Below are 114,014 nucleotides of genomic sequence, written 5' to 3'. Positions count from 1 at the left end.
TTGGCCCCATTTTAATGTCCAAAGTAGTTTTTAAAAATTACTTTTGTGTAACTTAATTTTGGGTTTCTTTTTTAATAACTGGAGGACAGGTAACCTGAGATGAGGCTAGTGCAGAGGTCAATATTCTGTGGCCTGTGCTGCCTGTTTGGTGAGGTTTTATTGGAATAGCCACACCCGTGTGTTTACATTTTGTCTGTGGATGCCTTCACACTACACCACGCAGGTGAATACTTGTGACAGAGATCTGAAGGCCTGTACAGCCTAAGGTATTTAGTGTCTGGCCCTTTACAGAAAAAGTTTGCCAACCCCCAGGCAATTATAATCTAAATATATTTAAAATAGATATTTTCTATTTAAAACCAATCTTGACACAGTCCTTTGGGGAGCAGCTTATTTTACATGGCAGGATAATCTTATGACTTGATTACATTTTCTTCTTGCCATTTTTATTGAAATAAGTGGAGATTTTATTTACTAAAAATAAAACTATTTTTCCTAAGTATGTTAGCAACAGAAAAGTGTCTCAGTTCAATACATTGTGATGGGTTTGCATGAAAATTAGTATCTCTTTAGTTATCTCTATTAAGTAACCAGCTTTCTAATAAATTGTAAGAGAAGTATACCTAGAAGATAAATCAAAATATTTGGGAAGAGGTATGTTTAATCCTCAGCTGGAATTATTCAGGCGAGGAGGACCGTCACCTCATCCCTGCCCCCGTTTTTTTCTCTAAGCCAATAAAACTGTACCCTGTCCCTTTTAAAGCAGCATATTCAATAATTTCATCCTATACTTTTTAAAGTTTTTGATTTTGCAATAGTTACAGAGTTACAGGGAGTTGAAGACAGTACAGATACATCTTACATAACTACAGGAAATTGGTATTTGCACAATGTATATCGTTTTATGCCATTTTATCTTCCTACCAACACATTTGAGATACAGAACTGCTTCATTGCTATATAAAGATCTGTTGATATCTACATTTTACCAGTTTGAGTGAAATGTAGAAAACTCTCTTGCCCGTCCCCTCCCCACCCCATTTATAACTGTCTTAAACATAACCTGCTACGTGCATTGAGATCTATGTCACACAATTTTGCTTCTACTACCAAATAATTTAGAAACCTCAAGAAGGAAAGTCAATTGTATTTACCCATATTTTTGCTGTTTCCATCGTTCTTCCTGACATCCCCAAACTTTTTTTTTTTAAACGTTTCCTTTCTGGTTCAAGAACTTCCTTTGGTCTATTCAAGGTCTGTAGGGTAGACTCATTCAACAAATTCTTTTAGTTTTCTATTATCCAAGAATGTTTCTATTACCCCATAATTCCTGAAGGATCATTTCACCAAATATGGAATTTGGAGTTGACAGAGTTTTGTTTGTTTTGAGGCAGTCTCGCTCTGTTGCCCAGGCTGGAGGGCAGTGGCAGGATATCGGCTCACTGAAACCTCCACCTCCCAGGTTCAAGCAATTCTCGTGCCTCAGCCTCCCAAGTAGCTGAGATTACAGGCACGTGCCACCATGCCTGCCTAATTTTTGTATTTTTAGTAGAGACAGGGTTTTGCCATGTTGGCCAGGCTGGTCTCAAACTCCTGACTTCAAGTGATCTGCTCACCTTGGTCTCCCAAAGTGCTGGGATTACAGGCATGAGCCACCATGCCCAGCCACAAGTTGACAGTTCTTTTGGCACTAAAATAATTTGTCTCACTTCCTTCTGGCCTCCATGGTTTCCAAAGAGAAATCCACTGTCATCTGAGTTACTTTTCCCTATAGGTAAGATGTCATTTCTTTCTTGATGCTTTCAAGCTTTTTTCTTTGTCTTTAGTTTTCAGAAGTCCTATCATGGATTTCTTTGGGTTTCACTCAGCTTCTTAAATACAGGCATACCTCAGAAATATGCATCACTTTCAGTTCCAGACCACTGCAATAAACCAAATACCACAAGAAAGCAAGTTACATGAATTTTTTGCCTTTCCAGTGCATATAACATGGCTTATACTGTAGTTTAAGTGAGCAGTAGTGTTATGCCTAAAAATAATGTACATACATTAATTAAAAAGTACTTTTAAATGCAAGAGGAGGGTAGGAAAAGATAATAATTTTAAAATACCTTACTGCTAAGAAATGCTAACAACCATTCATTGAGTCATAATCTTTTTGCTGGTGGACGGTCTTGCCTCGATGTTGGTGGCTGCTGACTGATCAGGGTGGTGGTTGCTGAAGCCTGCAATGACTGGAAATTTCTTAAAATAAGACAACAGTGAAGTTTGCTGCATTGATTAACTCCTTCTTTCATGAAAGATTCCTCTGTAGCATGCAATGCTGTTTGATAGTGTTTACCCACAGTAGAACTTTTCAAAATTAGGAGTCAATTCTCTCAAACCCTACCACTGCTAAGTTTATGGAATATTCTAAATCTTTTGTTGTCATTTCAACAATGTTCATGGCGTCTTCACCAGTACTAGATTCCATCTCAAGAAACTACTTTCTTTGCTCGTCCATGAGAAGCAACTTCTCATCCATACAAGTTTGATCCTGAGATTACAGCAATTCAGTCACATCTCCAGGCCCCTCCACTTCTAGTTCTCTTGCTGTTTTCACCCCATCTATAGTTCCTTCCTCCTCTGAAGTCATGAAACCCTCCAAGTCCTCCATGAGGATTGGAATCTATTTCTTCCAAACTCCAAATAATGTTGATATTTTGACCTCCTCCCATGAATTGAATGCTCTTGATGGCATCTAGAATGGTGAATCCTTTCCAGAAGGTTTTCAACTGACTGCCCAGAACCATCAGAGAAATCACAAAATGTATTTCTTAATAAGTCTTGAGAGTCAAAAGTACTCCTTGATCCATGGGCAGCAGAATGGATACTCTGTTAGCAGGCATGAAACAACATTCATCTCCTTGTACATCTTCATCAGAGCTCTTGGGTGACCAGGTGCATTGTTAATGAGTAGCAATATTTTGGTTTTTTAGGTTTGTTTTTTGAGACAGGGTTTCACCATGTTGCCCAGGCTGGTCTGGAACTGCTGACGTCAAGCAGTCCACCTGCCCCAGCTTCCCAAAGTGCTGGGATTACAAGCATGAGCCACTGCACCCGGCCATATTTTGAAAGAAGTCTGTTTTTTCTGAGCACTGAGTCTCAACAGTGGGCTTATTCAGTAGACCATGCTGTAAACAGACCAGCTGTCATCCATGCTTTGTTGTTGCGTTTATACAGCATCTCTTAAGGGCCCTAGGATTTTCAGAATAGTCAGTGAGCATTGGCTTTAACTGAAAGTCACAGCTGCACTAGCCCCTGACAAGAGTCAGCTTGTCCTTTGAAGCCAGGCATTGAGTCTTTCTAACTATGAAAGTCCTAGATGGCATCTTTTTCCAATAAAATGCTGTTTCATCTACACTTAAAATCTGTTGTCTAGTGTATCCACTTGCATCGATGATCCGAGCTAGATCTTGTGGGTAACTTCTGCAGCTTCTCCATCAGCACTGCTGCAGCACTTTGTACTTCTATGGAGATGGCTTCTTTACTTAAACCTCATGAATATTGCGAGCTTCAAATTTTCTCCTGCAGCTTTCTGACCTCTCACATTTAGTGAGAGGCCATTGTGGGGTTATTAATTGGCCTAATTTCAATATTGTTGTGTCTCAGGGAATAGGGGGGCCTGAAAAGTGGGAGAAAGATGAGGGAATGGCCAATCAGTGGAGCAATCAGAACACACACATTTATCAATTAAGTTCACCGTCTTAGGTGGGTGAGGTTCATGGTGCCCAAAACAATTACAATAGTAACATCAAAGATCACTGGTCACAGCTCTCCGTAACAATAATTTAAAAGTCTGAAGTATTGTGAGAATTACCAAATGTGACACAGATGCAAAGTGAGCACAAGCTGCTGGAAAAGTGGCACCAAAAGACCTGCTCGACAGTTGCCACAAACCCACGATTTGTAAAAGACATAGCATCTGCAAAGTGTAATCAAGTAAAACACAATAAAACTAGGTAAATGAACCTAAAAAAGGTTCATTTGTTTTTGACAAATTTGTAAACTCTCAGCCATTATTTTTTTCAAATACTTTTTCAGCCCCACCCTCCTTCTCCTCTTTCTTAGACCCATGATTCAAATGTTAGGTCTTTAGCTAGAGGCCCACAGGTACCAATCGCAGTCTGTTTTCTCTGCTCAGATTTTTATTTCATCTTAAAATTCAGTGATTCTTTTCTCTGTACTCCTCATTCTGCTGTTTAACCCATCCAGCGAGATTATTTCATTTAATCTTTTCTCAGTTCTAAAATTTCCATTTGATTTGCCGTCTTCTAAGACTTCCTGTTTTTTCATTTATTCCAAGCATGTTCATAATTGCTCACCGAAGTTTTAAATGATGGCTGCTTCAAAATCCTTCTCAGGTAATTCTAAGATCTGTGTCATCTTGGTGTCTGTGTCTGTTAACTCTCTCTTCTCATTCAGGTTGACATTTGCCTGGTTCTTGGCACAAGAGCATGGCTTTCTGTTCTATTCTGCCCATTTGGGTTTGAGACCCTGGACTTGTTTGAATGTTTTAGTAGGTCTACTCTGACACCACCCCCGTGGGTGAAGGGGGCATGTGGTGGGTTTGACGGTTCAGGCTCACCACTGAGCCCCGTTTGAGTACAGGCGGGAGGGAGGAGTGGCTCAGTGCCGCTTCCCACTAGAACACGTGGGCCCCACTGATACCATGGGAGTGGGGGGAGTTGTTCCTCCTGGGTCAGGGTAAAAGTCTAGGCTCCCAACATGGCCTCCACTGACACTATGGGGGTGGGCCTCATTACCATCCTGCAGGGATAGAAGTCCCAAGTGCCCTACTGGGCTAGCTCTGACCCCGCTCCAGCAGGGGTTGGGGAGGCCTCATTGCAACAGGCAAAGGAGAAGGTCTAGGCTCCCCACTTGGCCCTTGCTGGTGAGGCTGTGGGGTTGGGGCCATGGGTTTTTCCACGGTGTTTGGATAGAGTAGGGAAGTTACTGTCTGAGACTTCTCCATCTTTCTAGGTTGCCCTGTCCTGATCCTTGGGCTAGAGATACCAGGCTTTTAGCCATTGGCTCCTATTGGTGTTTCTGGGGTGCTGGTTTCTCCAGTGCCTCGTATTTGCCCAATATGAGGCAACAGAAAACCCAGGGAAGTCAATGCTGTGTTATTCCTTGGGTACTGAAGTTCCTTTCCATTCAGTCTTCTCAGCTTTCACAGTAGTTTGATGTTTGTTTTATGCAAGTCCAGGCTGCTCTTAGTGGAGGAATAGGGAGAAGTGCGTCTATTCTTTCTTGTCTCTTCTACTTTGTTTTGAATAGTGAATTTTCTAAAAATGTGGTCCTAGAAAGTAGCTTAGTTTGCAAAATATAAACATAACTTTTATATAATTTTATAAATAACTACTGACTCAGTCAAACCACCGAGGACATGTTCTACAATCAATGGTTTGTGTGTGTTTCCAATTGAATGCTAAGTCCTCGATCTAAGCCATGTCTTAGGTTAAAATAATTCCAGGATTTCCTGATATTGAACCACCTTTGCATTCCGGGAATAAACCTCTCTTAGTCACTGTTAACAGTAGGGTGCACTAGGTTAAGTTGGGGTAACAAATAGCCCCCCATCTTAGGGGCTTGTAAGGGTTTATGTGTCTCTTACGCTCCATGTCCCACTGTGGGTCAGCTGTCCCAACCCCCAAGCCCTTGAAGTAGCCACCATCTGGAATATTACCAATCTTAGGGACGAAGGCAAAGTGGACAGTGTGAACCAAGGGCAGGCACTTAAAACTTTTACTCAGAAGTCCTATATGCCACTTCCACTCACAAGCCACACAGTCACACCTAAGTTCAACGAGGGGATGTATAATCCTCCCACAGGAAACAGCACTGAGAGGGAGAAGCACCAACCCATTTCGTGAAAAATAATACAATATACCACTACATATCATTGGATTCAGTTCACTAATATTTTATTTTGAATATTTGCATCAACCTTCATAAGGGAGACAGGTCTATAGTTTCTCATTTCATAAAAATAATCTGGAAGTGAAAAATTACTTTGTCATTAAGACTGCAAGGTGACTGATGTGGTAGCTCAAGTTAAAAGATAAGTGTTATAGGTGTATAGTAGGGGGTCTAATTTCTGCCTTGACAGCTTATTATGTAATAATAAAAGGTTAACACACCTTATGTGATCTGATAAATCAATTAAAACGTTTCCTTAAAAAAAATTCCTTTTGGAAATTTCCTCTAAGGGGAAAAAAATTTGGAAGATAATTTAGGAATGAAAAGTACTCTCTCCTGCAAAGTCAGATTTCACTTCTGCACCCAACCCGTGTCTTACAGGCATGTTTTTAATATTTTCATTTCCTACTTTTCTGCCCTGGATTATAAAGTGGGCGCAGTTTTTCTGTACACATTCCTGACAGTGCTTTCAACTGAGCAACTCTGCCAAAAAGCATGCCTGAACCGGGAGGGCATTACTAAGGAGGCAAGAATCTTCTAGTGGGTGGAGACGAGGTTTTCCTCTCACCCTCTCACCTCCTTCTTGACCGCCCCCGTCATTGAGCCTCCTGTGTAAACAGCATCTTTTGTCCAAGCATCCCAATGAGCAGTATAAACATTGTCTCACCTGTAAGGCAAGTGATTGGCAAATATTTATTCATATTTTTCAGATGGACAAACTGAAAATGCCAGAGTCAAGTGGCCTAAAGCCACTTCCAAAGCTGCTTGCTTTGGGAAAATGCTTCACAACTGCTGCTTCTTGAGCATTTCCCTGGCCTTGCTGGTGGCCAGAGGACAGAAGGAACTAAGTTCTGGCTGTTTGGTGTATATGTCATTTCAGTTTCATTGTTGCTGTATACAAACTTTACCAAAACTCAGAGTAATAAAACCTTATCAGGTATTAGCAAGTCCTTGGGTTTGGTGAATAGGGAATGTTTACAGGCAAGAGGAGGCTAATTCTAGGAAAACTGAACGAAGACGGTAAAATCTGTGACTTACTTGAAAGCACACAGGTCTTGTCAGTACACATTCAGCACAGTCTCTGAAACCTCGTTAGCAGTAGAATCACGTGCTTACCCCCAAATCTTTGATGGCCACAAATTGTATGCAAAATGTCAACACTGGCAGTCACACACTGTGGCCAACCTACCTTTCCAGGCCTCTCTTTTACTTTACCTACGTTCATCTACACGCTGTCCAAACTGGGCTTCTTATTTCTGGGGCACAACTCCCCACTGCCCGCTCTGGGGCCTCTCTTCATGCTGTGCTTTCCACCTGCAGGGTGCTCTCCATCATGTCTGCTTATCAAAATCTTGGACTTCAAGACCCACAGGGACACTACTGCCTCCGGATAGCCTCTTAGATTCCTCCTAACTGATATCTCTATTTTCTACATCATTTTTAGCACCAGAGCTTGAAATTCTTTTGGCACAGTATTATAATACTCTCCACAGCCCCTGCCCATCCGCCCAGCACACTAGCTGGTAAGGAACTTGCGGGTAGAGGCCCTGCAGCCTCTTCTATAGTAAAGCACGTAGGAGTCACGCTACCATTTGTTGGCTGTGATCCCTCTCCTGCAGTCTTTACATCTACAGTTTGTGTAATTCTAGGAAACCCCTTTCTCTGGTCTCTGGGCTATCCTGTCTCTTTATGGGATGCACTGGGGGCCCTTCCTCAAAAAGTCACCTTTTCCTCTGATGCATTATCCAAGACATCATTAAGGTAGTTAGTGGAGTCAATGGCTGAGTCACAGTGATTAATGGATCTACAGGAAACAGTGGGCTGCAAGTGCACATCATTGCTATCCTCAAAGAACAGGAAAGACAGTGTCTATTGCAATGACCAAGTTCCAGCCTGCTCAGAATCACCCATGAAGGCATTAAGTGCACAGGAAGTAAATGTGAAGAGAAAAAACACCCAAGATAGCGGCTTTCAAATAGGAATCAAGGAGCTATTCACTACATAATACTATTTCCTATCAGGTGGATTAGAAAAGCCTCTTCATTAATTCAAACTCTACACTTATTTTTACTTCAGAACAGATGGCCAACCTGAGCCCTGGTTTTCTATAATTTGGCCATAGCAAAGAAACAAAAAAAATTCAAACACTAAAATGAAGTAGAAGTTGTCAGAGAATAGACAGCAAGCAACACATAAATTCACAACATACACACAATAGAACAGTGTGTAACTTAAAGAGCAAAAGCACAAAACTGTACAGTGCTCTGCCATTTATTTTAAAAGACTGTAGAGATTGGAATATTTATCTAAACACACTGACAAAAGCACTCTCAGGGGGAGACTTTTCACTGTATGATCTACTCAAAGAACACACAAACATGTTTTTAAAGAAACAACTCCAGAATAGAGATAACTTGTAACAACTGAAGACCTCATATTCTACCAGCATGTTTAAGCTCATTTTTTTCTTTTTTTCTGAGAGGCTTCTCTTCACTGAATATTAAGAATGTAGGAAGAGAGCTCATGGCTGTCCTTCATTGCGGACAACACTACAATGGCATTAAGCCTGCTAATGCTAAGAGGGTTAAACTGACCTTTTCAAAGCACAGATACCAGATTTCTGTTTTTGTAGGCTCTGGTGCCCAGAAGGAAGTTCTTTTGCTTTATGTTTCCTTATAAGACTAATAAAACCTAAGGATACGATTATCTAACAAGCAGTTAAGTTGTTTGGAAAGCAGATAGGTAAGAACCTGTTAGCTTTTTCCTTTCCTTCCCTTTTCCTTCTTTTTCTTTCCTTTTTTTTTTTTTTTTTTCCTCTCTCCTGAGACGGAGTTTTGCTCTTGTTGCCCAGGCTGGAGTGCAATGGTGAAATCTTGGCTCACTGCAGCCTCTGCCTCCTGGATTCAAGCAATTCTCCTGCCTCAGCCTCCCAAGTAGCTGGGATTACAGGCACCTGCCACCACACTCAGCTAATTTTTTTGTATTTTCAGTAGAGACGAGATTTCACCATGTTGGCCAGGCCTCCTGACCTCAGGTGATCCGCCTGCCTCGGCCTCCCAAAGTGCTGGGATTATAGGCATGAGCCACCACGCCCAGCCAGATGCTGTTACCTTCAAACTAACTTTCCTAAGTTAACTTTATGTGTATATGTACACACACAAATTTTCTAAGCTTTCAAAATGTTTGGAATAAAAATTATTTTGCAAATCTTCAACTGGGCAGATGGCTGGTATCTGAAATAGAAATAAATGCAAACAAAATATTCCAAAGTGATGGAGAATGTCCACAAGCTACTTAACAACATGAATTCAAGGTACAGTGAAAAACCAAACTGGTCTTCCTCATCATTCTCATGTCAATAATTTAGAAAAAAATCCCTTCAGTACTACTGAGCTTCAGGCTTTGTAATGAAGACTGAAAATTCCAGGGGAAAGGAAGAGGAAGAGAAAGGAAAGAAATGAGAACCAGCAAAGATCAACAAACATTTCATTAATTCTGATTCCTTTTATCATTTGCTTTTTTATACAAAGCACTTTCAAATCAATTATCTTAAATTTGTAATAGGGGTTTCTTTCGGATTCAGTTTAAAAATGACAAATAGCATTCGTTGTGCCCAAGTTGGAATTATACCAAAATTACCATGTGCTGGCACATACAATCATCCCGCTGGTGGCTGGAAAACTGGGTTGCAGGAGTGTCTGCCACTCAGATGGGCCACCACCCCAGTGGGCATATGGTAGAGATGAGGGAAGGAGGGACTAGAAGCACGCTGGGTCTGCTGGGTCTTCTGGGTCGTCTCTACTCCTTTTTCACTTCGTCACCGTTTTCCCCACTGAGCTTGAACACAGGAATCTGCTGACCATCCTTGAGCTCTAAAAAGACCTCGTCAAGGTGCCACCTGAGAGAAACCAGAAGTACAGTATCTCTAATCTATGAACACTGAGGCAACGGCCATAGTCAAAAAAAGGGGTGCAGAAAGCAGTTGTTTTGAATAATGCCTTAAATTTTTGTAAACATTTTGTGTGAGTGCTGTGTCAACACAATTCGTAACATTCTACCATGGGCTCTCATTATTTAACCAGCTTCGACTTCGAGGCAGGCTTAACAATGACAGGCGAATGGAAGGGACACCAGGAAGGAGAAGGAGCAGTTTATTTCTCATTTCCTAATTCACACTGACCTTCAGTTCCTGACATGGAATCCAGTCAGCTCGTGCACTAATCCCAGGCTCAGAGGTCAGTGAGCCCAGGGTGAGCTAGGTGGGCCCGCCTGCTCCTTTTGTCCTTGGGAATTAAAACACAGCCTGGCTAAACAGCAAGCATCTATGAGAGAGGCTTCCCGTGGGGGAAGTGAGTGGATGTAGCTACTGGCAACCAGACAAGCAAAGCCAATTAAGGGGTGGAGAGCTTATGCAAAGAATGTGATGAATAAATTCTGGAACAAGAATCCATGCCCTTTATTCATTTGTAACAATCGAGGCAGTGAAGTGAGAAGCTGTAACATAGCATCAAATTATGACAGACCTAGATCACTATAACTGGAAAGTTTTATGAATTCAACGGCATAAGGAGAGGGCAATTCAGTAGACTGTATGGATAAACTGGACTCAGCTAAGAGCCACAGTACTGGCTTGCTGCCCAGGCCACGAAGCTTTCAGCTTCAAGCTTGAAAAACAGTTCTTCCTATGCCCACAGCAATTTACCAACAAATGAAAACAGAGTCGGGGTTGCTTCCATCAGGAAGTCCTCCTCCCACCCCCCGGACTGCCGTCACCTTCCCAGGATACCTCTGAAAGGGGCCACCTCTGGAGGAGTGGACGTAGAGAAGGCCCTCTGACTTGGATCCAGAGACAGGAATCTTCAACTGTGGTGTAAAATGACAGAAAGGAGAGATGTAATTGGATACATTATTGTCATTTCAGAAGATGATGACAAAATGATGCTTTCTAGAGCTAAGCCTATAAAATCCAGTGATTCTCCACAGAAGTGAGTTGTTTTCTAACAGCCCAGCTGGAGAATCCACTTGATTTTCCAAATGTCCTGCCCCTCTTTGGTTGGCTGGTAAGGTCAATGGCAGTCTTTGCATTTGGCAAGGAGGCCTCCTATGATCCTACTTCCAATGATCGCTCAAAAGTCCACTGTTAAAAAGGAGCAAACTCCTGACACACGCAGCAACATGGATGAGTATCAAAAACACGCCAAGTCAAAGGGCTTTACACAGGAGGAGTATATAACTATTTATTTTAATTTTACAACAGGCTAAACTATGCTGGAAACCTGTTATTTTGATGGATTACAAAGTAATTTTCAAACATCAAAAAAAAAAAAAAAGAAAAGTGACTGCCTCTGGTAGAGCTGGAAGATGTGAGAAGGAACCCACTGGGTAGGAAACGAGGGAATTCAGGTGCTGGGAGCAATCTACATCTAGATAACGGCTTGAGTGACACGACTGGGTGTATTTGTTAAAACTCATCAGAGATAGGACACTTGGATTTGTGCCTTTCACAGACTGTAAATTTTACCTCAAAAAAAAAAAAACCAAAAAACTAGGCACCATAACAAATATTAAACTCCACTTAATGATGTACATGCTTACATGTATAATGTTTGAAAATTACTTTGTAATCCATCAAAATAACACTATAGACTCATGGAAACAGAGCAAAATGCTAACTGTAGAATCCAGGTACCAGCTATAGGTGCTCACAGTATAAATTATTTTATCTTTTTGTACATTTGAAATTTTTCATAATAAAATACCAAAAGAAAATTCACTGTTTTAAAGAGGAACCTATTGCCAGCAAATTGGTACATATTTTGACCTGGACCCTAAAGAACAGGCTTTAAGGAAAATATAATACATGAAGGCTTGTCTGGGAAAGACGACACGGAGTCCTGGGTTTCTCCTTCATCCCCAGCACCACAGGCTGGGTTCGCACCACAGGGTGCTGCCAGGTGCTGCCATGCCCGTGCCCAGGCAGTCGGCCTGACAGCCCCTAAGCACTTGTTTGATTACACTCCAATTTAGAAAAAAAAAAAATAGTGAATGCGATGTTTCTGGTTTCTCACGAAAACCAAAGAAGCTATGAGCCTCGCGAAAGAGACACGCACAGTAATAAGGAAGCCCGTCATGAGACAGGCACCTCCCAGAGTGCCTTCCCGTGTCCTCGGTAATGGCCAAAGATACCTCCCGGAGCGAGGGCGGGGTGGGGGTGGGGGCGGGGAGTATCCCACCCATTCCAAATTGCCACCAAGAGAAGAAACTACTGAGGTACACATTTGTGCTTTCCAAAACTCTTTCTTTCCTTTAAACACACCTGAAGGAAGGCACAGGATTTGGAACATGGCTCCATAACTCAGGTGAATAGGCAGTCAACTAGTCACACTTCAAGAACAAATCTTTAGCCGGGCATGGTGGCTTCCGCCTGTAATCCTAGCACTTTGGGAGGCCAAGGCGGGTGGATCACTTGAGGCCAGGAGTTCGAGATCAGCCTGGGCAATATGGCAAAACACCATCTCTACTAGAAATACAAACAATTAGCCAGGCGTGGTGGTGCGCACCTATAGTCCCAGCTACTCAGGAGGCTGAGGCAGGAGAATCGCTTGAACCTGGGAGGGGGAGGCTGCAGTGTGCCGAGATCACACCACTGCACTCCAGCCTGGGTAACAGAGCAAAGCTCCATCTCAAGAAAAAATAAAAACAAATCTTCAGGGTCCCACTGTTTGAGTCAAGCTAAAGCTTTTCTCCAGAGATTATAGAATTAAGCAACAGAGTATACACTGAGCATCTCTGGATGCTTTAAGAAAAAAAAAAAAAAAGGAAGGAGAAAGAAATGGGCAGAAGAAGGATTCTGAAGAACAGCAAACTCTGAGAGGCCAATGTCTGAACTGTGCGCAGCTGTGCTTCCGTGTGTAGATGTGACACTTTACAGGTTGGTTCCTTCACCCAGCCCGACCTTGCCAAAGATTAAAGCAGGAGTTCTGGTAAAGCAAAAGTTGGTCACTGGTGACTATTTCACACACACACTCTAGAAAAAATCCCAATGTATGATAATTACTTCATGAACAACTGAAACATCTCACCTCTGGAAAAACTGTAAGAAGTACAAATAAAGGAATTTGGGATAATAGGGCATATGCTGTATACAAGCATCCTTACAGCTGATTATAAAGAAAGTAAGGACCCTGACAGAATGTCAAAAATAGTCCACAAATTGGAAGGCATGCACTGAGGCTCCGGGTGGCTGTGATGCAGCAGACTCTGAACTCCTGTCACTGCGGAGTCACAGCATTTGGCAGCAGTAGAAGTCAGAACCTAGCACCACAGCCAACATAGTCACAGCATGGCCAAGGCCCCAGGGATGTGGGGAAGCCCAGGAAGGCACCCTCTCAGCACCACTGGGGCCAAAGTGAAAGCTGGACAGAACAAAGCTCCCACCAAAACAACCATGGCCTCACCCTACTCTCACTGGGGTTCCTGGAGCACCAGATCATGGATGCTGCATCAACCAGCCCCGGCAAAGGCGCCTTTGGCACCCACTTCCTCAGCGCTACAGCTGGGCTCTGTGCTCTGAGCCGAGAGAAATGCAACAGCCAGACCTACCTGCTGGCTTTTCCAGGTTCTCAGGATTGCTGGGGTCTAGCCAAGTGACCAAAGACAAGGAAGCACAGACGGGCTCCACCACACCATGGGAGCAATCCAGTGGCCTGGCACAGAGTGAGCACTCCACACACGCCCAGCCCTTCCCTGTGCTCCTCCTACGTGTCCTCTCTCACGTGGTGTCGCTGCCGTCCTTCCACTCACATCCATGCTGGACAATGGAGCATCACCTCCGACCCACCCACTCCTGATACATGACTGTTACCAAGTTCTGTCACCTGGATGCCACAATGCCTTTACATCCATCTTTTGCTTCTCCAGGCCACACCTCTGGTTCATGCTCTCACCACTGCACACCAGTGTGGCTGCGTCTCTCTCCTAAAGGTGGCTCACTGTAGCCAGTCCCTGGACATCACCAATCTACACAAACATACCTTCTTTTAAAACCGAGTATTTTAATCAGAATACCAGAGCATGAATTGCTTTTGTAGTTCAAAAAAAGTCTCATTAGAGCTAGGTCCATTAAGAACATACTAAAAATAACAAAAAATAATGTAGGTCAGATCACCTCACTCTTATCCTTCCAACACTTTACGGGCTTCTGCTGCTAGAGTCAAGCACACACCTTCCAAGATGACACTGTGGCCCCCTGGTGGCCACGGCCTCACCTACCTGCCCACACCCACCTCGCCCACCTGTGCTTCCACTGCCATATCACACTGACAGGGGACACAGTGACGACCTTCCCGGGGCATGCTGCTCCTCAGCCGGGTGTTCCTCTCCACCGTTCAAAGTCCTCACAGCCGTCTCCCAGGCCTCCAGCCACTCCCCCTAGGCCTGCATAACAGTGACAGGGCTTGCATCACCCTGTCTTACTCAGGAATTTTCAACTATAAAACCCCAAAAGCCTTCTGCACCTCTATTCCCCACATAGCTTAGAATCATTCCTCAAACCAGGGTATATACTCAAAATATGTTTGTTAAACAGAAGAACAAATGCATTTTACATGCAAGTGAGTGTGATCAAGTACAAAAAGGTAAGTTACAGCTAAAAAACAATGGGTTGGTATACTGTGGAAGCAATGTAAATAAATACACTTTAAAAATCAAAGTTTAAAGAGTTGGTTACATTTGAATGAGCACTGACTGGATACAGATGCTTTCTCATTTTTTTTTATTTTAGAGACAGTTTCACTCTGTCACCCAAGGTGGAGTGCAGTGACATGATCATAGCTCACTGCAGCCTCCAACTCCTGAGTTCAAGTGATCCTCCTGCTTCAGCCTCCTGGGTAGCTGGGATTATAGGTGTGCACTATCATACCTGGCTAAATGATAGATAGATAGATAGAGAGAGAGATAGATAGATAGATAGATAGATAGATAGATAGAGATAAACTGGCTAAATGATAGATAGATAGAGAGCTAGATAGACAGACTAAATGATTGATTGATAGATGATTGATTGATAGATGATTGATTGATAGATGATTGATAGATGATTGATAAATAGATGATTGATTGATAGGCAGATAGACAGATGATTGATTGATAGACAGGTAGATGATAGATGGATGATTGATAGACAGGTAGATGATAGATAGATGGATGATTGATTGATTGATAGATAGATAGATAGATAGATAGGCAGGCAGAGAGAAAGAGAGATAGAGACAGGGTCTTGCTGTGTTGCCCAGGCTGGTATCAAACCCCAGGGCTCAAGCAATCCTCTTACCTCAGCCTCCCAAAGTGCTGAGAGCTATCAAAGCCAACATGGTAGCAAACCACCACTGGTCATTTCTCTACTACCTTCAATTCAAGATGGTAGTAGCATACCACTGCATTCCCTGCATACCCACTGCATTCCCTGCCACATCAATTCCCCAGAATGGAAGAAAAGTATATAGAAATATATCTATAATATAAAATATATTTTATGTAAACATTAAAATCCATAATAAACTTTTTTTAAAGGTGCTAAACCTAGCTTTACTTAGTGGATTTTCCCATCCCAAATCCTTAACTCCAAGACTTTCCAGGAGACAGTAGACTCTCCTCTCCTTCAGCAGGCACTAGCCTGCAGTTCGCAGGGAAAGCACGTTACCTTGGCATCAGCAATGTCCACGAAGTTTTCCCTATCGGTGAGCTTGAGATAATGGATGTTGAGAGGAGGGCCCAGAGCTTCCTGTGCCTCGGGATGGCTCTGCAGCTGCTCCACTGCCAACTTGTAATATAAACTCCTGGAATGAAACTCTAAGGACGAAAGACACACTTATTTTCCTTGTTGAACTTGGTCAGGTAGAATCTACTACAAAGAAAATTAAATAATACAATTGATGTACAGGGTAGAAACAGAAACATGAAATTTGTGGATGGACGAATAATTAGGACCATCTACTCTAAACTGTCCATTTTACAGACTCAAAAACCAAAGCACTGGCAGGCAGTGTTTTGCAGGGATGTGCAGATGACCTTAGGCCTTGACCTCAAGCAGACCCTTTCTGCTTCACCTCATTTCTACCCTCACTCATTGCCTTATTTCTACACCTAAGGGGTTTGATCAGCTCTTCCCTATGTTTCCTCTCAAGTCTCTAAGTTTCCTCTAAAGTCCTATGATTCCATGACTTGTTCAAAGTGACACAGCTTGTCCACGGCAAAGCCGAGGCCAGAAGTCATGACACCTGACTTCTCAACATTGCCTGTTCCACTAACATGAGACGTAAAATAGGCTACAACATTAGCAAAACCCTCAGGCCAAGAAACAGGATATGAGAATGTTCACTCATCGACATTTAAGCCAACATTTCAAGTCAAACTGCTCTCAGTCTCAGGAATCATTCTGAGCCCACAGGCTACCTGGGAACTCCGGGCAGCACCTCCCAGAAGCTGTAAGTTCTAATAATCAGCTGCCGGGAGCACAGGCAGGCTTCCCAAGCAGGCTGTTCAGTTTGGCCACAGAAAGTGCTTCCCTTCTGAAGGTCCCATCACACTAATGAAGGGAAAGGTGACCTGACCCTGGAGAGGCCAAGGGAATCCCCCTCCTCGGCTGCTTCCCAGGAACAGGGATACAGGGAATACCACAGGAATGAACGCTGTGCCAGCCATGATAGGAAAAGAAGGGACAGAAGCAGAGTCCAGACAGGTAATCTTTATTGAGTGATTTCTATGGCCAGGCACCACTGTTCAATATTTCACACATCTCACAATGTTCAATAGCTCTCATGTTGTAAGATTCAATTCTCACCTCATGCACAGGCACTAACATTACCACACATCACACCAATAAGGTAACTAACGCCCAGAAAGGTGACGGACTCCCCCATAAGGCCACATAGCTGGTCAAGAGCTGGAGCCAAGATTCAACCATTCAACCCAGGCAGTCGGCTGCAGTGCCCAGGTCTCACCAACTTAGCAGCCTCCTAAGGGAGAAAGGCTGTCACACCAGAAGGCTGAACCCCGACCCAAAAATGCACCCATTCCTCTCATGTCCTGCCCCTGTCCTTTGGCAGAGGGAAGAGGAGGCCAAATTATTCAGTCTGAATCATTCCTGGGAATGCTCATCTCAAGCCCCCTTCAGACTCAGCAACTTCACCAACTCTGCAGGAAGGTGCCGAAAGGCTGCAGAGGACACTGGAGCCTGTTTGCTTGTCTGCTGGTGACACTCACATCCTGGGAAGAAGTGAAAATGTTGCAGAGTGGATGAAGAGCCAAGCTGGGTGGGGATAAAGGGGCCTTAAAAAAGTCAGTCTGGAAAAACCTGCTGCCGCTTTGCCACCAGTAGCATTAAAATGACCTTAAATGTCCTGGCTGCTGACAGTAATTGTGGCCTGTCTTTACAAATTCAAATTTTTGAGTGCAGTGGGGCTGGAAGCTGCATGTGTCAGGATTTTGCCATCGTGGTCTCTGCTTTTATTTTCTGCCCCTGTCAGAGTCCCTTGCTTGTGGTCCCTCCTCCATTAAATCAACAGCAGAGAATGAAAGTGCAACGAAGGCTGACAACACTGGACGCATACTCACAGCTTTCCCCACCTGTGAACCATCTGGTATTCCCCTTCCCTCTGTCCTTTCTTTATATAATCTCAGAATCTTGATGGAGCCACTGTGTGTGCACTGGACTGAAAGCCCATCATGCTTTGCTAGGCTTCTTATGCAAATGAGTCCTGGTCCTTTTATTTGTACTCGTTGCTCCTGGAAAAACTGAGATTACAGGATACAGAGGAAGCTACAGCCAATGAAATGGTGGACTAGCCTTTAAAATCACCCTCTCCTCCTTCTCTAATCTAAAGAAAGCATCTCAAGTATTTCCTCTGATGGAGGAGCAGGAGCAGGAGCAGGATTGCTAGGAGGAAGTCAGGCCGCAGGCGGCTTGCAGGATACTTACTTTGTATGAGGTAATACACAAGGGCAAAGCCCCCAGCACCGAACACACCGCCGAAAAGGACCTTTATTCCCAGAGGAATTGACTGCCTGCTTCCTGGATACTTAAAAACAAAAGATACAAATTTATTGTAGGATTCCCTGTTTTGTGCCAAGGGGATTTGCCTGGCGTGGGCCCCTCAAGGAAAGAAGCATTAAGGAAGTTAGCAAGGAGGCCAGACCGCCCTCCCTCATTTGCTTCCTTTCCAAATGCCAGGGTTGGTTCTGGAGCCAAACTGAGTGCCCTTCTGAGGGTGCCCTCTCGAGAGTGGCCCATGTCCAGGACCCATGCTGTGGGGGCCCTGCCGCCCCCAGCCGGCCCAGCACAGAGCAAGCATTCAGCCCACCATCCTGACAGACAGAGCCCAGACTGTGTGCCAAGCCCCGCGTGGCCAGGAAGCACAACCACTTTGTCTCAGGCCAACTGGTAAACAGGAAGCTTATCCTTTGTGGCAATGGCTGGTCCTTATAAGCCTGCAAATGGGCTGGAGCTGTCACTGGCTCCTTTCTTTCGTATTTTGAAAAATGCCCCACCCTTGGGATGAGGAAACCTTGGTTATGACTTTCAGGCTGAATGAACAGATGGAGGGATGCCAGCTCAGCAAATACAGCACACCACATCCACCCTGGCTTTAGCTCCTGTCCCCTGAAGGCCTGGGTGGGGCTGGGAGCAGCAGTGGACTCCCTGGAGCCAACTCTCCTCCTTCCTGGTGGCCATAACCACTGCTCACAGCGGCCTGAGGCTTTCTGAAAAGTGTAAGATACCTGACCATAAAACAGTAGGACGTGGGCTATAGGAGTAGGACAGGAAAGGACAGGAGAGGGGTCACAATTCAAATGCCCACAGGGCCAAACAGGTCACATAAAAGACAGCAGACACTGCAAAGACAAGGACGTAAGGCCCAGCCAAGAAGACAGCTTCAACCTGGCTCCCGCTGACTGTGGCTGTGTGGCCCCAGTCTCAATGGATCTTTCCATTTTTCAATAGGGGTCAGAAATCTGATTTTTTTTTTTTTATGTGAAACTGCCTGGATTCTAAATGCTGACAACCAATTTTTTTAAATTGCTAACAAAATGCATTTGTGAATCAAATTATTTCTGTGGGTTTTCAGTTTGCTTTGACCATCAGCACATCCCAACCCTAAGTGAGATTTAGGTAAATTCCTGTCTGTCTTTGCTGACATTTCTCCAAAACGAATAGAGATTTTGGACAGACATGGAAATCCCGGTTTTAGATAAAGGAAAAAACTCCGTGTCTGTGTCCCTACTTGAAGATTTAACCTTAGATTTTAATTGTGCTCCTTTCACAAAACAAAGCCTCTGATGTGTCCTAAAGGGGTCAGAGGTAACGCAGTGCAGAAAAGTTAGGTATAATGCGAGTTCCTTTGCTGGCTGGAACACATTCTCACCATCTGCTTCTCCACCTTCCAGAACACAGAGTAACAACTAATTGTCTACCCATCATTTCTGAAAACTTGAATGTAAAGGAATCCATAGAAACCCTGTTGGAGGAAGTTCCTCAGGGAGACATTCTTTCTGAGAACTAGTAACTAAACATACCCTTGAATCAGGCTACAGGTGACCAGTTCTATACTAAAATATTTAATCCAGGTTTATGTATATAAAGGGTTTTGATCAATTTAACAAATGAAGGAGGGTGACATTTTAGATCATCTTTGTATTATCTGCTCATATGCTGTTTTGTTCAACTAAGAAAAGGCTGTTGAAACCACAAACAAATGTACAGCAACTGCTGTGAGAGTTCTAGTTAGTGCCCTATAATATGTAAGAGTATCAAAATGAGTGTAAAGTCAATTACAGTAATGTGATCTGGGAAAAGCCATTTTTCTCATAATGAAAATGGTCAGAGCATCTCTGAAGAATGTATTAGTCAGATCTTACTTAATTTGAAGAGAGCTCAACAGGGTGAGGCAGCCAGACTGGGTTATGCAGACGTTCCCAGAGTGTTACAGCTTCCAACGCCAGCATGAGACACGAGAGAAAGACAAAGCCGGAAACAATGCAGAAAATGCCCCTCCCATCCCTCCTGTGAAGTTAAAGCACAAGTGAACCCTAAAGACCAGGAGAAGCCCGTAACTATTCAGGGAGTGACTTTCTTCTATTGTCTAACTCAAGAATACCCTGGCACGTTTTAGTGGGGAACTTGGCCCTGGAACATTCCATTACCTTTTGCCACATCATAGCACAACTCTCTTCAAAATCAGCAAAGGCAAGTTGTCCTGCAATTAGAAAAGATTTTACATTAAAATCATTTTTTAAAGCCCAATTCTCTCTAGTCTCATACAGCCAAGATTTATTACCAACCCAAGCTTTAGAACATGAACAAGGAGTTAAATTTAAGCTCTAAAACAAGCCTTGTCTGAGAAAGGCCCTGGTTTTTCCCCCTTCTGCCAAATTAGGAAGAAAAAACAAAGCCTACGGGTTTCCTGTCTGTGTCCTATGTACTTTCTGTTACAGCAACCAGAGAACCGGTGCGCACGAGGGAGAACCGCAGGCAGCAATTGCTTTGACCACAGCACAAACACGGGGCCAATCAGCAGGTGGCTGGACCCTCAGAAGCAAGATGCTAGCAATAAAAGCTGTACGTGACAGAGTGAAAACAGCACTTCACAGTAAAAAAGAAACCATAGTACAGTAAACCTATATATGAACTTTAACAATATTGATAATACCTAACACTTTTAACAATATTGATAATACCTAATACCTTACTATTATGTGTCTTGTACTATTCTAAGCACTTTACATAATTCATTTAATTCTCACAAGCCTTCGAAGTAGGAACTATTATCATCACCCTCATTTTACAGATGAGTAAACTGAGGCACAGAGAGGTTAAGTAAAATGCCCAAAGGTGCACTAATAAGTAAGTGGTAGAATGGGGATTCAAACTCATGGAGTCTAGCTCCAGCCATCTGCTCTTTCAACCACTGTGGTACACCAGCTTTAAGATATCTAATTAAAGCAATATTGAAATGTGAAAACAGTGTCTCTGAGCTAAAATATATTCTTACTGTTCAGTGTAAAAGTCCTTGGCAGGCATGCCTTTCCTGCTATTTTTCCAGACAAGGTAGATACATATTTGTACCTTCATTCCTTCTTTTGTTTAGCAAACGGTTACTGAGGGTCTGATCTGGTCAGACAGTAAGAATATAAAAACAGTATCAAGATATAAGGAATTTTCCTTAGTCCTGAAGGGATACAGACAAACAAATAATGATAACATAGATCTATCACATACAACTGCACAGCTATGCACTGCACAACGCTTGCAGGGCACCATGCACATTAGAGACATCAAAGATTTCTGTCTTTATTAAGACAGTTTGCCAACAGTTGGAAGTACTATGAAGTATCCTGAAGAAGGTGTGGGTGTCTTTTTCTAATTTGCACAAAGGTGCCTTCGGGCTAGCAGCAGCCCGGTTAGTGCAACCAGATATATGCACCAAGAGAGGAAGTAACACTCAGGAAGTGGTCGACGCCGCTGCACGGAATCAGTGGAGGTTTCACAGTTTACGGAGAAGAGAAAGGTGAAAGAGTAGGAGAACAGCTTCAGATCCAGGAAATGATAAACAAAGGCAGAGTGGGCAGAAACAAGAACTGCTGAAGTGTAAAGTACAGGAGAGGAGCCACAGGAAACAGGTCCGGAAATGGAGGGGCGGCAGCATAGGGGGTGGTTACTGCTAAGAAAGACCCTCGACCCTGAGCTGTCGGACTCTGCAGATGAGGGGCTACAGAAAAATCTCTCTGGGACAGACGGGTGGGCAGATGCGGGGAGAGAAGACAATGCAGCAGTACTGCCAGAGGACAGCAAAGCCCAGAGCTAAGACCAAGGCAGCAAGTGTGCCGCAAAACGGTGGTTTCTTAAAATATTCAGGATGGGTCTTACTTATTTACTTATTTTTATACTTGCTCATTCCAAAAAGGATGATGGAGCTAACAAAGATACATACTTTAGAAGAGAAGAAAACAGATAGATGAGGAAATGAAGATAAATGAAAAATAATATTCAGAAAAGAAATGGGGCTGAAATAAAATTAGAGCACAATAGGACATACTGTCATTCACTAGGCATTTCCTCAAGGTGCCACATATTTGACACGGCTTCCTATCTGCTCAGCAGACAGGGAAGCTTGAGGAGCTACAAGATCCAGAGTGTCCGTGGGGAAAGGCAAATCAACCACTGAGTCAGAAGACAACAGCTGCTAAGAATACATGAAGCCTCAGAAAGCCCTCGCCAAGACTCAGAGATTCTCTCAAGTGACTGGTGTTGCAAACATCCTGAGAATTAAAAACAAGATCACAAAAATAAAAAGTTCCCAACTACCAAATGACTATGTTTTATAACATCCAACTATGAAAGCCACATTCATACTCCCCCACCACCAAAAAAAACAAAACAAAAAAAACAGAAGAATTATTTTACAAGCAGTCAAAAGAGTGAGGACTCAAGAGTGCTTAGGCAGTGAGGATCAACCAAGTCTCCCCAGAGCCCTTCCACGTCAAAGAAGGGGTTGGGGTGCGAGTGGTGGGCAGGAAATGGCTTCAGGAGTGAGTCGGGGGTAGCAAGAGCTCCTTTTCAACCAGCTTCAGTTTACCTGCCCCTTCAGCCGCCTTTTGAAAAGTGTTAAGTATTCCCCGACCTCACAAAAAAACACAAAATTTCAAAAAGGCACTGTAGAGGAATAGAGATGGATTTCAGGCTAACTGCAGGAATGTTACCTCTTAGAACTAGTCTTCTAGTAAGAGGCGAAAATTTAAAAATGTGATGTGCCATTCTCTGCAATAAACTCAAGTTCAACCAGTCTACTATGTTGCCAAATAAGGGCAGATTTATTTGCTTAACAGTTCGCCAAAAGGCAAGGGTTGCATCTGTATTGGAAATCAAGGAACTTGTTAGCCACAGGAAGGTGGCACAAAGCACTGGCCAGGGTCTCTCAGGAAAGCAGTCTTAGCTCTGCTCTGATACACAAAGGGGTGACTTTGGCCTCCAAAGGCAAATAGTTTATAAACCTTTTCCAAAGTACTAAATCCTTTCTAGAGCCAAAGAACAGTCTGCTAAACAGATGCAGCAGACACTGAAGCTGGCACAGGCTGGAGGATCCTGTCAGCCTCCCTTCAGCTGGGACCAGAGGAAGCATCACCAGGGGGATCAACAGAACAGCCAGGGAGTTCAAGCCATAGACAGGATCCACAAGGGAAGGGTGGAAGCAGGCAGGTGGTGCAACTTCAAGCTGAGAAGCACACCAGAATCACAGGAAGCGCTTAAAAAAAAAAAAGGCCAGGTGGGGTGGCTCATGCCTGTAATCCCCACCTTTCAGGAGGCCAAGGCAGGAAGATCACTTGAGCCCAGGAGTTCAAGACCAGCCTGGGTAACACGGCGGAACTCAATCTTTACAAAAAATACAAAAATTAGTCAGGTGTAGTGGCGTGCACCTGTGGTCCCAGCTACTCAGGAGGCTGAGGCAGGAGGATGGCTTGAGCCCAGGAGGTGGAGGTCACCATGAGCCGAGACCATGCCACTGCACTCCAGCCTGGATGACAAAGCAAGACCCTGTTTCAAAACAAACAAGGCAGATGTCCAGGCCACATCCAGACCAATTAAAATAGAATCGGCAAGGGCAAGACCCAGGCAATGGTGGTTTTTAACCTTCTCATGTAATCGCAATATGCAGCCGGGCTTGGGAACCAGTGGTATACTGGAAACAAAGTACATAAAGCAGCATTACAGGTAGCTGAAGCAGGAGCAGGGTCAAAAGCCCGGCTATGAACACAGGCCATGTGACATTCCCAGCAGGCCTATTAACACCCAGAGTCCTTTCTAAAGCAGCGTTTTGCCAAGCATAACCTATTCACTTCACCTCTGTTCCTCTGGGTAACATGGCTGGCCTGGCTTGTCCTACAACTGGGTAACTACTATGGGCCAGGCACCATGCAGGATGTTTTATATGCACTACTCCTATTTCTTAAAACAATCATAAAAGGTAGATATTATTTTTACCTTTCTGAACTAAAAAAAAAAGCCTTAAGAAAGGTTCTGAAACTTGCTTATGGTCATGCAGCTATTCCCTGTCAGAACTATTACATGCATCTGACTCCAGAGGCCATGGTTTCTCCACTGAGCCAAGACCATGGATTTCAGAACAATCAGCTTTTCACACAGGTAGGATGTGCTGTCCAAAAGCCATTTCCATCTGCCAGAAGCAAATCACTGCTACACTGGGAAAGTTTTAATCAATGTATCTCCAAGTTATAATTTAAGGGAACAAGGTAAAACAAAGAGATACAAAATCACTTAGTGACTACTGGGAGGAAATGGAAAGATCGTTCCTCCCTATTGTTGAATGGGCACGGCTCATTGCTACTGTCACCCCGCGGATTACATATCGTTCAGCCTTTAAAAATCGAAAAATTGTCAAGGGCCACAGTGGAGGGGGTTGGGGGGGGCGGCAGAAAGATAGTACAGAGAATTATGCTTAAGACAATAGAAATAAAAAAAGTAACGCAATATAAATTGAAATGAAAAAGAATAAGAAACAAAACCCAAAAGGCCGAAAATAAAGATTAAAAATTTGGCATTTAAGAAAAAGAAGTATGAATGGCAAAAACAAAATAAAAGAAGATTAAACTTTTTTGAAGAATGAAATGTCTCAAATGTAAGGTAAGGAAGACAAAAGGATAGTACCAAAAAACATGATAAAAGCATGCGAGTAAACATGATAAAAGTTTTTTTTTTAAGTAAAAGACTATGAAATTAAGCATTTTAAAAATTAAGCATACAAATGTTAGCGCTGACTTTTTAACTTCATTTTGGCTCTGAAATCATGGAATAACTTGAATGCTTGTAGAGGAAAGACTTCCTGTAACCTTTTATTCTTAATCACGAGGCAAGCTCCCTTTGTTGAGCTGAGCTAAGGATGTTAATAAAAGGCTGTCCAATACCTTTCTACAGGTTGGCGCAAAACTAATTGCGGTTTTCACCATTGAAAGTACTGGCGAAAACCACAATTACTTTTGTGCCAACCTAATATCAGAGATGTCTGTTACTCATCCCATGGAAACCAAGACTGCCTGGAGAGAGGGTCCCTGTGCCAATGGGATTAACAATTTTTTTAAAGATTAATAAACTATAAGATGAAGGAAGATGCCATTTAGTTTAAGAGGGCATCAAGCTACCATTTCCTGATATGACTTCACAAATTCCATTTAAAATACCTATAAAGATACACACAAGAAAAGACAGAAAGTAGGGCCTGCTTGGAACCATAACAAGTTGCGAAAGTCTAAGGAAATTTCCACTAACCACCAATGTAAGTGGAGAGAGAAAGAGAAACATGTCCATGGACAAATGAACCCTGGCACAGCTGGCCAGAAAGTATGTGGGGAAACAGTTTGGCCCTTCACCTCTCTCCACACCCAGCTCAAAGTTTCTCAGTTTGTAGCAATCAGGAAACAGGCTGGCCAGCCCCAAACTTGGTATGAATCCTGCTTCCAGAGACAGCCATTGTCATTTCCCCACCCCACTCTGTTTCTATACCCATTCAGAGACTACAATCCTAAGTAAACCCAACAGTAAGGAGACGCAGGACTGGCAGTGGTGCAATAACAAACTCACTCTAAGAAATAAAAGAATATGGAGAAAAATATCGCTTTGGGTACTCAATTGGTTGTAGAAAGACTGCCTATAAGAACCACATGTGATGGAAAAAAAGGACACTACACACTAAAGAAGGAAAGGGAAGAAACTCAAATAAGGAGTGATTTCAAGGAAACTCACAAACTAGAATTAACATAGCAAAAAGCCAAATTCATAATGAAATCATATTCAGGAAGTTACTGAAAAAAATCTAAATGTATAATGAAAGAATAAGAATATAAAAATGAAGAGCAAGAAAATGGCAAGTGGAGATTTAGAAACTAAGATCTATTCAATAGATCATTGCTTCTGGTGTTAAATAACTAGAGTAAATGGAAGATGAGATAAAACAAAAATGATACTAAAAGAAAACCTGAAAAAAGACAAAAATGTAGAGCATGTTCCAGTTCCATTCACCAACACCTCCAGGTAAAATTTTACATACAATTTTCCCAAAAGGTATACCAACAAATGATGACATATTGGAGTAGTCTTAGATTTCTCTGTAACTACAAATTCCTGAGAATAAAGGGCCAACCAAACTGTGTGAAGAGGAAGACATTATAAATTTGGAACAAACTCAAGATACTATATAATCTATACAGACATCCTGAAAACATTATTTGAAAACATATTGTAACTTACTGGGAAAAAAGGCAAATTCCTTAAAAATAATAGCATATTAGGACTAGCAGCATGAACTGAGACCAATTAAATTAGTTTAATTCAAATAATTATTGTTTACTTATAAAATGAACAGAAACATCTAGTGGTTTTTTTATTTTACTTTTTATTATTTTAATTACTTTTAGTATTTTAGACAGAATTTCACTAGGTTGCCCAGGCTGGTCTTCAATTCCTGGCCTCCAGTAATCCTCCTGCCAAGTACTAGTACTTTTTTTAAAAAGACATGCAATATTTAAATTTACAATACAGCCTAAAATTCCAGATATTGCTGGGCGTGGTGGCTCATGCCTCTAATCCCAGCACTTTGGGAGGCCGAGGCGGGCAGATCACTTAAGGTCAGGAGTTCGAGACCAGCCTGGCCAACATGGTGAAACCCCCATCTCTACTAAAAATATAACATCAGCTGGGCATGGTGGCAGGCGCCTGGAATCCCAGTTACTCAGGAGGCTGAGGCAGAAGAATCATTTGAATCCTGGAGTCAGAGTTTGCAGTGAGCTGAGATTGCGCCACTGCACTCTAGCCTCAGAGAAAGAGTGAGATTCCATCTCAAAAAAAATAAAAAACTCCAGAATTAACACATAAAATGTAGGTAAAGACAGCCCCAGTGAACCACACCTCCTGATATTTATATATTCCCCCTATTAATCCGACTGGCCATATGACTTGCTTCAACCAACAGGAGGAGGCAGAATTGATGCTGGAACAGTTCCATATCTCCACTTTAAGGAGGCCTGGCAGTTTGCACTTTGGCACTCTTGGGAAGCCTAAGCCACTATATAAGAATTATGGTTATCCTGCTGGTGGGGTCCTTGCAACATAAAAAGACCATGTAAGAAGCCACTTTGTGAGGAAGAGGCCTAAGATGGGTGGCAGGGAGATGCCCCACTGTTTCAATATTCCAGCTGAACCCAGTCATCCCTACCAAGGCACTAGCCATATGAATGAGCTGTCATGGACATTCTAGTTTAAGTGGGCTACCAGATGACTGCAGTACCAGCAGAACATCCATGGGGCAAAAGAACCATCAGCTGATCCAAGTCAACCTACAGAATCATGAAAGATAATAAAATTATTTTAGTTATAAGCTACTACATTTTGACATAATTTGTTATGCAGCAATTGAAAATGAAAATGCCTTTTACAATATCTTCTGAAAGGATTTTTAAAAACCTCTTTCAAATATGTTACTTTTTAGAGCAGCAATTTAAAAAGCAAAGGAAGACTTAAAAATAGAAGACTTGGAACATTCAAACAAACAAGAGGAGGGTAGAAATATTCAAAGAGTTGAATTTAAGACAAAAAGTAGGCTAGGCGTGGTGGCTTATGCCTGTAATCCCAGCACTTTGGGAGGCCAAGGCAGGCAGATCATGAGGTCAAGAGATCGAGACCATCCTGGCCAGCATGGTGAAACCTGTCTCTACTAAAAATATAAAAATTGGCTGGGCATGGTGGCACAGCCCTAGTCCCAGCTACTCGGGAGGCTGAGGCAGGAGAATCGCTTGAACCCGAGAGGCGGAGGTTTGCGTGAGCCAAGATCGCGCTACTGCACTCCAGCATGGTAACAGAGCGAGACTCCATCTCAAAAAAAAAAAAAAAAAAAAGGCAAAAAGTATTTAATTGAGACAAAGATTAACAATAATATAGTAGTTATAAACATAACATAGCAAATATCATTATACCAAAATAGATAAAGCCAAAAACTACCACAAATATTTAAAAAAGAAAAGAAAAAGAACAGAACAGAACTAGAGAGGGAGACCACAGATCGCTTTCCAGCTTTAACAAATCCAGCTAACAAAAAAGCAGTCAAGGCTGGGCGCAGTGGCTCACGCCTGTAATCCCAGCACTTTGGGAGTGCGAAGCAGGAGGATTCTTTGAGCCCAGGAGTTCAAGACCAGCCTGGGCGACACAGTGAGACCCTATCTCAAAAAGAAATAAAATGAAATATAAAATAAAAATAAAATAAACCAGTCAAGAACAGAAAATTTGAGTAATATAGTTTTTACCTTGCAAGGTACAACATGTGTGTATGTGTTATCTGTAGTGATATATGTGTAAATACCGAGACCTTCCAGTGCCTAGTAGGTAGCTCCCATCCCGTAAAGTTTTGTGGGACTGACATAAACCATCCGGTTTTCACTGCCCAGTCCTGTGACTACTTCCTGGAAAGTAAATCTGAACCGCTCTGGAGAGGGCAAAGCAAGTGTACAGATTAGCAATTATATATCTTAAATCAACTTCATCTGAACCACAGTGGAAATTTCTCTCATACTACTGCAAGTGGCTAACCATTATCCCTAATTTTGAAAATTACAGTAAAAATTTGAAATTTAAGTTTTAAATTAGAAGATGGAAGAAGTCAAATCAGTTTGATGCCATTTTCAATGAGAATAAAACAAACTGAAAATGTTAACAGTTGTTATCCATTCATTCAATCAACAAATATTTGCCAACTGCATACAAAACCAGGAAATAAAAAAGAGAACAAAACAGGTCATTTGTGGATGTTACCCTGTGCTGTAGTGTGAGGAGACAAACAGTAAACAAATAAGATCACTTCAGTTAGTAATAAGTACTTAAAAAAAAAGAAAACAGGGTGTTAAGAGAATAAGAAGAAAAGCCACAGACTGGGAGAAAATATTTACTAAAGACACCTGATAAAAGAATTGTTACCCAAAATATGCAAAGAACTTGTAAAATTCAACAATAAGAAAATGAACAACTTAATTTAAAAACTGGGCAAAAAAGCTAAACAAATATCTTACCACAGATATACAGAAGGCAAATAAGCATATGAAAAATGCTCAACATTATATGTTTATTAGGAAATTGCAAATTAAAACAAGAGGCAGAGGCTGCAGTGAGCCAAGATCGTGCCACTGTACTTCAGCCTGAGCGACAAAGTGAGTGTTACTGTGTCAAAAAATAAAAATTAAAATAAAAAAATAAAGTCTATTTTATTTATTTATTTTTTAAAAGTTACCACTGAAGGCCAGTCGCAGTGGCTCACGCTGGTAATTCCAGCACTTTGGGAGGCCGAGGCGGGTGGATCACGAGGTTGGGAGATCGAGACTATCTTGGCTAACACGGTGAAACCCTGTCTCCACTAAAAATACAAAAAATTAGCTGAGCATGGTGGTGGGCAGCTGTAATCCCAGGTACTCGGGAGGCTGAGGCAGGAGAATGGCGTGAACACGGGAGGCGGAGCTTGCAGTGAGCCAAGATCGCACCACTGCACTCCAGCCTGGGTGACAGAACTAGACTCGGTCTCAAAAAAAAAAAAAAAGTTACCGCTGAAAAGTAATTAGCTCAAAGATGTGATAAAATGTCATCTGAGAATAAATCAAACCTTTTGAAACTAAGATATAGCATAAACACCTGATAAAACATATGCTAATGTTCACAATGAATTATAAAATCCAAATACTGAATGAAATCGAATTGTTTTCTAAACTGCACTTTCTTAAGACCAAATAACATAGTAAGGGTTGTTCTCCCTCTAAAATCTGCTCTAACTTCACTCCTACCTCTCGCCAGTGCTATCAAAACCTTGAAATATTCAAGTGGGAAATGCCATGTGAAGACTCTCTCAAAAATAAGCAAACAAATAAATCACATGGCATATACTAGAATATGAAAGGGAGAAGGCACAATTTTAACTGTGGCAGTGAAGAACGGCACCTCTGCCAAGGTGACATTTAAGTTGAAACTGGAGGGATCATTTGAAAACCAGGGGAAGGGCATGCCAAACACACCAAGGCCCTGGGGCAGCCACAGCCTCCGTATCTTCAAGAAGCCGAAAGCAGGCCATGAATGAGGTGTGGAAGAGGAGGCCAGTCAAGAGGGCAGGGTCTTCATCGTGCAGGTTTTGCAGGTATGGTAGGGAGTCTGGATTTTACTCAAAGTGTAATGAGAAGATGCTGAGGGTTTCAATCAGGCAATGACACAGTATGACTTGTTTTTCGTTTAAGATTTCTCTAGAAAGGACAAGAATGGAAGGAGGGAGTCCAATTAAAAGGTTCCATGGCAGAGTTGGTGGTGGCTTGGACTAGCTGGTAGTAGCAGACCTGCAAAGAAGTAAATACACTTGAGATATGAAGCAGAATTAACAGGACGCGTTGACAAAATTATTAACAGAAACTGGGGAAAGGGTGAAGGACAAGGCGCATAGCAGAGTGATTTCTGAATTTAACAATATTATCCTTAAACCTCCTTAAAAAAATTTAAGCATTCAAAACTACCATGCAGTTGGAACTTAGTAATAGATAAAGAGTCTTGGTGGAAAGTTTTAAACAGAAAACCATGATTTCCAAATCATTAGTCATGACATCTCATCTGCTTGAACAAATACATTTCAAGGCCATTCTCTTGTAGATTTTAAACCACAGCAAGAAGGTATTCAGTACTTTCTAGCATAAAAACTTCATAGAATGGACTCTGATTCATAACCATTTTGCAAATGAGTATGAGTAGGGCAAACCCTATTAAACATTTACTTCAGCATTCCTATTAAGAGCCTCCATTTTAGAAAAAGAAAGCATTTAAAAAATAAAACAATTTGGTATCAGTGACTACAAAAGGAATCTGGGAGGTTTGCAGTTGACTCTTCCCTCCCTAGAGCCCTCCCTTTATTCTCACAGACACACATGTTTGCCTTCTACTTCTCTGGACAGTCCTCTCCCCTCCCCTGCCTGTTTTAAATAGTCCCTCATTCTATGTTAGGGGCTGAATTGTGTCCTCCTAAAATTCATATGTTGAAGCCCTAATCCCCAGGTCCTCAGAACATCACAGTATTAGGAAAAAAGGTCTTTAAAAAGGTAATTAAATTAATATGAGATTTTTCAGGGTGCATCTTAATCCAGTAAGAAATCTGGACTCAGACACACACACGCAAAAAGAAAAGACTACATGAGGACAAAAGGAGAGGGTGGCATCTACAAGCCAAGGCAAGAGGCCTCAGAAGAAACCAAACCTGGTGACACCTGCATCTTCAACTTCTACCTCCAGACCTGTGAGAAAATATATTCCTGTCATTTAAACATTTAAGCCACCCAGTCTGTGCTATTTTGTTAATGACGAACCTAGCAAATTAATACACTCTATATGCCCTTTCCTGCTCCCTGAACTCAAGAACATCTCATTCAAGTGCATGAATCTAGGTCTACTAAAATAATTCCCACATCTCTATCTCCAGGCCAGGTGTCCCTTCTGCACTTGAAATTCCTAGTAAATACTTCCACAAGTCCCCAGGTGAGCTCCTGCCTTGACCCTCCTCCACTCCACACCAGCTCTCCCCTTCCTGCATTCCCTACTTGGTGAATGGAACCAACCCAGGTGCCTAAATCAGATAGATACCTGGGAGTCATCCTCACAAAAACAAAAGTAGCTTCCATATGTTTACTCAACATGCAAGAGCTTTGCATGTATCTTATCAAATCTTCTTAAGGGTCTTATAAAGCAGGAATTACTCTCCCTATTTTATAGGTGAAGAAGCTGAGATTTGGGTTAATTGTCCAGAGCCATTCCTTTAAGAAGTGACAGAATCAGGATTTGAGCCCAGGTCTGCCTGACTCCAGGGCCTATGCCCCTAACCTAAATTACCCCCAATCTAATCAAGCCCCCTCAAACCCATCCAATCTGTTTCCTAAATATCTTTTGATGTTTTCCACCTCATCTTTATCCCCCAAATGCCCTAATTTGGCCCCCAGTATCTCTTTCAACCAAGGGGTTACCAAGACTGCTCTGCCTTTGTCCTCATTCCTCTCTAGTCTAGACTCCTTCTAATACAGAAAACTGATTGTATCACATTCTTCAATGGCTCCCCATCCTATTCAGAAAAAAATCTAAGCTTCTTTGCATTACATGGCCCTACTGCCCAGTTTCCTCACCACATTCTTAAACCCAACCACGCTCCTGAGTTACACTGAGCAGAATATGGTAAGTGCCACAGGCCCTGGTACTTCCTGTCCACCCTGGCAAACCTAACCACCCTTTAAGTCTCAGCTCAAATGCTAATTATAATGTTAGAAGAGATCCTTGGCTTACCAAGGCAAACTTAATTTTTCTTTCATCTACACTTTCACAATAGTTACTTTAGTATGCTATGGGTGTTAAATTATCTAATTCTCAACAGACATTTAACTATTTTAAGGCTAGGATTGGGTTTTCCATTTTAGAATGCCTCATATCTAACACATAGAATAGGAGCTCAACAAAATGTTTGTGGCATTAATCTAACAGGATGTTACTAGATTTGTGGTAGGTAAAGAGTGGGATTCTACTAAGAAACAGACCTTTCCAGGTCAGGCAGAGTGGTTCACGCCTGTAATCCCAGCACTTTGGGAGGCCGAGGCGGGCAGATCACAAGGTCAGGAGATCGAGACCATCCTGGCTAACACGGTGAAACCCCGTCTCTATCAAAAATACAAAAAATCGGCCGGGCGCGGTGGCTCAAGCCTGTAATCCCAGCACTTTGGGAGGCCGAGGCGGGCGGATCACAAGGTCAGGAGATCGAGACCACAGTGAAACCCCGTCTCTACTAAAAATACAAAAAATTAGCTGGGCACGGTGGCGGGCGCCTGTAGTCCTAGCTACTCAGGAGGCTGAGGCAGGAGAATGGCGTGAACCCAGGAGGCAGAGCTTGCAGTGAGCCGAGATCGCGCCACTGCACTCCAGCCTGGGCAACAGCATGAGACTCCGTCTCAAAAAAAAAAAAAAAAATCATCCAGGCGTGGTGGTGGGCGCCTGTAGTCCCAGCTACTCGGGAAGCTGAGGCAGGAGAATGGGGTGAACCTGGGAGGCGGAGCTTGCAGTGTGAGCTGAGATTGCGCCACTGCACTCCAGCCTGGGCGACAGAGCAAGACTCTATCTCAAAAAAAAAAAAAAAAAAATTACCACTTGCCAAGTTTTGGTGTGGTATCAAAGAAGATCTACAATTATGTGAAAAGACTATTAACATGAAAAAACTATGAACATGCTCCTCCCTTTTCCAACTACGCATCTATTTGAGGACAGATTATTTTCATATTTCTTTTTTTGTTTTGAGACAGAGTCTCACTGTGTCGCCCAGGCTGGAGTGCAGTGGCGTGATCTTGGCTCACTGCAATCTCCGCCTCTCAGGTTAAAGCAATTTTCCTGCCTCAGCCTCCCAAATAGCTGGGACTACAGGCACCTGACACCACAACCAGCTAAATTTTTTTGTATTTTTAGTAGAGACGGGGTTTCACTATGTTGGCCAGCTGGTCTTGAACTCCTGACCTCGTGATCCACCCACCTCAGCCTCCCAAAGTGCTGAGGTTACAGGAGTGAGCCACCGCGCCCAGCCTATTTTCATATATTTCAACCAAAAAAATATATTGCATCAGATTGAATGCAGAAGCAGGTACATTGGTCTTCTATCAAGGCAGACATTAAAGAATTTTTGAAACAATGTAAAACAATGTCATTGTCACTAAATCTTAAAATTTTCATAAAGATATACCATTTATGTTAATGTTACCTAGGTTTATTTTCTCAAAATGAATATTTTTTAAGTTCTCAGTTTTAATTTCTAATACAGTAATAGCAATAGATAGAACCCACATAAACAACAGAATGTAAAGGGGCCCTGACACCAAAATATTTGAGAATTGCTTCTCCAAGGAACCAAGAGACCCAAGCTCTCAAAACCCAGGCCTATCTCAACTGCTCTGTTATTACTATTTTTGTCATAAATCAAGTGTCATACCAGTGTGGACCTGTTTCCAAAGTCTTGATATAGTTTGGGTATTTGTCCCCCAAAATCTCATGTTTAAATGTAATCCCCAATGTTGGAGGTGGGGCCTGGTGGGAAGTGACTGGATGACTGGGGTGGATTTCTCAGGAATGGGTGGGCACCATCCTCTTGGTGCTGTCTTCACAATAGTGAGTGAGTTCTTGCGAGATCTGGTTGTTTGAAGTATGTGGCACCTCCTCTAGCCCTCTCTCTTGCTCCTGCTCTTGCCATGTGATATGCCTGGTCCCACTTCACCTTCTGCCATGAGTAAAAGCTCCCTGAGGCCCCCCTCAGAAGCTCCCCCTTAGAAGCTGAGCAGATACCGGCACCACACTTGTGCAGCCTCCAGAACCATAAGCCAATTAAACCTCTTTTCTTTATAAATTACTCAGGTATTCCTTTATAGCAAAATAAAAACAGCCTAATACAAGTCTAGTCTATGCCACTGATATATTTGTCAATCCTTGTGACAATACCACTCTGCCTTAATTACTTAGATTTATACTAATTCTTGATATCTGCGATAACTGCATTTCAACACATTTACTGTATCAAAAATTAAAGACAAAAACTTACAGGCTCGTGCCTGTGGTCCCAGCTACTGAGCAGGCTGAGGCAGGGCAAGAGGATCACTTGAGCCTAAGAGTTCGAGACTACAATGAACCATGATCATGCCACTCCACTCCAGCCTCTGCGACATATAGGAAGACCCTCTCTCAAAAACAAACAAACAAAACCCTAAAAATCCATTGAACATTAACTCTCCATTTCCCCATCCCCCAAGCCCTGGCAACTACCATTCTATTAATACTTTCTATGAATTTTACTACTTTTAGATACCTTATTTAAATGGAATCATTTAGGCCAGGCACACTGGCCACACCTGTAATCCCAACACTTTGAGCAGCCAAGGCAGGCAGATGGCTTGAGCTCAGGAGTTTGAGACCAGTCTGGGCAACATGGTGAAATTCCGTCTCTACTAAAAAGAGAAAAATGGAGAATCCCTTAAGCCCAGGAGGCAGAGGTTGCAGTGAGCCAAGATCGTGCCACTTTACTCCAGCCTGGATGACACAGTGAGACCCTGTCTCAAAAAATAAATTAAAAATAAAATGCAATCATTAAGTATTTGTCTTTAGAGAGAGACAGAGAATGAGAGAGAGGGTCTTGCTAATATTGCCCAGGCTGGATTGTGATAGCTATTAACTGCTGTGATCATGGCATACTACAGCCTCTAATTTCTAGGTTCAAGCAATCCTCCTGCCTCAGTCTTCCAAGTGGCTGGGATTACAGGCATGTGCCACCACACCCAGCTTCATTATTTGTCTTTTTGTTATGGCTTATTTCACTTAGCATAGTATCAAGGTGACCAAATTCTCTTCCTTTTTTAGGCTAAATAATACTGTGTCCATATATTTTTAAATCACATAAAATCTATGTTTTGTTTTGTTTTTTTTTTTTTGAGACAGAGTCTTGCTCTGTCTCCCAGGCTGGAGTGCAGTGGCACAATCTCGGCTCACTGCAAGCTCCGCCTTCCAGGTTCAAGTCATTCTCCTGCCTCAGCCTCCCGAGTAGTTGGGACCACAGGCGCCCACCATCATGCCTGGCTAATTTTTTGTATTTTTAGTAGAGATGGGGTTTCACCATTTTAGCCAGGATGGTCTCGATCTCCTGACCTTGTGATCTGCCTGCCTCGGCCTCCCAAAGTGCTGGGATTACAGGTGTGAGCCACCGCACCCAGTCCAAATCTATGGTGTTTTCAATCAGGACAGTAGTTACCTCTGGGGAATATGAAAACAGTGTCTAGACATCGCATAAAGAAATATGGAATATAAATAACGTTTTATTTCCTGACCTGTGTGGTGATTACAGAAGCATGCTCACCTTGTAGAAATCCCTGTTCTGCCCTTAGAAAAATCACTAACTTGACATTAAATATTGTTCTAAATTTATGAACAGGTGGCACACTGCTGTCATGCAAGCTACTTGGGAGCCTAAAGTAGGAGAGTCACTTGAGCCCAGGGGTTCAAGCTGCAGTGAATCATAATCATGCCACCATACTCCAGCCTGGGTGACAGAGTGAGATACTGTCTCTAAAAAATAAATAAATAAATTTATGAACAGCTTCAACAAGCCTGCTCCAGAGCTAGCCATCAGCTAGGATCAGCTTTCCCTACAAGAATACGCTATCAAGCAGAACAGAGCTCCTGTCAGTTTAAATCAATGGACATTTATCATCCTGCTAACATTTCCTTTATGTCGTCTTTTACTTTCAAGTACTTCTAAATTCAGATGTTCTCATATGACTTTTCCTTTTATGCAAGCATACTAGATGTCTGTGTAGTCAAACAGGAAAATTGCTCATTTCAAAATATTCTTCTGAGAGGTGAAATTTATTCCATTCTTACATGAAATTGCTCCATGATCCAGAAACAAGAAAAGAAAGAAGAAACGAATTTGTACTAAGCACCTCCTGGCACAGTGGCCCTGAGCTAGGTGTTTTACACATTAATGGCTTTTGGGGGGGGGGGAAAATTTCATCCACTATAATATACACCGTTATTACTACTGTGAACTACAACTTCAATAAAATGAGAAAAAACAGACATTTTCCTGAAAAGATTTGAGCTTTCAATCTAAACCTGATATGAGATCACAAAACATACTGCTCAACATCCCAAATTATACACAGTATTTAACAAGCAGTATAGAGCATCAAAATTGAAGAAAAACAACTATTAATCCAAGGATCTGCAGCTGTGAGGAAAATAAATCATTATTATTCCATGCTTTAAAGAAAATACAGTGGCTCCTTCTGCTATAAACAGGAAAGGTATTGCTTAGGTAAACATTCACATATATCACTCTTCTGTACTTTTCAGGAAAAAATACAAAAGCACTGCCCTACTCAGATGTGTAGTTTCACAGAACTTGAGAAGAGTTCTGCGAAACCCAGCTCAAGCAGAGTGTATTAATTCGTTCTCACACTGCTATAAAGATACCACCTGAGACTGAGTAATTATAAACAAATGAGTTTTAGTTGACTCACAGTTCCACATGGCTGGGGAGGCCTCAGGGAACTTTCAATCATGGCAGAAGGGGAAGCAGGCACCTCTTACATGGCGGCAGGTAGGAGACAAAGTGAAAAGCGCAGGGGAAAGCCATTTATAAAACCACCAGATCTCTGAGAACTCCCTCAGTACCACAAGAACGGCATGAAGGAAACTGCCCCCATGATCCAATCACCTCCCTCCCTCCACACGTGGGGATTACAATTCAAAATGAGATTTGGGTAGGGACACAGAGCCAAATCATATCACAGAGTAAATTTGTCCTTTCTTTTGCCTTTTCATTCTTTTGGGGCCCTCAATGTGTTGCATGATGCCCACCTCACTGGTGAGGGAGATCTTCAGTCTACTGATTCAAATGCTAATCTCAAATGCTAATCTCTTCTGAAAATACCCTCACAGATACCTCCAGAAATTGTGTTTAACCAGCCATCTGGACATCTTTTAGCCACTTAAGATCTCCAATCTTCTTTAAGTTATATACTTATACTAAAACTGACACATAAAAATAACCATCGCATGGGCTAATTACAAAATAAGCCAATTGGCTTTGGGTTGCCTTGCAATGAAGAGCATGGTAGAAGCACTACACTGTTTATACTGGACCCAAGATCCAGTAAAAAACGGCACCCTTAATTTTAGGGACCTGTCTTTGCCTTCAGCTATACCTGCTTATTAGGCCCTAAAAAATGTATGCTACCTGGCCTTGTTTCTCCAAGGACTCCACCCCGAAGCCAGTAATCCAATTAAGAAACTAGCAAATGAAAAATCTTAACAAGTGCTCAATCTTCTGTATGTTTGTGTTGCTATACATGCGTTGTGTGTAATGTCTATAAAAAGAGCTCTGATTGGCTTAAAGAAAAATATGCACTTAAATCAAGTATTTTTTAGTTCATGTGACTTCAAAAAACAAAAATAGTCTTAAGGATTATTGGTAAAATGCAAGTGTCGTCAAAATGCAAACAGGTGGTCTAAATCATACAACCTAGATACTAGGTTTGCCAAATGTTCCAAGATTGTATACTGCCTGCTTTATAGATAGGTAAAGCTGGGACATATAGAGTTGGATGGTGAAAAGTCAAACTTTATCTGCACTTCTCTCTGGGTCCTAGGATCCACACCTAGTATATAATTAAAACTGCTTACTAACCATATTTTTCACCAAAAATAAAAGTTGCTAGAAGTTAACAGTGAACATTAATTAAACTCAAAAGGGTATTATATGGTCTTTCCATAAATTAGACACTGAAATAAAAGCATGGCAGGCTGGGCGCGGTGGCTCAAGCCTGTAATCCCAGTACTTTGGGAGGCCGAGACGGGCGGATCATGAGGTCAGGAGATCGAGACCATCCTGACTAACACGGTGAAACCCCGTCTCTACTAAAAAAATACAAAAAACTAGCCAGGCGAGGTGGCGGGCGCCTGTAGTCCCAGCTACTCAGGAGGCTGAGGCAGGAGAATGGCGTAAACCTGGGAGGCGGAGCTTGCAGTGAGCTGAGATCCGGCCACTGCACTCCAGCCTGGGCGACAAAGCGAGACTCCGTCTCAAAAAAAAAAAAAACAAAAAAAAAAAAAAAAAAAAGCATGGCAAGCAGGTCTTAAGATACTAATCTGCCCTTTAGTAAAAGCGTTATAAAAGGTTTGTAAAAATTTCAACAGTCAAATTGGTTATTATTAGACGCAATGATCTATAAAGTTTCACTGAAACAAATTGGGGTTAACATTAATAAATTAATGCTAGGGTAAACTTTGGCTTTGAACAGGATTTCCATGTCATGGTAAAGGCTAATGAAAGGTTTTTGCCTTTTGAGTCATCATTTGGTAATCTAGAATTCTATTTCCTAACATCAAATGTTCTAAACCTCTAACATTTAACTGGCCTCCCAAAATCAAACTTCAAGTTTCAAAATTGTCCTTCCTGATGCCTGACTTTTTGGATGGTTCAGGGGGTCCCTGAAACATTCAGAAAAGAGGTAAACAAGATTATTTGACATGTTTAGTCACATGAGATTGCCAAAATGATGTGCAATCTTCCTTAAGTTCTATTTTGGTGAGTAATCCTAATATATGTTCCAAAATTGTATGGGATTTCTAAAATTCTAATGTCTAAGTACATGCTATCAACCATAATTAAGGGTAAAGTTATTGTAAACCATGAAGATAAACTTATCAGTCATGTTTTTAACTGTATCCTGGAAATTTTGTCATTCACAGACAATTGTCTTACTTTGTTCCTTCTCAAAAGATGGTTTACAATCAAGCTATATTAAGAACTTTAACAGATGTTCTCAAATGTGGATTTTTAATAGCCTTGAAGATTGTTAACATTGGAATAGAGAAAGAACGTGCAGGACTCAAAGAACTGACATGTTCACAAATAACAAGCAAAACAAGAGCTAATTAATGGACTGAAATCAGAATGTTAAAGCAAGCTTTTCAAACTTTTGTTTGAAATACTGCTGATCTTTGTTTTGTTTTTCAGAGTCAAGAAAACTTATTTGGAACTATTTATGGCCTTTAATAATTGAATAAGGTATACTCCTGTGAACAATATTTGGAGCATGTTTGTTTTTCTCTGCCTGGTTCCTCCAGAATTTGGAAACTATCTGTGAGTACTCTTATCTTATGGCAATATAGTTGTTTGCATCGTGCAATAAGAATCCATTTTTCTTTGTCAACAGGACACAATTGGAAAAACTGGCTATTTTACCAAGGCTTTGACTGAAAGGGTGTGTTTCCCTTTAAGGAATCAAGCTTGACATGCAGAGCCAATAAAAGCCCCTTGGGGAGTACTGGCCTCATACCTTGTCTACACAGTCCCTGAACAGGGATCTTAACCTGTTATCAGTAAAGAATGTCACTTTCTAACAGGTCCAGGAGCTCCAAGTTTATCTTGGGACCTCAAGAGGACAGGATCACCCAACTCACAGGTGTTCTGAGGATACAAACTCATGGCTGGACTCAGTTTTAAAGGTCTTTTCTGAGATTCCTTGTGGAACAGAGTTCCATCAAAGCCAATCCAAAAGGCCTATGTAGAAATAACCATTCTTGCTGCACTTTATGCAAATAATCAAGCGAAGTATAAGACTAAAGTTTATTCTACAAACAACACACACGATCCTATCATAATTTGTTTTTACCAAAAATGAGGGCTGGAGAGAGAAATTGTGCTCCAAAGCTTATCGTAAATTTGTCATTAAATCCTAGTCTTACTAATTGTTTTAAAGCTTTTTGCCTACATTTTAGACTAACCCTGCTTATTCCTGTGAATCAAGTGGCGATCTCCTACAGCTTGGAAGAAACAAGAAGAGATGGGTAACATAAAAATCTGGATCACTACGCTAGTTCTGGGCAATTATCCTGCAAATTCTGCCAGGTAATGAAAGTGAGTAGGGTGCCCATAACCCTAAGGTTTCTTTGTTTGGAAAATAAAAGCAAGGAAAACCCCCAAAGGGAAATTCTATATCTTGGCAAGTAAAATTTTAGATTAAAATTATCTACTATACCACACTTGTGGGAATTGCTATACTCATTGTACTATTTGCCATAGGGTTATACACAGTAGCACCTTCTAACTGAAATATTGGACAGAAAGCTTATGTCTCGTATTAATATTTTGACCCTGTATACTCAATACTGTAACTTGAATTGTTTCCTCTCACCTAGAAGCAATCAAACTCCAAACAGTGCTGCAAACTGAACCACACATGGACATGCCATTCTTCCAAGGACCCTTAGATCAACCCCAGGAGAAGCCCTAGCTGCTGTTCCCCATTCGATGCCCCTTTTCAGCAGGAAATAGCCAGAAAGAGTCATCGCCCAAAACCCCTTGACGGTGACATCTCCACAGAGGGGAATGTTATAGGAGTTGATTAAGAAATTATTTCAGGCAGATAGGAAAAGGGGTCCTTGGGGAAGTTTTCATTTCCTTTAAAGCAGCTCCAGAAACACTTCTTGTCTAGCAAGAAAGCCCCAGCTCTTAGAGCCAAGTCATTGATATGCAAATGCAGGCCATCAGAAACTGGGTCCACCCAAACATTTGATTCCTGCCGACTTCTTGCCCTTGCTCACAGGTGCCTGGCAACATGGCCGCCCCCACATATCCCCATGTGTGTAGAGCATCATGGCACCCTGTATTTGCATATTAAAAAGCTAGGGTGGGAGGGCCAGTTTTTTCCACGAGCTACGTGAGTGACATGCCTGGTCAAACCAATCCCTTGAGCCCTATGCAAATCAGGCACCACCTCCTCCAGCCTCCTCATATAAGCAGACACTTTTCTGCTGCACACACGGTTTTCTCCTTGTTCAAATAGCCCCCTCCCTTTATCTTTGTACAGGGGAGCTGTTTTCTTCTTCCTTCCTTCTTGCCTATTAAACTTTTCACTCCTTAAAACCAAAAAGATTAAAAAAAAAAAAAAAATCACATCAAATAACTTTACCCTACCCAGGACTTGCCCGACAGCTCTGTTCTCGAGTGAAAATTTAAAATATTGGTTCACTCCCTGATGGAAACAGAGAAGAGAGAGAGGTGATCAGTGACTCATTATGGACAGAGTGAGGGCTGAAATTACTTGAGTGAGGAAGGAAAGGAAAGCGGGTCCCTGGCTGAGGTTAAGTACCAAACAGAAATCTGGGCTGAAGCAGGGAGACTTAGCCTGAGATTCTAGATTAAAAAAGAAAGTGTAACATAGAGCAACTTGAATATAAAGGATTCCACTCTTATTTCCAAACTATTCTAACAGCTCTGAATAACATGGATATTTTAAAGGTTTATGTATATATGAATGGATGTGTATAAAACATTCAGGCTGGGTGCAGTGGTTCACGCCTGTAATCCCAGCACTTTGGAAGGCCGAGGCAGGAGGATCACTTGAAGTCAGGAGTTCAAGACCTGCCTAGACAACATGGTAAAACATGGTCTCTACTAAAAATACAAAAAAAAATTAGCTGGGTGTGGTGGCGGGTACCTGTAGTCCCAGCTACTTGGGAGGCTGAGGCAGAAGAATCACTTGAACCAGGGGGGCATAGGCTGCAGTGAGCTGAGATTGTGCCACTGCACTACAGCCTGAGCGACAGGGTGAGACTCCGTCTTTAAAAAACAAAACAAAAAAAAAAAAACTCAAAAACTCAGTCCCCAAAAGTAATTAATCTATTTATTCATTCATCACATGCCCACTAAACACATACTATATCTAGATGGGACAGACTGGCAAAGACTGACTTTGACCTGAAGAAGTATTTAGCCTAGTTGGGTAGATTACACGTGTATATAAAAATATTAACTATAAACATGGCAGGAAGGCCTAAATGCATTAAAAGAGACATAGAAGGCTATGTGAAGAAAATAAAGTAATGCCCACAAACATATACTTTTGTCCTTCTCTAATGTTCCCAAATGTTTTATATTCTTCACATATCTTTTCACTCTCCACTAAAATGTAATCTTCAAGGTCAAGGGAGTCTCTGTCTTGTTTGCTGCTGTAACTCTGCAACCTACGGCAGTGCCTGGCTCACAGGATATGTCCCATAATCATTTCTCCAATAAATTATTGGTAAATTTATTAAAATTAAAACTGCCATTTAAAAACATCTGATGAGAGTTCGGAAGTAAAGCCTTTTATCTAAGGTCATTTGATTTTCAACAAGAGTACCAAGACAATAAAATAGAGGAAGAAGTCTTTTTAACATATGATGCTGAAACAACTGGATATCCACATACAAAATAATAAATGCAGTTGGAACCTTTCCTAACACGATACACAAAAATCGACTGAAAATGAATCAGACCTACATGTAAGCACTAAACTCTAAAACTCGTAGAAGAAACATGAGAATAAGTCTTCATTAGCTTGGATTAGACAATGGTTCCTTGGTATAACACCGAAGGCGCAAGTGACAAAAAACAAATAGATAAATTAGACTTTAACAACATTAAAAATATTTATGACACCATGAAGAAAGTGAAAACAACCCACAAAATGGAAAAAAAAATGCAAATCATATATTTGGCAATGGACTTGTATCTAGAATACATATAAAGAACTATGAATTCAATAATTAAAAGCCCAATTAAAAATGAACAAAAAATCCCATTTATAATAGCCACCAAAAAATAAAAAAAGAAGGTACCTAGGAATATATCTAATGAAGGGGATTAAAGTCTCTGCAAGGAGAACTACAAAACATACTACTCAAAGAAATCAGAGATGAAACAAACAAATGGAAAAACATTCCATGCTCATGGCTACAGGCCATGAGATAAGTATTTTTCTACAATGAGAGAAAATATTTGCAAACTACGTGATATGGTTTGGCTGTGTCCCCACCCAAAATCTCATCTTGGACTGTAATCCCCATGTGTCAAAGGCAAGACCAGGTGGAGTAATCAGATCAGGAGGGCGGTTCCCCCATGCTGTTCTCATGACAGTGAGTCTCATGAGATTTGATGGTTTTGAGAGATGACAAGGTGCTGGCGGCCCTCGCTCGCTCTCAGCGCCTCCTCTGCCTCAGCATCCACCCTGGCCACGCTTGAGGAGCCCTTCAGCCTGCCACTGCACTGTGGGAGCCCCTCTCTGGGCTGAGGCCAGAGCCGGCTCCCTCTGCTTGCGGGTGGTGTGGAGGGAGAGGTGCGGGGGGTGCGGGGGGGGGGGGGGAACCGGAGCTGCGCACAGTGCTTGCGGGCCAGCGCATAGACATGGGCTCGGCAGGCCCCACACTCGGAGCAGCCATCCGGCATCAGCTGCCCCAGGCAGTGAGGGGCTTAGCACCCGGGCCAGCAGCTGCGGAGGGGGCACTGGGTCCCCCAGCAATGCTGGCCTGCCTGCACCACGCTCGAATTCTCCCCGGGCCTCAGCCACCTCCCCACAGGGCAAGGCTGGGGACCTGTAGCCCGCCATGCCCAAGCCCCTCCTGGTGGCCTCCCACGCCACCAGAGCCTCCCGACGGGCACCGACCCCTGCTCTGCAGCGCCCAGTCCCATCAACCGCCCAAGGGCTGAGGAGTGCAGGCGCGCAGCCCAGGACTGGCAGGCAGCCCCGCCCGCGGCCCTGGTGCGGGATCCACTAGGGGAAGCCAGCTGGGCTCCTGAGTCAGGTGGGGACTTGGAGAACTTTTATGTCTAGCCCGAGGATTGTATATGCACCAATCACCACTCTGTGTCTAGCTTGGGGTTTGTGGATGCACCAATCAGCACTCTGTATCTAGCTAATCTGGTGGGGATTTGGAGAACCTTTATGTCTAGTTAAAGGATTGTAAATACACCAGTCTGCACTCTGTGTCTAGCTCAAGGTTTATAAACACACCAATCAGTGCTCTGTGTCTAGCTAATCTGGTGGGGTCTTGGAGAACCTTTATGTCTAGCTAGATGATTGTAAATGCACCAATCAGCACTCTGTGCTAGCTCAGGGATTGTAAATGTACCAATCAGCACCCTGTCAAAACGGACCAATCACCTCTCTATAAAATCGACCAATCAGGTCTCTATAAAATGGACCAATCAGCAGGATGTGGAAATAAAAGCAGGCTGCCCGAGCCAGCAGAGGCAACCCACCTGGGTCCCCTTCCACACTGTGGAAGCTTTGTTCTTTCACTCTTTGTAATAAATCTTGCTGCTGCTCATTCTTTGGGTCCGCACTGCCTTTATGAGCTGTAACACTCACCACAAAGGTCTGCAGCTTCACTCCTGAGGCCAGCAAGACCACGAATCTACTGGGAGGAATGAACAACTCCAGACAGCAGAAACGAACAACTCCAGACGCGCCGCCTTAAGAGCTGTAACACTCACCACGAAGGTCTGCAGCTTCACTCCTAAAGCCAGCAAGAACCACAAACCCACCAGAAGGAAGAAACTCTGAACACGTCCAGACATCAGAAGGAACAAACTCCAGACACACAATCTTTAAGAACTATAACACACTCTGCGGCTTCATTCTTGAAGTTAGTGAGACCAAGAACCCACCAATTCCAGACACAGTTTTATAAGCGTCTGGCATTTCCCCTGCTTGCACTCATTCTCTCTCCTGCTGCCCTGTGAAGAGGTGCCTTCTGCCATGATTCTAAGTTTCCTGAGGCCTCCCAAGCCATGTGGAACTGTGAGTAAATTAAACCTCTTTTCTTTATAAATTACCCAGTTTCAGGTATTTCTTCATAGCAGCATGAGAATGGACTAATACACTATGCATCCAACAAAGGTCTAATAACCAGAATCTGTAAGAAATTGAAACAATTTAACAGGCAAAAACAAATAACTGACCCCATACAAAGAAGAGCTAGTATGGAACAATTCTACTGAGATTGTTCAAAAAAACTGAAGGAGGGACTCCTCACTAACTCATTATTTGAGTCCAGCATCATTCGGATACCAAAATCTGGCAGAGACACAATAAGAAAACTGCAGGCCAAGATCCCTGATGAACACAGATGCAAAAATCGTCAAAAAAAAAAAACTAGTGAATCAAATCTAGCAGCACATAAAAAGCTAATCCACCACCATCAGTAGGCTTTATTCCTGGGATGCAAGGTTGGTTCAATATATGCAAATCAATAAATGTGATTCATCACATAAACAGAACTAAAAATAAAAACCACATGATAATCTCAAAGCTCAAAGGCTTTCAATAAAATTCAACATCCTTCAGGTTAAAAACCCTCAACAGGCCAGGTGCAGTGGCTCACGCCTGTAATCCCAACACTTTGGGAGGCCAAGACGAGCAGATCATGAGTTCAAGAGATTGAGATCATCCTGGCCAACATGGTGAAACCCCATCTCTATTAAAAATACAAAAATTAGCTGGGTGTGGTGGTGCACACCTGTAGTCCCAGCTACTCAGGAAGCTGAGGCAGGAGAATCGCTTGAACCCAGGAGGCAGAGGTTGCAGTGAGCCAAGATCATGCCACTGCACTCCAGCCTGGCGACAGAGCAAGACTCCATCTCAAAAAAAAAAAAAAAAAAAAAGAGCAAGAGAGAGAGAGAGAAGGAAACAGATATACCAATAGAACAGAACAGGGAACCCAGAAATAATGCCACACACCTACAACCATCTAGTCTTTGATAAAGTTAACAAAAACAAAGAATGGGGAAAGGACTCCCTATTCAATTAATGGTACTGAAATAATGGGCTAGCCGTATGCCAAAGATTGAAACTGGACCCCTTTCTTACACCATATTAAAACTACAAAAACTTTGGAAGATAACCTAGGAAATACATTCTGGATATAGGACATGGCAAAGATTTCATGAAGATGCCAAAGGCAATTGCAACAAAAGCAGAAATTGACAAGTAAGATCTAATTAAGCTTCAGAGCTTCTGTGCAGCCAAGAAAATATCAACGAGTAAACAGACAACCTTCATAAAAAATATTTGCAAATTATGCATCCAACAAAGGTCTAATATCCAGAATCTATAAGCAACTTAAATCAATAAACAACCCCATTAAAAAGTGGGCAAAGGACATGAACACTTTTCAAAAGAAGACACGTAAGTGGCCAAGAAGCATATGAAAAAATGGTCAGCATCACTAATCATTAGAGAAATGCAAATCAAAGCCACAATGAGATACCATCTCACAGCAGTCAAAATGGCCATTATTAAAAAGTCAAAAAATAACATGCTGGCAAGGTTGCAGAGAAAACGGAACACTTATATACTGCTGGTAGAAATGTAAATTAGTTCAGTCATTGTGGAAAGCAGTTTGGCAATTTCTCAAAGAATGCAAAGCAGAATTACCATTTGACTCAGCAATCTCATTATTGCGTATATACCCAAAGGTATAAAAATTGCTCTACCATAAAGACACATGCACACGTATGTTCATCGCTGCACTATTCAATAGCAAAGACATAGAATCAACCTAAATGCCCACCAATGGTGGAACGGATAAAGAAAATGTGGTATATATACCCAATGGAATAATACTGTAGCCATAAAAAAGAACAAGATCGGCCGGGCGTGGTGCTCACACCTGTAATCCGAGCACTTTGGGAGGCCGAGGTGGGCGGATCACGAGGTCAGGAGATCGAGACCATCCTGGCTAACACAGTGAAACCCCATCTCTACTAAAAATGCAAAAAATTAGCCGGGCGTGGTGGCGGCGCCTGTAGTCCCAGCTACTCGGGAGGCTGAGGCAGGAGAATGGCGTGAACCCGGGAGGCGGAGCTTGCCGTGAGCCGAGATCGTGCCACTGCCCTCCAGCCTGGGCGACTGAGCGAGACTCCATCTCAAAAAAAAAAAAAAAAGAACAAAATCATGTCCTTTGCAGCAACACAGATGGACCTGGAGGCCATTATCCTAAGTGAATTAACAAAGGAACAGGAAACCAAATACCATAGGTTCTGTCTTCTAAGTAGGAGCTAAACATTGGATATGTATAGACACAAAGAAAGGCACAACAGACACCAGGACCTACTTAAAGGTGGAGGGAGGGAGGAAGGTAAGGACAGAAAAACTACCTATCAGGTTCTATGCTTATTACCTGGTGGCAAAATAATCTGTACATCAAACCCCTATGACACAAAATCTACCTATATAACAAACCTGCACACGTACCCCTGAACCTAAAATAAAAGTTAAAAACAAAGAGAATTTACAAATAGCTTCCTAAGTGGAATTTTTAAGTCTTCTTCCTCCCCCACCTAATAATAGCTCTAACACTTCAGATTTACAGATTATAAATCTTCAACACATATCAATAACTAAGATGGTCTTTGATAAAAATCAAAACTATTCTTAAAATTCAACTCTGAGTAAACTTTCATCTGTTTCAAGTGTTATATGGGTCCTTTTTGTTTGCCAGCAAGTAGAAACTGTGTTACTTGTCTTGTGTTCAATATAATATAATGTTTGGCAAGTGGTAAGCATCTAATACACAACAAAGCTTACTTCTTTCTTGCTCCAAAACTGAAAATGGCTTTATAAAACTCTATAATTTTCAGGAAGAGTTGGAGAAATCACCCTAAACATATAAAACTGCGATGATATTACTGTGGGCAACGTGATAGAAAAGAATTCCTTGTGTTAGAAAAGAATTAACAGAGCAACTTGCTTTGTCCATAATTTTAGTCTGATGTAATCCTAAAGTTGGAGGGTGTGATTTGTGACGAATGGACCTGAGTCAAGGACACAATTTCCTTGACGAATTGAGTTTATTCAGTTGGTCACAGAGGGAGTAAATATGTATGATTCAGCATCAAGACTTATCTTCAGGACTTTTAAGGACAAACTTCCCATAACTACTCTTATTCAGACCAACTCTGTCCTCTTCACGGCTGAACCATGGCACGGGTATGAGGTATTTTCAAAACAGCTGATAAAGTTGATAGACGTGCTTGGCTGAAGGTAATTTTAAAGGTTAAAAGTCATCATCCAAGTTTGTTTTCAACAGATATTACACTTTGTGTTTTTCTTAGAAACCCCGAACACAGGAGTAGCCCTTCATTTTTTGTTCTTCCCCAACACAAATAGATGACATTTACAATCACAAATACTCTGTCAGGCTATAGAATAAATAAGTGCACTCACTGTCACACCATCACTTTCTCCTCTGCTCAAGGAAACAAGTCAAAACAAAAGTAAGTGTAAATCAATCCTAATTTGAAGTATAGAGGTAAATTAGTTACAAACTTTAATTCTTAGATGTAACAAATTACCTGCTAAACACTTGAGGACCATTCACTACTCTGAATTGTAGAGAGATGTCAAGATTACAGTTTGAAGGGAAAAAAAGGTGCTACTAATTCAAGAGAACTTACATTTAAAAATCTTATCAAGGGATCCTATACTGAATTCTAACATCTAACATCTAATTCTAACATTAGATTAACATCTAAGCCAGATGTTAATCAATGGCCCACTTGTACTATTTGAATAAAATAATTATGGCATTATTCTGTTGATTCCTTTAATATTAAGAGACCCCTAATAGACCCCTAAAAATTACTACCCATTGGTGATAACTGCTTCTTATTATCACTTATAGGAATCCTGCCCAGCTCCCTCATAAACAAAGTAGCTACTAATAAAGAAATCTCTTAAAAGAAATGCAATTTAAAACATTAAATTTAAAATGTTAGCAGCATACTATTTTAAGAAAGTATGATTAGTATTCACTTTATTTTCAAAATTTTAAAATAGCAAAGTTGCCCGTCCATCAACCTAGTTAAACATTATTAAATAGGTGACATTTTAAATAGAAGACGTAAGTCTTACAGATTTCCTACTGGGGGAAAAACTTACAAACAATAAAAAGAGAAAAGGTTTACTGAAGCACTATTCACAATAGCCAAGATATGGAATCAACCTAGTGTCCAAAAACAGATTAATGGGTAAAGAAAATGTGGTATATATACACAATAGATTATTATTCAGCCACAAAAAAAGAATGAAATTCCTGTCAGTCACAGCAACACAGATGGAACTAGAAGACATTAAGTGAAATAGGCCAGGACAGAAAGTTCACCACATCTTCACTCATGTGCAGAAGCTAAAAAAAGTTGATCTCATAGAAGTAAAAAGTAGAGCAGAAGATTCTAGTGTTCTAATGTTCTAAAGCATGGTAGGATGATTATAGGTAACAATAATATATAGTTTCGAACAGCAAAAAGAGGATACTGAATGTTCCCAACACAAAGAAATGATGTGTTTCAGATGATGGATATGCTAATTACCATGGCTTGATCATTACACATTGTACACGTATCAAAATACCACATTGTACCTCATAAATATGTACAATTAATGTGTCAATTAAAAAAAAACTTCAGAACATATCCAAAGTTGGCTGAAAAAAATAACTGAAAATTTTAAACTATATGGTCAATAGTAGCAAAGAGAATTTATCACTAAGAATTGTGTGAGAAAGCTCTACTCTCTTAATAGAGGTATGGTACGCATTAGTATTTTTTCTAGCTTAATTTATTTATGATACTATGGTTGTCCTTGCCAACTGTTAAGTCCCCTTGGGGTGGGTCTCTTCATCCTTTGTACGATGCCTAACAGATAAAAATGCTTAATGTTCCACTTTCTTGGCCTTAAGAATTCTTTATTTTCTTTGCTTTCTATATGTTTTTCTTGTAAGTATTTTCAAATTTCTCATGTTGAATATTAGAAGAAAGTTCATGGAAATACTACAGAGAAAAATACTCAATTCTTTCTAAACATACTTTTACAATATTGGTAAAGAAACTGTGGAGTCTTTAAAAACTACATTATTCCTCAAGAAATGCCCTTTTAAAGCATCTGGGAAAGAAACGTAATTTCAGTTAACAACATAAAAGGAAGGACAAACTCTTAACACTGTTTATTTAATATATGTGGTATATGAACTTATTATTTAATGACTAAAAAAGGAAAAATTGTTCTTTAGAAAGTTTTGGGATAATAAAACAGGTTTACCAAATAAAAGAGAGAAACAGGATGCTTTAATGATTCCCATATCCTTGACAAAAAAATTGTATCTTTATTCTGTAGCTGGGCGCAGTGGCTCACGCTTGTAATCCCAGCACTTTGGGAGGCCAAGGCGGGTGGATTACCTGAAGTCAGGAGTTCGAAATCAGCCTGGCCAATATGGTGAAACCCCACCTCTACTAAAAATACAGAACTTAGCTGGGTGTGGTGGTGCGTGCCTGTAAACTCTGCTACTCATGGGGCTGAGGCAAGAGAAGAGAATCGCTTGAATCTGGGAGGAAGAGGTTGCAGTGAGCCAAGATCATATACCACTGCACTCCAGCCTGGGTGACAAAAGGAGGCTCTGTCTCAAAAAAAAAAAAAAAAAAAAAAAAAAGTACTTTGTTCCTCTAACTAGTCTTCTAATATTTAAAAAGCTTTATAACCTAAGATGAAATTCAGACTACTGAATTTAGTTATACAAAATATATACATATAAATATATAGATATAGATATGTGCTAATGGGCTGTACCTTTTTCCCATGAAAATTGCAACCAAACAGTATTTAAAAACTAACAACACTGACTACAGACAATTTCCCTTCTGTAGGATTTAGGGTATCACATGTGTTCTCATCAAGTTTATTTAAAACATTAATAATATTTCCTATAACTAATAACAGTGAGTTGGGTTTGAGAGATCAACCTTCCTGTTGAAAACAACTCAGTAATTTATTTTAAAACATCTTTTCAAAAGAATTGAAAAATTACAAGATAGTAAGAAATTATCAAGTAAAAACTAAAAAGAGAATTCAACAAATAACACTGGGAAAATAAATATCCACATGCAAAAGAATGAAGCTGGACCCTTACCTTACAACATACACAAAAATAAATTCAAAATGGATCAAATACGTAAACATTAGAGCTAAAAATGTAACAATCTTAGAAGAAAACGTATGGGGAAACTTCTGTCACATTTGATTTGGCAATGATTACTTGGATATGATATCAAAAGCACAAGCAGCAAAAGAAAAAAATAGACAAAACTGGACTACATCAAAACTAAAAATACTATCAACAGAGTTAAAAGGCAACTCACAGAACTGGAAAAAATATTTGCAAATCATACATCTGATAATGAACTACTATATAGAATATTTATAAAGAACTCTTAAAACTCAACAACAAAAAATAGGCTAATTCAGAAACGGGAAGAGGATTTGAATAGATGTTTTTTCAAAGAAGATATGAAATGGCCAATAGGCATATGAAAAGATGCTCAACATCATCAGAAAAACACAAATCAAAACCATAATAAGACACCACTACTTCACACCCATTAGAACGGCAATTTTTTTTTTTTTTTTGAGACAGAGTCTCGCTCTGTTGCCTAGGCTGGAGTGCAGTGGCACATTCTCAGCTCACTGCAAGCTCCACCTTCCGGGTTCACACCATTCTCCTGCCTCAGCCTCCCGAGCAGCTGGGACTACAGGCGCCCGCCACCACGCCTGGCTAATTTTTTGTGTTTTTTTTTAGTAGAGATGCGGTTTCACCGTGTTAGCCAGGATGGTCTCAATCTCCTGACCTCTTGATCCAACCGCCTCAGCCTCCCAAAGTGCTGGGATTACAGGCGTGAGCCATCACGCCCAGCCAGCAATTATTTAAAAACAAAAACAAAAACAAAAACAAAAACAGAAAATAACAAATGTTGGCTAGAACGTGGAGAAACTGTAACCATTACGGCATTACTGGTGAGAACATAACATGGTGCAGCTGCTGTGGAAAATATGGCAGTTCCTCAAAAAATTAAACACAGAATTACCATATGATCCACCAATTCCACCTTTAAGTCAAAGAAAAATCAAAAGGAAAATTTAAAAGCATCTTGAGGGCCGGGCATGGTGGCTCACGCTTGTAATCCCAACAGTTTTGGAGGCCAAGGCGGGTTGATCACTTGAGGTCAGGAGTTCGAGACCAGCCTGGCTAACATGGTGAAATCCCACACAAAAAAATTAGCTGGGCGTGGTGGCGTGTGCCTGTAATCCCTACTCTGGAGCCTGAGGCAGGAGAATCACTTGAACTTGGGAGGCAGAGGTTGCAGTGAGCTGGGATCACGCCACTGCACTCCAGCCTGGATGACAGAGCTCAACTCCATTTAAAAAAAAAAAAAAAAAAAAAGCTAAATTTTATGTTATGTATATTTTACCACAAAAAAAAGTAAAAGGAGAATGAAAACTCAGCATAAAAAGCAAGTTCTGAAACCACATTTCCTCTAAAGTATCTTTATCGGTCATGGGAAACTAGAACCTATGTTTTAAAAGATTCTCAGGATGACCAAGATGGAAATAAAGCTGAAGGTCACACAACAAGGGCCATCTAATCTGAGATTCTCCTCACAATAAGCTGGAATCCTAAAGGGGCACATCCTCACAGTGAGAATGACATGAACTAGATTATGGTCTAAGGTCACACTGCTTTTCTCAAACTTCAAACTTGGGTCTGTAATCATCCCCTGGACTAGAATACTCCCAAGTGTCGGTCAGACAGAAGTGCACACTGTCTAAGTACCTACGCTGTGGACTTAAAAGTACTCTTATAAATAATTCTTCAAATGCAATATCCAGGCCCCAGTCAAGGATAGTGGAGTATGCAAGAAATGTAGGAATAAGTAGCAGAAAGGAAAAGGGGTCAGGAAAGAACCTTAGAAAGTGGATTATCAGATGCAGATTCTATGTGTTTTCTGTGATAGAAGAAATAAAATGACAGGTTGGAAACATTTAGCAGAGAACTAAACACTATAAATAGTAATAGATTTTTACAAGAAAAAATAGAGACTTTAGAACTAAAAATAAAATATAACTCCAACTAAGAACTGAATGGAAAGGTTTAACAGATTAGATTCACCTTCAGAGATAATTAATAATGAAAAGACAACAGGCAAGTCTAGAGATATGCTGGAAGTAGTTTGAATCAGCTTGCAAGAACCAATTATGTGTAGCTCTTCCTAATTCTGCATCAGTACAGTCAAATTGGTTGCCTGAAACTACCCTTGATAAGGATATTTATACTACGGAAATCAACAAATGCTATAAATCAGGGCTTCTTTTTCCCTGGAGAGCCATTTTACCAGCACACATTTGGAAGTTACCATACAGAATCTGGGACAGGGAGACCAAAAAAAAAAAAAAAGTACGTAGGGAAGAGAGGGTAAGAAATGTAAAGGGTATAAAAGAGGGCTCAAAACATATTTAATTAAAGTTTCAAAAACTGAATAGAGAAAAGAAACACTTTATCAGTTAGTGGCTAAGCTTTTTCCAGAACTAATTACCAAATCATAGATTTAAGAAGCCAAATGAATGCATTGCAGGATAAAAAGAAATCTGCAATGAAGTAAGACTGACTTCCGTATCATTAGAGTAGCCTTTGTGTTTTTAAATCTATGAGTGCTACCAGAATTGAGACAGACAGAGATTTATTTTCATTAATTTTGCCTACAATGAAGCCTATGCTTTGGAACTACAGCTTCAGAACTTTTTAGCTCAAGTAGCTGGGCATGGTGGCTCACACCTGTAATCCCAGCACCGTGAGAGGCAGAGGCAGGAGAATCACTTGAGCCGAGGAGTTCAAGACCAGCCTGGGCAACATGGCAAAACCGCGTCTCTACAAAAAATACAAAAGAATTAGCCAGGTGTGGTGGCGTGTACCTGTTAGTCACAGCTATTCAGGAGGCTAAGACGGGAGGATGGTTTAAATCCAGGAAGAAGAGGTTGCAGTGAGCCAAGATTGTGCTATTACACTCCAGCGTGGGCAATATAGTGAGACCCTGTCTCTGGGGAAAAAAAAACAAAAAAAAAAAACAAAAAATAAAAAACTTTTCAGGTCAAGAAAGTTTTCTACTGCTTTTATATTTTGCTTCTGTTCCATTTATTCTGGTTTCTCCACTGGGAACTTATTCATCAGTATGGTACTTCTATGTCTTCAGCATGTGTCATTTTCACCCTCATCATTTCCGTCATTATTTTCTCCTCCTAAAAAAAATCTCAAATAAATACTATAGGATTGACCCATTCATCATATAGAGGATTGACTCCATTTTCTGCAGGATCAGCTCTGCTGTGTGCAATTGCCATTACAGATTTTGGCTATTGCATTTTCAGATTGTTGTCACTGTTTTATTTTGGTCATCTTTATTCCAGCTTCTTTTAAAATATCATTCTGATTTTTTGTTATAACTTTATGTTTTGGTTTCCTAGAGGTCTTACTTTTTGCTCTGTTACTAAGAATAAAATCTGACACTTCTCATAAATATCTTTTGTACATCATAATAAATGATATTCAATATTTTTTTTTTTTTTTTTGAGGCGGAGTCTCGCTCTGTCGCCCAGGCTGGAGTGCAGTGGCGCGATCTCGGCTCACTGCAAGCTCCGCCTCCCGGGTTCCCGCCATTCTCCTGCCTCAGCCTCCCGAGTAGCTGGGACTACAGGCGCCGCCACCACGCCCGGCTAATTTTTTTGTATTTTTAGTGGAGACGGGGTTTCATTGTGTTAGCCAGGATGGTCTCAATCTCCTGACCTCGTGATCCGCCCGTCTCGGCCTCCCAAAGTTCAATATTATTTTTAAGACTTTCTTCCTCATCTTTGGGGTAATGGTTCCCTTCTTTTATGCAGATATCTTTCATGCAGATTTCTTTCACAATCCTCATGAAAATTATCCTTGCAAAAATAAGATATAATTTTTAATGGCAGGGTATATAGATTGCCCTTGATTCCCATCACTATCAATTTGGATGGTGAAAAATTGCTCATACTTAATTTGGTTAGGTTTTAAGTGTACAGGCTGATATACACAGTCCATGGCTGAATTTATAGTACTAAGCAGGCAGTACAACCAAATTGGGCTGATTTAAAATCTATTATTCCTTTCTTCTCATATTATGAGAATTCATTCCTACATCAACAGGAACATTCTGTAGTTTGTTTTTTAACAGAAAATAAATGATAACCTGAAAACCCAAAAGCACACTCCTTTTAAGGTTCTTCTGAACACAACATCTACTGCTACATCACATCCCTGGAATGTAATATCCTAACACTTTCCTTTCATTCTCTTCCAGATTGCACATTGGAAATTTAGTCTCTGAATAGATGTATAAAAAATAGTGTGGAACATGCGGATTTGGAAGAGCTAGGAGAGAGAAAAATTTCTGAGGAGGTTAATGGGCTTTTAATATGTAACAAAATATATAATATGAACGAAATAGTGCAAGTTCCCACAGTCATACACGGTAACCTGTGTCTCCAAGGTATGAACAAACAACAGGAATGGATCAAAGCCTCTTCCTATCCACTTCCCACCTTAATCTCCTGTTTTAGAAATCAAACCATAAACAGACCACTAAGACTTTCTTAGTCTACTCCAATGTAGTAAGTAGTTAGTAGAAACAAGTCTAAAACTGAGAAATTATCGATCACTACTTTTCCCAATGCCATTATGGAACTATACGCATATTTTAATGAGAAACTGGAAGAAAGCATATCACACATGGCAAGCCTAAAGTAAGTATTTTTCGATAGGTACATTTTTTAAACAAAGAAGTTGATATTAATCTCTATGTTTGAACATGGTCAACTAAAATGTCATGGTGACAGGTGCTGACTATTACAGAAAGTGAATGAATTATTTCACAACAGAAAGATGAAAATTGAGACATAATTATTGTAAACATCTGAAAATTATAAATGTCTATAATGATTTTACACATAATGATATAAACACTGATTTCTTCTCCACGTCACTTAAAGTTTGAACATGACATTTTAGGATGTCTACTCTATCGAGTAAACACAGAATTTATCACTCTAGACAAATTCTACTCTATGAAGTAAACAGAATTTGTCATTCTAGATAATCAAGGAAATGACATAAATGTGTTTCAAAAGCATTTAATGCATAGGTAGCTATAAACAGGCAAGCAAGGAAAGGCAGGGTAATTTTAAGGAGACAGCCTACCCATACAAGCTGATATTGTTTGTTTTTTCAGGGTTTTTTTGGGGGGTGGGGCGGGAAGACAGAGTCTTGCTCTGTTACCCAGGCTAGAGTGCAATGGCACGATCTTGGCTCACTGCAACCTCTGCCTCCCAAGTTCTAGTGATTCTTGTGCCTCAGCCTCCTGAATAGCTGAGATTACAGGTGCCCACCACCACACCTGGCTAATTTTTGCGGAGACAGGGTTTTTAGTAGAGATGAGGTTTCACCATGTTGGCCAGGCTGGTCTCAAATTCCTGACCTCAAGTGATGTGCCCGCTTCAGCCTCCCAAAGTGCTGGGATTACAGGCATGAACCACCATGCCCAGCCACCAGCTGATATTCTTGAGAACAATTATCAGAAACGTAACTCCTCAAATGTGGAAAATAACTTCAAATTAAGAAAAGTCATATAATTGTGTTTTTTTCCTTTTTACATATCATAATGATCATTTCATTAGTAAAGTAACCCTGAGCTCACTATTTCTAAGATAACTATGCTCCCAAAAACATTTAGTACTCAGCCAGGCGTGGTGGCTTATGCCTGTAATCCCAGCACTTTGGGAGGCCAAGGCAGGTGGATCACGAGGTCAGGAGATAGAGACCATCCTGGCTAACACGGTGAAACCTCATCTCTACCAAAAAAATACAAAAAGTTAGCCGGGCATACTGTAGTCCCAGCTACTCAGGAGGCTGAGGCAGGAGAAAGGCATGAACCCAGGAGGTGGAGCTTGCAGTGAGCTGAGATTGCACCACTACACTCCAGCCTGGGTGACAGAGCGAAACTCCCTCTCCAAAAAAAAAAAAAATTCAGTAGTCTAATGAATTTCTCTTAGTAAGTAGTTCAAATTTAGTGAACCTTTACTATGTGACAGATACTGTTTTAAAGAGATTTACACGTACTAACTGATTTCTCTGAAGAAGTACTATTATTATCCCCATTTTAAAGACTGGAAACTAGGGGACACAAAAGTCAAGAATTTGCCAAGGTTTTTATTCTTGCTGCATAAGAAATTCACCAAAATGCAACTTGAAAAAACAATTTTATCATACGCATGAATTCTGTGGGTCAGAAATTTAGAGCAAACACAAAGGTAAGGAACAACGTCTGAGGTCACAACTGAAAAGACACAACAATTAGGGATGACTCAATGGGACTGCAGTCATTTGAGGAAATCACTTACATGTGTGATTGTTGATGCTACTGTCGGCTAGAATCTAAACTGGAGCTGTCAACTAGGGCAGCAGTCCCCAACCATTTTGACACCAGGGACCGGTTTCAAGAAAGACAATTTTTTTCCACAGAGGAGGGCAGGGGGATGGTTTTGGGATGAAACTTTCCACCTCAGACCATCAGGCATTAGATTCCCATAAGGAGCACGCAACCTAGATCCCTCATATGCACAGCTCCCAATAGGGTTTGCAATCCTGTAAGAATTCAATACAGCTGCTCATCTAACAGGAGGCAGAGCTCACCTCCTGCTGTGCAGCCGGGAGTGGGGGGATGGGGAGGATGGGATTGGGGACCCCTGAACTAGGGTCCTACAGATAGCCTTTCTCTGTAGCCTGAGCTTTCTTCACAGCAGGCAGCTTCAGAATAGTCAAGCATCGTACATGGCAGCACAGAGATCCAAAAGCAAGTGTCCCAGAAAACAAGGTGAAGGCTGCACTGCCTTTTCTGACTTAGCCTCAGTCATCGTGCAGTACTTTCACCATATTCTATTGGTCATAAGCTAGTTGTGGTTAGTCGTGAGCCTGTGCAGAGATTCAAGAGTAGAGGATAGAGACCCCTCTTCTCAATGGAGACTATAGAGAGCAAGGGGCTGAAAGTGGAAAATACACATCTGGAAAGTATAACATGCCACCATCTAATAGCAAATATTCACAGTGCATGCTCTTAACTACCATACTTGACTGCTTGCTCAAAAAGTGGCACACTCTATAGTACATAACAACCACACTCTTGACCAGATCTGACAGTTTTGGGGTGGCCTGAAATACCATTCAGAATATGAATAGACAATGGGACCTCAGAGAAAGAGACTGAGCTCCGAAGAAACTTCTTTAGACTGTAGTATCTTCATATTCATGTCCCTCTGGAAGCTATCAGTGAAGACAGTGAGAGGATTCTCTACCAAGAAAAACAAGGCTGGGAGCAGTGGCTCACACCTGTAATGCCAATACTTTGGGAAACTGAGGCAGGAGGATCACTTGAGCCCAGGAGTTTGAGGCTGCAGAGATTAATAGTTGCACCATTACAATCCAGCAGCCTGGGCAACACAACAAGACTCCCATTTCTTTAAAAAAAAAAAAAAAAAAAAAAAAAGGAAAAGAATAAATAAAATATGTGTCTCTTATAACCTCTCCATCATGGTTATTTCCAGTGGTGGCAAATTCCATCACAAAAATCATTGTAAATGCTCTGGAAGAGGGAAAGGGGTGCCCTATCGACATCCTACTCTCACAGACTTGACTTCCAGTATCTCACCATCACCTGGTGTCCAGTATTACAGATCCAACCCAAATGAGATTTTAATTTCTGATGTGTCATTAAAACATCTACAACACAAGATCTACATGCTTTACATATATATCAACAATTTTCTCATATCAGAAGGAAAGTTGCAATTCTAGGAGCAAGTTTCCAGAATCTTTTGGTTTGCAGTGGGGTGGGTGGGGGAAGTTGGGGAGCAGCCAAACAAATATTAATTGATTATATCACAAGTACTTAATCAAAACTTACTGCTAATTCTTCTGCTGATTTCAAATGGTTTGGAAAGACTAGAGTAGAACTGAGAGAGTTCGAGAATCAGGCTATGAAGACCCTCTCCAATGTTAAATCTGTCAGAATCAGAGTCCTGGAACAAAGCCAGACAAAAGCAAGGTGCAAACTGTCTCACCAAACTAACCACCACAACCTTCATTAACAGCCAAGGAGACTGATGTTTTTTAAGTGGTAGGGTTATTAACTGCGTTGTGAACAAATACCTCCCCATTAAGAGTTCCTCCCAACACTGTTGTAAACACCTCAAAGTCACCAAGAAATTTCTATTAAATCTGATTATTTGCTAAAAATAATAAAACCACTATCTTTAACAAATCCTTGGTTCATACAAAAAGAAAAATCAAGATTGCTTTCTATTTTGGTTTATGTACTAAAATGCACAGAAACAGTCAGGCTACACCTGTAGTTTATTTACAAAGAAACATTCTGGCAAAATTAACACAACTGGCTAAATATTACTTATTTGGAAATACTGGTTTAGTAATAATTTTAAAAAACAAAAACTGCTTTACCAGTTTAACTTTATTTGAAGACTTTGGGTCAAATTTTCATTTTGAATAAAATTTCAATTAATACAAACAACTTAACAACCAAACAGTAGATGAGACATTTAATGAATAAACTCTCTTCTGTTAAGACTTCCCTTAAGTAAATTTTTCCAGAGGTACTGTGTTTTGGCTATGTGTTCTGGCTCTGTTTCTTTTAATAAATTACAGAAAGGAAAAAGGTGGGGAGGGGAATGTGACAGTCACACTTAATCCACACCAGGCTGCCATATGTCACTTTTTGTCCTTTACTGGTTCATTGACTATTCATGAATTAACTACCTGAAAAGTGTTATATTTATCTGTACAGGCACAAAGCTGTCAATTCAGTTCAAAGTATGCTTGCCTTTGTTGTCAACGAGAAAAAGGCTCTCTATATGACACTATCCTATAAGTATTTTAAAAATCTACATTGATATAATGAGTTTCTATGTTGATACTAGCTGTGCCTTACTACTGTTTTTTAATGACTATTATATCAAAGGAAAAATGAAGCAGTCCCAGCTTTTAGAGCCTCTGGCCTCTAAGGATTTCCACAGAAGCCCCAAATCCTATTCCCTCCTATACTTTATTATCAATGGTCTTACTGTTTTCATTTCTTTTCTTCCTTTATCCATGGCTTGTTTCTGGCAGTATCCTCTGCTATTAACTTACCTCATCAAAGCTACCTGAGGACTGACCAGTGCTTCCCCAGGATGCATTACATCAGCTCTAGCTCAGAATCTGCCCTGGAGTTTCCTATTCCCTCCCACAGTCATTGCCATGAACGATTTCATGGTTCATTCATATTCCAACTTGTTTGCCAGCATCTAGAGAAGACATTTTTTAAAAGGCATAAAAAGAGACACTCAGCTTTCATTACTATCAGACAAGAAAATAGGAAAAACAAGCTTGCCTAAGACATTTTAAAGTGCTTCCTCGATAGCTTCAGGCTTAAAACTACCATTACAAATCCAACATATTTGTCCTGAGAGAGCAAGATCAGAGGGAGAGAGTAAATGTATATAAACACATACCTGCATCCTAAAAATTCTCTGAATAGCTTAAATAAAAAAGCACTGTGAAATCTACACTCCCAAATTACTGGCATTTGAAAGTTTTATGATGATAAATAAAGCAAAAAAAGTAAATGGAATTTAATTTTCCCTAGTGTATTTGACAAAAATTGACATTAATGTTCAAAACACATGATAAAAGTTATTTTATAGTGACTGAGGCAAAAGACCTAATCCAAAAAGAAAATAGTGTTTTATAAATAGTTCCAACATATCATGTTCTTCCATGCTTTATTTCAACATATCTTTTGAACATCCCAAAACCTAAAAAAAAAAAATTCTTTATAATTCAAAAAGGTGGCTGAAACCTGTACTTTCATTAACAGACAGTGATATGGTTTGGCTGTGTCCCCACCCAAATCTCATCTTGAATTGTATCTCCCAGAATTCCCATGTGTTGTGGGAGGGACCCAGAGAAAGGTAAATGAATCATGGGGGCCAGTCTTTGCTGTGCTATTCTCGACAGTCAATAAGCCTCATAAGTCTCACGAGATCTGATGGGTTTTATCAGGGGTTTCCACTTTTGCTTCTTCCCCATTTTTCTCTTGCCATCGCCATGTAAGAAGTGCCTTTCACCTCCCACCATAATTCTGAGGTCTCCCCAGCCATGTGGAACTGTTTAAGTCCAATTAAACCTCTTTTTGTTCCAAGTTTTGAGTATGTCTTTATCAGCAGCATGAAAACAAACTAATATGGACAGGATGATGAAGCAGAAGGAAACTTGGTATTTCAAAGCTCCTCTAGGACATAAGACTAAGTCATCAAATTCCTAAAGTAATTAATGTATGCAAGTAATGCTTATGCCTCAGAAAACAAAAGATTCAAATACAACTTGAATATTTTTATGATAAAAAACTAATTGAAGAGATTTTTCCATATTAATAGTATATAGTTGTTTTACAGTAAGTATTATGTACCCTCAGAAGCCCCTAACCTGTTTGTTTCTTCTGTATTCCATAACTTTATCAAATGTATCACTATTTGCTCAGTCTTCTAGGATTAAAAACCTCTTTATCACATTTTCTTCATTAGTCAGGATTAGGTTCAGCTGCATGCAACCACATACGACAAGAACAAAAACAGACAAAAGCAATGACTTACGCAAGATAGAAAGTGAATGTATCCTCATAAAAAAAAAAAAATGTAGTCCAGATGTAGTCAGTCCAGTGTATAGTTTCATAATGTCAGGGGCTCTTTCCATCTTAATGACCTGTCATTCTCAAAATGCACCTTCCACTTCCAGGCCCAAAATGGCTGTTTGAGCTGCCATCAAATGTACATAACAGCCAGTAGGAAAGAAGTAAAGCAGGGTTCAGTCCTTTCGATAATACTTTCTAGAATTTTCACAAAGCTTCCACTTTCACTAATCTTAATACAGTGATATGGCTACATCTTGCTACAAAAAGAACTTGAAAATGTAATCTTTTTTTTAACAGAGCAACAATGTGCCCAGCTACAAATTATGATTCTATTACACAAAAAATAAAAAAGAAGAAAAGGAAGCTGAGATTGGCTCACAGTCTGTGTTATTTCTCTCTAACCCTACATATTTAAACCTCCTCAGTTCTTTATAATTTAACTAAACCAACCCAATAAGAAGTTATATTCACACAACCATCACCTTTGCTTGGATAATAGCATCCTAACTGATCTCCTTGACCCAGATAGAAATGAGTGATTCCATTTGAGCACAGAAACTCAAGAACAATACAAACTGACTTAATCATGGAAAGGATCATGTAAGTGGGAGGCACCATGCCTTCTCCTTCAGGCTCACATAGGCCATACTGGCAAAGGAGGAACTCTCCATTCATCCATGTAAGTGTATTAAGGCAAGGCAGAGACTGTAATCTGGTGTGTGTGTGTTTGTGGAGAATCTTGCTGGTATTTAGTGGTCAGAAATGAGGGGTCTCACAGGGCAGGAAATCAGTCTCTGTGTCAAAAGAACACTTCCCAGCAGGCAGAATGTTGAGCTAGAATTTTTTTTAACTGTCAACCCAGAAGTCTATGCCCCGCCACAAATACCTTCAAAAAATGAAAGCAAAATAAATACTTGCAGACGAACAAAAGCTCAGAGAATTCACTAAAAGCAGACTTGTGCTATGAGAAATGTGGACAAATGTTAAAGGCATACTTTCTCATTTTTAAGCTCTTTAAAAGTTAACTGACTAAAGCAATCCTGGTAATGTATTATGGGGTTTATAACATATAGAAATAAAATATGTGACAAATAGCACAAGGGACGGCTCTAACATATAGTCTGCTGAGGAGACAAACTTTGGGTGAATTTAAGCCTCCCAGTCACATAAAAAATTACACTAGGACCTCAGCAAGATGGCAGAATAAGAGGACACCTGCTCTATCCCCTGCAAACAAGAATTCTGCATCCATCCACAGAAAAAAGAGCCTCAGGATTCAGGTAGGCATTTATAAAACCAAGGTAAAGCCCAAGACCTAGGAAGCCTATTCTGAAAGTGTAGGCCAGCACACAGGTAGCAGACCTGCTGATTGTGCTCCCGGGTTCAAACTCAGAAACAGCCCCATTCCCAAAGGGTTTGGCTACAGCCATTTGGCCCAGAGCCTGCAACCAAAATCATCTGCCCAGGTGTCCAGGAGGAATTGCACCCACTTGTGCCTCAGCAGAGAGGCTCATCTGCATACCAGCATCAGTCTCGGCAGTGGACCTGGAAGTTACCCTGTAACTTGGTTCAAGCTCCCCTCAGCTGTGGCCCCCAGCTTAGCATGGTTCACACAAAGACCCAGAGAGAGAGAGCCCCCATATCTCACAGCCTGGGAATTTTATCCAACCATCTGATCCTCTGTGATGGACCCGCCAGCCTCTGTCCCACATTTGATCCTGAGAGAAATTGATAATCACCAAGTTAATAAAAGTTCCTTTTAAAAATCAAACTTTCCTGGACCAGGCGCAATGGCTCATACCCATAATCCCAACATTTCAGGAGGCCGAGGCAGGCAGATCACTTAAGACCAGGAGTTCAAGACCAGCCTGGGCAACATGGTGACAAACTCTGTATCTACAAAAAATACAAATCTTAGCCACGCATGATGGCAGGCACCTGTGGTCTCAGCTACTTGGGAGGCTGAGCTGGGAGGATCAAATGAGCCCAGGAGGTCAAGGCTACAGCAAGCCATGATCACGTCACTGCACTACAGCCTAGGCAACACAGCGAGACCCCGTCTTAAAAAAACAACAACAAAATACCTTCCCCAGCAGAAGGGACAGTGGATAGAAAGGGGCACAAGTGCAACTTCTGGCTATTAGAAATGTTCTCATTTCACAGTATACAGATGTGTATTTTTCAGCCCTCATGTAATACTTCAATAAAAAGCTCAAACCAAAACAAACAACAAATCAAACATTTACCAACAGAAATAAAGAGTCATGAGTATGAACAAGCAATTCACCAGATAGGAAATCCAAAGGACCAATAAACTTTGTAAAGATGCCCCACCCCTCCCAAACCCCTTTCCCCATACCCTCAGAAATGCATGTCCATCATTCCCAACTACTCAACCTCTTTTCTGAAGGTTCTTGCTTGGGATACAACCCAGACTTAAATGTAATGGCATATTATAATCACCTGGGGTTTTTTTTAAAAAAAAAAAAACAAATTACCTATGTCCAAGCTCCACCTCAGACTGAGTCAGAATGTCCAGGGGCTAGGACCAGGAAATGGTATGTTTACAAGCCCTCCCCTGCAATTTTAATGTGCAACCAGGGCTGAGAGCCACTTCCAGCTGAAATCTGGCTCTCCACTGCAGCCTTACTCAGTCACGGCTGTCTTCTCTCTTACATCCCTCTTCCCAGCAGGCCTCGAGACAGGGCAGGTGTTCTCGTTTCTCATTGCCATTTCCAAATCACTATCTCATCTACCTGCCTAAGATCCCAGCTTCAAGTCTTTTATTATCACTGCATCCATCCCTAATCCTCCTTCGTTACAGGATTAGGATACCCCCAACCTCAATCCTTAAAGATTTTAGCTCCTGGCTATGACACTCTCTCCAATGTTGTTCTTGTCAAAATGCATAATGATTTTAGTATCTCTAGAGATCATCCTAGACCTCAACCTCTCCTCCCATAATCCAGTACTCCACTTGACCTCGGTAGTTCATTCCCACAATCATGCCCCAGAACTTGTCATTACCAATAGCTGACACCCTCCACAATCTCAATTTCTAGCATCCCACTCTCCTGCCATCCCCTATCTTTTCAATTCCCCTCCTCAAATGTCTTCACTCCAACATTTTTTAAGTCCATAATTTTTAAAGTTCCATAATCCACTGATCCTACCATCTTTTCAGGGTCCTTCATCCAGCTTAGAGTCTAGATCCACCGTTAAGACTCAAAAGTTTCCCTCCTTTGAATATACCCTCAACTACCATACCTCATCTTCCTCTATCATTATCACCAGGAACCCCAATCCTGGATAAATCCTACTCTCTAATCCGCACAAGTGAATTTGGCTGGAGGAAAAAATCAAACATAACTCTACTGATGACCTCGCTGTGCACTTAGGACAGCTGACTCCAAGTGGGCCTTGGTACAGCCTTGTAATCACACACCATTTTAGTCTCCTGGTTGACAAGGTCACAACTTTTCCTCTTCTTACCTCTACATCTCCTTTGCTCTCCTCAGGCTCAGCAGATGATTTTGCTTCCTAATTCACTAAGAAAACAACAGCAACAAGGATCTACCAGTTCACCTGCCAAAGTACTCTTTCCGTCTGCCTCTATGGATGCATGCTCTGTGCTCCTACTAAGACCAACCCCGCCACCGTACACTAGATCCCAGTTCCTTTCATCTCCTCAGCCACATTCCAGCAATTCTCCCATCTCATGAATCAATTTCCCCCCTCTGCTATATTATTCACATCAGCATCAAAAACACTGTAACAGCCCCTATCTTTTAAAAAAAAAAAAAAAAAAAAACACTCTTAATCCTATATCTTCCTCCAACAATGGTCCCATTTCTCTACTCCCCTTTGGAAAGAAATTCTTCACAAATGATGTCTATTTTTGCCATCTCCAATTCCTGCTTTCCCATTTTCTCTTGAGAATACACCACCAACTTAACTTTTCGCTCCTCACCACTCCACCAAAACAACTGTGAGTGTCTTCAATGTCCTCCACATTGTTAAAACCAAAGGTCAATTCTCAGCGCTCATTTTACTCCATCTATCAGTGCATTCCATACAGCTGAGCAGTCCTTTCTTTGAAACAGCATCTATACTGTTTCCAAGACACACCACTCTAGGTTCTCCTCCTTATCAAGCAACTCTTTTCAATCTCTGTTATTGGTAAGCCTTATCCTCCCAACTCTAAACACTGGAATAGCCCAGGGCTCACTCTGGACTTTCTCTTCTCTCTCTACACTCACTCATTCATCCCGTCTCATGGCTTTAAGCCACTCCTCTATACTGATTTATATTTATTCCTCTGAGGCCTCTTTGTATTCCAGGCTCATGTTACCACCCACGTAATTCACAGCTCAACCTGAGTGCTGAGCAGGCACCTGGAACTTGCTTGTTCAAGATTCAACTCCAGGTTTCTCCCTCTTCCTCAAACCTGCTTCTGCCACAGATCCCTTTCAATGAACGGCAATGCCAGCCTTCTATCTGCCAGGCCAAAAACCTTGTACTTTTTCTCTCACACTTCCCAGCTAATACATCAGCTTATTTTGTTGATTCTATTTTCAAAATATATCTAGATCTACACCGACCACTTTTCGCCACCTTCATTGTCCACACTCTTAGACTAAGTTACCATCATCTCTTCCCTGGCTCGTAACAGCAGCGTCCTAATAAACTCCTGCTTCCTCCCTTACAGTCCCCTCTCAACAAAGCAACTAGTGTGATCCTTTTAAAGCCTAAATAAGATTGTTTCCTCTGCTTACAACCCTCAAATTTCAGATGGAATCACATTCAAGGTAAAAGACGAAGTCTTTACTATGGCCTCTCTATTGTCTCCCCTCATCTCCTTCTTCCTACCTCCTTACTCCCTCTAACCCAGTCACACTGATCTCCTTGCAGTTCTATGAGCTTGTCACACATGTGGGTCTTATTTGGTATTCTCTCTGCCAGGAATGTTCTTCCTCCAGTTATCCACATGGCACATGCTCTCTACTCGCTGTCTCTAGCCACAGCATTTATTACCATCTTCTACTATGCATTTTCACATCTATTTATTTTCCATTTCCCTTCACTAGAATGTACGCACATGGGACTTAGCCTGTCACTGAGCAGTCCTCAATTCATCTGTTGAATGAATGAATGAATGGTGCTTACACTCATTAATACTAACGCAAATACAAATTAGAGAAATATAAAAAGTCATTACATACCAATCATATGCCAAAAATTTAGTCTGATAAAACCAAGAGTGACCAAAATCTGGAACACAGTTTATATGCCACTGCTGGGAGTGTAAATTAATCCAAACACTTTACAGAACAATTTGGCAGTACTAGTAAAACTGAAAATGCATATACCCTTCAGCCTAGCAATTGCAGTTCTGCATATACATCCTAGACCCTAGGGCCTACAGCAACTTCCTCACAAATACGAAAGGAAACTTGTGCAAGAATATTGTATTAGTCCATTTTCATGCTGCTGATAAAGACATACCCGAGGACTGGGCAATTTACAAAAGAGGTTGAATAGACATACAGTTCCACAGGACTGGGGAAGCTTCACAATCACGGTGGAAGGCAAGGAAGAGCAAGTCACATCTTGGAAGCCTGCCTTGGCTTCCCAGAGTGCTGGGATTAAGGTATGAGCCACTGCACCTGGCCAGAAACTTATTTGATTAAAATTTCTTTCCAAACTTCATAAATAACAATCGCCAGTTTCTTCTAATCGAAATGAACAGTAAAGAGGCAAAGAGAGAATGAACCAGCAGGGGAAATGCCGAATGCGTATAAAACCATCAGATCTTGTGAGAACTCACTATTATGAGAACAGTACGGGGGGAACTGCCCCCATGATTCAATTATCTCCACCTGGCCCCACCATTGACATAAGGGGAATATTATAATTCAAGGTGAGATTTGGGTAGGGACACAGAGCCAAACCATATCAGATATTCACTGCTATTGTCTATAAAAGCAAACCAACCAGAAACTTGACTATCATCAGGAAATGTATAAACTATAATAGAAACATACAATGGAATACTACACAGCAGCTAAAACGAATGACCAAACTACAAATACCAACATGACTGTAGTTCAAAATCACAAGGCTAAACTAATAAAAAGCAAACTGCAGAAATGATATGTAAGGTATGATGGTGTGTGTGTAGGCTACATCCATATATAATAAAATAAAAATAGAAATGTTTATATATATACATATATGTGTGTGTGTGTGTATGTGTGTGTGTGTGTGTATATATATACACACAGTGGTTATTTCTGAGCAGGAAAGCAGACAGAAAAAGAGAATCAGGGAAGATTACACAGGGTGCTTCAACTGCATCCATTTTATTTTCTTTCTTTACAAAAAAGAAAAGCCTGGTCGGGCACAGTGGCTCATGCCCGTAATCCCAGCACTTTGGGAGGCCGAGGCAGGTGGATCACGAAGTCAAGAGATCGAGACCATCCTGGCCAAAATGGTGAAACCTCATCTCTACTAAAAATACAAAAATTAACTCGGCGTGGTGGTGCACACCTGTAGTCCCAGCTACTCGGGAGGCTGAGGCAGGAGAATCGCTTGAATCCGGGAGGCGGAGGCTGCAGTGAGCCAAGATCATGCCACTGCACTCCAGCCTGGCGACAGAGTGAGACTCCGTCTCAAAAAACAAAAAAACAAAAAAAAAGAAAAGAAAAGCCTGGCAAATATGGAAAAATATAAGAATCTGGTATCAGTAAATGATAGGTACATGGGTATTTGTTATGTTATTCTCTAAATTCTTCTGTATGCTTAACATATTCATAATCTTAATTAAGCATATTACATCACATGGAAACTTATTTATTTTTGAGACAGAATCTTACTATGTGGCCCAGGCTGGAGTGCAATGGCACAATCTCAGCTCACTGCAACCTCTGCCTGCCTGGTTCAAGCGATTCTCCTGTCTCAGCCTCCCGAGTACCTGGGACTACAGGGTCACGTGTCACCACGCCCAGCTAATTTTTGTATTAGACAGGGTTTCGTCATGTTGGCCAGGCTGGTCTCAAACTCCTGACCTCAAGCGATCCGCCTGCCTTGGCTTCCCAAAGTGCTGGATTAAGGTATGAGTCACTGCACCCAGCTGGAAACTTACTTAATTAAAATTTCTTTCCAAACTTCATAAATGGCAATTGCCAGCTTCTTCTAATTGAAATGAATGGTAAAGCTGTCAGGGCTTTCCAGAAAATTCTGCAATTCCACAAGAAAAGATCTGGCTGCCCTCACTCAGCATTCCACCTCAGCTTCTTTTCCTTAAAAAGTCCTTCCATGGCACATTTCTATTTAAATATTAATCATTTGTAAACATTCCCACATAAATGCACTGCTCTAGGCAAGGGCTATGAAATGGAAATGCAATATGAAGCAGACACACCATAGCAAAAGGCACCAAGACTCGTGTGAAAATCTAAAATCACCAGTTGCCACGGATGACTAATAAAAAGATAGAAAGCGGCTCTTTCATTTAGGGACATGAGTTTTTTAATCACAGCAAGAGAAGGATAATCTCTTCTGCATTCTCAGACATTTTACCAAAACAAGAAAGTGCCTATGTTAGTTCAAATCAGTAGAAAAATTACCAAGATCGCTTATTAATTAGATTAATACAGGATGAAAATCCAGAAACATTAAAGCATAATCTATAGAAAAACTGACTTTGCAAAGTCAAAACACATTTATGGCATCACAAACAATATGAAAAACAAATGTTCAGCCAGTAGGTAAATCAGAAAGGTTAATTTCAGTGATAATTAATTTCAGTGATGTCAATACAACCAACTTAAACTCTTTTTTTCAGGAATCTCACTGCTTGCTAACCGACTTGTTCTTACAGGCAAGACTACTTTTTTAAATCTCAAATGTGAAAACTGATATACAATTTACAGATACAGAGGTATAAGCCCAGCTGATTGGTATAAATGACAAACCTCTCAATGCCATGGTTTCCTTATTATAATTCAAGGTTTCCTTGTTCTAATTCAATACAGATATTGAAAACTTGCCATCCACTAATTTTTATATAATACCTTTGAGACTCATAGGACAAAAGGCAATGCAAAGCCTCTTATACATAACCATGGTAAAGGTTTAAAGTTGATGCAGTAGGCTTCCATGAGCCAACAACGATGCCAGCCAACTAGCTCCGACAACTTTATTATGCTAATCATTTGTATAAATTGTTAGTGGCTGTGAGATGTGAATCATAAATAGCATACCATACTTACATATGATCTTTGGTTCCCAGTTTTTTGTTGTTGTTGTTGTTGTTGTTTTTTGAGACGGAGTCTCGCTCTGTCACCCAGGCTGGAGTGCAGTGGCCGGATCTCCGCTCACTGCAAGCTCCGCCTCCCGGGTTTACGCCATTCTCCTGCCTCAGCCTCCCGAGTAGCTGGGACTACAGGCGCCCGCCACCTCGCCCGGCTAGTTTTTTGTATTTTAGTAGAGACGGGGTTTCACCGTGTTAGCCAGGATGGCCTCGATCTCCTGACCTCGTGATCCGCCAGTCTCAGCCTCCCAAAGTGCTGGGATTACAGGCTTGAGCCACAGCGCCTGGCCTGGTTCCCAGTTTTAAAGGACACTAATCTGAGCTAGAATATGTTTTAAAAGTCCATTATTAGTTCTCACTGATTAAATCATTTAACAATTAGATACGGCTTGAAGGTTACACCATCAAGCACATATTTTTCCACCACACAAATTATGCATCTGCATAAAGACTGATAAATCCATTCTGAAAAATGAACATTTGAAAATCACAAGCCCTCATTGCCACCACGTTATATTAGCATAAATATTCTTGCAATTGTCAACCAGAAAGTTTTACATTTCTCAGTACTTTATTTTAGCACTGAAGTGACATCTAGGGCTTGGGAAAACTCAGAACAGCGTGGGTTAGGAAAGCTACAATTATATCTTGACTGCCTTCACCAAATTACAGGAGTGGGAGGTAAAGACATTAATTGAGACACTCATAAAAGAACACACCCTTAAAAGTGAACCCTGTAGTCCACACACTTTTTCTGGATTAAATCAAGAAAATAAAAATTTAAAAAAAACACACATATACCCCTCACTTAGTGAATTTTACAGACAGCACAGCAACAAGAAGTACCCAGTTCATAACTCGTTGAGAGGAGAAATTCATGCATCTTTCTGGCTGTAACCAAGGCAGTTATTACGATTTAATTAGAAGTTCTTATTCACTTTATTAATTACAGAGTTAATTATGTCTGTTTAAAGTGAACTGAGGGATTTGCAGAGCCAACCTACTATTTGTATTTTTTAAAAAGTGAATATGTTTTAAGTACCAATTAGCAAGGGTATGTTTTATATTTGCTCCTAGTACAGTTTCCAGTCTTGAAAGATTAGATTTCCACTTGACTCTCTAACACAGCAAAACTGCCACACAGACATGAGAAGCAAATGTAAAACAATTGTGATAATGTTTTGTTTCAATATGTCCTACACAGAAGCTTATTTGATGGCTTCATAGTGACCCTAAGCATATTTAGAATGCTGTCAACATCCCAATACCTAATTAGCATATCATAAACAGTATCATTTCAGAACTAGAGCTATCTTAGAAGGTATGGCCAAAGGCACTTGAGAAATATGTTGAAAGAGAAATTAAGCAGTAGGTGCGGAATTCTTGAGGCATGATTAGAGTCAGTCTTACAAAAACAGAGTCAGGTACACAAATGCCAGGGCTTGGGATTATTTTAGGTATGTTTTTGGTTTGTCCTTTGACTTTTCATCTAGTAACTATTAAATATATATATACATACATATATATATATATCTTTATCATCGCTCTGTAAACACTCTAAGGACAAGACTTAACTTCAACCTCTTCAGTGTCCTCATTAAAAAATAAAAACATGAAGTGAAGTATACTTATGGCAAAAAAACAAAAATCAAGACTGTACCAGCAAATCCTGGATGCTCAATGGCTTTAATGGAGCTTGTCCAAATTGGCGTCTTAATATTTAGCACCATCTAGTGGCAAATCTATTTTTTAAGTTGGAGAAAAAATACGGACCACAATCATAAGTATTGAAAAACCTCTCAGGCGCCTTAAGTCCCAGCTACTCGGAGGCTGAGGCGGGAGAATGGCGTGAACCCGGGAGGTGGAGCTTGCAGTGAGCCGAGATCCGGCCACTGCACTCCAGCCTGGGCGGCAGAGCGAGACTCTGTCTCAAAAAAAAAAAAAAAAGAAAAGAAAAAAAAAGAAAAACCTCAATCAGTAATAATATTTCAACATCAGTACAAATTAATGCTTTTGATAGCTGTTGAATACACATGATAGTTAACGCAGGTATCCACTACCTATCTAACAGGCTCTTTAAATCTGTGTATACATAAAGCTTTCTAGGACAAAAGAACAAAAAAAGAAAGCTTCTGAAAGTAGTCTGATTTGTCTCATAGAAAATTCTTCTAGACCCATATTCTGACTCATTCCGGCCTGAGATTTCAAATATGTTGCCATCACAGAAAAAAACTGACAAAGACGCCCTGTAATCAGCTTTTATAAAAATGTAGGCAGATTTATATAAACATATATTAGGGTAAGGCACCTAAATGGCTACTTTAATATTCAATGCTCACACTAACCTTTCTGCATTTTCTTACAATAGTCCTATTTTAAAGAAAAAACAACCTGGCAAATGTTCTTTACAGTTTACAAGTGTAGTGAGTTAAGAAAATGAAGCCATAGCAACACTGGCCACCGCACCCAAAACAAACACCTCCCTACTAGGTGCTCCGTAAAGAAGTAGGTACATCTCAGGCTATTACTGGAAACACAGAAACCTCCTTTGACTCACAGCAATGATGCCATAAACAAAGCATTTTGCCAACAGTGGCAATAAGCTTATGCTAATAAATCCTGCCTATCTCACCTGCTTTCCCTCCTACAAAAGCTATAAACAAAACCAAAAAGTTTACATAGACTTACAGCAATATATTTTGAAGATTCTTTTTCCATAACAAAGTTGAAATACCTCCTTGTCACAAAATTATCTTTTTCACTTTTTAAAATCTTTTTGAACTTTTTAGGTCTGTGGTATATATGCAGATTTTTTACATGGGTATACTGCGTGTCACTGGGGTTTGGTGAACAAATGATTTCCCAGATAGTAAGCATAGTACCCAATAGGTATTTTTTTCAACCCTCACCCTCCTCCCACTCTCCATCCTCAAATCCTCCATCAACAGCCCCAGTGTCTATTGTTCCCCTTTGTGTCTTCATGCATTCAATGTTTAGCTCTCACTTATAAGTGAGAACATGTGGTATTTGGTTTTCTATTCCTGTGTTAATTTGCTTAGGATAATGGCCTCCAGCTGCATCCATGTTGCTGTAAAGGACATGATTCTGTTCTTTTTTATGGCTGCACAGTATTCCATGGTGTATATGTACCAAATTTTCTTTATCCAGTACACCACTGACAGGCACCTGGGTGCCCATATCTTTGCTATTGTGAATAGCGCTGCAATAAAAAAAAAAAAGTTCCGTTTTCAGTTGAGGAATCGTCACAGCTGCTTTCCGTAATGGCTGAACAAATTTAACTCCCACCAGCAGTGTATATGCTTCCCTTTTCTCTGCAACCTTGCCAGCATCTGTTACTGTTTGACTTGTTAATAATAGCTGCTCTGACTGGTGTGAGATAGTATCTCATTGTAGTTTTCATTTGCATTTCTCTAATAATTAAGTGATATTTAGCATTTTTTCATGTTTGTTGGCCATATATATGTCTTCTTTTAAAAGTGTCTGTTCATGTCCTCTGCCCACTCTATAATGGGGTTGTTTTCTGCCTGTAAGTTTGCTTAAGTTACTTACAGATTCTGGATATTAGATATTTGTCAGATGAACAGTTTGCAAATATTTTCTCCACTCTGTAGGGTGTCTGTTTACTCTGTTGATAGTTTCTTTCACTGTGCAGAAGCTCTTTACTTAAACTAGGTCTCGCTTATCTATTTTTGTTTTGTTGCAATTGCTTTGGAAGACTGTCATGAAATCTTTGCAAAAGTCTACGTCCAGAATGTTGGACCTATGACAAAACTTATGACATAACTGTCCTAGGTTTTCTTCTAGAGTTTTTATAGTTTTAGATTTTACATTTAAGCCTTTAATTCATCTTGAGTTTATTTTTGTATATGATGAAAGGCAGGGCTCCAGTTTCATTCCTCTGTATATGGTAAGCCAGTTATTCCAGCCCTATCTATTGAATAGGAGTCTTTTCCCCATTGCTTACTGTTGTCAATGCTGTTGAAGATCAGATGATTGTAGGTATGCAGCTTTATTTCCAGGCTCTCTAGTCTGTTCCATTGGTCTATGTGTCTGTTTTTCTACAGGTACTACGCTGTTTTGGTTCCTGTAGCCTTGTAGCGAAGTTTGAAGTCGGACAGTATGATGCCTCCAACTTTATTCTTTTTGTTTAGGATTGCTTTTGCCATTTTTGGGTTCAATCTTGGGGGGCTGTATGTTTCCAGAAATTTATCCATTTATTCTAGGTTTTCCAGTTTCTGTGCATAGACGTGTTCATAGTAGTCTCTGAGGGTTTTTGTATTTCTGTGGGTTTGGTGGTAATGTCACCTTTGTCATATCCAATTGTGTTTATTTGGATCTTCTCTTTATCAAACTACCTAGCAATCTATCAATCTTATTTATTCTTTCAAAGAACCAACTTTTGGTTTCATTGATCTTTTGTATAGATTTTCATGTCTCAATTTTGTTCAGTTCAGCTCTGATTTTGGTTATCGCCTTTCTTCTGCTAGTTTTGAGGTTGGTTTGCTCTTGTTTTTCTAGAGTTCCTCCAGGTGTGGCATTGGGTCATTAATTTGAGATCTTTCTAAATTCTTGATGTAGGCATTTAGCACTATAAACTTTCCTCTTAACACTTCTTTAGTTGTGTCCCAAGGATTCTCGTATGTTGTGGCTTTGTTTTCATTAGTTTCAAATAGTTGTTTTTCTGCCTTAATTTCATTCTTTACCCAAAAGTCATTCAGGAACAGGTTTAATTTTCATGTAATTGCATGGTTTGGGGATCTTCTTGGTATTGATTTCTACTTTTATTGCACTGTGGTCTGAGAGTGTGGTTGGCATGATTTTAGTTTTTGTTTGTTTTAGAATTGCTTTATGGCCAAGCATGTGGTCAATATTAGCATAGCTACCATGTATAAATTAGAAGAATGTATATTCTGTTTGTGTTGGGTGAAGTATTTTGTAGATGTCTGTTAGGTCCATTTGGTCAAGTGTCAAGTTTAGGTCCCAAATATCTTTATTAGTTTTCTGCATCGATGCTCTAACACTGTCAGCAGGGTGTTGAAGTTTCCACTATTGCTGTGTGGTCATCTAACTTTCTTTGCAGGTCTCTAAGAACTTGTTTTATGAATCTGGGTGCTCTAGTGTTGGGTGCATATATATTTAGGATCATTAAGTCTTCTAGTTGAATTGAATCTTTTATCATCCACTATATAATGCCCTTCTTCGTCCTTTCTGATTATTGTTGGTTTAAAGTCAGTTTTGTCTGAAATAAGAATAGCAATCCCCGCTCTGTTTTGTTTGTTTGTGTTCTGTTTGCTTACTTGACAGGTCTTTCTCCATCCCTTCACTTTGAGCCTATGGATGCCACTGCATGCAAGACGAGTCTCTCGAAAACAGCATATAGTTGGGTCTTGCTTCTTTATCCAGTTAGCCACTCTTTTACATTCAAGTAATTTACATTCAAGGTTAATATTGCTATGTGAGAATTTCATCCTGTCATGTTGTTAGCTAGTTGTTATATAGATAATATACTTGCTTTATTGTGTCAGTGGGCTATGTACTTAAGTGTGTTTTTGTGGTGGCAGGTATCAGTATTTAATTTCCATGTTTAGCACTCCCTTAAGGACCTCTTGTAAGTCTGGTGGTAACGAATTCTCTTAGCATTTGCTTGCCTGAAAATGATTCTATTTTTCTTTCACTTATAAAGCTTAGTTTGGCCAGATATAAAATTCTTGGTTGGAATTTTTCTTTGAGGATGCTGAATATAATCTCTTCTGGCATGTAAGGTTTCTGCCAAAAGGCCTCCTATTAGCTGGATGGGGTTACCTTTTTATGTGACCTGTACCTTCTATATACCTGCCTTGAAGATTTTTTATTTCATGATGACTTTGGACAATCTGGTGACTATGTGTCTTGGGGAAGGTCACCTTGTATAGTATGTGGGTATGCTACAGGGCTTCTCTGAACTTCCTAAATTTGCATGTCACTCTACAGCGAGGTTGGGGAAATTTTCATGGACAATATCCTCAATTATGTCTTCCAAGACACTGCTCTCCCTCCATCTCTTTCAGGAATGCCAGTGGGTCATAGGTTTGGTCTATTTACATAATCCCATATTTTTTGGAGGTTTTGTTCATTTTTAAACTATTTTTTCCTTTTTGTCTACCTGCATTGATTCAAAGGAACAGTCTTCAAGTTCTAAGATTCTTTCCTCAGCTTGATCTATTCTGTTATTAATGCTTCCAATTGCATTCTGAAATTCCTGTAGTAAATTTTCATTTCCAGAAGCTCAGTTTGGTTCTTTCTTAAAATGGCTATGTGGTCTTTCAACTCTTGCACTCTTCCTGTGTTCCCTGGATTCGGTTTCAACCTTTTCCTCTATGTCGACTAGCTTCCTTGCCATCCAGATTCTGAATTCTGTGTCTGTCATTTCAGTCTTTTCAGTCTGGTTAAGAACCATTGCTGGGGAGCTAGTGCAGTCGTTTGGAGGTTGAAAAAACACTCTGGCTTTTAGAGTTGCCAGAGTTCTTGCACTAGTTCTTACCTGTGTGGGCTGATATCCTGTAATATTTGAAGTTGTTACTTTTTGCATGGGACTTCTTGCTTTTATATTATTTGATGCTCTTGAAAGTTTGACTAATATTTGTTTGGTTTAGTCAACTGGCTTCATTGTGGATGCTTTCAGGAGGCCAAGGCTCAACTGAGCACTCCTGGGCTACATGCTCTAATCCTTGTGGTGCTGGGACCAGGCCTGCAGCTTTGTTTTCTGGCTCCTTGAGGTTAAGTACCTGCTGCTCTGGAGGAGCTGAGATGTTCCCAGTCCGCTGGCAACAATACTCTGATGGCAGCTGCCAACAAAAGCACTCTGGTGGGGCAGCAGTAGGCTCCCATGCACATGCATGCCTGCAGACTGGCACGGGGAAGCTGTGGGCAAACGCACATTGGCAGAAGGCTGCAAGTGGGCACATGCCAGCAGGGGAAGGCTACTGGCAGATGCACATTGGCAGGGGTCCGGGTCCATTTGCAAAACCACTCCAATGGACAGATATGGTCTTACAGCAAAAAGCTATGGAAATGGCCGCTGGCAAGCTGACGCTATGCTGCAAGCAGGTACAGCCAGGCAGGGAGGGACCCTAGGAGAGACCAGCAACGGGGAGTTGGGGGAGGTCCTCAGATCAGATTGAAACCATTCCACAAGCAAGCCAGCCCTGTATTGTCCAGGTCTGGCAGCCAACAAAGGCTAGAGCTGCCTAGAGGAGTATGGTGGGCCTTGGGTTATGCATATCCATAGCCGTGCTCCACTGCAGCTGTTCCCACAACAAACCCTCTGGGCTCCACACAGGCTGGAGTTCCATCTCTGCCAACTCTCCAGGAAGTTCTCCCTGCCATCTCAGATGTTGATGAGAATCATGGGGTCTCCCGCAGCTAGGCTCCCAGAGGTCTGTGGCAAGAGTGGGCCACTCCACATCTATTTCACTCACCCCTTCCCTAGGAGCCACTCAGGGCCAGGGACAAACCGTGGTGCTTGGCAACCCTGTGTCGGGTTTCCAGCATCCTCCCCTTTCGGCCTGGCATCTGCATCCTCCCTCTGTCCACTCTCAATGCCTTCTTTCCAAAGATCTGTTCAGAGTGTGCTGGCCTACTTGACAGTCTGGTCTCTCTCAGTGGGAGAGGCTCTTCCTAGCTGCCTCTAGTTAGCCATCTTGCTATTTGTCCAAAATTATTATTAAAGAATAAAGTATGAAAGCAATTTTCATAACTTGAATAAAAGTGAAGTTTTCATCTCCTACACTGCTGGAAAAAAATCTCTTTTACACAAATGCTTATTTTGATTCAAAAGCTAAAAAAGTATGTATTAATATTAGAATCCAAGCCAGGCACAGTGGCTTACGCCTGCAATCCCAGTACTTTGGGAGACTGAGGCAGGCAGATCACTTGAGCCCAGCCTAAGAAACATGGCGAAATCTCATCTCTACAAAAAAAAAAATACAAAAATTAACCACAACCACACATGGTGGTGCACACCTGTGGTCCCAGCTACTCAGAAGGCTGAGGTGGGAGAATCACTTGAGCCCAGGAGGCGGAGGTTGCAGTGAGCCGAGACCATGGCACTGCACTCCAGCCTGGGTAACAAAACGAGAACATATCTTTAAAAAAAAAAAAGAAAGAAAGAAAGAAAAAAAAATCCAGCCAGGTGCAGTGGCTCACACCTATAGTCACAGAACTTTAGGAGGGCAAGGTCAGCAGGTCACTTGAGCCCAGGAGTTTAAAATCAGCCTGGACAACATAGTGAAAGCCTGTCTCTACAAAAAATACAAAACTTAGCTGGGCATGGTGGTGCACGCCTGAGGTCCCAGATACTTGAGAGGCTGAGATGGGATGATTGCTTGAGTCCAGGCCGTTGAGGCTGCAGTGAGCCGCAATGGAACCACTCCACTCCAGCTTGGGCAACAGAGCAAGACCTTGTCTCAAAAAAAAAAAAAAGAAGAAGAAGAAGAAGGAAAAGAAAAAGCCAGGCATGGTGGCTCACACCTGTAATCCCAGCACTCTGGGAGGCTGAGGTGGGCGGATCCCTTGAAATCAGGAGTTTGAGACCAGCCTGACCAACATGGAGATGCCCATCTTTTCTAAAATACCAAAATTAGCTGGGCATGGTGACAGACATTTATAATCCCAGCTAGCTACTCGGTAGGCTGAGGCAAGAGAATTTCTTGAACCCAGGAGGCTGAGGTTGCAGTGAGCCAAGATCACGTCCAGTCTGAGTGAATTTTCAAGGGCAAAGCCTCTTCATGGGTGCTGGCTAAAACTGTCCTTAGTAATTTTTAAAGAGTTCAGTCAAATTAATAAATACAACATCAAGACTGAAGCAGATTAATGGGCAAAAGGCATATGCAAATACTTACAAATTAGATGGAGGAGGAGGAAGATCTCATATTGAATATTCACTGGGTATTAAAAACTGAGCGGTTCTTTTTTTAAAAAAGTCTATCACACAAAGAAAACAGCAGAAAACATAAATGTTCAGCCCCATAAATTAAAACAAAGCAAGCACCCATGTAACCACCAGAGTCCTAGAAATTGAGCATTGCCAGAAGCCCATCGGTTCCTTCCCATTTCTTTCCAATCATTAACCCCTCCCTCCTCTCCAAAGGTAACTACCATCTTAACTTCTAACATTCTAGTTTTGTACTCATTTTAAAATCTATTTAAGTGGAATCACATACAGTAGTATAGATTCTTGTGTGTGGGTTTTGTTCAACATCATGTTTTTAAGGTTCATCCATATTGTGTAAATTGAGTTTGTTCGTTTTCATTACAGTATAGTAGTCCAAGTTTGAAATGTATCATAATTTACTTACCTACTATACTGTTGATGGAAATCTCCCCACACAACAATTTGGAGCTAGTAAAAATGCGGTGCTATAAACATTCTTATACACACTACTTTGTTGCACACATGCCCACCATTTCTGTGGGCACTCCCTTAAGGAGGGAAATTCTGGAAGTAAAAATTACAGTCACAGGGCATGCACATATTCTGCTTCTACACTGCCAGGTTATCAAAGTGGTTATATCCAACAGTATAAAAAAATTTCCTTGGGCATGGTGGCTCATGCCTATAATCCTAACACTTCCAGCCTGACCAACATGGTGAAACCCCGTCTCCACTAAAAATACAAAAATTAGCCAGGCATGGTGGCACGCGCCTGTAATCCCAGCTACTCAGGAGGCTGAGGCAGGAGAATTGTTTGAACCTGGGAGATGGAGGTTGCAATGAACTGAGATCACGCCACTGTACTTCAGCCTGGGCAACAGAGCGACACTCCATCTCAAAAAAAAAAAGTCCTAACACTTTGGGAGGCTGAGGTGGAGGGATCACTTGAGTTCAAGATGAATCTGGGCAACATAGTGAGACCTCATCTCTACAAAAAAAGTTAGCTGGGTGAGGTGACACATGCCTGTAGTCCCAACTACTCAGGAGGCTGAAGTGAAAGGATTGCTTAAGCCTGGGAGGTCAAGACTGCAGTGAGCCGAGATCGTTCCACTGCACTCCAGCCTGGGTAACAAAGCAAGACCTTTCCTTTAAAAAAAAAAAGAAAAGAAAAATTCCTTGCTCCATTGCTCCATATCCCTCTGTATTATTAATCCTTCTAATTTTAGTATTCTGGCAAGTGTGTAACAGTTGTATGCCATTATGATTTTAATTTGCATTTCTCTAATGATTTGTGGTCTTTGGCACCTTTTCTTATTTTTACTGGCCACTTGGATATTCTTTTTGGTGAAGTGCCTATTCAAGTCTCTTACCCATTATTCTATTGGTTTGTCTTTTTCTCTCTTACCCATTATTCTACTGGCCTTCTTCTCACTGATTTGTAGTCTTTCCCATATCCTATACATACATAATCCCTTTGTCACAGAGTTGCAACCATCTTTTCCTACTCTTTGGCTTGCCTTTCACTCTCTTAAACATGATTTTTGATAAGCAGAAATTCTTGGTTTTAATAAATTCCAATATATCATTTTTTATGGTTCTTTTTTGTGTCCATTTAAGAAAACTCTTCATACTGTAAGGTCACATAGATATTTTCCTATATTATCTCCTATAATTTTTTTTTTTTTTTTTTTGAGACAGGGTCCAACTGTCTCTCCAAGTCTGGAGTGCAGTGGCATGATTTCCGCTCACTGCAAGCTCTGCCTCCTGGGTTCATGCCATTCTCCACCTCAGTCTCCCAAGTAGCTGAGACTACAGGCTCCCGCCACCATGCCTGGCTAATTTTTTGTATTTTTTTAGTAGAGACAGGGTTTCACCGTGTTAGCCAGGATGGTCTCGATCTCCCGACCTCGTGATCCACCCGCCTCGGCCTCCAAAAGTGCTGGGATTACAGGTGTGAGCCACCACACCCAGCCTATCTCCTATAATCTTTACTGTTTTGCCTTTCACAGGTAGATCCACAATCCACTGAGAATTCATTTGCAGTGTAGTATGAGATACAGGTCTTGATTCACTTTGTTTTATTATATATGTGTGTGTGTGTGTGTGTGTGTGTATGTGTGTACACATGAACATGCAGATATATAAAATGCTTCAGCACTATTTACTGAAATATATTGTCACTGTTCTGCATGTTATCTTTACAATAAATTATCTACATATGCACATGTCTATTTCTGTATTCCTTACTCTGTTCCACTGATCTACTATACTAACCAAGACTGTTGTGTATCCCTGCACCAATATAACACTGTCTTTGTTAATCTAGTTTTATTTTTTTTAATTCCATATCCGATAAAACAAATTGTTCCACTTTACTCTTGAAGAGTATCTTGGCTCTTCTTGGCCTTCTGCACTTTCATATAAATTTATCTTTTAATGATGTGATAGCCCGTAACTACATCTTATTAACATACTTAAAAAATATCAAACAGCCAGCCTAGAAGGGGTATCTAACTTGCCTGAGGTCCTAAGACTGCAAAACTTAGATTTGAACCTAGGAGTGTCTCTGTGCAAAGTGCACACTTTTTCACTATAACATCCTGCAGGGCTAAACTCACACGTGAAAATGTTAAGCCTAAAAATAAAAATATATGAAAGTAAAAAAAAAATGAAGCAATATTCCAACACCAACTCAAATTATCATGAGTTGCCAGACGCAGTGGCGCACACCTGTAATCCCAGCACTTTGGGAGGCTGACGCAGGCAGATCACTTGAGGTCAGGAGTTTGAGACCAGCCTGGCCAACATGGCAAAACCCTGCCTCTACTAAAAATACAAAAATCAGCCAGGTGTGGTGGCACACGCCTGTAATCCCAGCCACTTGGGAGGCTGAGGCAGGAGAATCGCTTGTACCTGGGAGGAGGTTGCAATGAACTGAGATCACACCACTGCATTCCAGCTTGGGCAAAAGAGCAAGACTCTGTCTCAAAAAAAAAAAAAAATTATATATATATATATATGATGGGTAATTTTAATATATGTCCTAAAGAGTTGATTTATTAATAGTTACTGCCTAAAGTCCAATGTTATAAAATGTGGGTCATGTCTCATTCTCTTTCTACAGCTACTAAGAAGATGAAATGGGTAGCTCTTTGGTAAACAAATAATAGAAAAGACTTATGGATGATTCCCAGATGTCTAGCTTGAGCAAAGGATGTTTACAGAAGGAAAATAATATTTCTTTAACAACTAGGCAGTGTAGCAGGTGCTTGACATAAACTATCTCATTTTATTCTCCCAACTCCAGCAGGTATTATTGGTGACCCAAATTACAAACAAACAAAAGGATTCGGAAAGGTTAGGTAAACTTGTCCAAAGTGAAAAATAAATTACTGGATATCAGATCTTAACTGAAACCTCAGGTGCTAAGCCCTTTCCAAAACACCACAGTGCTGATATCTGTGATATCTGCTTCATAACTGAGCTGAAAAACTAAATTTTCCACCAGGGAATATATAAGGGACACTATAACAATAAGCAGCTGCCAGGGTTTCATTGTGATTAAATGCAGTAAATCACATGGGAGCCTTTTGACATAACTGCCCCAACCAGCAATCTTTAAGAACGATACTGTATTTGTTTGTTTTTTTTTTTCATTTTTGTAAAAAGATGTTGGATCCTTAATACATGTTAGAGCACATGTAATATCCCATCCCACATTTTTTACAATTTCAGTGCAGTGACAGCAGAAATCTTGTGGTTTGGTTCTTAACATATTCCGAGAGAAATTAAAATGAGGGTATTAAAGGCTCATGAAAAAATAAGGGATGACTAGGATACACCTCGGTGTAACTAATCAGAGACCAACAATTTCCATATATACATATATAAGAGAGAATGGTAACTCAATGTAGGGAAATAATGTACCCACTTTATTATGTGCTTATCATACCACATCAGTAATACTAGGTAACACAGTAAGAACAACAGATCAACTACAGTAATATTCTTACCAAAGAGTAAGACTTATAATGCAGATTCCTGACCATTATTTAGAAAATTTCTGGCCAGGTGTGGTGGCTCACACCTGTAATATCATCACTTTGGGAGACTGAGGCGGGCAGATCACGAGATCAGGAGTTCAAGACCAGCCTGGCCAACATGGTGAAACCATGTCTCTAGTAAAAATTAGCCAGGCATGGTGGTACGCACCTGTAATCCCAGCTACTCAAGAGGCTGAGGCAGGAGAATTGCTTGAACCCGGGAGGTGGAGGTTGCAGTGAGCTGAGATCACGCCACTGTACTCCAGCCTGGGCAACAGAGCAAGACTCCATCTCAGAAAAAAAGAAAGAAAGAAAGAAAGAAAGTCTCTGATCCACTGAGTCAAAAGGTGGGAATCTGCTTTTTAAAAAGTTTGTATTTTCACGTGTATCAAATAGTCATGTGTCACCTAACAATCAGGATACATTCTAAGAAATGTATAGTTAGGCAATTTCATCATTGTGCAAACATCACAGCGTGCACTTACACAAACCTAGATGGTACAGCCTACAACACACCTAATCTGTATGGTATGGCCTACTGCTCCTAGGCTATAAACATGTACAGCATGTCACTGTACTGAATACTGTAGGCAATTATAATACAATGGTAAGCATTTGTGTAGCTAAACACAGAAAAGGTGCAGTACAAATATAGTACTATCATCTTATGGGACCAGGGTCATATATGCAGTTCACTGTTGACTGAAATGTTACTAGCGGCACATGACTGCACATTTAAGAATATATAAAATATATATGTGAATATGAAGAGAAATACAATAAACTCCCAAGTGTCCACTACCCCTATTAAAACACAGATTTTTACCAAGACATTAAAGACACCCTGAATCCAACCCCTTCCCTCCACCAAGGTAGCTATTATCCTGATTTAATCATTCCCTTGCTTCGCTTTTCCTTTCTTGTTTTTCTTCTATCCCTCTAGGGAAAAAGCAGCTTTTTTTTTTTTTTTTTTTTTTTTTGGGACGGCATCTCACTCTGTCTCCCAGGCTGGAGTGCAATGGCATGATCTCGGCTCACTGCAACCTCCGCCTCTCAGGTTTAAGTGATTCTCCTGCCGCAGTCTCCAGAGTACCTGGGATTACAGGCACCTGCCACCATGCCCAGCTAATTTTTGTATTTTTGGTACAGACGGGGTTTCACCATGTTGGCCAGGCTGGTCTTGAACTCCTGACCTCAAGTAACCCACCTGCCTCGGCCCCGCAAAGTGCTGGGATTACAGGTGTGAGCCACCGCATTCAGTTTCCTCCAGAATTTTGAAGATGGCATTGCTCCACTGCTTTCACACTTCCAGGTTGCTACAGAGAAATCCAAAGCCATTCTGATTCCTGATCCTGTATATGTGATCTGGGTTTTTTTCACTCCAGAATCATCTCTTTACCACACGGTGTCCTGAAATTTCCTAATGATGGGCCCCAGCATGGGTATATTTATTAGGCTGAACACACGGCAGGCACATCCAATCTGCAAACTTCAATCTTCCACTGTTGGCCATTTTCTTGAATTATTTTCATCTTTTCATTTCCTCCTATTTTATCTGCAACTCAACTGCATAAATACTGAACCTCAGGAATAGTCAGCTAAGTGTCCTCTGTCTTTTTGCCTACTTTCTAGGGGATTTCCTGAACATTATCTTACAACCTTCCAAAGATTTTCATTTCCACTATCATGTTTTAAACTTTTTTCATTTTCTAGCCGGACTTTTTTTTTTTCAATTGACACATTGTCATTACATATATTTGAGGGGTAAAATTTGAGGTGCAAATACATATATATGGTTTTTTTGTTTTGTTTTCTTTTGTTATTTGAGACAGAGTCTCGTTCTGTCACCCAAGCTGGAGTGCAGTGGCATGATCTCAGCTCACTGCAAACTTTGCCTCCTGGCTCAATCAATTCTCCTGCCTCAACCTCCCAAGTAGCTAGGATTACAGGATGTACCACCATACCTGGCTAATTTTTGTATTTTTAGTAGAAACAAGGTTTTGCCAAGTTGCCCAGGCTAGTCTCGAACTCCTGACCTCAAGTAATCTGCCCACCTTGGCCTCCCAAAGTGCTGGGGTTACAGCCATGAGCCACCATGCCCAGCCTCAATACATATACATGTTACATAATGATCAAATCAGAGTATTTAGCATGTCCATCATCTCACGCACTTATCGTTTCCTTCTGGTAAGAATGCTCAAAAGCCTCTCTTCTAGCTATTTTGCTACAATACCTTACTATTAACCATAATCACCCTTCTGTGGAATAGAATAGCAGAACTTATTCCTCCTAACTGTAACTTTGTACTCATTTGAACGACCTCTCCCTACCTACCTTCCCTTCTCCCTGCCCAAGTCGCTGGTAAGTTTTATGGCTAGTCTTTTATACAGCATCCTGTTTTTATTAATCTTCAACTCATCTCTCTGAATATTTCCGTAATTGGGGTAGAGGTTGTTGGTAATTGTTTTTTTTCCCTGCAAAGTCCATTTCTTCCAAGTTGCTTTTCTGTTTTGCTTAATTCTCACCATCCACCTTCGATGTTGGATGCTTTCCTCAAATAACTGGTAATCCTCGGGTATTTGCTTATGATTAAGACTGGGAGTCTGGGGCTGGGTGCACTGGTTCTGGCCTATAATTTCAGCACTTTGGGAGGCCAAGGTGGGCAGATCATTTGAGGTCAGGAGTTCGAGCCTAGCCTGACACCTACAATCCCAGCTACTCAGGAGGCTGAGGCAGGAGAATTCCTTGAACCAAAGAGACAAAGGTTGCAGTGAGCCGAGATCACACCACTGCACTCTGTTTAAAAATATATATATTAAAACACACATGGTCTCTACTAAAAAATACAAAAAACTAGCCGGGCGAGGTGGCGGGCGCCTGTAGTCCCAGCTACTCAGGAGGCTGAGGCAGGAGAATGGCGTAAACCCGGGAGGCGGAGCTTGCAGTGAGCTGAGATCCGGCCACTGCACTCCAGCCTGGGCGGCAGAGCGAGACTCCGTCTCAAAAAAAAAAAAAAAAAAAAAAAAAAAAAAAAACACACATGGCAGGAAAAAAAATTAGCCAGGCATGGTGGTATGCACCAATAGTCCCAGCTACTCAGGAGGGAGGATCACTTGAGCCCGGGACTTCTAGGTTGCAACGAGGTAGGATCACGCCACTCACTGCACTCTAGCCTGGGTGATAGAGCAAAACCATGCCTCTAAAAAAATAAAAAATAAAAATAAATAGTGAATCATCTTTCTGTAATAGAGTTATACTAAAACTTTGAAAGATTTTCTGCTTAAAAAATAAAGATATAATAACAAACCTATGGCTTATTACTAGTATGAACCAATACCCTATAAAGATTATATATTGAAGCCGGGCATGGTGGCTCACGCCTGTAATCCCAGCACTTTGGGAGGCCGAGAAGGGTGGACTGCCTGAGGTCAGAAGTTCGAGGCTAGCCTGGCCAACATGGTAAAACCCCATCTCTACCAAAAAAATACAAAAATTAGCCAGGCATGGTGGTGCAAGCCTGTAATCTCAGCTACTTGGGAGGCTGAGGCAGAAGAATCGCTTGAACCCAGGAAGTGGAGGTTGCAGTGAGCTAAGACAGTGCCATTGCACTCCAACCTGGGCTACAAGAGCAAAACTCCATCTCAAACAAACAAACAAAAAATTATATATTGAGAAAATGTATAAAAATGATTTGTATCTGACACAGACACGGGATACCACAAGAAATTTAAAAAGAAACAATAGGCTGGGCGCAGTGGCTCACAGCACTTTGGGAGACCAATGCGGATGGATCACTTGAAGCCAGGAGTTCGAGACCAGCCTGGCCAACATTGTGAAATCACGTCTCTACTAAAACTACAAAAAATTTAGCTGGACATGGTGGTGCACACCTATAATCCCAGCTACTCAGGTGGCTGAGGCACAAGAATCACTTGAACCCGGGAGGTAGCAGTTGTAGTGAGCCAAGATTGCACCACTGCACTCCAGCCTGGGCAACAGAGCAAGCCTCTTGTCTCAAAAAAAAAAAAAAAGAAACCTTTAATACAAAAATAAATGCCAAATAAAAATCATTCTAAAAACTGAAAGATAATACTATATTTAGAAGTTATTCTTAATATGAAAGCTTGAAACACACCAAGTATTACTTGCCTTTTCCAATAGTCTTGATCTTTCTTTCATAATATGCCTGATACAGGAAAAAATTCATCTATTTAACATTGACATTGATCAAATTAATCTGAGTGCATCAAAACGCATCTTTAAATTGAATGTTAAGAGTATGTTGCTTGGTGAAACCCCATCTCTACTAAAAATACAAAAAATCAGCCGGGTGTGGTGGCAGGTGCCTGTAGTCGCAGCTACTCGGGAGGCTGAGGCAGGAGAATGGCGTGAACCTGGGAGGCGGAGCTTGCAGTGAGCGGAGATCATGCCACTGCACTCCAGCCTGGGCGACAGAGCAAGACTCCATCTCAAAAAATAAATAAATAAATAAAGAGTATGTTGCTTCATATAAGCTTGTTTACCTTCTTAATGATTAACTATTTTGTCTGCCTCCTCTCATTTCTGTTTTGCCTTTGAATATTGCTTTCACTAATTTTAGATCAAGTTCTCATTTCATGTTGAAGTATCCCACAAAAACACTCATATCTATTTCTCTTGCAATTCCTCTCCTAAAGTATTTACAAAGGATGACAGTCTATAGTGAATATTTAAACTCAAAAACACCAACAAACATTATTGGGTAGCATTTAAATACACAACATAGCAAGAATACTACTACCTGATACGATTTGGCTCTGTGTCCCCACCCAAATCTCATCCTGAATTGTACTCCCATAATTCCCACGTGTTGTGGGAGGGGCCCAGTGGGAGATAATTGAATCATGGGGGCAGTTTTCCCCATACTGTTCCCATGGTAGCGAATAGTCTCATGAGATCTGATGGTTTTATCAGGGGTTTCCATTTTTGCATCCTCCTCATTCTCTCTTTGCCTGCTGCCATTCGTGTAAGATGGGACTTGCTCCTCCTTGCCTTCCACCATGATTGTGAGGCTTCCCCAGCCACATGGAACTGTAAGTCCAGTTAAACCTCTTTCTTCTGTAAATTGCCCAGTCTCGGGTATATCTTTATCAACACATGAAAATGGACTAATAAAGTAAATTGGTACCAGGGGTGGGGTGTTGAAAAGACACCCAAAAATGTGGAAGTGACTTTGGAAGTGGGTAACAAGCAGAGGTTGGAACAGTTTGGAGGGCTCAAAAGAAGACAGGAAAATGTGGGAAGGTTTGGAACTTCCTAGAGACTTGTTGAACAGATTTGACAAAAATGCTAATAGTGATATGAACAGCAAGGTTCCAAGCTGCAGGTCTCAGATGGAGATGAGGAACTTGTTGGGAACTGGAGCAAAGGTGACTCTTGTTATGTTTTAGCAAGAGACTGGCAGCATTTTGCCCCATCCTAGAGATCTGTGGAACTTGGAACTTGAGAGAAATGATTTTTAGGGTATCTGGCTGAAGAAATTTCTAAGCAGCAAAGCATTCAAAAGGTAACTTGGGTGCTGTTAAAAGCATTCCATTTTAAAAGGGAAACAGGGCATAAAAGTTCAGAAAATTTGCAGCCTGACAATGTGATAGGAAAGAAAAGCCCATTTTATGAGGAGAAATTCAAGCCGGTTGCAGAAATTTGCAACAGTAGCAAGGAGCCAAATGTTAATCACCAAGACCATGGGGAAAATGTATCCAGGCCATGTCAGAGACTTTCACGGCAGCCCCTCCCATCACAGGACCAGAGGCCCAGGAGGAAAAAATGGTTTTGTGGTCCAGGCCCAAGGTCCCCATGCTGTATGCAGCCTAGGAACTTGGTGACCTGTGTCCCCACCACTCCAGCTGTGGCTGAAAGGGGCCAATGTAGAGCTTGGGCTGTGGCTTCAGAGAATGGAAGCCCCAACCTTGGCAGCTTCCACATGGTGGTGAGTCTACAGGCACACAGAAGCTAAGAACTGAGGTATGGTAACCTCTGCCTAGATTTCAGAAGATGTATGGAAATGCCTGGATGCCCAGGCAAAAGTTTGCTGCAGGGGCAGGGCCCTCATGGAGAACCTCTGCTAGAGCAGTCAGAAGGGAAATGTGGGGTTGGACCCCCCCACACCGAGTCCCTACTGGGACACTGCCTAGTGAAGCTGTGAGAAGAGGGCCACCATCCTCCAGGCCCCAGAATGGCAGATCCACTGACAGCTTGCACCATGCACCTGGAAAAGTCACAGACACTCAACCCCAGCCTGTGAAAGCAGCCTGGAGGGAGGCTGTGCCCTGCAAAGCCACAGGGGTAGAGCTGCCCAAGACCATAGGCAGCTCCATCAGCATGACCCAGATGTGAGACCTGGAGTCAAAGGAGATCATTTTGGAGCTTTAAAATTTGACTGCCCCGCTGGATTTCAGACTTGCATAGGCCCTGAAACCCCTTTGTTTTGGCCAATTTCTCCCATTAGGAACTGTATTTACCCAATACCTGTAACCCCATTGTATCTAGAAAGTAATTAGGTTGTGTTTGATTTTTACAGGCTTATAGGCAGAAGGGACTTGCCTTGTCTCAGACAAAACTTTGGACAGTGGACTTCCGGGTTAATGCTGAAATGAGTTAAGATTTTGGAGGACTGTTGGGAAGGCATGATTGGTTTTGAAATGTGAGGATATGAGATTTTGCAGGGGCCAGGGGAGGAAAAATATGGTTTGGCTCTGTGTCCCTACTCAAATCTCATCTTGAATTGTACTCCTATGATTCTCATGCGTTGTGGGAGGGACCCAATGGGAGATAATTGAATCATGGGGCGGTTTCCCCCATACTTTTCTTGTGGTAGTGAACAAGTCTCACAAGATCTGATGGTTTTATCAAGGGTTTCCACTTTGCATCTTTCTCATTCTCTCTTTGCCTGCCACCATCCATATAAGACAGGACTTGCTCCTCCTTGCCTTCCACCATGACTATGAGGCTTCCCCAGCCACACGAAACAGTAAGTCCAGTTAAACCTCTTTCTTTTGTAAAGTGCCCAGTCCCAGGTATGTCTTTATCAGCAGTGTGAAAACAGACCAATATACTACCATACAGAATAATATATTGTATTGCCAACTTTAGGACTTATTTTGCTTTCAGATTTTTTATTTGTTGAAACACCACTAATAGGCTTTATATGAAGTGGACTATGGATACAAATGTATTATTATTTATTTGTAAGAATAACTGTTAGCAGCAGATGAGTATAAAAACACATTTATTTATAAGATGGTAACAGCTATGAGACTGGTTGTTTAGATCACAAGCTTATCTCCTAGATGCTCTTGTCTCAGCTCCCAGAGATGTACACCTTAAGGTTTTAGTCGGTGTCGGCATGTCCTGCTCTTGCTTTCCACTTGACATCAGTGGAGCTCTAAGAACCAATCATATCTAATAGTATTGACTACTGATCTTTAATTCTCATGAAAATGATTCTGTTTTCCCAACTTGGAATTACCAGTAACTTTCCTCAGGGTTTGGGATTTAAAATAACATACAAGGCCAGGCGCGGTGGCTCAAGCCTGTAATCCCAGCACTTTGGGAGGCCGAGACGGGCGGATCACGAGGTCAGGAGATCGAGACCATCCTGGCTAACCCGGTGAAACCCCGTCTCTACAAAAAAATACAAAAAAACTAGCCGGACGAAGTGGCGGGCGCCTGTAGTCCCAGCTACTTGGGAGGCTGAGGCAGGAGAATGGCGTAAACCCGGGAGGCGGAGCTTGCAGTGAGCTGAGATCCGGCCACTGCACTCCAGCCTGGGCGACAGAGCAAGACTCCGTCTCAAATAAATAAATTAATTAATTAAATAAAATAAAATAACATACAAATTTCCTGAGAAATTCTGGGAGTGACTTCCCATATGGAAACACAACTTTATCCAGATCATCTGCTCTGAACCTCCAGAATCTGTCCCAAGGTGAATAGCATGCATTGGGAGAGTTGTTTCTTAGCAACATTTATCCAATCTTTCTTATTTCTTGTCTTTTGCACCCCAATTTTCAGAGACACCTGGCTTTGTTACTTCTTGAGCTTTATGAGGATTTAGAGGATAAATCTGGTTGGTTCATAATTTTTCCCTCTGGCAACTCAGGATTCATAAGTCTTGGGTGTCAGTTAATTTCAACTCATTCTTAGGCTTTTCAGAAATCTACACTGTGTTGATGTTGTCTGTTTTCCATGTCCATTGGGTCTTTACTGCAGTTTTAATGGAGTTTCAACAGGGAGCAAGATTAGAAGCACAGATTCAATCTACCAGGAATCTACTTTTTTTTTTTTTTTTTTGAGATGGAGTCTTACCCTTCGCCCAGGCTGGAGTGCAGTGGCGCGATCTCAGCTCACTGCAAGCTCCACCTCCCAGGTTCAAGCAATTCTCCTGCCTCAGCCTCGCAAGTAGCTGGGATTACATGCGCCACCACACCCAGCTAATTTTTGTATTTTCAGTAGAGATGAAGTTTCACCATGCTGGCCAGGCTGGTCTCGAACTCCTAACCTCAAGTGATCTGCCCAGCTCAGCCTCCCAAAGTGCTGGGATTACAGGCGTGAGACACCGCACCTGGCCAAGAAGAGCCTCTTAATAAATAAAACTATCTCCAGCAGGAATGAACTGCTTTGCGAAACAAGAAACTCAAGCACAGACTGCACAATTATCACTTATTAGGGATGCCACTAATAGCATCTAAGCCCCATATGGCTGTATAGTCCAACTGGCTGGTGAGGCAAGGCTGTCACACAGAAAAAACAAAGTTAATAAATAATGAAATGCTAGAAGAATGAAATTACAAAAATAAAGTCAAACTAAGCGAGAGCTACCAAATATAAAGGATTATCCACAGCTAACAGTATTACAGGTAATCACTGTCAAGTTCTAAATTTCCTTTTCTATTAGAACATAACTTTCCCCACACACAGCATCTGTACTCAGATGTGCATTTATCCCTAGATTCAATCTGAGGAGTTGAAAAGTGACAAAGGGATGGATGGCTTCCTGAATACTATGAAAATGTCCCCTGACCCACAAATTTCAATATACTATTAAGCATTTTTTTCATTACCTGAAATGTATGTTTGCTTACAAACAGGTTTCTTTGCATCTATTCTCCCCACCTCCTCCAATCAAGGAGCAAAGAGAACACCAGAGAAGCTGGAGCACAGTAAACAAGGGGAAACTAGCATGAGATGAAGCTATGAAAGAAGAGAGGCCAGATCACAGAACAGGGAGGAGGGAGGTATGTTGTGGGTCAAGTTAAATATTTGGGGTTTATTCTAAGTACAATAAAAAGTAAAAGGCCGGGCGTGGTGGCTCGCACCTGTAATCCCAGCACTTTGGGAGGCCAAGGTGGGCAGGTCACTTGAGGTCAGGAGTTCAAGACCAGCCTGGCCAACATGGTGAAACCTCATCTCTACTAAAAATATAAAAATTAGCCAGGCATGGTGGCAGGCACCTGTAATCCCAGCTACTCAGGAGGCTGAGGCAGGAGAATTGCTTGAAACCAGGAGGCAAGATTGCAGTGAGCCAAGATCGCACCACTGCACTCCAGCCGGGGCAACAAAGCGAAACTCTGTCAAAAAAAAAAAAAAAAAGGAAAAAAAGTTTCAATGCTCAATATATTTTTGTGTTTTGATTGTGGGAAGCAGTAACGTTGCATCCCTGCCTTTCCTCTTTATTAAGGGTTTTATCTAAGTATGATGGACTAGAAAGGATAAAATCAACACAGTCCCTTTTCTTTTTCTTTTTTTTTTTTCCAGAAACTTACAAACTTTCTCACAAACTTGTTTAGGAATAAAAACATGGGGAGTGACAAGATCAGATTTTACATTTTTTAAAAATGGCTGTTGTGTGAAAAATGGGGGTAATAATATATCCTGGCAAATCAATTAGGAAGCAGTATATCTAGGTGAAAAATCATTGTTCTTTTCAATGAGAGAGGTAGAGATGAAGTGGCCATATTTGAAAATATTTAGGAGGTAGAATTTAGAGAACACTGAGGGGTCTTAAAGTGACCCTGAATATTACTCAGGAGCATCTGGATGAATGGCAGCCCCAGTCCCTAGGGAAGTATATACTGCCAGACGTTAAGTTGCTGGAAGTATAAAGAAAAAAAGAATCCATTTTTTGGATGGGTTAGCTTTGAAAACCTGAGTCACCTAAGTGCAAATGTCTCACAAGCTTCCACTTCATCATTTCTCACTGAACATCTCCATTAAGGCTTCACAATCAGGAAGCTGGCAATTAGAACCTGTATCTTTCTTCCATGTCTGCTCCATTTACTGATCAATGCCACCAACTACCAGAGATGTTATAAAGGGATTCCTACACGTGATAGAGAAGGCTGAAACATAAAACATCTGAAGTCGCACTGATAAGACTCTATGACTCACAGATTCATCCACAACACTGGAGTTATTCCTGCCACAAAGGTTAACCTTAAGGAAAGAGTTAATTTATAATTCTGCAAACTCTGAAAACAAATACAAATGTATGAAGGAATACTTTATCCATAGACTGCTTTACTAGTAACATTATAAGGATAAGATGAATTTTGAAATAGACTTTAAAAAATAGTTTCAATAGTTAAATGTCAGTTCTTAATTAACCATCTTGATTTTCTGACATAAAAATGTACAGCAATTATTGTCCAGCTGACAAAAAGCCACAATCTTTATTAGTAAGTCCTATTATATAGCACAACACTGCCACCTGTTGGAAGACATTGCTAGCCAAATGTTTTTATTCCTAAACACTAAATGCATGAAAAAGTTTATGAATTTCTGAAAAAAAATGAAGAGCCTATGTTGACTTTATCCTTTCTAGCCCATCATGCTTAAATTAAATCCCTAATAAAGAGGAAAAGCAAGGACGCAATGTAACTGCTTCCCACAATAAAAACACAAAATGGTATTTACTTGTTGGTTTTGGTAACTTGGATGAGGGGAAGGTTTAACCATGCAGAGATAGCACTAGGGAGTTTTTGAGGTGAGGCAACTATTCTGCATCCTGACTATGGTGGTGGTTATACAAATCAGTACATGGGTTAAAATTTATAATATAAAAAGTTTATTTTGCTGTATGGTAATTTAAAAAAAAAAAAAAAACAGGGTAAGACAATACAAATACTCAGTACCATGGAAAAATCATAAGTTATAATGTGAAAGTATTCACATAAATTTCAAAGTTTTGCTACTTATAGCTGAAAGGCTTGAGGCCCAAAAACATTAGAAAAATTCTAATGTAATACTACGTGATGACTTAAATATGGATGTAGAATAGAAGTGTTTCTAAAGGCTACCATTGCACATCAGAAGTCAATCTTTGCCCCTAGCATATAACATTTCAACGAAAGGAACAATCTATAACCAAAAGTTAGGAGTATTCACCTTTGATTCTGGTAACTTTTATTTATTTATTTATTTATTTATTTATTTATTTTTTGAGACAGGGTCTCACTCTGTCACTCAGGCTGGAGTGCAGTCGTGCCACTGCAACTCACTGCAGCCTTGACCTCCCAGACTCAGGTGATCTTCCTACCTCAGCCTCCTGAGTAGCTGGGACCAAAGGTGTGCACCACCATGCCCGGCTAGTTCTTCTGTATTTTTAGTAGAGACATGGGGTTTCGCCATTTTGCCCAAGCTGGTCTCAAGCTGCTGGACTCAAGTGATCTGCCCACCCTGGCCTCCCAAAGTGCTGGGATTACAGGCATGAGCCATCACGCCTGGCTAGGAAATGCTTTTCCCTACAACAAAACGAGAGTCTTGTTCTGTCGCCCAGGCTAGAGTGTAATGGCACAATCTCAGCTCCCTGCAACCTCTGCCTCCCAGGTTCAAGCGATTCTTGTGCCTGGTGCCTCAGCCTGTGAGTAGCTAGGACTACAGGTACTTGCCACCAGGCCCAGCTAATTTTTATATTTTTAGTAGAGACAGGGTTTCACCATGTTGGCCAGGCTGGTCTGAACTCCTGACCTCAAGTGATCCGACTGCCTTGGCCTCCCAAAGTGCTGAGATTACCACGCCCATCTGGTACATCCTTTATGTGACTGTGTTTCATCTCCCTCAAAAAGCTGGTGCATAAACAGGGAAAGTTGAGTGCTTAGCATCTAAGTAATCTTGGTATTTGCTAGATCACTTATGAATGTAAGTGACATCAAAGTTCCATGAGATCTGGAACATCTAAATCCATCTGGGGACCTTTCCAGTGCATTTGCAAATGCCAAATGTCATAAGGCACCAAGAGCCCACAAGATAACAGATCACCAGATCAGAGTCCAAATGACAAAGAGACCCAAACTAAGAGCAAAAGTCACATTAACACACTAGTTCCTCCCATCTCTCCTGATAATATACTTGCTGTTAATAAAGTGATATTGGTTGTAAGAGCAATGATGGAATATTAAACTGAGACCTTATGAAAGATGTTGCAATGGGAGGGAGAGGTTGTTAGAGAAGGTGTAACACATAAAAATCCTCTACCCTTTATCCCTTAGGGCTGCCCTTAAGCCATCCTGTTCCCAGGATCTGGCAGCCACACGCAATCTTAGTTTTCTAAGTTTTGGTTGAGCCATACTGTTGTCTGTTTTTCTACATTTTCCCAGTCATACCTGGGAGGTCACAGCTATTCAAAGGGACTGCAGTACCCACAATAATTTGCAGTTCCAACAACAGGAAAATAGTTGAAAAAAGAATGATACAGTCGTAAAAGAGAATAATGCTGGTCATCTCCTAATCTTCAACTAACTAATGACATGGTTATCTTTGCACTGAGGAAGGTAAACTTGCCTGTCAGAAGCAGCAATAGTCACAGCACACCAGGGTAACTGCCAAAGCATCCAAATGGAGCAGTAGTATGATACCAGAACAATTCACAGACTTTTGGAACTATACAAGTTTGCAAACTCACCTCCATTTTAGAGTCTGTCATGATGGGTAATTTCCCCAAAAAGACTAAAAATACAGAAAGCATTAAGAAAAAAAAAAAGGCTAGGCGAGGTGGCTCACGCCTGTAATCCCAGCACTTTGGGAGGCTGAGGCAGGCGGATTGCTTGAGCTCAGGAGTTTGAGCCTAGCCTGGGCAACATGGCAAAAATCCCATCTCTATAAAAAATACAAAAATTAGCCGGGCATGGTAGCATGTGCCTGTAGCCCCAACTGCTGGAGGAGCTGAAGCAGGAGGATTACTTGAGCCCATGAGGTCAAGGCTGCAGTGAGCTATGTTCATGGCACTGCACTCCGGCCTGGGTGACAAGGTGAGACCCTGTCTCAAAAAACAACAACAACAACAACAAAATCTTGGATCATAGAGATGTTCAGGATTTGGAAAACTATCCAAGATAAACCTTTTATTTAGTGTGAACTGCAATAATTTTAAAACTCAAAGATCTCCAAGTCCTAATACAAAAACACCTACACCCCTTCAAGTAGGAAATGGCCCTTTAGAAAGGTAAATGTGATAATCCATGGCTAAATTACACAATTCTTTTAAATCTCATCTTTTATGTAAATAACAAAAACACTAAAGCGTACGGGCAGTTCCTTAAAAATCAAAAGAATTACCCTACAATCCAGCAATTCCACTTCTGGGTACGTATACCTAAAAGAACTGAAAGCACAGCCAGGCATGGTGGTTCACACTTGTTATCCCAGCACTTTGGGACGCTGAGGTGGATGGATCCCTTGAGGTGAGGAGTTCAAGACCAACCTGGCCAACACAGCAAAACCCTATCTCTACTAAAAATATAAAAATTAGCCAGCGTGATGGTGCATGCCTGTAGTCCCAGCTACTCAAGAGGCTGAGGCAGGAGAATCACTTGAACCATAAGGCGGAGGTTGCAGTGAGCCAAGATCACACCACTGTACTCCAGCCTGGGAGACAGAGCAAGACTCCATCTCAAAGAAAAAAAAAAATAATAATAATTGAAAGCAGGAACTCAGACATTTGTATACCAATGTTCATAGCAACACTATTCACAATAGCCAAAAGGTGGCAACAACCCAAATATCTATCGACTAATGAATGGATAAACAAAATGTGTTCTATGGAATACAATGTAATATTATTCAGTCTTTAAAAAGAAGAAAATTCTAACACATGCCACAACATGAATTAACCTTGAAGACATGCTACATAAAATAAACCAGACACAAAAGGACAAATATTTTATGATTCCACTTTTATGAGGACCCTAGAAGAGTCATATTCATAGAGACAGAAAATATAATGGTAGTTGCCAGGGGCTGGAGAGAGGGAGGAACAGAGATTTATCATTTAATGGGTGCAGCGTGTGGAGATAAAAGTGTTCTGGGTCGGGTGCAGTGGTTCATGCATGTAATCCCAGCACCTTGGGAGGCTGAGGTGGGCAGATCACCTGAGGTCAGGAGTTCAAGACCAGCATGACCAACATGGAGAAACCCCGTCTGTACTAAAAATACAAAATTAGCTGGGCATGGTGGCGCATGCCTGTACTCCCAGCTATTCGGGAGGCTGAGGCAGGAGAATCACTTGAACCCAGGAGGTGGAGGTTGCGGCGAGCCGAGATCACGTCATTGCACTCCAGCCAGGGCAACAAAGAAAAAAGTGTTCTGGAGGTAGATGGTGGTTATGGTTACCCAACAATGAGAAAGTACTTAATGGCACTGAACTGTACCTTTACAAATAGTTAAAATGGTCAATTTTATGTTACATATATTCTATCACAATTTTTAAAAAGAAAAGACAAAACACTGAAACAAGAAGCACAGAGTTCTAACTGGAATCAAGCCATGGTGAAAGAATGAAATTTTGGCCATTATATGTAAACAGAGAGATGCAATTTTTTTCTGGAAGCTATTGTACATCACTTCCCTTAGATTGTCAAAATGCTCAGTTTCTAAAAATACTTTTACTACTGGCTGGGCGCAGTGGCTCACACCTATAATCCCAACACTTTGGGAGGCCAAGGCGGTGAGGTCAGTAGTTCCAGACCAACCTAGTCAACATGGTGAAACCCCGTCTCTACTAAAAACACAAAAATTAGCTGGGAGTGGTGGCAGCCTCCTGTAATCCCAGCTACTCAGGAGGCTGGGGCAGGAGAATCACTTGAACCCAGGAGGCAGAGGTTGCAGTAAGCTGAGATCACACCATTGCACTCCAGTCTGGGTACCAAAGCGAAACTCCGTCTCAAAAAAAAAAAAAAAAAAAAAATATATATATATATATATATATACACACACACACACATATGTATATAACTACTACTGCCTTTTAACCAATAAAATTTTTAAAAAATTACAATGTTAACAGGATTTTATAAAACTAATTTTTCCAACACGCCCCAAACAATACAGAACACAATAGTTACACTCAACCTCTGCATACATTAAATCTTCAAATAAATACCTGCTAGTATGAAAAAAGTACCTAATATTTGGTGACCAACTGTCCAATATGGCTCTCACAAATCTAATGCAGTATATGAAACATGAACAAGAGAATAAAAGAATAACTTCTTAGAGTCTGTTTAAAGTAGAGAGTTAAATGAACAAAGTTGAAGCAGATCATGGCATATTTTTCAAGGCAGAGAGACAGGGAGGCACCAATGTCTGAAACAATGAACACTATTAGGCTAAACATAACACCAGGGACTCAGATGTCACACTAACTGGGAAGTACTATGTCAGTTTCTCTAACTCCTATAATTAAAGAACAATATTCTAAACTACTGGCCAGAAGGCTTTTAGAGGAAAAGTCCTGACTACACAAAAATGTAAAACAACAGTATAGTAAAAAAGATAAAACAAAGTTAACTAAATAGATTGAAGATATCTGCCACATACCCAACAGTCAATGGCTTAATATTCCTGCACGAAGAAACTCCTAAAAATCAATAAAGACAGATAAAACTCAATACGCAATGGCAAATTACAAAGTTTCCCCTTGCTTCATTTTTCGAGTCTTAAAACACTCCTCACAGGTTCTTTCACAGCATTTTTCCTGGGCCTGGCCTCCCATGTAGCTGTCGGAAAACCATCACTCTCTAAACTACAATCACACACCCACAAGGAGGTCTCCAAGGCTACTAAAAGTTAATCTCATGTGCTTTTCATCTAAAAGAACGGTAGCATAATCTAAAAGACTGTCACATATCTGATAAATGACTTGTATCTAGAATATATAAAGAACTCTTGCAACTCAATTACAAAAAAGAACCTAATTTAAAAATGGGCAAAGGATCTGAGCAGACATTTCTCCAAAGAAGATACATAAATGGGCAATAAGCACTTGAAAAGATGCTCAACATCATTAGCCATCAGGGAAACGCGATTTGAAACCACAATATTTTCAAAAAGTTAGGAGATTTTTAATGGTTGCAACACAAAGAAAAGATGAATGTTTGAGGTGATGGACATGCTAATTACCTGATTTGATCATTACACATTGTATACATTTATCAAAATAACATTCTGTAGTCCCTAAATATGTACAATTACTACATGTCAACGAAACAAAAAATGAAAACACGATGACACACACTTCACACCCACTAGAATGGCCAGAATCAGAAAGACAGATAATGACAAGTGTTGGCAAGGAGTGAGAAATCAAAACCCTAATACACTACTGGTGAGAATGTTAAAAAGATGCACACTGATGCTTTGGAAAACAGTCTGACCGTTTCTTAAAATGTTAAACAGAGATACCATATGACCCAGCCATTTCACTCCTAGGCACATATGCAAGAGAAATGAAAACATGGTATGTCCACACAAAAACCTGTAGGTGAATGTTCACAGCAGCATTATACATAATAGCCAAAAGGTGGAAACAATCCAAACGTCCACTAACTAATGGAAAATAAATCGTGGTAATACCTATAAAATAAAAGATTAACCAGCAATTAAAGAAGTACTGACACATGCTATTAAATACAACACAGACGAACATGAATGTTAAGTAAAAGAAGCCAGCTGAAAAAGACCACATGCTGTATGATTTCACTCACATGAATAATCCAGAACAGTCAAATATACAGTCAGTCAATTCATAGTTGCTTAGGGCTTAGAATGGGGAGTGGGGATGGGGAAGTCAGGTGAGCCTGCTGAATAAGTACAGGGTTTCTTTTTGGAGTGATGAAAATGTTCGAAAATTGTTCCAATATGGCTCTCACAAACTGAATGCAGCACATTAAACATGAACAAAAGAATACAAGAATAACTTACTGCAGTCTGTCTGAAATAGACTTAATAAAATTAAACCAACTAATGAAGTTGAAGAAGATTACAGCATATTTTGTGATGATGGTTGTACAACCTTGTGAATGTACTAATTACTTTTAGGTTTGGTTTTGTTTTTTATTTTTTATTTTTTTTTTTTGAGACGGAGTCTAGCTCTGACGCCCAGGCTGGAGTGCAGCGGCGCGATCTCAGCTCACCGCAAGCTCCGCCTCCCGGGTTCATACCATCCTCCTGCCTCAGCCTCCTGAGTAGCTGAGACTACAGGCGCCAGCCACCACGCCCGGCTAATTTTTTGTATTTTTAGTGGAGACGGGGTTTCACCGTGTTAGCCAGAATGGTCTCGATCTCCTGACCTCGTGATCCGCCCACCTCAGCCTCCCAAAGTGCTGGGATTACAGGCGTGAGCCACCGCTACATTTTAAATGGTGAATTCTATGGTGGGTGAACTATGTGTCAGAAAGTTGTTTTATTTTTTTAAAGGACTGAAGACTGTTTTGTTTTGTTTTGTTTTCATTTTATCCCATTTTTTAAAACAGTGCCTAGCAATATTATGAATTCAATCGATTTTGGCTAAATGTTAAAACAAAAATAAAAACTTGGGTAAACCATATGAAACTTTGCCGTATCTAAAGTTATTAAATTACTGTAAACTGGCATGGTGGGAGCATAATATGAGTGTACCTGCAGGTGTGTTTTCCATGAAAGTAGCAAAGACTGAAAAATTCAGCAGAATCAAGACCCCGAAGGCCCCTTAAGTTAGGCTAAGAAATGTGTATTATCCTGAAGGCAACGGGAAGTCCAGGAAGATTCTGAGGACAGAAATAACACAATCAGATATGTTTTAAACGTGCAAGTGTAAGCGAAGAGTTGCTACTTCTATCCAAAAGTGAGGCACCATTTCCCCCAGGGGAAAATGGGAAGGAATTAGGGGAAGACTGGAGAAACAGGTTATCAAATTATCAGAATCTCCATAGATTTTTAAAAATTACACAGCATCCACCCCAAACACACATACAGACTGACAGGCACTGATACATACATCCAATGTCCCCTACACAGAAACTCACTTTTGTAGTCAGCTCCTGTTGGTAGGGTTTTTCTGTCATTCAAGTGTGGCGGGGACAAAAAGTATTATAACCACTAAACCAGATAATTCTTTCCTACAATAATGTGGGCAGCGTACTCCCCAGGTGTTGAAATTTAGTACTACCAACAAAAGTACCCAGTCCCAACTCTTCGAGAGGACCCCAACTCTTTACAGTGTGCTGTTGGGGATGCCCAGCAAAAACTGCAGGACAAAGTCAACGTTAGCTCGACACAGTCTCCTAACTCCGAGCGGACGGAGCCAGCGCGGGTTACCAGGAGCCAAAGAAGCAGCGCAGGGAGGTCGCGACCCGGAGCCGGCGCGAACCTCCGCGATGTGACCCGTGAGGGAACTCTCCAAGCAGCAGAGCACCCCGCGCGCGAAGGCGGCCGCCCGGATTGCAGAAACAAACGCTTCTCGCTGGCGGGGGAAGACGGAGACTCTTACTGCCGCAGGAGACTAACCTGTGAGCAACAGAACCACCACGCTGTGGAGAGTGTGAGCAGTTCTTCCAGGCGTGGGGGGAGCACGGGTAAATGACCGCGGTCCGGCGCGCCAGCGGGGAGCAGTCGAGACTTCCGGCGTCTGCAGCTCGCAGGGCTAGAGCGTCGAATCGGGGCAACCGGAGGCTTCAGCTCACACCGGATTGTAAATGCTAACGCGGGTCTTAGGGCCGGCGGATCCAGGACTTAGGTCGCCGGGACTTGTGGCTTCTGCTTCTCAGACGTTCGGACTCGCGCTGGGAAGGGGTTCGCCTCCCCTGGTCCCCGCTTTTTTTTTTTTTTTCTGCGTCCGGTTATTGCAAATGCATTCAGTCCAGTAGCACTAACCCAGGAAATTTAAGCACCGGCTCACGTTATTTCTCGCAGGTATGTGGCGCTTCCGCTGGCCTCTAAGGACACAAAGCCCCGGGCCGTCTGACCCCCACTCCAGCACTGAAATCCATGCCGCCCCGTTCAGCTGACAAATTTGGCAGCACTAAATTTTATTTTATTCTACAAATTGAGTGCCCAGTTAACACCAGGGAGTACCGGGGTAAGAAAATTTCAGAAGTCAGGTGGATAATAATAGCATTTACCTCATAAGTTTGTTATGAGGATGTAAAGCGCTTAGAATAGTGTCTGGCACTTTGTAGGCGCTCAGTGAATGTTAGCTATTTTTTTTTTTTTTTTTTGAGACGGAGTCTTGCTCTGTCGCCCAGGCTGGAGTGCCGTGGCCGGATCTCAGCTCACTGCAAGCTCCGCCTCCCAGGTTCACGCCATTCTCCCGCCTCAGCCTCCCGAGTAGCTGGGACTACAGGCGCCCGCCACTTCGCCCGGCTAGTTTTTTGTATTTTTTAGTGGAGACGGGGTTTCACCGTGTTAGCCAGGATGGTCTCGATCTCCTGACCTCGTGATCCACCCGTCTCGGCCTCCCAAAGTGCTGGGATTACAGGCTTGAGCCACCGCGCCCGGCCCACTATTATCATCTTAATGTCAAGCTTGAAATCCAGTATCTTTCCTCTGCGAAGCCATGACTCCAAGACTAATTAACTTTGGACTAAGGCATTTTTAAACTCTTGATCACACATCCCTATCACAAAAAAAAAAAAAAAAAAAATTTACATGTATCATGTATGGCATTAATATATTATGCATGCTATAAAACTTTCACAAGACATCAAACTTTTTTTAAGTGAGGTAAAAACAATTTTTAAACTTTTTAAAAAAACTGCTAACAGAAGTTCTTTTCTTCCTACACAATTAGGTTGCCAAACATACATTCTATCACTCTGGAATCCACTAGCTAAATGAGAACATTATCAAAGCAACCTACCGTTCAATTCTGAGTTCCCAGAATGTTTCTTTTCCAAAGAATTAATAGAAACTAATCAGACTGTGAGATACTTGAACCATAAGGACTATTTAAATGGTTCTTAGAGAAAAAGAAGAAATAAAATAGGCATCCACTGAGTAATATTCATTGATGCAACATTGACTATTGACTTCTTACATTTTCAAAGAAAGAGATTGAGATTATAATACCTTACACCAAGCTTAATAGTTCAAAGAATAAATCAACTAATAAAAAGCTTATGAGGTTTGGTATATGTGCATTTCATACAACATTCATGAAAATGAACCCCAAATCAGTTAGCTCCTGTTCTGTACCAGACAGAGAAATATGTTTACTTTGTACGTAACAAAACATTAAAGAGGCTTTTCTGACCATTTGCTTGAAAACTCATAACTTAGCATTTCTATCACTGGACTTAAATCTGCTAAAGTTTTCGTCTAAATTTTACATTAAAAACAAAACTCTATAGTGAATAATGTTACCTACCCAATATTCATTTTCCTCTAACTCCTTTGTACTAAAATCCTTATTTCATTCAGATAGCTGCCCTATTCCAGAATCAAAATGATACTGATTAAAGCAGTCATCATACAGAATTTTTTTGGAAATATTTGCTGATCAAGGAATGAGTATATGACCCAAGTTGGCTCAATCTGACTGAAGGAAAGGACCACTATTTCATGCTCAGGAGAATTCTGATATACTGTCTTCTTGAGGTGGAAACATCTATCCCACACTGTCATTAACAGCCATCCTGCCCATCACGAGGAATAAAACTGATGGACCAATGCTGAGGACAACTGAACAAAGTTATAAAATGATGTCCTTGGTGACATCATTCCAAACCTGGAGCTCACCCTGTATCTGAACGCCTTGTAGGGATGTCTAATAAGTTTCCTTATTATTTTTGTTTCTTGTTTTTCTGAGACTGAGTCTCACTCTGTCTCCCAGGCTGGAGTGCAGTGGCACAATCTCAGCTCACTGCAACGTGCACTTCCCAGGTTCAAGCGATTCTCCTGCTTCAACCTCCCAAGTAGCTGTAACTACAGGCATGCACCAACAAACCTGGCTAACTTTTGTATTTTTAGTTGAGAAGGGGTTTCACCATGTTGGCCAGGCTTCTCTTGAACTCCTGACCTCAGTGATCCACCCACCTCAGCCTCCCGGAGTGCTGGGATCCTTACTGTTTTCTGATAAAGATGCCATAAAGATTAAATGGGTTAAAATAGTGCTGGTCATATTGTAAGTATTGTAAGAGTGCTTAATAAATTTTAGTTATTATTAACTCACCTTAAGTCAGGGATTCTGTTTCTTATAGCCAGAAGTACTCATCAAATACACAGTCTACCCTTCTTTTTCTATATATTTAAAGAAAGGGTCTGTTTTGATACTTCTCAACTTCTAAGGAGTCAGGGAAGGGGTAGGAGGTGGAGAGAGGAGGGACTGACTATAATGCCATATGAGGGGTACTTTTAAGTGGTTAAATGGCCACTTTGAGAAATTCACTCAAGAGCAGCAGGATCCTAGAACTATAAAATCTGAATGGGGTTACTACACATCGTGGTTGTATGTATACATGAAAGTATCATTTCCTGCATATTAATATCGTGATCCACTGCCTTACTAAGTTGCTTTATTGTTTGGAGTTCATTCTCGTAGAGTTTCTAGGATTACAATCTTATCATTCAAATAGTTTTACCTACTTCTTTCCAAGTTTTATACCTCTACTTTCTCATATCTAATTGCTTTGGCTAGTATCTCCAGTAAAATATTTAATAATAATAATGACGGTAGACGTTTATGTCTTATTCCTATCTTTAATGAGATATCTCTAGAATTTTCCCATTAAGCATGATGTTGGTTTTAAGGACCGAAGTAGATATCTTTTATCATGTTAAGGAACTATCCACCTATTGAGAGAATGAAGAAAATGTTGGCATAAGAGCTTTGAGAAAACAAAGCATTGAGCATGCCATAGTGTCCTGTCATAAAAATAAGTAAAAGTTAGACAGTATTTACCTCAAAGACACTAAGAAAATTAACATTAGCTAGATTGGTATGAATGTCCTTTCTTGCTTATCTTCCTACCAGCATGAAATTCAGTCCTGCCTAGTTTGTTTACAAGAAATTCACCTGTGATATCCTGATTTTTAACCCTGAAAAAGTTATTTATCTCTTACAATATGTCCTGTTTAATGTAAAGTTAATGCTTGCTCTAATGTTTTTTGTTTTTTGCTTTTGTGTTTGCTTTTACATGTACTCCAAGTACATGCTCTACATGTTTATTATAGAAAATCATGTGCACTTCCTATAGTTTTGTTATAAGAAATTGTAGCTGTTCAGATATGCTGGTTGCAAAAAGTAAGGGACATTTTATAATAATAATTGGATTAGATCATCAAGAAGATATAACAGTCTTAAATTTGTGTGAATCTGGCCAGGCGCAGTGGCTCACACCTGTAAGCCCACCACTGTGGGAGGCTGAGGCGAGTGGATCATGAGGTCAGGAGGAGTTCAAGACCAGCGTGACCAACATGGTGAAACCCCATCTCTACTGAAAATACAAAAATTGGCCAGGTGTCATAGTGCGCACCTGTAATCCCAGCTACTCAGGAGGCTGAGGCAGGAGAATCGCTTGAACCTGGGAGGCAGAGGTTGCAGTGAGCCAAGATTGCACCACTGCACTCCAGCCTGGGCAACAGAGCAAGACTCTGTCTCAAAAAAAAAAAAAAAAAAATTGTTTGGAACTAATAGCAGAGCTTCAATAAATGTGAAGCAAAGACCGAAAGGACAATTCAAAAAACTTGAAATTGTAGGCCCTGTACGGTGGTTCACACCTATAATCCCAGCACTTTGGGAGGCCGAGGCGGGCAGATCATGAGGTCAGGAGTTCAAGACTAGCCTGACCAACAGGGTGAAACCCCATCTGTACTAAAAATACAAAAATCAGCCAGGCATGATGGCACGCACCTGTAATCCCAGCTACTCAGGAGGCTGAGGCAGGAGAATTGCTTGAACCCAGGAGTTGGAGGTTGCAGTGAACCGAGATCGCAGCACTGCAGTCCAGCCTCAGTGACAGAGACTCCATTAAAAAAAAAAAAAAAGAAAAGAAAAATTGAAAATTGTAGTGGAGATTTCATCTCTCAGCAATTAATAGAAAAACTAGACAAAAAAAATCAGTAAGTGCATAAAAAACCGGAGCAACACTACTAACCAACTTGACCTATTTAATGTTTATAGAACACTCCATAAATAGCTAAATGCACCTTTTAAGTGTGTAGAATATTTGTATGCTAGTTCATAAAATAAACATTGATAAATTTAAATAGATTGAAATTGTATACAGTATGTTGTCTTATAATTATAAATCAATAACAGATATGTGGAAAACCCAAATATTTTGAAATTAAGTAATACACTTCTTTTGAAATTAAGTACACACTTTGACTCGGGTCAAATTAGTAATGGTAAAGGAAACAAGCATATTTTGAACTGAATAAAAATATATATCAAAAAGCATTGAATGCAGTTAAAGTAGTGCTTTCTTTAGAGAGGAAAATTATAGCATTACATGCTTAATATAAGGAATAAAAATATAAGAAAAGAAAAAGTATAAGTTAAATTATTTTAGCTTCCACTTTAAGAAATTAGGGGGAAAACTAAAAATAATAGAAAATGAAATAATAAAGATAATTTTGGAAATCAATTAAATAAAAGAGCTAGTTCTTTTTTCAGTTTATTTATTTATTTTTGAGATGAAGTCTTGCTACATTGCCTAGGCTGGTCACAAAATTCTGGGCTCAAGCAATCCTCCCACCTCAGCCTTTGGAGTAGCTGGGGATTACAGGCACTCAATATTGCACCCAGCTAAAACAGCTGGTTTTTTTAAAAGACCTGTAGAATCCAGCCCTATGGGGCTTAGCGGGTGTTCTCCCTGTGTGCAGAGACAAGAGATTGTAATAAATAAAGACACAAGACAAAGAGATAAAGAGAAAGCAGCTGGGCCCAGGGGACCACTCCCATCAAGATGCAGAGACCGGTAGTGGCCCCGAATGGCTGGGCTAGCTGACATTTACTGCATACAAGACAAGGGGGCAGGGTAAGGAGGGTGAATCTTCTAAGTGATTGACAAGGTGAAGCAAGTCACATGATCATAGTACAGGGGGCCCTTCCTTCTTAGGTAACCAAAGCAGAGAAAAAAAAGAGAAGGCAGCATACATCAGCATCTTCTATGCACTTATAAGAAAGACTTTAACTTTTTAAGACTTTCACTTTTTCTTCTACCGCTATCTACCACGAACTTCAAAGAGGAACCAGGAATACGGGAGGAACATGAAAGTGGACAAGGACCATGACCATTGAAGCACAGCACCACAGGGAGGGATTTATGCCTCCGGATGACTACGGGCAGGCCTGGATAATATCCAGCCTTCCAAAAAAAGCTGGTAGAGCAGAGTGTTCCCTGACTCCTCCAAGGAAAGGAGACTCCCTTTTGCGGTCTGCTAAGTAACAGGTGCCTTCCCAGACACCGGCATTACCACTTGACCAAGGAGCCCTCAAGCGACCCTCATGTGGGCATGACAGAAGGCTCACCTCTTGCCTTCTAGGTCACTTCTCACAATGTCCCTTCAGCACCTGACCCTATACCCACCGGTTATTCCTAGATTATATTAATAATGCAACAAAGAGTAATGTTAAAAGCTAATGATTAATAATGCTTATAATAATGATTGATAATTGTCCATGATCATCTCTGTATCTAATTTGTATTATGGCTATTCTCATTCTAACTATTTTCCTTATTATAATGAAACAGTTTGTGCTTTCAGTCTCTTGCCTCAGCACCTAGGTGATCCTCCACCCACAAGACCAATAAAATTGGTAAACCTCTAGCTAAACTGATCAGTCAAAAGAAAGAGAGAGAGAACACAAATTACCAATATCAGGAATGAAAGAAGAAAAATCAGTAGAGATCAGTAGAGACATTAGAAGAAAAATAAGGAGTTCTGTTTCTGGTTACAACTGAGTACCTCCTATTGGACCGTTCTTCCCATAGATAAAAACTAAAAACTCTGGACGAAGTACAAAAAATAACTACCTGAAGATACTGGAGAACACCCTAAGAAGGTAGATACCAGAGGGAAGTTGATGCTGGGAAGAAAGGAATGGGACCCAAGGAGTTTCCCATTGTCATGGGTTTTCTGCTTGAGGACAGGGCCCAGTTGTTACTCTCAATCTTACTGGCTTCAAAAACCAGAAGACAGAGTTTGGGATACATAGCACATCTGGAAAGTGGGGGAAAATCCAAGAAAGGAAATCACGCAAGAAGGAAAGAAGTCAGAGAGAAGGAAAACCAAACTATTTGTATGTGTATGAGCTGCCCACATTTCTGGCTGACACCTGAAACATACATGTGTCAAACATTTTGAGCCATCTAAGACTCAAAAACTGAAGGGAGGCCAGGCACAGTGGCTCACTCCTATAAAGCTAGCACTTTGGTAGGCCAAGGCAGGAGGATTGCTTGGAACCAGGAGTTCAAGATCAGCTTAGGCAAGATAGCAGGACCTCATCTCTAAACAAACAAAATTGTTTTTTAATAGCCAAGTATGGTGGCACACGCCCGCAGTCCCAGCTACAGATGTGAGGCTGAGGTGAGAGGATTGCTTGAGCCCAGGACTTCGAGGTTATAGTGAGCTATGATTGCACCATTGCATTCCAGCTAGAGCAACAGTGAGATAAGGAAGGAAGGAGGGAGGGAGAGCAAATTAACAATATCAGGTATGAAAGAGGAGTTATTACATATCCTGCAAGCATTAAAAGTTCTGAAGATGGTATGACCTTCACAGATGTCCTGAAATGAAGCAAAAGGTTAAACTTTAACAACCCCACATTGTATATCAGCCACTCCAGGAGGGAACCACGACCAAGGATGAAACAGTTCTTTTCCACTGAGGTAATTCCTGAAGGAAGCACCTAAGCGGTGGAGTAATGAGCATTTCATTCCTAGGCTATGCACCACAGCAACCACCATCCACCTATGAGAGGAAGGGAGGAAAATATTTGGAGACAGTCTGATTAGATCTAAGATGTACCAGTAGCCCAACAAAAGAACAAGAAAAAAATTAATTAGGCAAAGCATCGTGGAAGATGTCCTTTAAAAGTAGGATTTAGGCAATGGAAAAGAAGAGCATTTCCACCAAGGAAATACTGAGACAAAGCAGAGTTACAAAAAGGAGGAGATAATTTCTAAAATTCTTGAAACTTTATGTGGATTTCCAAATATCTTGTTTTTTTAAAAAAAAATTATTTTGAAATAATTATAGATTCACAGGAAATTTAGGAGAAAAAATGCAAAGAGCAGTCCTGTGTACCCTTCACCCAGTATTCTGCAGTAGTAACATCTTACATAGCTATACAACAACAGTGTTGAAACCAGTGACAGCAGTGGCTGCTGCCATCATGGCGACTGCAGCCGGGAAGCGTGGCTGGGGCTGCACATGCCATGGAGCCAGTGGGAGCCTTGCCCCTTCTGAGTTGGGACAGCTCCCAAACCACAGCTGCAGACCCAGGCCTCTTGCTCTAAGGATCAGGCAGGAACCCTGCCCTCCTGGGCAGAGCTACAGCCACCCAAACTGCAGCTGTGGATCCGAGTCTCCCTGTGCTCTTAGGGGAGCCAGAAACAGGCAGGATCTGCCCTCCCAGGTGCAGCTGCAGCTGCCCATGCCCACGGCTGCAGACGTGGGCCTCCTGGCTTCAGGAAGCAGGCAGGAGGTGGGGATAAGCAGGAGCCCTGCCCCTTCTGAGTTGGCAGGGTGGGAGCTCCCAGGTGCAGCTGTGGCCGCCCTCTTTCCTCCCCCTCGCCAACATCCCTGCAGGCTCGGGGGTGTCTTCTCCTGCTGCCTGGCCTCTCTCCGCTCCCAGCACCTGCTCTGATCTCTGACTGGGGATTGGGGCCGAGCCCTAGGGCCATGAATGGCAGCAGGAGGCAGATTAATTCCTGGGCAGAAAAGGGCAGGTCCCCAGTAAGGCCCCATCTTCAGGCCAGGGAGGGCCTGAAGACTGGGGGCCAGGCTGCCAGTCCCACCACCGGAGTGGGGACTCCTGGTGCCTCTTCTGGGTGCCCATGGCTGCTGATGGACCAATCAGCAGGCCCTTCCTCCCCTCTGAGGTCCATAAAGCCTTGGGCTCAGCCAGAGCAGGGCAGAGGATGGCCAGAGGAGGAAGAGGACAGAGAGAGGATGGGAGGACCAGCTGCAGAGAGGAGTACCCTCTCCACTGAGAGCTGCGGAGACGACCTGCTGGCAGAGAGGAGCTACCCTCTCTGGAAGAGCTCCGGAGACCTGCAGAGACATCCAAATGACTTGCCTACGGAGAGGAGCCACCCTCTCCAGGGCCTCCTCTCTGCTGAGAGCTGAACACTCAATGAGAAGACCTGCCTACAGAGAGTAGCTACCCACTCCTCTGAACTAGTCTAACACTAAATAAAACTCCTCTTCTTCACCCTTCACTTGCCTGCATACCTCATTCTTCCTGGACGCAGGACAAGAACTCAGGCAAAGGCGCCTCGGCCACAAAGGTTTCTGACCAGAAAAGTTGACACCCCAGAGATCCTGTAACACCAGGAAGTTGACATTGGTATGATCCACAAAATTTATTCAGATTTCACCAGGTTTTTTTTTTTTTGTTTTTTTTTTTTGTTTTTTTTTTTTTGAGACGGAGTCTCGCTGTGTCTCCCAGGCTGGAGTGCAGTGGCGTGATCTCGGCTCACTGCAAGCTCCGCCTCCCGGGTTCACGCCATTCTCCCACCTCAGCCTCCCAAGTAGCTGAGACTACAGGCGCCCGCCACCACGCCCGGCTAGTTTTTTGTATTTTTAGTAGAGACGGGGTTTCACCATGTTAGCCAGGATAGTCTCGATCTCCTGACCTCGTGATCCACCCGCCTCGGCCTCCCAAAGTGCTGGGATTACAGGCTTGAGCCACCGCGCCCGGCCAGATTTCACCAGTTTTGTATGCACATTTGTGTGTGTGTGTGTGTGTGTGTGTGTATGTGGTTCTATGCAATTTTATCACATTTCTATTCATCACCCCAGTTAAGATTCCAAACAATTTCATCACAAGGATCCCTGCTACTTCCCTTTCATAGCCACAGTCAATTCCTGTCTTTCCTGCCAGACCCTCTCTGTAAGCTCTAGCAACCACTAATCTGTTCTCCATCTCTATAACTTTATGGCAAGTATGCTGTCTTTTCAGTTACAATATAGCTTTCACTATAGCCAGTGTTACTTTGTGAGAACCTTGGTAGCATCTTCACCTTGGATTTTTAAAGCTTCTAATAAATTCCTTCAGTTAGTAGTCAGATTATCCAAGACACTTTATACCAAGGTTATTGCAAACCTACTGTCATTAAATTTCTATTCTCCAGTTCTTCCTCTTACTCTGAAAGATGATTTTTTCCAGTGCTTTACAAAACAACTACGACCAGCAGATGTGAGTGATTTTACCTTTTTTTTTTTTTTTTTTTTTTTTTGAGACAGATTCTCACTTTCTTACCCAGGCTGGAGTGCGGTGGCAAAATCTTGGCTTACTGAAATCTCCACCTTCCGAGTTCAAGCAATTCTCCTGCCGCAGCCTCCTAAGTAGCTGGGATTACAGGTGCCCACGACCACGACAGACTAATTTTTGTAGTTTTAGTATAGACAGGATTTTCCCATGTTGTCCAGGCTGGTCTCGAACTCCTGACCTCAGGTGATCCAACCACCTCGGCCTCCCAAAGTGCTGAGATTACAGGCATGAGCCACTGCACAAGACTGGGTAGTTTATAAGAAAATGGCTCACAGTTCTGCAGGCTATACAGGAAGCATAGTGCATCTGCTTCTGGGGAGGCTTCAGGGAGCTTTCAGTCATGGCAGAAGGCAAAGGAGGAAGCTAGAGTCTTACACAGCAGGAGCAGGAGCAAGAGAGAGAGTTGGAGGGAGGTGCTACACCCTTTTAAACTACCAGATCTCTTGAGAACTCACTATCACGAGGACAGCACCAAGAGAATGGTGCTAAACCATTCATGAGGAATCCACCCCCATGATCCAATCACCTCCCACCATACCTCACATCCAATACTGAGGATTACAATTCACCATGAGATGACAAACTATACCACCATTCTACTGGATGCAAAGTGGTATTTCATTTTGTTTTGTATTTGCATTTCCTTGATAAGTACTGGTGTTGAGCATCTTTTCAAGTGCTTATATATGTCTTCTTTGGAGAAATGCCTGTCTAGATCCTTCACCCCTTTTTAAATTGGTTTCTTGGTCTTTTTTAAAAAATGAGTTGCAATACTTCTTTGTATATTCTAGATACAAGTCCCTTATCAGATACATAATTTGCAAAAATAAAAAAATTATGTTATTCTATGAGTTGTCTTTTCACTTTCTTGATGGTGTTCTTTGAAGCACAAAAGATTACCAAAATTGATCACATTCTTTGTTATAAGAAAACTTATTTCCATAAAAGAAATAGAGAACGTTATTAAGAAACTACTTCCCAAAAGCACCAGGCCCAGATAGTTTCATAGAGAAATTCCACTGAACTTTCGAAGACCAAATAGTCCGAATGTTTTCTACATCATTCTAGAACATTGAAAAGGAAGAAAAACTTAACTCCTTTCATAAAGCAAGTGTAACACTGATACCAAACCAGATAAAGTCAGTGCTAAGAAAGAAAACTACAGGTCAATGTCATGAATATTGATGCAGAAGCATAAATATTAGCAAACGGAATCTAACAACACATTAAGAAAACAAGACGCTATGAATAAATGGATTTATTTCAGGATGCAACATTGGTCCAATATCAGGAAAAATTCACATGGTTCTTTCCATAAATGACGAAAATTAATGATAATAAATTATCATACCTTTTCATTATTTAAACAAAGAAACCTCTTAAGAAAAAAGGAATTGAAGGAGACTTTCCTAATATGACAACGTTTACACACATATGTACATATACACACACATTTTAGTTTTAAAGTCAATATCTTACTTAATGGGAAACACTGGAAGCATTTCCACCAGGATCAAAAACAAAGTAACTATTTTCACCATAATGTGACATTGTAGAGAGATATCCAATCGGTCAGAAGAATGAGTAACATATAAGTAACACTTTTTTTTTTTTTTTTTTTTAGGCAGGCTCTCACTCTGTCACCCAGGCTGGAGTGCAGTGGTGCAATCTCCGCTCACTGCAACCTCTGCCTCCCAGGTTCAAGCGATTCTCGTGCCTCAGCCTCCCAAATAGCTGGAACTATAGGCGCACACCACCATGACCAACTAATTTTTGTATTTTTCGGTAGAGATGGGGTTTCACCATGTTGGCCAGGCTGGTCTTGAACTCCTGGCCCCAAGTGATCTGCCAGTCTCAGCCTCCCAAAGTGCTGGGATTACAGGTGTGAGCCACTGTGCCCAACCATAACTATTTTTGTTTGCAGATG

At 41.2% G+C, this 114,014-nt stretch overlaps 1 protein-coding gene and 2 long non-coding RNA genes across 12 annotated transcripts; 2 read left to right on the top strand and 1 right to left on the bottom strand.

The window, feature by feature from the left end:
• Positions 1–9,445: 9,445 nt before the first annotated feature.
• Positions 9,446–102,249, bottom strand: COA1 (cytochrome c oxidase assembly factor 1). 10 transcript variants are annotated; one of them, XM_077994783.1, is made up of 7 exons: positions 102,154–102,249; positions 54,223–54,347; positions 20,161–20,213; positions 17,939–18,038; positions 15,662–15,810; positions 10,748–10,824; positions 9,446–9,859 (listed from the first exon to the last, which is right to left on the bottom strand). In XM_077994783.1, the coding sequence occupies exons 3-7, from the start codon at positions 20,173–20,175 to the stop codon at positions 9,760–9,762; spliced, it is 441 nt and encodes a 146-aa protein (XP_077850909.1). In that variant the 5' UTR covers positions 20,176–20,213; positions 54,223–54,347; positions 102,154–102,249; the 3' UTR covers positions 9,446–9,759.
• LOC144339857 (uncharacterized) lies at positions 21,523–22,289 on the top strand. Its single transcript, XR_013415371.1, has 2 exons — positions 21,523–21,636; positions 22,118–22,289. It is a non-coding gene; the product is annotated as an uncharacterized LOC144339857 (long non-coding RNA).
• A 31-nt stretch (positions 102,250–102,280) lies between the features above and the next one.
• LOC114676927 (uncharacterized) lies at positions 102,281–105,927 on the top strand. The gene is made up of 2 exons (XR_013415369.1): positions 102,281–102,558; positions 104,065–105,927. It is a non-coding gene; the product is annotated as an uncharacterized LOC114676927 (long non-coding RNA).
• Positions 105,928–114,014: the final 8,087 nt, after the last annotated feature.

This window comes from Macaca mulatta, chromosome 3 (assembly GCF_049350105.2).
Source record: "Macaca mulatta isolate MMU2019108-1 chromosome 3, T2T-MMU8v2.0, whole genome shotgun sequence".
Classification (NCBI taxonomy): domain Eukaryota; kingdom Metazoa; phylum Chordata; class Mammalia; order Primates; family Cercopithecidae; genus Macaca; species Macaca mulatta.
This window is presented reverse-complemented; position numbering and strand designations above follow the sequence as displayed.

Coding starts and splice junctions, on each gene's coding strand:
- COA1 (XM_015133522.3), bottom strand. Junction 15,811..17,938: donor TGTGTATTACCTCATACAAA/GTAAGTATCCTG, acceptor TTTCGTCCTTAG/AGTTTCATTCCAGGAGTTTA. Junction 10,825..15,661: donor TGGACATTGCTGATGCCAAG/GTAACGTGCTTT, acceptor TTTACACCACAG/TTGAAGATTCCTGTCTCTGG.